Source organism: Lepidochelys kempii, chromosome 19, assembly GCF_965140285.1.
Source record: "Lepidochelys kempii isolate rLepKem1 chromosome 19, rLepKem1.hap1, whole genome shotgun sequence".
NCBI classification, from domain to species: domain Eukaryota; kingdom Metazoa; phylum Chordata; order Testudines; family Cheloniidae; genus Lepidochelys; species Lepidochelys kempii.
Window position 1 is genome coordinate 8,599,192 of NC_136398.1, and position 129,385 is coordinate 8,728,576.

The 129,385-nt window shown below is 44.2% G+C and overlaps 1 protein-coding gene and 1 long non-coding RNA gene across 3 annotated transcripts; one reads left to right on the plus strand and one right to left on the minus strand.

Annotated features, from left to right (window-relative positions):
• Positions 1 to 5,845: 5,845 nt before the first annotated feature.
• Positions 5,846 to 15,350, minus strand: LOC144929558 (uncharacterized). The gene is made up of 2 exons (XR_013634837.1): positions 15,104 to 15,350; positions 5,846 to 6,073 (listed from the first exon to the last, which is right to left on the minus strand). It is a non-coding gene; the product is annotated as an uncharacterized LOC144929558 (long non-coding RNA).
• CLIC4 (chloride intracellular channel 4) lies at positions 15,177 to 69,344 on the plus strand. Of its 2 annotated transcripts, none has more exons than XM_073317405.2 (6): positions 15,177 to 15,355; positions 42,231 to 42,340; positions 50,888 to 51,013; positions 55,980 to 56,086; positions 63,837 to 64,018; positions 65,358 to 69,344. In XM_073317405.2, exons 1-6 carry the CDS (start codon positions 15,284 to 15,286, stop codon positions 65,520 to 65,522), a joined length of 762 nt encoding a protein of 253 aa, XP_073173506.1. In that variant the 5' UTR covers positions 15,177 to 15,283; the 3' UTR covers positions 65,523 to 69,344. The 2 variants fall into 2 exon arrangements, with proteins under 2 accessions (XP_073173506.1, XP_073173507.1); XM_073317406.2 differs by lacking the exon at positions 15,177 to 15,355 and adding an exon at positions 19,872 to 19,980.
• Positions 69,345 to 129,385: the final 60,041 nt, after the last annotated feature.

Consider the following 129,385-nt stretch of genomic DNA (forward strand, 5'->3'; position numbering starts at 1 on the left):
GACACCAGGCCCCCAAACAGAACTGGCAGAGGCTGAATTCAGTCTTATAAGGGCTGACTCTCTTCTTTGCCTAAACTGCAAGAAAACCAGACACACGTGGACAAATTCTCAGTTTGCCGTTGGCCATGAATACAACTGCTGAGCCAGTCTCTCCCCTGGGTCCAACCCCTTTGCATTGCCTGGAGGGTGGCTCTACTTTCCCAGCTGAGAATCCTCTTGGTGTAGGGGTAGCAATCAGAGCTGGCGTCTAAGAATTGTTCCTCCCTAGGGGGCTTGATCATATGTTGGGGGAGGTAGAGGTAGGAGATGATTCAATGCTGTGAATTCTCAGCTCATGTATGGTCCCTGATTATTATGTTATAGTGGTGCCCAGGAATCAACCAAGAATGGGCCCCATTGTGATAGGCATCATACAGACACAGATAAGAAGCATGGACTGTTTACTCAGGGACCACAGTCAACTATCATAAGTTAGAGCAGCCTTGGGGTTGTGTACATTAGAGTTGGAACACCTGAAGCCTGAGAATCAGTGAACTGGAGCCAGCAGGAAGCCAGTTACATCTCCCCTCCCCATGCAGCTGGAGAGAATCTGGCCCATTGTGGAAAATGAATTTGCAGGTGCAATTGCAAACATGGCCTCCAGTGTCAGTCAAGTTTAAAATAACGCTATGCAGCCAATGGGGTGTACTATGGCAGGCCTGCTTGCTGGCTAACTGTTTTTATGCTGCTCATCCAGCCAGTGTATATGCATCTGACAAGGGCAGCATGTTTACATGGTAGGTTGTCATAAGTCATATGAGGTTTGCAGTTCTCCCCAGCAGAAAGAGGCTGTCCCAAAGTCTTTTACACCACTTAAATCCTAGAATGGGTCTACCCTGGAAATCTGCCTCAGAACACCCACCCTGCGGGTCATGGAAGGGTTCTCGGTGCCAGTCCCAAATAGGCAAGTGTATGGCTGGAGGGAGGGTTCAGGGTAAGACTATGGGTCTGCATTTACATGGAGCAAGAGGCCCGGAAACTCTACTCAGTATTCCGACCTATAGATACTAGTAACGTCCAGGAAAGGGTCTTGCTGCACCTCATCTGGTGAATTACATCCACCCACAATCCCTATGGACTCCCAGCACAAAGTCGTAAGTAATCATGTGTGCTTGTGAATTTCACCCACAATCACAATAGCATCCGGGTAATGGAGACGGGGGGGTGAGAGGGGCAGAGGTTATAGCTGAAGCCATGAAAGGGTTAACTGCATAATTCTAGGGCTGATGAACTGAAGGTGGCCCAGCTTTCATAATATTTAACCAAGTGCATGATGTTCAAGGAGCCTTAACTCTCTATGGTCCCAGGACCAATCCTGTCTTAAATGAGCTCAGTATAGCTGAGCACACAAGCATCTAATCTGGCCTTTGCACCTGGGAGCTGCAGCTCAGGTAGGTTCTGTTCTTTGCCTGATGCTAATATGCACTTGGTCACAGAATGTGCATATTCATTATTAATAAGCAAGCAATAGGTCATTTGAATTTAAATAGTATTGCAGGTGCATACCCTCTAGTTGCTCATTTACATAATCCAAATAATCTTTTAAGGTTAAAATCTGAACCATAACAACCTCCTGCATATCTACTTATGTAGACTTATTACAGGAAAGAAGAAAGTGTTTTATCATCATCTGAGCCATACTGAGCCACTGAAGTTTGTAAATAGCTGTACAGACTAATTTGCTTGAACACCTACCTGCTGTTTATAGCATTTAAACGAGGTACAAATTGTCTAGAAATGTAGTGATTCACGGTTAGATTCGAAGTCACAACTTGCCGGGGGGGGGAGGGAAACAACCCAAAGTATTAAAACCTTCCTCCAAACTTCTTTTCTAGATTCCCTTTCCCAGAGCGATAGCCAGAACCTGCCACTAGGTAGCTTACTACCAGCCTCACGACTGCCTTCTATGTATGCACTACAGCTATATTATTCATTTTAACGTGGCAAAGTCAAGCACTCAGAAGTTAGGAAATGGCAGAAGTAAGGGGGTCTGTGGAACCTTAAATCAGCCCCCTGGTATGCGTGCATTAAGATGATCCATGCTTTCCTCTCTCATGCTCTAGGAATAACTCACTGCCACAGCATCCCTTCCATGGTGACTCAGATGGCAGGAAATAAAATCCACACTCTTAATTTAATCATTCTTTAGTCCAACGTACAACTAAACCGTTAGTCCTGAGCTGGTTGGCTCTGAGAGGGGTGTTTGTTGAATGCCTTGTGCTAAACATATTTAACCTCCTATGTGGACTTTACTGGAAGAACTGGCAGGAAAGGACCATGGTGACAGTTGCCTCGTTTGTGGTGAACAGTATCACCTTGGAGACTTGTGAGTAACTAATGGAGGAAGTGGGGAGTTTCTGGAGCTGTTTGCAGAGACAGCCCTGGAAAGTCATTTTGTGACAAATTATCACATTCTAGGTTTAAAAAAAACAACTGTTTTACTTCTTCCTAACTTTAAATCTGCCATCCCCACTTCCCTTACCTCCGCTGGCAACGCTGAATCCCTGGCTGCCTCCCTGCTCTCACTGGAGATTTTGTACAGATGGGGCTTGGTGCTTGCATCCATACAGGCAGGGGGTCGGCACTAGAAGCAAAGCATGACTCTCCGACTCTATTTCTCCAATAAGGGAAGGATCTATACCTCCTGTTGAAACTTGGACTGGGAACTTCTGAATCTATTTAAGCTGTGGACAGATTCACTGGCTGGGGAGGGAAAACAAAGTCCCACTCACATGCCTTGTGTTCAGGGCTCACTTTGTCAACAAGTAAGGCCCCAAAGCAAGATCAAATAAACTCTAACTAGGGGTACCTAACCACCCAAAGGCTTTCCAAGCTTTCTGCACCTGGAAAAGTATGTAGTCTTACCTCCCCTTTCAGTAGCCCTTCTGGCTACTATGGAGAGACCCTGTGAAAACACCCCTGATCCTGGGGCTACGTTATAATGCTACAGCGGCCCAGCTGCAATGATTCAGCATAGCCACTAACTACAGTGAGTTCCCTACAGGTTCACTACTGGTTCCCTAGGGTTCACTACAGAAGGGTTCCCCTATTGCTGTAATTAATCCTGAGAGGTGGCAGCGAGGTGAACGGGAGAATTTTTCCGTTGAACTAGCACTGCCTACGGTGCGGGTTAGGTCGGCTTAACTATGTTCGTCGGGGTGTGGATTTTTCACACCCCGAGCAATGTAGCTGGGTTAACCTAACTTTTCAGTGTAGAACAGCTCTGAGTCTCTCCTGGCTGCTTCTCCTGCCTCAAAGTCGGGAAGTCTTGTACCTGGTTTCCTGTAGGGCCCATTCTTGTGCCCTACAGCTCCTAGTTTCTAGGGCCCATGGGTCATACCAGGCACACTGCAATGCGCGCATATGCTCCAAGGCCTAGTGCCCAGTTACAGACCCATCTGATACTTTTCATTTTACCTGCTGAATTGCAGCAGAAGGCAGGTCAGAGGTGGTGATCACGGGATGAAAGAAGCAGCAGAGAGATGGGGAGAAGCTTTGACTATAGTTATGTCACGGGCAGGAATAGCAAGAACTGTAAAGGCTACTGCACATTCTCCAGCCTGGAAGCAGGACTAGCAGCAACTAATCTGCTTGTCTCCTTCACAACAACGAGATTCCTCTCGTTCTATGGCCAGCAGTATCAGTTGCTTTCCCTTATTACCCTGTCCAGTATATGGCAGGTCCTTGCACGTGCATCCTAAGGTCAATAGCACTGATAGCTGGAGAACTGGGGAGGGCCTCACTACTGCGTCATTGATTCTGAGTCATCCTCAGCCTCACTGCTGACTCGTACACAGTGGTGGGGAGAACTGTTTCCTGACATGAGCATGGAGTGGCTAGAGCTGGGATTGTTGAGTGGGATCTTCACGAGGGGCTAAAGGGAGATAGATGCACAGCTCCCATTGAATGGCATTGGGCTCCTAACTCCCATAGGCACTTTTGAACACCCCCATTGTGAGCAGATGAACAGATATTTAATGAGGTATGAAGGGAGTCAAGTGGTGACTCAGCACCAGGGGTGGATACGTTAGACATTCACAGTGTGGGCAGAATAGATGGGTTAGAGATCACAGAGGACTCCCCTCATCCTTATGTGCCTTGGATACGACATCCGTGGGAAAACGGGCACAGGGGAATGGTCATGTTTCCTGCCAGTGAGGGAGTGGCCAGTGCATATGCGTGCTGCGTAGATCCTCCCCATGACCAAAACCCCCATGTAGGAGCCAGATGTGGGGCCAGAGCCAGGAGGTCAAACATGGCAAGGTCCACCATCTGCTACTTGCCCTCCTCACAACCAACAGCACTCTGAGACCCTCTGATGGAAGTTGCTACATTGCTCCTATTTGTACTGTAGTAGCATCTAGAAGCCCCCTTCAGGGATCAGATCCCATTGTGCTAGGCACTGTATGTATATAATAATAATAATTAATAAAACAATCCCAGTTCCAAAGAGCTTACAGTCTAAGCTTACAGGCTTAGAAATGCCAAGTATAATTAATTGTCTCTCTTCTTTTATCAGAGCTGCCAGTTATAAATCACCAGCATCCAGATGTGGATAGGAGCTCATCCTCCTGGAAACAGCAGCTGTAGTCAGAGTCCTTACCAAAGCAGCGGTGTTCTGTAAGTCTGCCTAGCTAATAAAATCCATCAGGGTGTGAGACACAGTCTGCCTTGCCTCCCAGACATGACAATACCTCAGCACCTCTGGGGATGTCTGGGTGATTTATAGCCTAAAAAGGCAGATCTTCGCTATACCAGTGGTAATCTGTCTATCCTCATGTGATAAAACAGCAAAATAAGAGTGTTACTACCCAGCCATCCACTAGGCCTCGGGGGTCCAATACATTCAGAAAGACAATTTTGGTTCTGTATTTGCTTTAGGTGTCTGTCTAGGGATTTAGACTGCACTCGTCTGACGTACCCTGGCTTAGTGTCACAGTAATGGTCATAAAACGCTGCTTGGGGAGACCCAGGGGGAGAACTGACTGGCCTGATCTTGTCCTACTTACTAGTTGATTAAGACAGTAAAACACTTGTTCCAGTGGTTAGCAGCTCATGAGTTCATTTCTGCCTATCCAATAGGAATCAAAGGCATATATTTGATGCACTGATGGTTTTGCGGTTCATAGAATCATAGAACATAGGGTTGGAAGGGACCTCAGGAGGTCATCTAGTCCAACTTCCTGCTCAAAGCAGGACCAATCCCCAACTAAATCAAGGGTGAAGGTGCTGGACTTGGGTTCAGCTCTAGGTGAAGTTCCCAGCTCTGCACAGACTTTTCCTGTGTTCTTGGATCAGTCACTTGAGCCCTGAGTGAGGAAAGCATGTGCTACCATCCCTCTGAAGATGTAGGTGCTGTTCTGAGTAGGAATCATTTCCTGAATCAGGGCCATAGCCTCTTTGGCCCAGATCCTCCAAGGTATTTAGGTGTCTAGCTCCCATTGATTTAAATAGGAGTTAGGTGCCTAAATACATGTGAGGCTCTGGGCCTTTGTGCCTCAGTTCCCAATCTGTAGAATAGAGATCATAATCCTTCTGTTCTGTGTCTTCTCCATTTAGCCTGTGAGCTCTTCAGGGAAGGGACTGTCTCTTCTGATGTGTACACAGCACCTGGCATGATGGGGCCCCAAACTCAGCTGGGCACTCCAGGTGCTAGCATTATACAGTTAATAATAACACACCACAATGCAGTTTTGATTATTTTAACCCAAAATTTGGAAGGCAACAGAGTACTACCCATAATGCGCTAAATTCACACTCGACCTAAGTAATGGAATTCCATTAGGAACAAATTCAGCGCAACAGGTTGATCTTTAAATGGGTTTATTTACAATCTAGGCACACTTGGAGGAGGAGGAAAAGGAAATGAAACTCGAGGAAAGATGATCTCGTGCAGGGCACTGGAAGATTTATGATCCCCCCTCACATTTAAAGGGCCAGATTCTGAACTCATTTATAACATGTGGCATTGAGATCGTAATGTCATGCTTTCCTGGTCACCTTGATAGGTCACTTAACCTCTCTCAGCCGTCATCTGTAAAAGAGAGATGAATTAATGCAAACCAAATGCATATGTTTCTATGTCACTACTGTACAAAGTTCATCTTTCTTTCCCATGCTTCACTGATCCCGAGCTACTGTAAAGCACCCTAGGCAGTTTTCTCTAAGCTGCAGCAGGGGAATAGACTGGTGCAGAGCAGCCCAGAATTGGGGAAATGCAGCGGGCACCTTTATGAGCTGGGAGCTGTTTGGCTGCAGCTTAAGGTCTGCACCGTTGGTCCAAATTCATGTCGTCAGTTACCAGCTGCAAAGCCATTGACTTCGGTGGGGTTTCACCTTGGTAAATGCGAGCAGGAGCAGGGCACAGCCCTATTTCTGTGCCATGCTTTTTCTGCTATGCTTGTGGTAAAGAACACTGGCGATAAAGCTGCTGATGGCAACCGCATTGATTGGCACTTGTAATGTTAGACATGGCGGTCCTGTAATAAATCTGGGCAGCTTAGCAAGAGTCTGCTGTGGAGCTGTACAGTTTTGTATCAAGCAAGCGGGATTTAATGTGGTTCCCCCACCACCACCACAGTCTTAGCTAACATCCTGGAGAGAAAATGTATTGATTCACTGCCATTACTCTAATTGGATTGATCCTCTCCAGATGCTGTTAGCGTGCTGATGAAAGAGGGCAAGTGGGACTGCGTTTCCACATTCTGGTCACATACAATAGAGAGCATGGTACAAGATGTGTTGATGTTAGTGTATGTATTTGTATTCTGCACAGGATCATCCTCCAGGGCCTTTTACAGAACTCGGAGGCTATTAAAAGGCAACATCAAACAGCATTTCTTCAATTTAGATTTCAAGCCAGAAACTGGTCTATGGGAGCTGCTCAGCCGGGAGTTGCTTATGCCTTACATAAAGTGTTCATTAGGGAAGCCATTGGTCTAACAGCATCTTTCAGATATTTCCTGTGGCTCCAAAGGGTGAAGAGGGTAGAAAAATAAGAGGAACGCTCTTGTTCGTGGTATTTGATTTGTTGTATTTCAGTGTACGGTAACTGAGAGACATCTCAGTCAAGTTCAAATCTTTCATTGGGTTTAAACAAGTCCAGTTTCAATATTTCTTTTTCTCTTTTGGAAGAGCAATGTGATTCTGTTTTAACAACATTTTGTCACCAGATCCCATGTTTGTATTTTAGTATTAAACTTACTGGATTTAATAAAACAAAAAACAGCCGATGAGATCGATGCATATCTACCTGTTGCTGGCTTTCAAATGACACCATTTGCATAAAAATAGATGGAGAAATGGCAGAGCCTTTCTCTGGAAATTCATGAACTAATTTACTCAGACATACACTGAAATGCTATTTTAGATATAAGGAATAAAAAAACATACAATTGACTTTGGATTATTCTTACAGCCCTTTCTGTTGGTAGCTCCTCTCTCTAGAGGCAGCAGAGGGATGTGTCTTGTAAGATTTTAAAGAGTCCACACCAAAGCATTGCATCTCTGCCTCCTTCAGGCTTTGGGCTGGGGTTTAAAATCAAAACCCAAATCTGGGTATGGTCCCTTCTCGGTAGAAAGGGAGAAACTGAAACCTTTGATCTGAATTCTCTCCCCAGTGGGATATTCAAATGGCAGACTTTGTAAGCGTTGGCCAATCTCTGATCTTCAAGGAAGTAAGAAGGGCAGCGGCTGCAAGGGGTGCAGAAATGCACCCCCCTCCCAGTTGTTGTTGCCCATTTTTCTACTAACACAAAAGTATCGCCAGCATTAAGAGCTGCAAGGCCCCAAGCTGCCAGAAGGGGAGAATCAGGCAATGAATCAACTGCCCCATCACTGGCCAGGAGGTGATACCGGGGAGGATCTGACAGCTAGTTGCCCACGGAACCTTCCACTCCTGTTGCCTCTAAATGAGTGGGGATCCTTCCCAGGTGGATATTTGCACTGCTTAAAGGCAGCCTGCCCCTCCTCCCCCTTATACATCCTCCAAATGACTGAAGCTTCTAAATCAATTGCAGGGCATAGACTGGCTTTTGCAGCATTTCATCTGCACAGAGATGGAAGCAAGGTGAAAACTGGAGCCCCGTCTTCATTCCTGCAGGCTTGAGCTGTACTGTGCTTTTATGTAGGGCCCTACCACAGGAGAGGGAACCTGCAAACAATACATGCTTTGTTTGTGTCTCTGAACCCTGGGCACAAACAGAGGCTGAGCCCAAACATTTAACTACCAAATGCATTAATTACTATCCCTGGGGAGGCAACACATGCCAGTAACCAGAGAAAACCATGTTGCTACTTGGAAAGGAACATGGATTGTTAAATGATTCTTAAAATGCAATTGCCACCACTAGAAGTTGCCGATTTCAATTTCCTAGAACTATTTGTCCTTGAAGCTCTGCTTGAAGAGTGTTAACCTAAGCTGAACAGCTGCCCAGGGGCACAAAAATTATGAACTGAAGTCAGCTTCAGCATGAATTAATATTATGGGCTAGATCCTCGCTAGCGCCATTGGCAAAATCACTAGCTCCATTGACTTCAGCCGTGCTATGCTGATGGACATCAGCCCAGGATCTGGGCCTGTATTTTCAGCAGTATCAGGTGCCAACTTTGGGACCAATCCTGCAAGGTGCAGAGTGCCCTCAGCTCCTTTAACTTCAGCACTTCACAGGATCAGGCCCCTTCAGAACGTGAAGTTAATGCTAAAGTCTGACATTCGGTCACTCCCGATGAAAATGAGCCATCTAGGAACAGCTGGTCGTGAGCTGTAGCAAATGCAAACCAATTTGTCCCAAAGAAAAGTTTGATTTTTCCCTGTACCACCCGTAAATCTGACAGGCTAACATCCGCTGATGAGATTTCGTAAACAAATACTGCTTGACAAGGGGGTAATAAAATAATAATGAGCAATATCATTGTAGTGAAATACTGGATGATAGATAGGAGGTGATGGATCTAGCTGAACTGCATTCAGTTTAGCAAACCTGCGTGGGTGGGAATTACTGGGGCTACATTCCTGAAGGGGGGTATTTTAAATTATAAGGAGGAAACCACTGGAACAGCATGTAGGGGCACAAGGATTTAACCTCAGCTTTCCCTTCCTTTTGGACAGATTCTCACAGGAAGGACCCTTGAAGTACCAAGGTCCAGACAGGATGTGTTAAGCTCAGACCGAGAGCCCCAAGTCTGAATTTCCCTGTGTGTAGCAGTTGAGTAAGAATGTTTAATAGTTTTTAATCATGAGAGGCTGTGTGGTTCAGTGCTTAGTGCAGGGGATTGTGAGTCAGGGTCCTGGCTCCTATTCCCATCTCTACCTTTCTGGATGGCCTTGGGCAAGTTTCTCTGTCTCTCTCGCACTCTCTTTGCTTCAGTATGCTCTGGTTTAAAGTGGATCTAAGAATCCTTGCTTAGTTTCCAGGAGCGCTGTGCTATTGTAGGAACATAAAGTGCCACACCAGACCAGATCAGTGGTCCAGCATTTCCTCTCCATGCAGAAGATGCAAAAACCTTTGCAAATAAGCAGTTACGGAACAATGTAGCTATAGAGTCTCTTTGTAATGTTTGCCAGTTAGTGGTTGGCTTATACCCTGAAGCATAAGGTTTGTATCCCTGCCAAACTTTTGTTTGATTGTGTTTTCTTATTAATCCTTCCTTGGATAGTCTCATTATCCACAAAGGCAGGGATTTTCAAATGAGTCTAAACACACACATCCTATTTAATTTCAGTGAGATTGAGTTCCTAATTCCTTTAAATGCCTCTGAGAAGTATATCCATAAATATGGATCCTTTTTGAATCTTTGGGATCAGGGGCATCATGGGGCAATAAGTTCAAAGGCTAATTGTGCATGGGGAGGGGAAAAGCATTTCTTTTTATAAGTTATAAATGTACTGCCTTTCATTTTCAAAAGCATTTTAAGATTTAGGGATGAAAAGAGGCTGCACAAATACCAAGATGCTAGAAATGCAAAATCATAATATATTGCGTAACGGTTCTGTAGAATGGAAGCCATGAATGCAATACAGTACAATTAACAGAAAGGGCATAGCCTAGTGTTCTGAGGATAGAAGAGAGAGAGGCGGGAATCCCTGTGTTCTAATTCCCTAGTTCTGATACCAGTTCCCTCTTTAGCTTTGGATACACCACTTTTCTGACTCATTTCCAACCACTGCAAAATGTGGACAATGCTTATTTCTACATAAAGGTGTCATGAGGATTGGTTATTTATTTTGTAAAGCATTTAGAAGGTAAGTACTAACCATTAATTATTATTATGGAAACCTTCCAAAATAACACATCTACCAATCACAGAAATAGGAAAACATCTGAAAGCTTTCACGATTCAAAACCACTGTGAACCTCATTAAAGAAAGAAGCTTCCTTTTAATGGAAAAGATGAGGGGTCAAGGAGTCCATTGAAATAGAAGAAAAGGTCACCCACAAGTGAAAGAGCTTAAAGAATGTTAGAAAGTAGGCGAGGCTAATACAGCTGGATAGAAATAAACTGATCCTTAACCACCCTTCAAGCCACCACCATATGCTGCCTTTTAATAGAGAAGAAACTCAGTGGTGATTAATGGTAACAGTAATGGACTTGGCACACTTTGGAGCTCATTTATATCCCATCTGGGGTAAACAGAATTTTTGGGGGGGAGGGATAGCTCAGTGGTTTGAGCATTGGCCTGCTAAATCCAGGGTTGTGAGTTCAATCCTTGAGGGGACCATTTAGGGATCTGGGGCAAAAATTGGGGATTGGTCCTGCTTTGAGCAGGGGGTTGGACTAGATGACCTCCTGAGGTCCCTTCCAACCCTGATATTCTATATTGCTGATAAAAATGCAACATAGCACAAAGGGTACTGCAGCCCAGAACTTGTGACTTAACATCTGCACCTCTTAGCTTCCAGAATGTGGACATCAGCGTAGAGTTGTGCAGGACAGCTGTTTCTGTACATTAGAAATATTGCCCTCTTGTGCTGTGCTCCTTGAGGGAGAAGTGGGCATCACCTTGTTTACCAGTAAGCTAAGTTTTACAGTAGTTTGACATTTACAGAAATCTGCAATTTTAACATCTTACGTTGCAAGATGGTGAATTTATATACCTGAAGGCTTCTTCAGTCCAAATGCTGGAAGCTGAAACTAGACAAATTCAGAGTGGAAATAAGGTGTAGTATTTTAACAGTGAAGGTGATTAAGCATTGGAACAATTTACCAAGGGTTGTGGTGGATTCTCCATCATGGCAATTTTAAAATCAAGACTGGATGCTTCTCTGAAAGAGTGGTAGCCATGTTAGTCTGTATCAGCAAAAAGAACGAGGAGGACTTGTGGCACCTTAGAGACTAACAAATTTATTTGAGCATAAGCTTTCATGGGCTAAAGCCCAGTTCATCAGTGAAGTAGGAGTGGGCTTTAGCCCACGAAAGCTTATGCTCAAATAAATGTTAGGCTCTAAGGTGACACAAGTACTCCTCGTTCTTTTCTCTAACAGATACGCTGTAGTTCAAACAGGAATTATTTTGGGGAAGTTCTGCGGCCTCTGTTGTGCAGAGGGTTGGACATTGGTCTCCTCTGGCTTTGGAATCTATGAAGCTATTTAGTCAGAGAATAGGTACAGCAGGGGCAGTAGGAGATTTCCGTGCACTCCCTGTCGCAGTGTGTCCTAGTCCCGATTCAGAGGAACCACCTCTGGAATGAGTGTTTGTCAGTCCTTGGCCTCTGAGCTGAAGCCACCAATAGAGGTGGTGGTTTTGTGGTGTGGGTGAGTTTGCTGGGAACTGGTCTGACCAATTCAGTTCATCAGGGGCCACCAAGCTGTCAGCAGATGGTAATGACTTTCAGCCACTACCAACCTGGGATTGATATGAAATGCAAGGAAAGGCTCCAAATCCTGTTAACAAGTCCCTGACTCCCCCGTCCTCCACTGGTTAGTGGCATGAATCACTCCCTCAGCCCTGTTGTTGAAGTGTTAGTTCATAAAGATACAGCGTTGCAAATTGGCAATGCTGGTGTCTCAGTTCCAATCTTCTCTAGGGGAGTAAACTTCGTCCCTCCTCAATATCTGCCTCCAGGGTCTTTTGAAGTATAGGGAGATGAGAATTGATTGCAGTTAACACAAACGGAGATTCTCCACTGAAGCCCCTAGACATAGCTAGACCCTGTGGTTCCCTCTAGCTGCCAGACTGACAATACACAGCATCTGCTGCCTAGGTTTCTGTATAGGGCCTCTCTACATCCTCGCCTGGACTAAGCTGCCACAGAAGAGCCAGTTGATAACCCTACACTGATACACCAGTTTCTAATGTAGAATGTCTCATTCCAAGAACTACAGGGATTCCTTGGAATCGTTGCAAACTAATAAATAAATAGCCCTCCTACTGACTCTAATGGGAGTTAAGCCCTCCTACAGACTCTAAATAGTTAAGAAGAGCTGCAGAGGACCCATAGAAATCAGTCTGAAAAGACCCTCTCAGGTCAGCTGCCGAACCCTGCTACCAGTGCATCAAATTACTTGTAGAAAAGGGCAGTTAGATTGCCTATAATGGCATGCAGCCCTTCAGTGACTGCCACTAACAAAAATCCACAACTGTTGAAAATGGGCCACTAGATGGGAAGGGCTCTAAGTTACTACAGAAAATTCTTTCCGAGGTATATGCTCAGGTCTAACTGATTGCCATATCTGGAGTCAGGAAGCAATTTTCCCCCAAGTCAGACTGGCAGAGACACTGAGGGTTTTTCACCTTCCTCTGCAGCCTGGGACATGATTTAAACTAGTGTAAATGGTGAATTCTCTGTAACTTGAAGTGTTTAAACCATGATTTGAGGACTTCAGCAACTTAGCTAGAGGTTAAAGGGGTCTGTTTCAGGAGTGGGTGAGGTTCTGGGGCCTGCTGTGTGCAGGTCAGAGTAGATGATCATGATGGTCCCTTCTGCCTTAAAGTCTGAGTCTATGAAAACACCACTTGCCTCTTTCCCCCTCTCGGTGAAAATTTGGTCAAGTACATTTAAAAAGGAAAAACATTTTTTTAAGATGACACATTTTGCTCAACTCAAAAATGCCTGCTGGGGGGGTGGGGAGGCTATTAAATTAACACCGCACACTCTGTTCATAATATTCTTCCTCTGATCAGTGTCTTGCTGCATGAACCTCCTTGAGTACAAACTGGAAAGTTGTATGACAGCATGTACAGGTCACATAACGGAGGGCCACATAGCCCTGCTGCACCCCGTCCCAGGGATGTCCCAGTGGGGCAGCATCACTGAGTGGAGGTAATTTGGTACAGCTGTGCTTACTTAGATTCTGACTCTTTAAAAGGGTTTGGGCCACAGAAAGTGCGGGCATGGGATGAAGATATGACAAAGCTGCTCTGTTCATAATTGGTCGGGAGACTACACACTGTTCAGTTGCATGGAGAGAGTGTGATCAGAGGCTGTGCTATTCTGGTTGTACACAAACCTTGCAAATAAACTGGAAAAGGCAGAAGGTGTGGTTTTATTTTGTTGCTTAACCTACATCTGCTGTGAACTTTCTCCCGGGCGACTCAGGTCCTGGCCCCACTATGGGAGAGAAATCAAGACAAAAAATCTCCTCCACATTTCTTTCCTGACTAGGTAATGTGTATTTCTCTCTCCTGCTCCAGATGTTTCTTTTGTGGTGAAAGAGGCCTGCCTCCTCGCTGACAGGCATGTAGACAGATGTTCCCTGGGCTGGGCAGTCATCAAATACTTACAGCCAGTTACAGAAGAGGGGAGTTTCCTTGGCTTCATCAGACAGATAAATTGTGGATGGCTGGGCTGCTGCCTAGCTCTGGTGAGCTGGGTTTCACCTCACAGGCCATAACAGCAGCTCTACAGTCTGGGGCAGGAGGAGGAGGGTGCTGGTTTCCTGCCCCCTCTTTGCCAAGCACAGCCCCATGAGGTGGCTGCTCCCAGACATTAGGTCATTGGGCAGCGCACCAGCAGCAGCGGGCTCCGCAGTGCCCCCCTCCCCAGAACAATCTTAGGCAAAAATAACAATCCAGAATTAGACCAGGGTGCGGTGGGAGCATTTCTCATGGAATGGGCGTGTGTGGGTGTGTGAGAATGTGCAGCCTGGGTGGGCATCACCCCCAGCAGCCTCTTTCCACCCCCCTCTCCCCTTCCTACCCCCCCCAAGGGCAGCCTCCCTCTCCCCTCGGTGACCTCCCTTTCCCTCCAGGGCGACCTCCCTTCTCCCTCACCTCCCCCCCCTCCCCACGGCAGCCCCACCATCCCCCCTCTCCCCACAGCAGCCTCCCTCCCCAGGGTGACCTCCCTCTCCCCTCCCTTTCCCCCCAGGGCGACCTCCCTTCTCCCTCACCTCCCCCCCCCTCCCCACGGCAGCCTCCCTCCCCAGGGTGACCTCCCTCTCCCCTCCCTTTCTCCCCAGGGCGACCTCCCTTCTCCCTCACCTTCCCCCTCTCTCCCCACGGCAGCTCCCCCCACCTTCCCTCCCTCTCCCCATGGCAGCCCCACCATCCCCCCTCTCCCCACGGCAACCTCCCTCCCCAGGGTGACCTCCCTCTCCCCTCCCTTTCCCCCCAGGGCGACCTCCCTTCTCCCTCACCTCCCCCCCCCTCCCCACGGCAGCCTCCCTCCCCAGGGTGACCTCCCTCTCCCCTCCCTTTCCCCCCAGGGCGACCTCCCTTCTCCCTCACCTCCCCCCCTCCCCACGGCAGCCCCACCATCCCCCCTCTCCCCACGGCAGCCTCCCTCTCCCCTCCCTTTCCCCCCAGGGCGACCTCTCCCCCCTTTCGCCCCAGGGCAGCTTCCCTCTCCCCCAGCAGCGTCTTCCTCCCCACAGCCAGCCCGGCTCTCGCTGAAGGGATCCCCCCGTCTCCCTCCCCCCCCGTGCCAGGCGGAGCTCGGAGGAGCGGCCCCCCCAGCGCAGCTGCACCACAAGCCCCACCCCTCGGAGCTGCAGCCCGAGGCCCACTCAAGCCCGGGAGCCATAGGCCACGCCCCCTCCCCCTGGGACCCCTGAAGTCCGCCCGGCGGGGCACCCGTTTGTCTCAGCCCCGCCCGCCGACCACGCCCCCTCCCATAGAGACTCACTGCTCCGGCCCCGCCCCCTGAGGCCCCGCCCCCTCTGGCGTCCCGGCCGCCGCTGGCTGAGGCCGTCGCGCGGGGCGGTCAGTCAGTCGCTCAGTCGCTCGCAGGGCGGCGGCGTCTCTTGGTCCGGGCGCGGGGGGAGAGGAGCGAGCCGGCGCTGCCGGCCGGCCGGGCGGAGGGAGCATGGCGCTGTCGGTGCCGGTGAACGGGCTGAAGGAAGGTGACAAGGAGCCGCTCATCGAACTCTTCGTCAAGGTACGGGCGGCTGGGGGGGCCCCCCCTCCCCCTCCCCCTCCGGGACCCCCCCTCAGTTTCCTTCGGCCCCGGGGAGACCGGCCAGCCCCCCGGGACCCCCCCCGGGAGCTCCCCCCTAGGACCCCCCCAGCTTCCTCCAGCCCTAGGGAGACCGGCCAGCCCCCAGGGACCCCCCTTCAGCCGCCCCCCGGGATCCCCCCTCAGTCCCCTCCTGGGACCCCCCCCAGCTTCCTCCAGCCCCTGGGACCCCCCATCAGCCCCCCCGTGCCCCCGCTCAGCTTCCTCCAGCCCCAGGGAGACCAGCCGCCCCCCGGGAGCCCCCTCCTAGGACACTCCCAGCTTCCTCCAGCCCTAGGGAGACCGGCCAGCCACCAGGGACCCCCCTTCAGCCCTCCCAGCCGCCCCCCGGGATCCCCCCTCAGTCCCCTCCTGGGACCCCCCCCAGCTTCCTCCAGCCTCTGGGACCCCCCATCAGCCCCCCCGTGCCCCCGCTCAGCTTCCTCCAGCCCCAGGGAGACCAGCCGCCCCCCGGGAGCCCCCTCCTAGGACACTCCCAGCTTCCTCCAGCCCTAGGGAGACCGGCCAGCCCCCAGGGACCCCCCTTCAGCCCCCCCAGCCGCCCCCCGGGATCCCTCCTCAGTCCCCTCCTGGGACCCCCCCCAGCTTCCTCCAGCCCCTGGGAGCCCCCCCGAGACCCCCTCAGCTTCCTCCAGCCCCAGGGAGACCAGCCGCCCCCCGGGATCCCTCCTTAGTCCCCTCCTGGGACCCCCCCAGCCCACTCTGGCGCCCCCCCTTCCCTGAGCGCCAAGTCTGAATTCCCCCTCCCCCACCCCGGACTCGGTGATTCACCCCCAACCCCCCCCCGTCTGATAGCCCTCCCCTCCGGTACTCCCCCCCCCGCCTTGAGGGAGCCGCCGTGGCCAGCCCCGGTGAGTCCCGCTCCGCTCACCCATCCCTGGGCGGCTCCCTCTGGGCAGCGCTCGGCTCCGAGCGGGGAATTCCCCCGCGTCCCGCCTTTGGGCGAGGCCTCCCCCTCCCCGTGGGTTTTCCCGTTGCCGCCTTTCTCCTCTCCCCCCCAACATCCTCCTCCTTCGCCCAGGGTCTCCCTCGCCATGCCGGCCGGGCTGGGGCTGGATGCACACGGGCTCGCTGTATAAAGGGATCAGAGTTTAGAGGGGGAAAGGTTTTGTTTGTTTTTTTGGATGAAACTCCCCGGATCTCTGGAGTGGGAGAGAGAAAACGGCCCCAAGAGAGGAGAGAGCTTCACTCTTTAGAGGTCCCTTATTAATGCGCCCCCCCTTTGTTGCAAATGTAACTTTATTTTATGGTTTTCATGGAACCCCTCCCTCCCCCTGGAGTCAATAATCAAATTAGTTCTATCTCAGCCCCTTACTGAAGCGGCACAGAGAAGGGATGTCTTCAGCTGGGATTTGAAAAAAGAGATGGAGAGCCGACGCTAGGGCATCTGAAGGCATGCTCTGGTGAAATCATTGTGTTATGCAGACAGTGAATAATCTGTTACTCACCCGTTCTCGGTGTGAAAAGTGGCACGTGAATTTTTTGTTTTTACTTAATTTCCTCAAAGCCTTTTCTTAAATCTGCAAGATACTTTTGTCCTCAGTGGCTGCAGGTAATGCCCTCCTTCCTGCATGCAGGGCTGGAGACAACTGGAGACAGGGCACTCTCTGCAGTCTTCAATTTAAAAAAGAGGGTGTGTCCCAATTTGTGAAATTTTCCTGGGAAGTGGAAGCTACAAACATAAAGGTCTTGAAGCTGTGACCTACAGTAAATATGTACATATAGTTAGCAAATGATAATACAAACCACAGACATATTTGAAGATACTAAGAATATGTACATACTTTACAGAAAAATTGTCCAAACAGGGAAGAGCTAGCAGTTGTTGTTGTTATAATTTCTTCACAGCAGACAATGTGCTCAACATTGAAATGGCAAGGAATAGCTTCTATTTCTCCATATATCAGTGCCTCACAAGTGCACCACAGTTCACCTCCCTACACTTTGTTGGAATAAGTTGGAATATCCGGGAACATTAATAAGCTTTTGCTCCTGTGCAACAATTTAACTATTTTGACTGAAACATAATAGGCCTTTAAATACACAACTAATTTTTCTTCCAGACAAGGAGAGAAGTGTGTGGTGTTGCACTGTATTTGCATTTATCATAAAATAATGCAAATGCCATATGGTTCTCAAATGTTTTGTATTTGTATGATGTAAAATCTTGGTTCCTCTGGGGCTCTTTGGTGATGCAACAGCATCATCCTTTCTGCTTCAAAGGGGGGAAGACGATTCGGGGGGAAGTGGGGAATAAGTAGCAATTTTTTTTGTTTACCCATAGGTTAAATTCATCAAGGGAAAAATGCCTCGGGGGACTCGCTTTTTAAAAACCGTTTTTAACCCTTCAGATGAGGTTTCTGTCCACTGCCAAGAGAGGATAATGCAAGATTCTTAGTCTCTTTTTTGGAAACTGCTTATATCAGCCACAGGGATAGAGTTGAGGAGTTAAAGCTTCCACCAAGACCTTCTTGAGTTTGCGCTGAAGTTAAGTGGCCCACTTTAAAAAGAAAAAAAGAAAAGCTAAGATCTTTCTATTATTTAAAAGTTTGTATCAAGTCTGTACCAGAGGATATACCAGTAACCACCTAGAGAAGACACTGCAGCAGAGCATTCCTGTTTCGTTTGCCTTTTTTGTTCAAAATATTTTAAATCATAGAAGCACAGTTCACATGGTGACAATAAAACAGTAAAATATAGATAATTTCAATTTGAAATGTTAGTCACAACTGTCTGTAATGTTTATTTAATATTATAATAGCACCCAGAGGTCTCAATGAGGATATGAGCCCTATTGTGCCAGGTAAACCTATGAAATTATTGAAAATATCACCCTAAGTCACTGACTATGGTGGGCTTATGCTTCTAAGTCACTGAGGTGCTTTTGAAAATTCAACCCGATAGCGTCTGTCCTGAAGAACTTCAGTCAAAAACAAATGGAATATGAAGTGTTGGAAGAGGGATAAAGCCAAATATATACATATCTGTGTATGTATTTCTTGAGATTTATATTGTTGCATCCATCTGCTACTCTGGGTGACTTTGACAAATAACAATACAACAGAAATAGCAGCAAATTTCCATAAAAATCCCCAGTGAAACTTTATCTCTATCATGACCCAATAGATGGGCCTTTCCCTACCAAATGTGTGTCAACTATAAACAGTTGCCTTCAACAGGTCCCGACCACATCAGACCTGTCTTTGCATTTTTTCTGATAAATTGGCCCATTACATATTTATATAATTATCTATATCTACCCTACTCTCCATTATTAATTGTCTGGTTTCTTATAGACTTCAGGGCAGAGACGGGTCTTGAGGTGGGGTTTGAAGGAGAAGAGGGAAGTGACCTTGCGGATCTGGTTAAGGAGGGCACCCCATGCATAAGGGGTTATGAAAGAAGGCACAGAAATGTTTGCATGTAGGACATGTTGGTTGTTCTATAATCAGGTACCAAGAAGGATGCTGGACCCCTTAAGGGAACTTACTGTTCCTCTTCCATTATACTGTTTCATTCCATAGTGTTATATGTATATGGAATACATGTGTGCTGTTTTACAGAGTTTTTTGGCATGAATTTGGAATGACCGCATCAAGGGCTATACATGAGTATTGCCTACCACTAGGAATCTCTCCTTCTCAATTTTATGAAATTACCATCTCACAACTCCCAGCAGGGGGTATGATATCTGCCTTTAAAGTCAAGTCCTCAGACATGAAGAAGAGCTCTGTGTCGCTCCAGATCTTGTGTATGTCACCAACAGAAGTTGGTCAAATAAAAGAAATTACTTCATCCATCTTGTCACTTTAAAGTCAAGATCAGCTTTTTTTAAAACAAACAAAAAAGCTAGTAACTGGTCCAGGGCATTATCTTGCCCTTCCTGATGTTTTTTAGGTCAGGGAAATCTTAGAGGAAGATCCTGCATTTGTAGGGAGAGAAGGAAAAGTTTTTTCTGGCAACTTGATTAAAAGGCCATTTCCACTTCCTATGCTCTGTAACCTATCCCGCATTGTGCTTAAATCACTCTGGGAACAATAGTCTGTCACTCAGTTATTGTTGAGTGGGGAGCCAGCTGGTAGGAAATAGCAGGACTATTAAGGTGGTCATTTCCATACAAGCTAACATCAAATAAAATAGAACGTTTAAAATAAGACACCTATTAGTTTTTAGTTTAACCTCAATGGCAAGCCAATTTGGTGTTGTAGTCAGGCATATGTTCCATAACCAGGGAGCATGGTGTATATGTTCCAGTTAATCAGAAGATGTAGCCCCATGTGTGTGGAATAGGTTAAAAAACATTAGGACATTGTCTGCAGTCAGTTAATAAATGTAAAACCAAAAGATAGCATTGAATAGGGAACCTAGGTAATCAGTTTCCAAAGTGAATACTACAATCTTTTGCTCAACCTGTGCACAGTGAAGCTTTTAAAATTGAGGTAATGTAATGGAAAGACTCTGACCAAGCAAGAAGTCTGGCTCATGAAGTCTTTGCCAAATGACCTGCATACACAGGATTGCAGGAGCTGGACTGAAATAAAATACAGGTATGGATTAAAGTTTCAGAAATCTATGAAGCATTAGTCAGCCTGGCTATATTCCCAAAATTTAGGTCTTAAAACCATCTTACTGGGTTGTGATCAGTGACAGAACTGTCTAGAGGAAAATGTGTGCACATGGTTCGCTTTCAATCATGTACAACTGTAAAAAGCTGTTAGAACAATCAAAACAATTTGAGGGTTCCTCTCAAGGCAGTATTTATACTGGGGGCTGTAATTCATATTTGTATTTTCTGTGCTGAGGCATATTTGAAAAGTAAGCACTAGATGTAGAGATAGGAAAACAGTTTCTGTTGTACAAAGCTATTGATGTGATGTGCGAAGAGTAATGTATGGTGTTGCTTGTGGAATTTATGCTGGTGGTCTCTGGTAATGAATAATTTTAGTATTTGTATAATTTGTCTTTCATTAACCCCGCTGATGGGCTGCCTGCAGCCCATTTTAACTTATAAATGCAAATGTTTGCTAAGTCTTTCTTTACGAGCTGATTTGGAGGAACTAGTGATGTATCTCATTCCTCATGTGCTTTCAGGGTAGCTTCCTAGCTTGTTCACGTGTATTATTGATAAGAGAGGCCTGCTTCCATTGTCTAACAGGAATGTTTTTAAAAGACCCAAGTGGCATCTTACAGTAATGAAGACTGAAATGTAACGAGCATGGGGTATCACGCATAGCAACTCAGGCAATGTGATTTGATTAGAGCTCTTATAAAGCAGCCTGTGGTAATTGCAGTTCAGTTTGTCTTGTCTGGATTTTACTTTTTTTCTCTCTTTCTTTCTTTTTTTTTTTAAGTGTTGGGTTAATGTTTCTTTAGTCAAATAAAAGCACTCATCTGTGAAACCTGATGACAGAGTACACAAAACTGTAGGGTTTGTTTAAGATGGCATGCAAAAGAGCTGTGGATGAAGGTTGCCCAACAGCAGGGTGAAAACAGAGCACATCAGTATTCCCGGACAGTTTAGGAAAGGAGGGGAATGCCATATTACACTGAAACTACAGGGAGCATTTGAGAAGGTAAATTATAGGTAGCCAGATTGGGGCTAACATCCTTACTCCTGAAAAAAAGTGCTATGGGATCTTTAATAACTATGAGTGCCAAAGACTTTGCGTTTATCATATGTGTAAGAGCGCCTCTAGCAGCAAATGCCCCATGTTGAAGCATTGGTTCAGTGCTGAGTGAGAGGGAGGAATACACTGAATTGCCAATGTTCAGTGTTTTCTTTTGTCTTCTAGTCACATTTTGACAAGGCCCATCCCTAGTTCATTTAATATCTTACATCTCATGGGTGGTATGATAGCTGTATATTGATTGTAACAGGTCACCCTTCAAACTGCGTCATTGCCATACTTGTTTGCTTTGACAGCAAAACCATGCAATCAAAACAAGACCCAGTCAGTAAATAAGCAATGTCCTAAGAAGATGATCTTGTCGGGGTGGTTCGTCACAAGGTAATCTCATTAGACACAGTCATTTCTCTAGGTACAGTATTCTCAGCAAAGGATAATCTTGTAATAACCTCTGCACCTGAAAATTTTCTCACCCTACATCTGAAATACATTTGGTGTAAAGATAAACATTGTGTTATGGGTAACAAACATCTTGTTGTTCCTCTTCACCTGGTGATCCTTTTCTTTGTCTGCTTTTATTTGTGGGGCAGGTGGGGAGTGGTTTCCCAGTGTTTGAGAGCAAATATTGGCAAAGCATAAGTGATTCTTTATACACTGAGGATTAAATGTCTTGCATGTCCTCAAAGGCAATTGATTATAATGAATCATACATTAGAAACTGGCATTGGACTTCTTCCCCTTCTTTGGTCAGGCAAATCATATTTCTTTAAAAACTGTCGTTTGCTTTGGAGGAGGTATTAGTGCTCATAACCATAAACCCCATTGTTTTCTCATCTGCATCTGTTTTCTAATCTCTTTTTTTTTAACAACAAAAAAAGCAGAGCTGTGATACTTGGTACAATATTCAGCTTTTTTCAAAAAGTTTCAAGTTTCAACATTAAGTTCTGTCTAATGTTTAACCAGCAGAAAACAGGATTAAAAACTTGGAACAATTAACCATTAATAATGGTTACACATGTGAATTAGCTTCTCTTCGACTGGAGGTCACTTGCAACATTTTGCTGAATTTCTGTTGTACTTGTTTTAACCAATAATTCTATTTCTGGTAGGTATTCCCCTTTAATGCTATAATTAATGTTTAGGCAGTTCCATGTATGAACATCTTAGCTTTTTCAAGTTTAAAATCTGCATTTAGTTTCTCAAGGGAGCCTCTGTTTCACTTTGCAACTGGAAGATGTCTGACAGTACACTGATTTCCCCCCAGTGCTGAGAGCATTGGCTGTGTGTGGATTTGAACCCATTGTCTTCTGGCCCAAAATCAAGTGCTACAAATAGGACCATGCTGATATCTACAGTATATCTTGTGAGGAAAACAGACTTTTGCTTTGACATCCTCTGAAGACGCTGTAACAGTTTACACCATAAACACTTTATATGAACATGGCGACTGCCAAGAAAACCCTCTTCAGATGGGAAGCATCTCACCCTGTGTATTGGGAGCTTTATTAGTACTGTATAAGCAATAAAGGGGGGGGAAATGAAAAGCTTTTGTGTACACAAACCTTGTGACTATTTTGACACTCAGTAGAACAAAGAGTTTCAGCACATCCACCTAATAGAGATCAGTAAACAGAAAAGCACATCAAAGGCTATGGCAGACTGAATCCATTGATGTTTGAGATGCATTTTTTTAACGTCATTGTCCCTAATCATAAGTATATTAGGGAATGCACAGAATCATGGGAATATAGTACTTATGAATGCGACATCAGAGGTTGAATGTAAGTATTTGAGAAGGTGACGCTAGCTGACTGCTGGAAAGTAGCACACTTGTGAGGAATGTTTGTGTAAACTCATGAGTTACCCTTAGAAGTGAGTGGGAGAGTCCATAGTTTCAGATAATCTTTCATTGACAGTACCCTGAAGACAGTACTGTATTAGCATCCTAAGAAGTTAGGCTGCAAGGGTAATGATTACCTGAAGTGACTCAAGGTCGCTGTCGAGTACAGCAGAGGTTCTCAACCTTTTTCTTTCTGAGGCCCCCCCCCCACCCCCAACATGCTATAAACTCCACAGCCCACCTGTGCTGCAACAACTATTTTTCTGCATATAAAAGCCAGGACTAGCATTAGGGGATAGCAAGCAGGGCGATTGCCTGGGGCCCCATGCCACAGGGGGCCCAGTGAAACTAAGTTGCTCAGGCTTCAGCTTCAGCCCCGGTGGCAGGATTCTGGGCCCCAGGCTTCAGCAGTGGGGCTTTGGTTTTCTGCCCTGTAATGCCCATGTATGTAATGCCAGCCCTGCTTGGTGGACCCCCAGAAACTTGCGGTCCCCCCAGGGGCCCTGGACCGCTGGTTGAGAACCGGAGCAGTGCAGGATAGCGAGCATAAACTAACTTGTGGAGGAGGCAGTCGGACTACCTGATGGAAGAAACAGTTCTCCTTATAAGAATAGTTGGAATGAAAATGATTCCTTTTTTTCCTTTGCATACTTATCCCCAGGGTGGACAGAGAAGAAAATTCCCCATTCTCTACAGCTAGCTTTTCACATCTCCACTGCAGGCCTTTCTTGTGTTTTGTCCCCAGTGTCTCAGACCTTGTTCAGAGACTGGAAGTAGCTTATGTCAGACAGCTATATGAATCGAATACACTAGCCATGCATAGGCTGAGTTGGAATGAACTAGCAAAGAGAGTTCTACTACAACAAAAAGGGAGATGCAGAACCTAATTTCTTTACCTAGACCCATGAGCTGAGTGCTTCTCATTCTCCAGAGAAGGCGCGAGCTCTGAGTTGCATTTCATTATAACATCTGCGTTTGTTAGTGCAGCTGCTAGTTAAATAGTAAGTTCTGTGCTTCTGAGACAGAATGACTTTTGTACTTCATGAGGTTGCATATTTGTTTAAAAAGTTTAACCCTTTCAAAAGGGGCAATTGGGGACTTGAATTTGTGTTAACATTTCTTGTTTGGTTGGCTTGTGAGAATTTACTCATGGGTTCATAGACACATTTTTACAACCCGGACGACAATTATGACACCTAGCTTGACATGCAAAACACAAGCCATAGAATTTCACCTAATGATTCCTGCATCAAGCCCATAAATCCTGATTGAGCTAAACACATCTTTTAGAAGGATATTTAATCTTAAAATGAAGTCTGAGTGGAACTTGTATACCTGTCAGTAACTGGTATGTTTTTTTGGGTAGAGGTTCTCTATATCAACCAGTCCCCTGTAATTGAGGTTGGCTGCATTCAACTTTTTCTGGAGGTTGTTGGCCTTTTGTCCTGGATTATCCAAAGAGGGTCACTTGAGCAATGTAGGGGCGGTGTTCTGGGCCAAAACATGGCTTTCATGGTACTCTCACTCTGTTGGACTAGGGAGTGAAGGACTGAGCTTGGACCAAGGATATAGGTGAAACTAAACTGAGTTAGTAATTTTGCTTTGGATGCCCTACTGCAGCAAGATCTCTGTCGGGGGACAGTTTGCACAGAAAACTGAAGTAAATCTATATTTGTAACAAAACCCAACTTATTTGTAAAGCACTTTGATGATGGGAAAACATATAAAGTGATCTTTATTAATAGGTTTTATTTTCAAAGTTTTTCTTGGAGCTACTCAGAAACTGTGAATAAACTTAATTTGTAAAATTGCTCCCATTTGATCTATTCCACCCTTGAAACACTTAGTACTCAAAAAGGCAGTCCACTTATATTGTGCTGATCACAGTGGTATCGGAGTGCCTGAACATATTCTTGATCTTCAGGAAACTTCCTGATTAACTTTCATACTTCTGTGACTTCAGGCAGAAATTTAGTCTTTGGTTCTGTTAAACTCCTTTATCGGTCTCTTGCTAAAGAGGAGAGTAGCTATAAAACTTAGGTTGAATATCTTCCATTTCAAGTAAAAATTTGCTGTTGTGGCACAGTCTGATTTCAGTGTGTAGAATGCTGCATTTGCTTATATTAAAGTTTAAAACATTAAACCAAACTCCACATTAATTACAAGGCTCTTTGTGTTGCAGTGTTCTAAAGAGACCAAACTTAATCTTTGTATTGTTGGCTAGACAAAGGGCCAAGGGGCCTTCTTTATGCAAGGAAAGGAAATGGTTTTCAGTTCTGTAGTTTAAATGTCCATATTAGGTATAAACTAAATATAGGAGTGTAACCCAGGAGTGAAGTCACATCTGTATAATTTCATGAGAAGACCTAATGAGATCAGTCAGTGCTACTGGATCGGCTTCAGATTCCTTCCCCTCCCCCTTTTATATTTTTGGCTCTGTTAAAATATTACCAGATTGGCAAGGGCCTGTTGGTCTGCATGTTGAGCTTCCTTTATTTAAAGGAAATAGTTTCTACAAAGAATCAGTGTGGCTATAGAGAAGTTCAACAAATGCAAGTATTTTTAAAAAAAAAAAAACTTTCAGAGCTAGGCTATATTTCTCTCTAGCAGAACAGGCCATACAGATAATTGTTTTAATGATGGGTTTGAGGTGTATTCGCTTCCAGTAGATGAGAAATAGGTTTGCCATAATCTATTCTAAGGCGAGTAGAGTGCATGCAGATGCTGAAGATATGATTGCAGATTTCCATCTCGAAAAGATGGCTCCAAATGAATCTACTAGTGTGCCGGCTGTTTAAAAAAGAGCTTTGTCAACTAAGATGCTGCTGTTTTCCCCCTACAGATATGGAAAACTCCAGAGCATGTGCAGTGTCAGTGCTTCATTTTGATTGGCTTTAACAGCTTGAATTATTTTTTTCACATGCACATTCCTGATATGAAGCATAAGGCAACTGTGAGACTTTGGAATCCTATTGTTTAGTCATATTCTTCTGGCTTTATCAGAATATCAGACCCCCCTCAACTTTCTACTTTTGCCTAGTGTTATGACATTAAGTGTCACCTGAGCACTCCCCATTGCCTATAACTCTCCTGATCCATGAGGATTATAATTATGAAAACAGTTTAACATGACAACTTGAATGACTTGAACTTATATTTTGTTTGAACAAAAATTGCTCTTCCAAGAGTTTTTGCCTTCTGTGCTTTGTTTTTACCATTCCACTCCACTAATTTACCCAACTTTTTCCCCTTAATTTATAGATTAGTTTACAAAATACTCAGAAGGTTTTTTGCATTACTCTGCACACCTACCAAGTTATAAACCTTTAACTGTCAACTTTATTCATGTTTCTGAAGTCCAGTGGCTGGGGATATGATTCTTTCTACTACAGTTTTATGAGCCATTGCTGTATTTTGTGAGGAGGCCAGGCCAAAGCTAGGGAGTAGGTCTCTTGTGCTGTAGCCAGAGCACATGCTGTACCCTACCAAACTTAAGGGAGGGGGGGAAAAGCTCTCACAATAGCTGTTCCAAGCTCTTGTGCTAAGTATGCAAGTTTGAATTCCAAGCACTTTGTTGAACAAACTCACCAGAGTGCAGTTAACTTTGTACTTAGATTTCCACTAAAATATTGTAACATTTTATGTCAACCTATTACACAAAGTGGATTTTAGTCAGTTTTATCACATATTACTTTATTCTTTTGTAACAAAAGCCTGGCTCATTTTCTCAGAGAATTTGCACTCAACAAGTAGAGATTGCCGAGGAGAGACACCAGTAGAATATCTGATGTGCCAGTTTTTCATGCCATTACTTAATAGGTGTTGTGGCAAGGCAAGAAAACTTCATGCATGTGGAATATTCCACACAATCCAAGCTTTTATTCATGTGATTACATTCCTTTGTCCACTGAAGGACTGACCTGTATGTAATGTAGATTTTGACCTGACCACTTAGCTGATTCCCATAAGGATGAGTTCCTGATGAATAACAAAATAAGAACAACTTATATATTTTAATATCCTGCCATGAAAACCCCAGATTTTTTTAACAGAATTGCACTTTGAGAATTGGGTAATGGCAAACACAATTCTTCTGGAACCATAAAAAAAGTCTCACCTTTCCTTTCTTGCAGAGCTCTAAGGAACTAAAGACAGTAAGTAATCGCATCATCAGTTCTGGTTCATACTGGTTACTAGTAATATCTCTTTGTATTGTGGTGGTTTATTTGAAAGGTGTAATGTTGGGTTTAAGGTGGAGATTCCTATCCCTACATTGGTGATAGTTAAGTACAGAGAGGGAGGGGTAGTTCACTCCATTCTTTCCTTTGCTTTTGAGGTTACACAGAAGAATACCAACTGATGTGGCCAGGGATTACTTAAAAAGATCACCAACTAATTTCATATAGGACCACCAGTGTGTCATCAGGCAGCAATAATCTTTTGTCACTTCTTACCTAGGCCAGGTTTCAGCTAATAACTTGCAAGAGAAATGTTCCAGATCCTGTTGTCAATCTTTTGAGCCTTTCAGTCCCTCTCACTTCCCTTCCAGTTTCACTGAATCAATACAAAATTCTGCTACAGTCTGGTTAATGTACTTTTATTAGCCCTACTATAACTTCTGGTTATCAGATTTGTCCATTTTTTGTTTTCATTTTGATAGGTCTGCCTAAAAAGGCTCTGGATATTTGAGACTTGCCCAAAGTTACTTTTGATGATCTTTGCTATACAGATAAGAATTCTCACTTTTGAGATTGAAGAATACCTTATATCAATTTAGCTTAAGGCAATAAGGAATTAATTTATATGGAATTAACTTAAGTCACTCTTAAATTGACTTAAGTGCCCAAACAAGGGGGTTGCTCTGACTTAACTAAATTGATACAAGTTTTGTGTGTAGAGGAGGCTATAGTCTAGCTGCTGTAGATTCATTCATTCATTCCTTGGTGTGTTTCCTCTGAAGTTGCAGAAGGAGAAAGCTATAGAAGTGACTGTAAATATGCTAGTTCTCCTATTTGGAAACTCTTGAACTAAATGTTTGTTTCCCTTCACTCTTGTAAGGGTTTTTTGGGTAAAATTGGCTTGAGAATAATACATACCTGTAGTTACTAATTTTGTCCTTTCTTATATAAATTAGATTGCAATTTTGGAAATATTTCATTTTCTGAATACTAAACCAGTTTGTGTTCCTCAGTAACTGGTAATGTAGGATGCGTTTAGTGTATAATTATACTGCTCTGGTTCTTTTAATAGAAAATAGGACTTTTGAGGAAATGGCATAACGTAGTGGCACTGCCCTTCCTGCATTGGCAATAGTCTGTAATATGCTCTGGGTATGTCTGCCCAGGAAAAGGAATATGGTGGGCAGAGGTAAATTTGAAGAATTAGATATTTAAAGCTCTCACATAGTAAGTTATTTTACACAACTTCCAGAGTTTAATATTAGGCATTTCAGTAGGATATGTTTCCAAACATCTATACACCCAGACTTTTTTTTTAATGTTTATTGGTTCTTTTTCAAATAGCTCTGATGCGGCAAATGAAGACAAGAAACCCAGATTGCTTCATCGGACCTGCAGTGTGAATCTGAGAGCTCAATTTTTGCCCAAACTTGTTAGTTATAACTGTACTCTGTGCTTAGAACTTTGTGGATTGAGCTGAGAATACATATAAAGCTTTCTGTACTAAATACCGGAAACAGACCTGAGTGTGCTTAGACACAGTCTCACTAAATATTTATATAAGCCCAATTCTCCTGTGGTTTTTCTTGATTTCTGCTTAATATTTAGTTAATCAAACTGCTGTATTTTTATGCTTTTATAGAAGTTTTCAGATATTCCGCATCTTGAAACTGCGATTTGCCTTTGTTTGGTCTGATTTTGCTGAGAGTCTCCCATTGGTTAATTTGCCCTCAAGAGATAAACAACTTTGGTCCTAAGCAGTTGCTGAATGTGTCTTATCTATGGACAAAAGATATCAGAGGAATGAGTTTTGGATCTCATAAACATGACAGACGTGTACTGCAGGAAACTTCCCAAACTGGAACAAAGAAATGTAAACAGCATAAACTAGTTAGTGAATGTTTTGATTTTACCAAATCTTAGCTCTAATACCCTGCCACACAGAGGTTATGAAGAACGCTGGCTTAGAGGGAAATGTTCTGAAATGTGTTCTGTTCTATCCCCATATGATTGGTTCTTGTAGATGTACTACTTTCTTCTTCATGTTAAGATCCACGTAGCTCTTACAGGTTTCAGAGTAGCAGCTGTGTTAGTCTGTATCTGCAAAAAGAAAAGGAGCACTTGTGGCACCTTAGAGACTAACCAATTTATTTGAGCATAAGCTTTCGTGAGCTATAGCTCACTTACAGTGAATAATACTTCAGCCTGCTTGCAGCTTGGGAGTAGAACTGTCAGTCACAGTCACCAGCTGAGTGACGTGTTCTCTCCCCACCCTACCCCTTATCTGCCTCCACAGCAGTGGGCCAGTTCTTTTTTGAGGGAAAATTCCAAATTCGAGTTAAAATTTCTGACTTTTTGTGCTGTATGTGTCTAATTCCCAGCTGTCTCTCTGGACTAGGTTTGCTTTTTGGGCAGACTTTCCCCTCAGCTCTGCTTCCCCTTCAGAGCTGTTTCCATGGCAGGCTTCAAGGAAAGAGTCAGGCTGAGCAAAGCTAGAGGCAAAAGGAACTGTCTGTCTCCTGTTTCACCCCTTTATCGACTGCCTCATTGGGGAGCTTGGCTGGGTGTGGGGGGAAGATTGTAGTAATTGGGTCTCCTTGGCCCTGCTCCCTGAGGCAGGAAAGGAGGTAGGCAGGATGTTGCCAATGACTATTTCCCTAACTAGAGCACAGTACCTCCCTGAAAAATTAATTACAAAGGCCTTAAAAGTGGGGAGGGCTGTTCTGAAATGGAATGTGGGTGGGAAGTTAATATCACACTGTAGAAGCCACCATTACAAAGGTGCAGTGGTGGGATCCTCAAAAGGTTGTTGTTGCACAGATACTGAAATACAACGGGCTCACTCCAAAGTGATTCCTTTAGAGAGATTTGCTCATTAGCAATTGATTTAACTCCAAAGAATCACACTTCCATTTGTTAATGGTTTGCCTGCAGTTGGCTTCTCTAGCTCTGTGTTACACCCATACATATAAGGAACAGAACATCTGCAGTGGAGAGAGGTGAGTGGAAAACGGGCTAACAGTGCTTTTGGTAAAGTGGATCTAAAATAGACAGCTTCAATTTTAGAATTTGAATGACTCAACTGCTCCATTTCAGTGCATCTTGGAGACACACAACTTAGATGTTCTGAGTTCTTGTATTATAGCAGGACCTGCATCTACCACTGTTGTTAAGGGCTTGCCAGTGTTCTGATTACCAGTTCAGTAACTAATATAAGTTCACAGTAACTCTGCAGTAAAACATATTTGCTCTAGGCTGAAACTTGGCAAGAAGATCTTTATGGCATTCCGAGAAGTCTCTGCCTTGTGAAACGAAGTCTTGCTGGCTGTTAGCTCTGTGTGTGGACTAGGCCTCTTTGTTGTCCTGACCTTCAGTTTTTCTCTTGCATATTATGGCAAGGAATTCCTTCAGGCTCTCAGCAATATCAACTTCGTTGGTCACTAGCTTCCCACTTTTCAGAGTGGCAGCCGTGTTAGTCTGTACTGTATCAGCAAAAAGAAAAAGGAGTACTTGTGGCACCTTAGAGACTAACAAATTTATTTGGGCATAACCCCCATCTTTTCATGGTGTGTGTGTGTGTATCTCTATCTATCTGCCTACTGTATTTTCCACTCCATGCAAAGTGTAGAGTCCAAAGAAAATCCTGGAAATATGCAAGTTAATTGTGAGCAAGTGGGAGCATTGCATGTTGGATTCAGAATACATTTTGCTTTCCTGAACTGCCACTGTAATTGGACACTTGGGTTTTTTGGATGACACTGCATTAATATTTTAGACAGAGCACTTTCATCTTGAAGTGATCCTAAATGCCTTGCAAACTATTCACAGTGCATATAATGTCACTGAGATTCAGCCATTTCTCAGCAGAGAACAACAAATAACTGGCACACAGCATGCTGCACAACAGTAGGGACATGGGACATTTTGGTCAGTGCTATAGCAAACGCTTAATCTTGTATAGTTCTTGCATGGACACTAGTTTTTATGTTTTATCTGAAAGACTCACATGGTTAACTATATGGAACTCTATTTATACAGCTTGGTAAGATAAAGGTCCAAGTTGGATTTGAACCAGTAGTACTGGACAGTTTTAGGTATTTGTGTATGGACCTCTAAACCAATCTTTCATACCCTTTCATCTCTCTGTGGGATTTTTCAAAAAGCTGCATACATTTTTCCCCTCTGATCACTTCATGAATTACCTCACTAATCCGTCTAAAACTGCTTCTCCATCTATAATCCTATGTGGATCCAGTGTTTTATTTAACTTTTTTGTGGGTAAACTTACTGCTCATGAAGTTCAAGCTAACTCTGCTAGCATGCCCAGTACCTGGTGCATCATGCTGGTTTCCTCATAACTTCTCTAGTATATTTCTATCCTGACTGGCAACATCTCTGCTGTCCCAGTATTGCAGAGCCCAGGTTTTCTTCCTGCTCTGTTTAGTCATTTGTGTGACATCAGTCTCCAGAGGTGAAACTTATTGAGTCCTCAAATCCATTTAAATTTTTTATTCAAGGGGCAGGGAGTTCTCTCACTAATGTATCCAGCAGCCTCAGTATTTACCTTCTTTCACAATAGACTACTCAGATTTTTTTACTATTTTGCACCCCCAATCCCACCCCACTTCTTCCAAACCTCATTTTCTCTGCTCTCTGGCATATCAAATCTGGGAAAGTTTCCCTGGCTAGTTACTGATGAATTAGGAAATAATCCTGTGCAAGGTCTTCCAACATTCTGCCCTTTGCCTCAATTTTATTTACAGAGCCAGAGGCTGGGATATATTAAATATCCCACTGCATGCACTTTGACCTTATTATTTCTGCCTCATAGCGTGTCCCTGTTACTGATTTGCTATTTGAAACAATTCTACCTTGAGTCCAGAATTATACCCCAAATTTAATGATACTCTGGTTCCATAAGTTCCTCATTATGTTACATGGCCTTCAAACTCCTCCTACATATTTCCACACTGCTCTTTTATATTCCAGTTCCTGTCCTGCTGAGCTGAAGAACCACATGCTATCCAGTTCTATTAAAAAAAAAAAAAGGGGGGGGGGGAGGGGTAGGAATGGATATGAAGGGGAAAAATAAATCTAAGATATTTCACAGCTGAACATAAGCATAGCCATAGTGGATCAGGTCAGTGGTCCATCTAGCCCAGTATCCTGTCTCTCTCAGTGGGTTGTGCCAAGTGCCTCAGAGGGAATGAACAGAACAGGGCAATTTCAAGTGACCCATCCCGTCATCCAGTCCTAGCTTCTGAGCCAGCTGTCAGTGGAGTGGTAGATTTTTTTTTTTTTTTCCCCAGCCAGCTTACCCTCTCATTTGGACCAAACTCTTTGACAGGGGAGCAGTCAGTAATTTAAAAAATGAAGCTGTGGGCTGTGATAGTCCTGGTTCTCATTGCCCTCTTAACAATACCTGCTGATATATTTGCCCAATTGTTATAGTGTTTCTCCTGTTAGCTTTATTTTGGGGGGGGGGGGGGGCAGGGGAGCTAAAACTCTCCCTTCTACTTCCATTCTTTGGCTCTCTTGCTCCTCCTTTCTTCTATAAAATGATGCCAAAAAAAATTGCAGAGGTGGTTATAAAGACTTCAGCTATGATGTTTGAATACCCGTCCCTTTCTGCTAAGATTTTACATACTATAGATTATTTTAATGTACTCGTCAGTTACGTTATAAAGCGATTGAGCCTGTTTTGCCATTTTTTTCTAAACAGTGTTAAATTAGCACAGAAGCAACTTGAAGGAAATATAAAAATTTCTCTTCACAAACTGCGCATCATCTACCATAATGAATCTGCTGTAGCTTGAAAAGTTTCTAGCTTAGCATCCAGGCTGTTGTCAGTGTCATCTCTTAAACTGGGCATGACTACATTGTAGTTCAGGGGCAAGGTTACACTTCGGGTGTCAGCAGCGTACCTTTCTTGACAAGATAAGTTTTTCGGAGCTAGTGATCCCTTAATCTTTAATGAGTAAAATATTCACTTGCAGGTGAAAAATGTCATGTTATCTGCACAACATGAGAGTTAAAAGATAACCCTTGCCTCTAATCTCTCTCACTGTACAAATGAAATGCCAAGGTGTGGTGACTCAGATTAATGGATGAGTGGAAAGAGTGCTGCAAGTATGAAGTTCTCCTAAACCTTTGTTAAAATTATTTGTGCAAAGTTAGGTCTGATTTGAAAGAAACACATTTGTCCACTATCGATACAAACCCTACAATTGATGACACTGGCATGATTTAGTGATATCCATTAGAAGTAGCCCTACATCATGGTTTTTCATTTATTACTTGCGTGATGATTCTGAGAGAGTCTTTACTAAAATTAGTTTTATGTTTGCCAGTTAAGTGACAAAGCATTAAATAAAAGATCAGATCTGTGCTAAATGATTCCAAGCAGATTATTATTCCTCCATTGCCTCTATATAAATCCATGGTATGCTCACATCTTGAATACTGTGTGCAGATGTGGTCGCCCCATCACAAAAAAGATATACTGGAATTGGAAATGGTTCAGAAAAGGTCAACAAAAATGATTAGGGGATAGAACGGCATCCGTATGATGAGAGATTAATAAGACTGGGACTTTTCAGCTTGGAAAAAGAGACAACTAAGGGGGTATGTTAGAGATCTATAAGATCATGACATGTGGAGAAAGTAAATAAGGAAGTGTTATTTACTTCTCAACACAAGAACTAAGGGTCACCAAATGAAATTAATAGACCAAATGAAATTAATAAAATTAAAGTGGGTTTAAAACAAACAAAAGGAAGTATTTTTTTCACACAATGCACAGTCAACTTGTGGAACTCCTTGCCAGAGGATGTTGTGTAGGCCAAGACTATACCAGGGTTCAAAAAAGAACTACATAAATTCATGGAGGATAGGTCCATCAATGGCTATTAGCCAAGTTGGGCAGGGATGATGTCCCTACCCTCTCTTTGCCAGAAGCTGGGAATGGGCAATGGGATGGATCACTTGATTACCTGTTCTGATGCACCTGGCATTGGCCACTGTTGGAAGACAGGATACTGGGCTAGATGGACCTTTGGTCTGACCAAGCATGGCCATTCTTATGTAATTCAGCACAGAAATAAATCAACACTTAATATTTTCCTCCCTAATGTGAAGTGAATTGGTGGTACTTGGCTCACTGAAGCTGCCATAGAATGTTGCAGCGTGATCTCAGTTATGCATAATTTCATGGTGTCTTCGGCAAGCTAGTAAGTGTCATTGCATTTTATGGAGGTGGGGAGCAGTGGGCTTGATTTCAGATGTTAACTTAATGTGCTGAAATCCCTCTTTTCCTTACTTTTTCCCTCCCCACAAAATATAGTCTGGAGCAAAACTAGGGCATCTAGGCTTAACTCTATTAGTTAATTTTAGCATTGCAATTCCCTGTTTGAATAGGGAGGGAATATAGTCAAATGGTTAAAGCCACAGGGCTGAGAGCTGAATTCTGGTCTCTTCCTGGTTTTGCCACTGATCTGCTTTGTGACTAGAGTCATTTAACCTTGCCATGCCTCAATTTACCCATCTATAAAAAGATCTAGCTCACAGATTTGAGACTTCACTCTTGTTATTTGAAGTCCATAGGTGAGGTGCTACAGAATTCCAAAGTACTGTTACATTGTTTCCCAGGGTTATTGTTGTATTTCAGCACAACATCCTGTTGCAGTGAAGACAATCAGTACTTATTTAACAACTAAAATTATTTACCCAGGGATTCTCAACCTCTTTCTTTCTGAGACACTGTCACCCCCCACCCCCAACATGCTATAAAAACGCCGTGGCCCAGCAGTACCACAACTGTTTTTCTGCATATAAAAGCCAGGGTCAGCGTTAGGGGGTAGCACGCAGGACAATTGCCTGGGGCCCCACACCAGAGGGGGCCCTGCAATACTAAGTAGCTTAGGCTTCTGCTTCAGCCGTGGGTGGTAGGGCTTGGGGCTCTGGGCTGCAGTCCTGTGTGGTGGAGCTTTGGCTTTCTGCCCTGGGCCCTAGCGAGTCTAACACCAGTCATTCTTGGTGGACCCCCTGAAACATGCTCACAGCCTCCCGGGGGGCCCCGGACCCCTTGTTGAGAACCACTGATTTACACACCATGTTTTGCAGTGCACTACAGAACATTTGCTTTGAGCACAAGTATCAATGTGCAGTTATGATGTAATGGTTTGAGGACTTTGCCGACTGTTAGAACTCTCCTACCAATGTTGTTCAGAGTGAAGCTAGTTTGACTGCCAGAATTGTTTACATGCTTTGTTTTTAATTATGGAAAGAAAAACTAACTAAAATTCAGATCTGTCTCAAAGTTTTGTCTTCAAAATACCACTTGAGTAGCTCCTCTTTTTTCTCATTGTAACAAATTGCACATGCCGTACCCCCAAAATATGTCAAACATCAGGCCTATGTAAAAATGGCCCTCTCATGCAAACAGTCACATAGCAAAATTCCTTAGCTCAACGGGACTGAAGCCAAAAGTTCCTTGGCATTCTCACTACATTCTTTCATTTTCCAGAATGTGCTCAGAATTTTTACTCCAAAATGTCCCAAGATTTTTAGTGTGTAGACAAAAACATGCATTCAATTTATAGCCCCTCCGCTGCAGATTTTTAAAAAAAATGGATCTAGATTTTATTTAAATCACAGGACGTTGTTTAATGGACTGTAATATTTCTCATCTGATTCGAATCATACAGAAAACCGAGACAGGCTAAGTGAAAGCAGATGCTATTGGAGTTACTTATTTATTTGAAAACTGCACTTGAGGTGGGAGAGGAAAGTGACTAATAGAAGTTAATACTGTATTTCTAATCTATTTCACCTTTTTTGGGTGGGAGCAGCCTCATAAGTTATATATTGTGCACTGCGATATCGTAGTAGCCATTAAATGTAATACTACCTAGAATGTTGCATCTGCTTTCTAAGAGCATGCTTATGAGTAAATATTTGAAATAATGATTGGAATAGTTTCAAATGTCTAAGATTTGTTTTGGTGCAGTTCAGTGGTTTTTAACTAAGATCCTTTTAACTAAGTTTTGGACCTGCGAGCTAGATATAAAAGCAGTCCTGCTTTGGGCTCCAAACTGACTAATCTTAGTTCTGTCCCCATGGTGATCTTATTAAACAAAACTATTTGCTGCACTTGAGATTTGTCTATTCCGGTTGCAGCTCTTGTAATCTTTCACTATCAGTGCATGAAATTCTACAGTGGAATTAAAACTGAAGTGATGGAAGACATGGCCTTCCATCCAGCACCAAGCTTCTTTGAAACAGTTCCAGTTTCACAGCTGATAAATTTTTAGAGATTGTGAGATATGAAATGCTTTACATCTGCAAGTCATTAACATTAAAATTCTTTTCTGCACCCTGTGAGTACATCATTTTGGAGCTGAATGTTACTACTCCTTTCTATCAGGCTGACAGGCAGCAGAGGCTGCCAAGGCTAATGGTTTCTTGGCACCTTTTCTTGAGCCGTAATTTCTCGCGCAGATTGACATTTTCATAGCCAATCCTTTGATTTTTTTTTTTTTTATTTCAAAATCTCTTTGCTGTAAATGTTTTTTGCTGTTTTAAATTATCAGTTTTCAAACCTGGCCATTCTAGTTTGGTACACTTAGCAAACTCTGGCTTTTTCATCTCATTTCGAAGCACTTTACAAATCTTCTCAGCACACCTATGAGATAAACCTTACATTTTTGGCACAGAGGTGGAGTGACCTTGTCCAAAGTCACAAGTTGTATGGCACACAAATGAGCTTATGAGCCCTTACTCAGTCCCCTCTTGTAGTCATTAGACTAGCATATCATAGAATATCAGGGTTGGAAGGGACTTCAGGAGGTCATCTAGTCCAACCCCCTGCTCAAAGCAGGACCAATCCCCCAATTTTTGCCCCACATCCCTAAATGGTCCCCTCAAGGATTGAACTCACAACCCTGGGTTTAGTAGGCCAATGCTCAGATCCCTTCCTTATGTGAAGTGAGACTTAATTTTTTACGATGACCAAGTTAACTTGTGAAATAAAGTCCTGTACAGATGCTTGCCTGTTATGCATCAGAACTGTGTTTCTGCATCCTCAGAATGCCAGTTTGGAGTGATGGGATTTAACTAGCAATCCTGTATCTTGGACAGCCTTGAAGAAACTGCCAGTAGATGGTGGATTCAGTTACCTACACTGGGACTAGCATTCAGGCTAGGAATATGCTTCATCTGGTGGGAGGGATCTTCCATGCATTTAAGGCATGTAGGAAAGTCCAAGCGATTGCCTCATCTACTAGAGCCCAAGGTAAAGCTGTGTAATTGAAGGTTTTTCCCAGTCCACATATAGAGAAGGCCTTTGGCCAAACATGCTATGTGAAACAGGTTCTTTACTAGTTGAGGGAAGATTGAGACCCTCTGCAAAAAGTGAAGAGGAAGGACTATTACCAGCTTTTCAATGAATTGAGAATAGTTCTAGACCCTTGGAATCTTGAACATACTGGGCAAAATAAATCTTGAAAGGGAGACTGCTGTAAGTAAAAACTAGCCCAAATGCTGTGGTGCTCGGTAAAGTGTAACATGTTCGATCCTGGAACTCCTTTGCGTTATTGACATGGTAAGACTTGGGTAGACCAGGAATACTTTTTTGCACCAGTATAACTACAGCTATGTGTAAAGTCTACCATGGCATGCATCCACAGTAGAGGTTTGCCCCGTTGGAACTGCATTCATGAAGCTATATCTGTGCAAAAGCTCTCAGTAGCAATAATGCATAAGACATGAATTTAACTGCCAAGGTAATAGCATGTGTTAGAGATCCCTCTATCCATAAAGAAGCACTCTCATCTGAAACTGGCTACGTAGTGAGTGCTGATCCTGGTGGCACAATCCATTCTCACCAGTATGTTATGATATAGGAACATCTATATATAACTTTATTACTGAAGGTCATTTGATAGAGTGTTGGACAATTTTTACATGTACACAGTAGAATAGCTCTGTGGATTTGTCTAGTATTTTGGCATAGTTTGGTTATATGGGCCTTCTGCTTAGTTTATTCTTCTCCTACCAAAGGGGCGTGGGAAATCAAACAGTTAAACTAGTGCAATGGGACCTACAGGAACGAATACTTTTAAATGAAAATGTTAGTGGTGAGAAGCTAGTTTGTAGTATTCTCTGACCAAAGTATACTGTTCATTCCCTTAGGAGTTGCTCCTTGCTGATTACTGTCGTGGGACGGGGTGAGCTGTTTACAGAGACTTTTCATGTTTCAGTATCATAGCCGTTACATTCCCCCTGGCATACAGTAAAATTTAGTATCTCCAGTGTACTGAATACTTTACTTTGAGCTATACTAAGGAGGCACAATCTGCAATTCTTTAGCCTGGGTTTTGTCTTTCTCTTCCTTGAAATCTTACATGATGATGGTAGAAAGGTGACTAAAACAGTCTTCTGTCCCTTCTGTAGCAAATAATTCAAAAGAATGGGGCAGCCTGACAAAAGGGATATTTGTGGTAACAAGACTAGTGTTTGAGGAGAAATGCTGAGAAAAGGGGTTGTTGAAGTTTAGTATCATTACGAAGCTCTGATGATGGAGTCCTAGTACAAGCTTTGCAGTTAAGGCAATAGCTATGTCTCCATTATAAACCAGATTTGTGACTCCTTTCTGGCTTTGTGTGTGTTTAAAATAAAATCAGTTAACTCCACCTGAAATTTCTAGTGGCTGCCTTCCAGAAGCTCCTGTGGTACTTCTGATTTTAAAACTGTCTCATAAGTATTTTACTAGTTGCAGAATGTTTTGACTCTTTTGCAACATCCTGTCTGAAAAGTGACTTGGTCTGCAGATTCCAAACTCTGTTTGTTCAAGTGTCCTTATTTGGGGGCTTGTGCCTCTGAGGAGTTTTGGAATGTTTGAATGATTACTGGTACTTCTGCAGTTGTTTACTGACTTGTGAACTCTCTGAACTTCATGCAGTCTGCAGGCTGAGAGTGATGCGGGCATTGAGTTTTACAGGATCAGAACCACTGAGTCCAAGAACCACTCTGTTTCTGTAGAGCAGAAGTGCTGCAGCTTGTCGGGACCTGGTGGGTCTTTTGGGTACCAGTTCCTACAGCATATTTGCATCTTTAGTGTTCATAAGAGTTCCCAGAGTGAGGATGCTTTTCTAAGCTTATAAACCTCATTGAAGTGGATCTATATGAAGAAACTCTGCCCAGGACAATTACTGAATATTACAGTAGCAGAGCTTTTTGCAAAACTTCCATCTGCTTCTCAACTCAGGTGACTAATCTGATGAAATGGAGGAAAGTCCCTGGGGAGGAGTTTCTACTGTAGCCTGTTCCCAGATGGCAGATACACTATGATCAATACCGAGTGTTAAAAATCATGAGTTAGGCCCCTCAAAATCATGAGATTAGTTTATCGTGAGGTTTTAAAAAAACATTTTGTTTTCAGTTGCTTTCTAGTCTCTGAGCCTTTAGACATTTTCACATTTTCAAGCTTGTCTACAGAACCATGAGGGCTAGAAACTTACATTTCAAAATAAAAACTGAGATTCTTGTATAGTAATTAGTCCAGGAGCTGGGACTTCAAGCAAAACTCCAAATCTAGCTGGACTTGTGATAGTCATGAATTGGCAACAGTTCAATGATCTTTTATTTTTATTAGATGACTTCTATGGAGGTAGGTAGGATAAAACTTTTTCAAACTTAAAAACTGAATCCTTCTAATGGTCAACTTTAGGTGTACTTCTATTTCTTACCTTAAAAATAAAGGAATTTAATGACCATAAAGCCCTAAGATTGATGAAACCTTAAGATTGCTTCTAGACTTCTTTAACACTTAGGCCTTTTTTTTTTCTTGAACTACTGGTCAAGTGTTCTAAGTACCTGACTTTTCAATGTTTAATAGATTTACCATGATGTCACTTATAACTGCAGATAGTGAATCTTGCTTTTCATCAAAAGATCCACAATATAATTGAGATTCAAAGTCACTAGTTGCAATTGGCTGACTGCAGTACTTCTCACTCGATGAGGGGTAGCAGAAATGCGGTAGAACATTATTATAGCAATTTTCCCCAAAAGAAGGGAAATAAATGGAAAGATCCACAAAGAATGATCTGTTGGAATGTTGCCATCAAAAGGTGTGTTCATGTGAAGAAGTTTAGTTGCCACTTAATGTTAAAAAGCTCATGATTCATCTAATAAATAAAAATAGCTCATCTTTCAAGTACATCAAAAACTGTTTAAAAATATCCATAAACAGTCATTGAAGGAAATGAGAAGCAAATGGGTTACTCAGCTTTGCAAGTATGCAAAACCTCAGTATAATTCACATCTCTGCTAAAATGCCAGTCCTGCCTTTGTTGCAAAGAATCATCGTACAAAGGTCACAACAAATGTCTAATAAAAAGCAACTTGGCAACAAACAAAACAGATTCAGGCATCCAAGTTGATGCTCCCAAGGGAGGCATGCACTTCACACCTCTCCTTAATTATCCCTCACTGCTGATTTCCTTTGAGTCATTGGGAGCAAAACAAACCAGTGCCTGGGCAAGAGCTAATAGTTTAAGAGTTATTAGCTGTAGCTTTTCCCATGGTTGGCACCTTATTTAGAATGGAGATGTGTGTGGCCAGTGTGTCTGTCATGCTCCTTTTAATGCTCACCACGGTCTTACAGTGTAAATGTATTTATATTATTATTACCTGAATGTATTTATAAGTCACATCACCAGCACATGGGAGAATAGGGGTTTGCATGGTGCTGCCAGATGGGAGGGAGAGTAGAAAGTCTTCTATACTCTTGAGATTAAAATGCATATATTGCAATTCTCCTCCCTGCCCTGTTTGTTCCTCACTGTGACTTCTTGGGATGAGGGGATTCAATGTCAATGGCTCATACAGTTCTCCCCCCCTACCCCCCGCCCCCTTTGGGGAAGTCAGTTGCGGTTCCAGTTGTTCTGATGGTTTTGTGAGATAAACATCTGTCCTTTGGGAATGGGACACAGACTTCCCCCACCCCCAACTTGGTTTTATGCAGGTGGCTGAACAGCCGTCCGGTGATAACGTTCAGTCACTACCAGTCTGTGTTGGATTCAAACCAAAACCTTATATTTGAGACGGCCTTCCACATGGAAACGGACTCCTAAAGCAACTCCCTTATCTTCAATGTATATTTCTTCCATGGCTCCCGTGAGAAATTAACTCACCAAGGTTAGTTGTTTAGAGGGGAAGTTGGGAAGCCCAATATATCCTTTTGATGGTATGGCTTATCCCTCTATTCCCATCCTTCATATGTTGCTCAGCTTGGATGGTAAGCTCTTTGGAACAGGAATGTTGCCTTACCCGTGTGGACAGCGTCTAACACTCTGTGGGATATTCTTAAACGCAAGGAATACTTTGGCGCGTACATTCAACCCCCAGTGTAGCCCGCCTGGAAGTTCTACCACTAACCACTTCAGTGCAATAGGGTTGATAGAGCCCCCGCCACAGAGGGTTAAAGGATAAAAGGAAAGACACGGGGTGTCTAAGAGAGAGCTTTTTAATAAAGCTTTTAAATCTGTTTTTCATGCACTATACTAAGGATGGCAAACGCAACAATCCTGGAAATATTCATTTAAAGCATGCTGAGGAATCCCCTCCGTTGGGTATTGTATGGTAATATCTGAGGATATCCCTCCGGGTACTTGAGCAGGACTTTTGCACAGTCAAAGGACTGCTCCCAGAGAATCCTTCGCGGTCTTTGCTCTGAGCCAGTGTTTGTCAGGATGAGACTCTGGGAGCTGCTAATGGTGCGTAATACAGATGCTCCCCAACTTACGCAATCATTCCCTTCTAGAAAGCCTTGCGTAATGCAAATTTTGCGTAAGTCGGAAACATTAAGTAAAAATTTCCGCAACTCAAAAATCCTATTTCTGGCTTACGGAGCTTTTTCCATAAGTGTGAATTAGTGTAAGTCAGGTCTTGCGTAACCTGGGGAGCGTCTGTACCGGCATGGTGCAGACAGGATGAGTAAAACTTAGGCATAGACCTTACTACTGAGTCTCTGCTTTTATTTCAGGAGCTTCCAGTAATGGGAGGGGTGTGTGTGTGTGAGAGACACTGAATGAATGGATTGTGCAGCTACTGCTACCCTTTGATATTAATGACCTGTTTCTCTTTCACAGGCTGGCAGTGATGGTGAAAGCATAGGAAACTGTCCCTTTTCACAGAGACTTTTCATGATTTTGTGGCTCAAGGGAGTAGTGTTTAGTGTCACAACGGTTGACTTGAAGAGGTAAGAAACATTGTTTCTCTGCCAAATGTACAGTAGCTTCATTTCTCAATCTGATGTGTGTTGTGTAGGTCTAAGGCTTCCAAATTTTACTTAGTACATCTTATTTCAAACATGACTGACTTCTTGCACCAATTACTGTGCCATGGGTATATTCTCTAAAGCACTTATGGTCGAATACTAATTTGGCGGTGTCTGTCACTGCATGATGGTTGCAAGATCTTGCCTGATTTGAGTTCTCACATCTGTTTACATTATTGAAAGCCAGCTTTAATGTCCAATGATGGCTTCTGCAAAGCTAACGCATGGGAAGACATGTTAATGGATGCTGCCTTAACTGATAACTGAACAAGTAACATAGGACACTGACTTAAACAAGAACTATAGATAACTGGCTCATAATCCATACACAGTTTGAGAAGCTGATTCAGCCTCTTTCAGTTTTGAACAAATTCCTATATTTACTTACCTTTTTGAGATGTGGAGATTGGTCTCAAGGCCTCAGTTACTCTTATCTTTCCTGTTTTTTATTTTTAATGTGCTATGCTTGCTTGATCATTTATCTGGAAAACTTTTGCCATGCACAGAGGCTTAGATGATCAGTGCTTCATTAACAGAACAACCATATTCCTGTGTGAGACACTGAATTGTATCTATATGACTAAATTGTCACACATGACACAAAAAATGTAGCACTTGTCAAATTTTCAGCAAAGTTTCCTTTTTTTTTTTTTTTTTTTTTTTTTTTTTGCAGCTTCGAGTCGAGTTAATATCTTTAATGCCCTGAACCTCAAAGGCATTGTCCTTTTTAATATGAGTGGCTCAACACAATTCTGGTTAGAGTGAGACAAACGGGACAGTAACCTAGAATCAAATATTGTATCCGTGAGCTAGGAGAGAAATATACACTTGCTTCCCAAAGGCCATCTGTAGTGTATGCCATAAATAGGATACAAAATAAAGTATATTCTGTCACACAGATCACTTTATATATTCCTGGCTCTTATTAACAAGGGGTGAATGGAGTGTATCTTAGTGGGAATTATATGACCCAATGTGGTTATAGCTTCCTTAGCTTCCAGCATACCTGAAAATTTGTATTGCATGACAGTGAAAGTTGGAAAGCCTTTCTGTACCACACCACACAGAAAATCACTCAGTATAATTAAAAAATATTTTGTCACAAGGCACACACCCTTAATATTTCCTAGAACAGATGCGTTTTTTCCAATCCAGTTTCTTTAAAGAACACACTGATAAGTTGGTCTCTTACAATTAGCCATTGAAAGTGAATATTGTATTGCAGGATAATAAATATGCAGGACATTCAGTAATGACAGATTATGAAAATCTATAATTCAGAAAAGAACCCAGCATGGAATGGCCCTTGCATTTGGATTGTGTCTGGTTTTTAATGATGTACTCTTACTGCATAACTTAGTAGTTTACATATGGTCTTGTACAAATAAGAATTGCTTCATAATTCATTGCAAAGGAATTTTGCCAAATGAAGAATCGTTGGATGGATCCTAAAGATCATCTGACCTACAGGCAAACTACCCATGAGTTTTTTGGGTAATTGCAGATTGTGGGACGCAACTCTTAGAATCCTCCTTTTCAGATCTCTAAGATAAGCCCTGCTATCATCACATAATAAAAACAAAGATGGCATTTTCACAAACTTACATTGGTAGAAGGAACACTTTCCCAATAAGAGAATGAGTAGAAATCCAATGTAATATAGTCTGCTCTTATATAGCACTTTACAAATATCAGGTCTGTATCAACCTATGCCCATTTGTAAATGGAGAAACGGTAGTGCAGAAATGAAATGATTAGCTCAATGGACATGCAGAACCGTATGGTGACAGAGCCGGAAACAAAACCAGGTATCCTGATTTCCCAGGCCTTGACTCTGCCCACTGTGTTACCTAATGTTAAGTTCAGTAGAGTGTTGTTTTAGTGTGTGGTACGAAGTAAGTTTTTTAATAAAACTAATCTGGGTTGAAAACAAATGTTTATCAATTTAGCTAACTTTGAAGTGGCAGAAGAAAGGAAAGCCTATGGCATTCTAGACTTTACTCCCAATAGGAAAAATTAAGTTTGTAAGTAATATTAAAGAACATAATGTATTGTGTTTGCCTAAGAGTAAAACCAAAGAAGTATGTGGATATTGCAGTCAGAGCTTTTTTAAAAAGTCTAGCAAAAGGAGGCCAGCATGAGACATCCTGAACTCTATTTCTAATAACAAACTAGTTGATTTAGCTTTTGTTGATATTGCTAGCATTGGAACAGAAACCTTTTAGCACCACAGATTGAGGTTAACTCCATACTGGTAATCCAGTGTAGGTATTCACTGTTCCTTCATACAGCCATGAAACAGGACACATTTAAAAGAAAAGTCTTTGTCATGCCTGCATTTGTAGCAATGTTATAAAGTTCTTTGGGCTGGATAAGATTTCCTTGTAAACATTGGTGTTGCTTCCAACTCACATAAACTACATGTACTGAACCTTCCATTTAACTGTGTGGCTTGTAGACCCTCCAAAACAGGCTTCTACAGGGTTTTAGCTCTGGGCTCTCATTGCTGTTATTGATTGCGTACTTTAAAAACCCAGTGCAACTTCTGGAAAAAAAAAAATTAGAGGACCATGTTAATAGACCCATTATGTATTTATAAGCATCAGAAGTATCTGGGTCACTTCTTCTCATGTCAGACACGTAATTAGAAATGCAAAAGATTTCTGTTCAGATTGCATTGTTTCTGTATACCCTTCGCATCTGGGCATTAATGGAAAGAAATTTCAGGTTTAACTTAATTTAAACCTCTTGCAGTCATCCTCTCTCCATCCTAATAAGTCTTTCCTTTTAGTTCTCTAGGTTTTGATTTAGGGGAAAAAATGCAAAGTAGATTCAAAACTGAGAAATAGAACTAGAGAAAACCAGCTGGGATATTGTTTTGTACCTGACCTTATAGTGATGGATGTGTGCTCTGTGATAGAGGGACACATCTGCAGTCACTACAAGTAATTAAAATCTTGAATAGTGGTGGGATATCAAGTTAATCTTTGTTTAAAAAAAAAAGTTCAAAATAAGGCTAACATTTTGCTGTTAACTTGTTAATCAATGTGCCTGGATTACCAGTGCCTAGCAGTAGTGCTGCTTGGCACATAAGAGTAGTTGAACGTTTTGATTAAATTGGAGCCTTATTTACATGTAGGTTTTCTACCATTTACCAAGAGAAGAACGGGTGCTGGCATTTGTCCCCATATTCATAATAGTGCCATTAGGAATGGCTTCCAGGAATACAGTATTCAATGAGTATCATATGCTCTTTTATACTTCCCCCCCCCCCCAAGTTTAACATGCTGTACATATTCTTAAGCTTCACTTTCCAAACTTTGCTACTCCTGTTTTGTCCCGTTATGGACAGCCACAAACTTGTGAAAGTTAGGTGCTGAGAACTTTTCACTCATTAATTTATCTCACTAACTTAGAAATTGTGGGTATACTTGCAAACTATCCTCTTGCTTGACAGTACAATACAATTCGTATACAATAGCAGGCCTAGTTTGCATTAACTAACTTTTGACACTATAAGGTCAGTGTTTGGCCTTAAATGAAAGATCTAAGGGAGCTCTAATTCAATTCTGTAGTTGTCTTAGCAGGTCATGGTTTGGTACAAAAGTTCACAAATAAGTAACTTTGGGATACACCAGAAGAACTGAGTCTTATTTGATTTACTTTTTATGATGTGTATTTTCCTTTCCTAAATTGTGTTAAATATAGTAATGTGCAAACAAAAGAATATTTTGCAGTTCTCAGTTCAACTATTAGTTACTAGGGGCACGAGAAAATATGCACACAGACTGAATTAAATGAGACATACCAGCATTTCAGTAAGACCAAATGTTTCTTGCTTCTATGCAGTCAAAGACAGAGGCTCTATTCTTTCCCTTTTCAGTAACAACTTTTTATGTGCAGAAATTTAACTTGTTCTGATGACTGGAGCAGTGTAAAAACTGTTAAGCTTGTAATAAAATTCAAGGCAAGTGTGTGTTCAATTTAATTTAGAAATCCTGTTTGGAAGCATTAGTTTACAACTTTTGAGATTCTATTTTTAGACTATTCTTCAAATTTATAAAATTGACACCCAATCCATAACTAACCTCCACCCCTAAACATTCAAGGACTGCCCATACATAAAATCACATCTTCAATAGCCTGTGTAAGGTGGAGGAAAGTTTTCTATTTACCAATGTATTTATCCAGTGATTCTTGGAGATTTTGCTTCAGCATGTATCAGATAAACACCACTCAATCATGCTAACCCACTGCCCCGGCTTTTACTACGCTATTCAACTTTAAGGGCTTGTGTACACACAGAGTTGTTCCTGATCAACTCCGTGTGTGGACAGTTATTCTGAAGCAAGAGGTCTGGAATAAAAGAGGCTACACTTGGACATGATTAGGAGCAGCTTTTGTGCTTTAAATTTACACCCTACCATAGTCCATGTTAACCATTGAGTTCAGACAAGATTACTTTCCTAAAATATGGTAAATATCCAGACTAGATTTCAGTTGTTGTCACCAGATAATTAAATGGACAAATTGCTGTTAATAAGGGCCTGTCTACGCTGTGCCTTAGTCTGCACCAGCTGGGGTTTAAATTCTAATTGGCCCATGCTAGTGCGTGCTAACAGTTTGCTTATGTGCATTAATGTAGTCCTGTTCCAAAAACATGGGCCAGTTAGTGTGCAACACACTGGTGCTCGTTAGATGTTGCATCCTAGCTGGTGCAGAGTAAGGCACCATGTAGACAAGCCCTAACATAGATCTGAGCTGTAAACTTTGTATAGCCCACACCTGCAAATCAAAGTAGATATCTATATGGTGACTTTTTAGAAGCTCAGTGACAGAGACAAGAATTGTTTAAAGATTTCTGTTGCAGCCCCTAGGGCCTAGGCACAATATATACTAAAACTTTCATTCTAATTTTCATATAAGGGCTAATACTAGGCCACTTTGCTATCCAGTCAAGTCATTTATAACCAAATTCTGTTTTCTGTAATTTCTGGGATACAGCTTTTAAAGCACACCATTGGCCTCTTACCCTGAACTTCAAAGGAGTGAAGACAGGCCATGTGGCCTGAGAAGATTCTGATAAGCTCTTTTAAGGACATGCCACTGCATTCATAGGGTAACTCTACCTTGCAGCTGGGAAGGTGCTTCCCAGCTCAGGTAGGCAGACATGCTATCTCTCCTCAAGCGAGTGCAGTAAAAGCAGTGTAGCCAGGTATAGCATAGGCAGCAGCACCAGCTACTTGCCGGAATACAAACTTGCCTAGAACACCAGATACGTACTTGTTCAGCTGGCTTGAGCCACTGCCCAGCTACGCTGCTCTCTTAAGCATGCTAGTTCGAGCAGAGCTGGTGCATGTCTGTCTGCCCAAGCAGGGAAACATGCTGTCAGCTGCAGTGTAGATGTACCCATAGATAATCAAATAGCATTTGAGATTGTGGCTTTGAGGTTATGGCTTGTAGTTCTAAGATAAGTATGATCTAATGGTTAGCATAGCAAACTGTGGGTCATAACTCCTGCATTCTGTTCCTGGCTGTGTACTTACTGGACCTTAAACTCTGTGCCTGTTACCTCATTTTCAAAATGGAGGGAGGCAAACATCACAGCATTTGAGGTTTTGTTTGTAAATTGCTTTGAGATCCTTGGGTGAAATGTGCTGTTGACCCAATATTCTATACTGCACAGGTGTCTATACAGTATTCCACATGCTTTGTTTTCATATGTCCATTTTATTTAAGGACACAGTGCAGCTAATAAATTACTTTAATGTCATTTGAAATCATGTAGAAACCTTCCCTTTTGATATTTCATTAGTGTGAAGTCTTGTCTGTTTCTCAAATTAAACCTTCTCCTTGATAGCATTATTGCAAGTGGTTTTGGCTGCATTTATTTATCTAGTCAATGTGCAAAATTGGAAGGGAGCCAGGATGGCTTCCTGCAGTTGTTGCGGGTGTACAGAGCTGTATTTTAATACAAAGTTAAGGTATGAATTGACTCGCAGAGCCCTCTGGCATAAAACAGTGGGTGGAAAGGACAAATGAAGTGAGCTGTAGCTCACGAAAGCTCATGCTCAAATAAATTGGTTAGTCTCTAAGGTGCCACAAGTACTCCTTCACTCTGCAATGAGTGAGAACTACTTCGGAAAATTAAAATTGCCACATTTGCCTCAATATCTGACTTCTACCATCTTCACTAAAATGCCACCAGAGTAAAAGTGGGTGTTTAATCTTAACACTGAGGTGTCTGAGTACTGACAGTACAGAGTGAAGTCTCTGGTTTAGTTTTGCATGTAATTTCAGCTGCATGTAATTCATAGGTATGCTTATAGCATAAGTACAAATGATCCTGTGTACATCTGCCAAAGCCTTAGAGCCTTTTTATGGCTATTGCTACTTCCTTTGTTAAAGGGTTTGTGTTGTAGCCAGGGAATGAAATCTAGCATATCTTGTTTAAATTCTGTAGGAATTTACACTGTCTGATTGCTGCAGTACTAACTGGCATATCTATAGTTACTTGATTAACTAAATTTAAAGATGTTATCCACACACCCCTGTGCTTTTCCACACGAGTTGGAAACAATCTTCCTTAAACTTACTGCTGTTAGCATAGTTTCGCTGATTAGTGTGGACAAGGGTTTTGGTTTGAGAATCATGTTATCAATTACACCCTAAAATAATCTAGAGCATGAAAATAACCTCAAATTCCTATTTATGCTTGCCAGAGAAAACTGTTCTTGACCATAAAGAATCACTGGCTTCAGTCCAGGATTTAACTTCCGCTATAAGACTGATGAAAAGTTGACACATAGTATTGTAATTCCTGTTTGAGTTAAGACTGTCACACTAACATGGAAGTATTGCATTCCATGGGGGTTTCTTATAGGAGAGAATTTAAAGGGAACTATTTTTAGATGAGACTGGATTCAGAGCCTGCATCCTTTATTCCTATCCCGTGCCTGAACTTCTCAACTTCTGCACTCGAACATTAAATGTCCCTCTGCTTCCCTATGTCTGATGCTACAAATGAAATTGCAGATGTGCAAACACACTTTGTGTTGAAAGGAATAAATTACGCGAGTCAGAATGAATGTGAGTGGACGGATGCACGTGTAGCTGGCACACAGCTTTTTAGATGTGTGCCTGCAGTGTCGCATGCTGTCACCTCTACACCACTACCAACTAAGGGAAAAGGAGCAGCTGTCAAGTGCCCATAAAATAAACTAGCTAGGCTTGATAAATACAGCGTGAGAGACATTGTGGGTAGACATCCCGGAAAGCAAGAGGTGTCACCAAATCTCTTTATAAAAAGACTTGATGCCTCCTTGCTCATCTCTGTAGAATCTAAGTACCTATGACTGTGCCAGTCAGTGATATCCTCCTCTTCCCACCACAAGTCCATGGTTCTTGCCAGGAAAATCTTACTTTCCTCAATATTTACTTAGAGAAAAAAAATAGCCTCCTATTCTTAGATTGTTACTAGGGCACACTTTTCTCCTTACTGCTTGTTGTTGTTTTTTTGTTGGCAAAGAATGGCATGCGTGGTGTTTTAATTTATTTCTGGTTTAATTTATATCCATTAGGAAAAATTTGGATGTGGAGAGGTAGAGGTATTAGGGATGCAGACAGGTTCTATGCAGGTTGCTCTATGTACCAACATACATTGGGGGTAAAACAGACCTGACAGTGAGGAAAGAAGTTACAATCCTGAACATCTCAAAATAACTATATACAGTAGAACCTCTGAGTTAAACACCAGAGTTACCAACTGACCAGTAAACCACACACCTCATTTGGAACCGGAAGTATGCAATCAGGCAGCAGCAGAGACCCCAAACAAAACAAAACAAAACTACAAATACAGGACAGTACTGTATTAAACATAAACTGCTAAAAATATAAAGGGAAAGTTTTTAAAAATTTTTTTGATAAGGGTAAGGAAACTCTTTCTGTGCTTGTTTCAGTTAAATTAGAATGGTTAAAAGCAGCATTTTTCTTCCGCGTAGTAAAGTTTCAAAGCTGTATTAAACCAATGTTCTGTTGTAAACTTTTGAAAACACAACCAAAACATTTTGTTTAGAGTTACGAACATTTCAGAATTACAAACAACCTCCATTCCTGAGGTTCTACTGTATTCTACTATTCCTATAAAGGAGATCTGAAAACAGCTAATTAAGAATTAAAGCAAACTTTGAAGTACCACAAATACATTGAGATTAAAAACTTTACTAGTGTAGTTGTCATGAAATTGCAAGGCATTGAACTCCCTTTCATATGCTGTTGCTTACTGAAAACACAGTTTCACCACTGATGCTCGTGTTAACTCTTGGAGGGGCAGAGCTGGCATGCAGAGATTGGCCTCAGGCAGTACCTCTATAATCAGAGGTAGCATTGATAGCTGGGATCATGGTTGTACTGTGCTCACTTGTTCCTTTTAAAATTGTTTTGTATCATATTTGCATTGCACCATAGGAAACCAGCAGACCTACAGAACTTGGCTCCAGGGACTCATCCACCCTTTATTACCTACAATAGTGAGGTGAAAACAGATGTGAACAAGATTGAAGAGTTCCTTGAAGATGTCTTGTGTCCACCCAAGTAAGTATTGTGTGGAAAATGTATTTGGAAACAGGTTATTTGGTAACAGTAGCATGGGTGTCTGGCCTCAGGTTTGTTGGTGTTGCTTTGTTTAAATTCCTGTTTATGGAGAAGCTTCCTGCAATAAATAGTGCAAGTATTATTGCTAACCAAGTTTAAGATGCTTTCCATATCAACAAACTAAAATCTGAATCTTCATAATGTGGATTGAGGCCTTAAATATTTCATCCAGAAGCCACATATTTTATAAATACCCATTTGTTTAGGAAGAAATCAACGTGGAAATAGACTAGAGGTTATCTGTAATCAGCGGTTACCATTTTGTACATGCATGTTGGAGCCTGAATATTTTTCTTTTTTGGTGGTTTAGGGTGGGGCTGTGAGCTAGAAGGGAGGCAGGATACGTAGGCCTTGCTAATAAGATTGTATTCGTGTAACTGAAAATGGGGCCCCACTTCGCAGAACTATATATCTGTGCATTAACATTAAATCATTAGGGAAACCTATTTTCTGGTGATCTCCTTATGGTCTTTTGCAAGATTTTGTATTTGCAGACATTCTTCTAGAAGTAAAAGACATGGCATTCAGCCGTTTACTTGAAATGAACTTTTCATTTTAACCTAAGGATGGTAAATGTCAGTGACTTGCATGTTTTCCATTAGAAAGCTTTTCCTCATTCCTTCCTAGCTTATTGAATAAGAAAAAGGATAATCATTGTGTATACCTTGCAGAATCAATCATATCTATGTGCAAGTTGGCAGTAGCTTTCTGTGGCTTGGGCCCATCTTGCCACGCATGATGATAGGCTCCCCGCTTCTAAATGTGTACGTGAGGCTAAGGTTGAGCCTTAAGCCTGTCAAAATTGTGATGGAAAAATGTGAATACATGTTTTATTCATTAGATTATGTAGTGCGAGAGCAGGAACCTGTATCAAGTACCCCTTACACGCCAACTGGCAGGCTGTGGTGTTGATCAGACATGGGTCGTCTCTGGCTAGCTGAGCTCTCTCTCCTCTGAGCCTTCAGGAAGAGGAAGGATTTCTGGAACATCACACTTTTCTTTTTCTCTTGTTTGGAATCTTGCGGTCAATGACCACGTATCTTCTGGGACAGATGGTTTTTAAGTCACATGTTTTTAAAAATGTCTCTTTTCCCTTGGGCTGGCAGGACTAATGGAGCAAAGCAGACTGTATGGCTGTGTATAGTTATTGTACTGTATATCAAACCCAATTTTCCATTCCCTGAGCACTGGATTGCAGTGATAAGGGGGGCAGCTTTCCACTGTAATCCCCCTCTATTATGTTAAAAGCGCCATGTGCTTGATTGTATATGCTTGCTCCAGAAAGCAGAAGTGTGTAATTATAGTCTTTACCCCAGGGTGGTTTAAGAGAATCTGGAGCAGGACTTGTCCAGTTCTCTACAAGTAGAAAATTCATTGGGACAGATAATGTACTTGACTGTCCATAAAACAAGTCTTCTCTCTTTTCCAAACACACACTTTGCTTTAAGAGTGTTTTGAATTAAATTAACATCTGCGAGCATTTTCATATCTTTTTGGGGCAACAGGCACTATGTAGATGTAAGAGTAAATGAACTGAGATATTTTTATCCCACATAGGAAAGGGTCAGAAAGTTAAGGTTACAAAAAGTCTGTTTCTTCGAGCTGAGAACTATGAACATCAAACATACCAGTCCATCTTAAGCTGTTCTTGGAATAGAAAAGAGCCATTGTGTTTATTCAGTCATCTGAAAAAAGGAAGGTCAAAAGGGACTGATCAATTACCAGTGAGATTGTTTTACTGTACACTAATAAAACCATCTCTTGTTGATCAGAAAGCAACTTTATTTTTTAATGACAGGTTTCAGAGTAACAGCCGTGTTAGTCTGTATTCGCAAAAAGAAAAGGAGTACTTGTGGCACCTTAGAGACTAACCAATTTATTTGAGCATGAGCTTTCGTGAGCTACAGCTCATGCTCAAATAAATTGGTTAGTCTCTAAGGTGCCACAAGTACTCCTTTTATTTTTTAATCTAATTTTTTTCTGATTGGATTTTATGTTGTAAACCACTCTTGAGTTTTGACTACCTTTTTGTGCAACATACTGTAAGTGCTGTCCTTACCTAATGTGTGAACCCTATGTATAATCTGCAGGGGTTTGCACCAATTTTAGAGGAGTCTAGGGACAGTGAGTGGTCTCCAGTTAAAGGTGGGCTTGAGTAAAAGCCTGGATCTCAACCGTCAACTCTGAAAGTGTTCAAAGTCTAGGATAAACTTCTGGGAATGGCCTCTGTGTATAATGGGTTAAATCAAAAACTCTGATCCAAACTCTGAGGTAGTTGACATCATTGAGCTCGCCCTTAGGCTCTCATTGCAATGAGAGCTGTGACTTCAGCACATGTAGACGTTATTTAAGATTGCTTTGAACTAGCTAGCTTAAACAACAATAGCAACAACACCATGGCAGCCTGAGCTCTGCAACCCCACCAAGGACGTGGGTATGTACTGAAGTGGCTTACTTGTGCTGCTATCCATGCTGCCGTGACTTCATCGCTATTGGTTTTTGAACTAGTTAGATCAAAACTAGTTTGTGTATGTCTGCATTCGCTGCATCCACACCTCTTACTGCAATGTCGACATACCCTTGGGCTTTGTCTACACTAGCACTTTTGTCAGCAAAACTTGTTGGTCAGGGGTGTGAAAAAACAGCCTCCCTCCCCCAACCGACATAAGTTTCACCGACAAAAGTGGCTACACAAGAGAGGCTACACAAGAGACCTTTCAGCAGCACAGCTGCAGTGGTACAGCTGTCCTGCTGTAAGGTCCATAGTGTAAACATAGCCTAAGTCTCAATGGCTAGTCCACGAGAGGGAGGGATCTGGGAATTAAAAATTGCTATTAAAATCCCTTATTTTGATATTCAGTGAGTAGTCGGGGAATCCTCTGGGGGAAAGGAACAACTGAGGAGTGGGTAGTGGTGCATTTGGACACCACTACTCATTTTTGGCCCTGTGGGAGGGTTCCAAAAGTCACTTCAAACCTAGTTCTCATTTAAACTAGTTGATTAACATTAGACAGTGACAAATTCTCTTCAAAACACTTCCCACACATCAGTATTACTGTTTACTTTGCACAGAGATATTTGATAGGCATATTTTTTAATTGCTTAACATGGTTTTTATAAACCATTTTCAAATTAGTTTTGATGCTCCTGATCAAATTACATTACAACAGAACTTAGTAAAGTTATTTTTTTTAATACAAGACTGTAGTCATTTGCTCTGTCTCGTGGCTATTGGTTTTGGGAGATGAAAGTTGAAAAAACTGCATATATGCAATTTTTAAAACCAACTGAATCTCAGTTGAGTAACCAGTATCATTTGGGAAGAGAAACATGGAAAACAAACATTTTTAGTGCGATAAATTTATGTCTAGTCTCAAAAAAGGCAGCAGACAAGTAATACATAATATGAACACATTTGGTTCTTATTTTAGGGAAAAAATAAAGGGGGGCACTAATACCGAAAATCTTTAAATATAACTTCAGCAGAAATCTAGAAAGCTAGTCAACATGTACATGCTTCAAGTCTCACACTGACTGAATATTCCAATTTTCATGTTTAGGAAAAGTATCGGTGCAGTCTTGACTTAAATAAGTATAAGTTTGCCTGTCATTAACTAGGCAAGAATGAGCACTATTCTTTGTTCAATGTAACTGACATAGCAATATTCAGGGCCAGCCTAAGGGGTGGGCAATCAGGGTGGCTGCCACATTGTTCCAACACTCAACCCTTTTCCCCCTGCTCAGGGCTCTCTAAACATCCTTGGGCAGGCCCTGACAATATTGCTTGTATCGATCAAGAGATTCCAGTTACACAGTGACAGGGAACCTTTTAAAAATATCCCTACTTCACAGAACAGAGCAATAGGACAGAGATCTCAGTATTCAGGAGAGCAGTGTGTTTCCCTTTGCACAGGGTTGTACATTAACATTTTTGTTTGTAAAGCTTAGCTGGGCATTTTATAGTCTCCTGATCTTTACAAATATGTAAATAACATAAAATGTTAAAGGTCTGCTGGTGAACATGTAACTAAAACCCACAGCCAGCTCAGAAATGCTAGCTTTGTGACCCTCGGTGTAACTGGATACCCATTTTACGTGCTGTATGTAGGTTTTTTTCATATTCTCCAGTGGAATTGGCAGGTCCTCTGGTAATCCTTATCGCAGAAATAAGCACTAAAGTTCTTCAGAATTCCAGGTCCTGACTCATGTTATAGATAGTTTAGTCACATTGAGATAAGTCTAAAGAACATTTTAAAGGGGAAGGCACTTGGGTTAAACATAATTTGTTTTTTTAAAATTCCTTGCATGTTGTTGATACCAATTTAAGTTAATAAAATTGAGTTTACCTTTCACTGTTTATGCTGTTCAGTATTTGCAGATCACTGAGTTTTACAGTGAAAGTAGAACAGCCAGTTTCACATTTGGCAGTCAGTTTTATTTTCTGATTCTGATGGCACTGTTTCATTGCAACATTGCAACTGTTTAAATCAACACAGTTTATTGATATTTGTTTTAAAAAAACACTACCAACATTTCCATTTGGATCTTGTAAACCTAAATTTTGGGCCTGAAAATGACTAAATTGTGGGGTTTTTTTTAAAAGGTGCACATAATCTAGAACAATGGCTTTCAATCTTTTTTTTCATTTGTGGACCCCTATGAAATTTCAAATGGAGGTAAAGACTTCTTTGGAAGTCTGAGACATAGTCTGCATACTGACGGGTCTGCTGATCACCAGTCGAAAACCACTGATAGTGTGTTAATAACCTAAGTAGAGTGTATACATTTCTTTGCCTGTTTAATGCTAATAAATACATGGCTGACTGGTCATATTGTTTCTGCTGAATATTACAGAAGAACTGCTGTTGGAATATTTTCCCACAAACAATTGCATCTTTCTGCTTAGGTACTTAAAGCTTTCACCAAAGCACCCAGAATCAAACACCGCTGGAATGGACATCTTTGCCAAATTTTCTGCATTTATCAAGAATTCCAGACCAGAGGCCAATGAAGGTAGGAGACCTCAGTCCTGTAATCTCTGGTGCCTGGGTATTTCATTGGGTTGTGGGGACGGCAATTGAAGCTGTCTTTTTTTAAGTGCTTATAGTTTTGTACTATTTTCTCCTCTCTGTTTACATCTTTGTTCGTCCTTTCTCCAAGGTAGAACAGGGTATGGTAGAGGTTTTGTGTCCAGGCAGCACTGCTGATGTTCACAAATAATTTTCCTGAACTAGACATCCCTTAAATCTGATTTTTGTTTTATGAAAGTCCAGGGCTACCCAGATCACCTCTTTGATGGGTGTGTTTAAACTATGTAAAGACACTATTTCAGGGCAAACGAAGGTATTGTGGACAGTTCTGAGGGCCCCACATGCAATGTGGGACAGCACTACTTTCACTTAACCTCACTTCCTTTTTTCTCCTGGGAGAAGCCAATGTCTGTTACTAATTCTGATCTAATTTGATGGTCCTATTAATTGAGGGATTTATTTGCAATTCATTTGTTTACTATTGGTACCATTAGTGGACCTGCCCCTTAATTGCTGGTGCATTTTAGAGGTGTAAAACACACAAACAAAGCTATTTTAGTTTGTAATGGCTGACTGTAAATCTGAAATCCTATTAATCAAAATCTCCTTGTTTGAGCAGGTGGCTTTTAGTTTTTTGGGTTAATGATCTCAGAACCAATGACTCAGTGTCTACCTTGAGAGAACCAGACCAGTTAATATTCATTTTGGGAATTTAACCATGACATGCAACTTCTTTGAAATGTGCAGTAGTGCTCAGCTTGCCCCTATGCAGCCTCCCTGTGACATGCTGTAAACTGACTCCGTAGATAGTGCATTTCAATATCTGACTTTTTAGTCAGATGTACACTAAACTTAAGGATGTCTTGATCAGCTGGTCACGCTTTTAAACTGACAGTGTTCCTTTATAGTTAATCACATTTACTTTGAAATATTCTGTGTATTTAGAGATGTATTCTACCCTGGAAGCTTACTTTGGGTTCCCCACTGGCAACTATTGGCCTAATATTCAGAGATGCTAAGTATCCCCAATTCCTGTTGATTTCATTTGAGGCTGTTGGTGCTCAGCCCTTCTGAAAATCAAACCCCAGATGGGTAGAGGCAGACTTTGGCTCTTAAACTGTGCACAAAAATTCATTAGAAACCGACCTGGACAGCATTAGTAATTCTTAGTAATTTATTGAAAAGCAGACATGTGAAATGCATTGATTTGCTGTCCATGATAAAGTGCTGTCCATGATAAAGTTAAGGACTTGTGTGTAAAAGCTGAGTTTTAATTAACCTTTAACTCTGAGAATGAGTGTACTTTCCCATAAACTAGTGCTGAAAATGTTCAATGCCTTCCTGCAGTCGCCTGAAGGCCTCACTCCGTCCCATCTCTGGAACCCACCTTTGCTCCCTTCCCCCACTGCTATAAGTTTCCAGTTTGAGAGCCGTGCCACTGGAAACTGGATAGCATTTTAAGAGTTAAAATGATCATAGACTCATTAACGTTCCCTGCAGCTTTTCTCATGAAATTAAAGTATCAGTTTAATATTAAACATCTGTAAATTCACATTTCTCTTCCTTTCTGTCTTGTATCTTGCTGCTGCTTGTTTCAACCTTTGGTTTCTCTGAGCAGCTCTTCCCTAGAGCTAACTCTGGTCTAGATCCTTTGTCTAGCAAATACAAGCTGCTGTCATCCCAGTTGGTATCCTGCTGTTCAAAGGTCAGTTGCATCCTTTACATCATCCAGGTAGCTTCTGCCAGCTGGAGGCTTGTAAATCTAACTTGCACACTCTGCCACTGTGGCAGAGTTTTCATGGGTTATATTTTTAGGTGAAGACAGCAAACATACCAGAAGCCACAAAAAGTAAATAAAATGAAAATGCCAGTTACAAAAGAGCAAGAAATTAGGCTGGTTAGGTAAACAGTCTCACTCACACTTGCTACCAGTCCATACGCTAGCACATTAATGAGCAGATGTCTGATAGCCCCTTTCAGTTATTGATACTCTAGTGCACTTACTGTGCTGTATCTGGACTATTAGTGTGATCTGTAATCAATTGCATACACTTGTTTTTGAAATATTTTTTACTCTTATAAAATAGACGTTAATTTTTAGGGTACGTTTTCAAACTTGTTGGATAATGGCATAATACTAGCTCATGACTTCTGTTACGACACACACGCTGGCTCCTGTTTATTGGGGTTGACATCCAAAGAGGGGGGGGTGTGGTGGTTTTTTTTTTTTTTTTTTTTACAAGAGACACCAAATCTTGGTTAAAATGAAACTGCTAAGGAACTGACTTGATAACAAGGATGGTTACTCATTCCAGAAGACTCTGACCAGATTTGAAAGTGTGTATTATAGAGTAATTTATTTACTATTAGACTAGAAGCTATCTGGTCCACTGACTGCTTTTACTTTGAGTGTTTACTGCTGCTGCTCAAGCATAATTTTAAGTAAAACTATGTCTAATACTTGCATTGTTGCTGCCAGGAATAACTGTCTACCCTCACTAACCTCATAATGACATAACCAAGCCGGACTAAAGGCACAATGGGTTGTTCAGTTTGCAACATGTAGACCTTAGATTAAATTACTTATTGGTAAATAAGAACTCCCAGTTGCCAAGCAACCTTCTGCCCTAGGGACCTATTATAGCAGCTGTGTTCAAGAAAACAATATTCAGAACAATTCTGTTCAGTAGTGTCTCCCTGGTGGATTTTGTTGTTGAAGGTCTATGGACTCTTAGCTGTTACTTTAAAATATCATTTAATTCAAGATACAGGATTCAACAAAATGATTTCAGCATTTCTTAAGAGAATCCTAGTTAGGCAATGCTGTGTTCAAGCAGCATTCAATTGAAATACACCCATGATTTCTTAAAACTCTAGTAAAATTTGGGTTTTGGGTTTTATTACTTTAAACTGTCCTTATAGCATATGTAACCAGAGCATCCCTGTGTTAACGTGAGCGTTATGTACAGTTGACACTGACCAGTCTGTGTGCTGTTTGCACTGCACTCTGTGAAACTAAGGCATAAATGTCTAGAAGTAAATAAGGTTTCTAAAATCTGTTCCAACAGCCTAAGGAGCTACTTTGAACAAGCAAGGAGATGGTTTTAAATTATTTTTACTTTGAAACCGTGAAGGGGCAGGTCACAGGGCTAGCTGCGCTTCCGTCTCCTTGGACGCTCTCTGTGCACCCCCTCGGGTGTCAGTACAAATGCTTTTACCTATCCTGGGTAGAATTCCACAATTATCCCACTCCTAGACAGGGCTCTGGGCTCCCGCACCCTGTGTATTGAGAGTGCTTACTCAGCAGGTGGGACTGAATTCTGGCATCTACGGTTTTTCCTGATCAAACAGCCTTCTGAAAACCAAAGTGGTGTTTGTTTTTAACAGCAGGAACAAAGCATTTAGAGAAAAGAGGAGTTTAAAAGTCTTAAACGTGTCTCTATATTATTGTCTCCTGATGGTAAGCTAGGTAGCCCTACGTTCTTCAGACATCCCAGCATGTGTCTGCATGTCAATCTGATTGTCCCATCTCCCCCCTTCTCCTGAGAGGGAGACTTTTTCAAACTCTCATCCTTTTAATCATCTGGTTCCCAGGCTTTTCCTGTATTAGCATTGTCTCTTCACCCTCAAGGGCTTGTGGAGAAGTAGCTTATCTTGAGCCATTGTTTCCTTCCTACTTGTTTTCCTACAACTCTCCATTAAACTAAACCAATATATTCATATAGTAAACATTCAAATAACTAGGTCAACATATAGTAGTAATAAACTAGAACAGAGCAATTCCATTTCTTCTATAAAAAGCTTATCATTATAAATACTGTCTGTGGGGGAGAGGAGGCTGGTTGTAAACTTGCACAGACTTGAAACTTGCCTATAAAATGTATAGAAGTTTTAGCCGGGTAAAAGGGGGAGATCTTGTTAAATATCTTTTTATACTGATCACCTGAACATGCAGTACCAAATTTCACATACAACTTAGTGTTCTTTAAAGATTTTCAGCTGCTTTGGACTAATGGTGGAAGTGAGCTGCAAACTTCCTGAATGCTGGGAAAGTTCAGATATGATGTTCAGATCGCAGGTTTTGATTTACACGCACTACTTTGGCTTACATCATTTTTAAAAAGGCGTAAAGCTTTAACCTTGCCATGTGAAAAGTAAATAGTAATATTTGGGAACTGCTACTGCTTTCTGATAACGCCCCAGATTTTGAGATTGACAAGCCATGAGCCATGCAGGATTGGACCCTTGAATCATCAAAGGAGTCTTCTTTTATTCCTAAATGGTTGTTGCATGAGAATGTAAGTAAAACACACAATCCTACTATTTTTCTGCAGTGTTTACATTTAGAAAAGAGAGAAAATTCCTCCAATATAACCAGTGTTGTAGAACTAGGTTTGCATTGGTTTTATGGGCTATACTGCCCTCTGCTGTTGTCTTTGATTAATTTGCTTTTTCAAGAGTTCAGACTTACCTGCATGCAGAGTTGCAACAAATTTAACATGTGCTTTCAAAACTGAGAGTACCCTGGCTTAACCAGGAGATCTTCAGCGACCTGAAACTCAAAAAAGGAGTCATACAAAAAGTGGAAACAAGGTCAAATTATGAAGGATGACTACAAAAAAACCACAGGGGTGTGGGGACAAAATTAGAAAGACCAAGGCAAAAAAGAGATTAAACTAGCTAGGGTCAGAAAGGGTAACAAGAAAACATTTTACAAATACATTAAAAGCAAGAGGAAGACCAATCACATGATGGGCCCATTTCTCAATGAAGAGGGAAAGACAATAACAGAAAATGCAGCAACATGTGAAATGTTAAATGCCTTTTTGGTGTCAGTTTTCACCAAAAAAACAAACAAACCGTAAGTGATTGGGCAATTAATATAGTGAACATCAGTGTAAATGGGGTATGATCTGAGGCTAAAATGGGAAAAGAATAAGTTAAGAACTATTAGACAAGGTAGATATCTTCGGGTTGGCGGGACCTTATGAAATGCACCCTAGAATACTTAAGGAACTGGCTGAAGAGATGTCTGAGCCATTTGCAGTTATCTTTGAGAACTTGTGAAGTCTAGGAAAAGGGCAAATATAGCACCTGTCTATAAAAAGAGGAATAAAGATAACCCAGGGAATTATAGACCAGTCAACTTAACTTCAGTATCTGGAAAGATAATGGAGCAAATAATCAAGCAGTCAGTTTGTAAGCACCTAGAAGATAATAGGGTGATAAATAAGTCAACATGGATTTGTCAGGAACAAATTATGTCAAACCAACTTAATATCCTTCTTTGACAAGGTAACAAGCCTTGTGGCTAGGGGGAAAGTAGTAGAAGTGATATATCTTGACTTTAGTAAGGCTTTTGATACCGTTTCATATGACTGTCTCATAAACAAACTAGGGAAATATAGCCTAGATGCACCTGCTATAAGGTGAGTGTACAACTGGTTGGAGAAGCATAGTTAGAGAGTAGTTATCCATGGTTCACAGTCAAGCTGGAAGGGCATATTGAGTGGGTCCTGCAGGCATCTGTCCTGGGTCTGGTTCTGTTCAATATCTTCATAAATGGTTTGGATAATGGCATAGAGAGTACATGTGTAAAGTTTGCAGACAATACCAAGCTTGGCGGGGTTGCAAGTACTTCAGAGGACAGGATTAGAATTCAGAATGATCTTGACAAACTGAAGAAATGGTCTGAGGTAAATAGGATGAAATTCAATAAGGACAAATACAAAGTACTACACTTAGGAAGGAACAATCAGTTGCACAAACACAATGGGAAATGACTGTCTGGGACCGAGTACTGCAGGAAAGAATCTAGGGGTGAGAGTGGATCACAAACCAAATGTCACCAATGTAATACTGTTGCAAAGAAAGCCAACATCATTCTGGGCTGTATAAGTAGGAGTGTTGTAAGCAAGACCTGAGAAATAATTCTACTCTTCTTAGTGCTGATAGGACCTCAACTGGAATATTGTCCAATTCTGCAAACAAATTGGAGGAAGTCAAGAGGAGAGCACCAAAAAATGATTAAAGGTCTAGAAAACATGACCTATGAAGAAAGTGAAAAAATTGGATTTCTTTAGTCTGGAGAAGAGAAGACTGGGTGATGGTGGGGGACATGAAAATCTTCAAATACATAAAAGGTGGTTATAAAGAGGAGGCTGATAAATGTTCTCCTTAACTTCTGTGAGGACAGGACAAGAAGTAATGGCCTTAAATTGCAGCCGGGGAGATTTAGGTTGGACATTAGGAAAAACTTCCTAATGCTAAGTAAGCATAGTTAAGCACAGAAACAAGTAACTTGAAGAAGTTGTGGAATCTCCCTCAGTGGAGGTTTTAAAGAACAGATTAGTCAAATATCTGCCACTGATGGTCTAGGTTATACTTAGTCCTGCCTGAGTTCAGGGTACTGGACTAGATGACCTATTGAGGTTCCTTCCAGTCCTATGTGTGTATGATTCTGATTTAGTTAAATCAGAGTAAATCTTGTGTGACTTATTTTGGTTAGGTATCAGAGTAGCAGCCGTGTTAGTCTGTATTCGCAAAAAGAAAAGGAGTACTTGTGGCACCTTAGAGACTAATCAGTTTATTTGAGCATAAGCTTTCATGCATCCGATGAAGTGAGCTGTAGCTCACGAAAGCTTATGCTCAAATAAATTGGTTAGTCTCTAAGGTGCCACAAGTACTCCTTTTCTTTTTTTGGTTAGGAAGAGATTTAAGATAAAATGACATAAGCCATTCTTAAATGAAAAAGAAGTGTCCACTCAGGGTTTTGCAGTGATTTAACTAAACTGGTGCAAGCTTGTATTTAGGCCAGACCTTAAATAGCAATAAACCCTTACAGGTTATATTTTAATGATTTTAAGTTATGTCAAACTGACAAAAACAAGGAAGAGCGAAGAGTTTGTCTACATGAAACTGGCACTGAAATAACTAAATCAGCTGTTAATTTATACCTTTAGTCACTTGAGTGTACGTCTGTGTGGATGCACTTGTTCTGGAATAGAGAGCCCTATCCTGACATACCTATCCAGGACATACATATCCTGAAGGTGTGAATTACAGCTGATTTAGTTATTTTGTGTCAGTTTCCATGTAGACAAGACCTAAGATTGAACTTCCGCTTAAACTTCAGTTTGTCCTGTTTTGGTCGGTAGCACAGATTTCAATTCGGTGTCTAATGCTACCAGCTACCACTAACGCTGATTTAAGACGGACTTTGCCATGATAGCTGTGGCAAAGGAGACTGAATGTCTATTTCAGTGGTTTGGCACTGCCGTGGGTATCACAGCAGTGCACATTCATGTAAGCAGCCTGAGTGGTGTGTAGGGCTACATAAGTGCCAAGTAACTATTATAAAGTGCATCTGCTGTACTGCAGTAGGTACAAGGAGATGAGTAAAAAGGTGAAATCTGGAGATTGGAATTTTGTAGATACACACTTCTTTCCACTTAATATACAAGTCCTGAATTCATACTTTTCTTAAAACATGAATTGTAAAATACAGATTGGGTCTATAAACTAATCCCTGCTTCGTGCATTACTGAGGTGCTTTAAGCTTAGCCAATTCTCTTACGTTACATCAGGAAGAGGATGCAAGAACCAGACGTGCTTCCTATATAGATATCAATAGCGAATAGATTGATAACTCTTTGAAAACTGCTTTATGGCTTGCTTTCTTTCCTTCCTTCCTCTTTATTGTTCTCACATAAAACTGTATTCCTTTCCTGCAGCTTTGGAACGTAGCCTCTTGAAAACTCTGCAGAAACTGGATGAGTACCTGAACACTCCTCTCCCTGATGAGATAGATGAGAACAGCATGGAGGATATCACAGTTTCTACCCGCAAGTTTCTGGATGGCAATGAGATGACATTAGCAGACTGCAACCTGCTACCTAAACTACACATTGTCAAGGTAAATGATTTTATTGGGAGGGACTACAGTCATTTCAGTTACATTTCTTATAGTGTATATAATAGAAAAAATGTACAAGATCCTGGATCCCATCCCATTGCAAGGAACTTGGTAAATAAGACTGAATACATAAGTCTTCGTTAAGTGTAATCACAATATTAACACACTGCATAATAATTTAATGAGATTCTTGAAATGTGTGTGAAGCTTCTGTGCCTACCTTAGTTACTGTGACACCTAATAGATAACTAAGATAAAAAGATTTGTGGCCCAAGTCAAGCCAGGTTTTAATGTGCTGTAGAAACAAGGAAGTCATGAGACTTTAAGAAGAAAGAAGAACCATATGACTACAGTTTTTCCATGTTTCATTAAGCACATGTTTTTTCTGTCTGTACAGAAAATGGCCTTAGTAATACAAGTAAATTGCACAATGCCAAATATAGGACCAGAGGACAAGTTAGACACACCTGAAAGAGATGGGAGAGCATAACTCTGCAAAAATGAAGATTTTTCTTTATTACCAAAAAGAAAAGGAGTACTTGTGGCACCTTAGAGATGAGCTATTACCAGCAGGAGGGGGGGACGGGGACCTTTTGTAGTGATGATCTCGTTGGAATCTGTGTTTGAAGTTTTTTTGTTGAAGAATAGCCACTTTTAGGTCAGAAATTAAGTGACCAGAGAGATTGAAGTGTTCTCCGACTGGTTTATGAATATTAAAATTCTTGACATCTGATTTGTGTCCATTTATTCTCTTCTTTATTACCATGGTCTGACTTCTGTTCCCCTTCCCTTGCACTGTTCTAGGCAGTCTCACGCTGCAGATGGAGCCCCAGGTTAAATTTATATGCCTGGCTGTAGCAATAGTTAATCTGTAGTACTAGTTTGCTCGTTGTCCTCGGAAAAACTGGGCCATCTTGATTATCACTACAGAAGGTTTTTTTCTCCTGCTGATAATAGCTCATCTTAATTAATTAGCCTCTTACAGTTTGTATGGCAACTTCCACCATCTCTGTGTGTGTGTGTGAGAGAGAGAGAGAGAGAGTAATATATCCTTACTATACGTTCCATTCTATGCATCTGATGAAGTGGGCTGTAGTCCACAAAAGCTTATGCTCTAATAAATTTGTTAGTCTCTAAGGTGCCACAAGTCCTCCTGAAGCATATAGTGTACCACCAGGTCTACATACATACCAGAAGGGCAAGATGTACTGATTTTGACCTTTAATGGAAGTTACATTGTAGGGTTTATACTCTGTGAGGATAGTATGACAAAGAATGGAAGAATTGATGTAACTTAAAGGACATGAAGTAGTCATTGTATATATTTTTTTTGTTTTAGGTGGTTGCCAAAAAATATCGCAATTTTGATATTCCCAAGGAAATGACAGGGATTTGGAGATACCTGACCAATGCCTATAGCAGGGATGAATTCACCAATACTTGTCCCGGAGACAAAGAGATTGAAATAGCTTACAGCGATGTAGCCAAGAGACTCACTAATTAATCAGCACTTGCAAAAGAGATGACTTCTCACATATTCCATAACAGAATGCTTCTCCTAACAGACTGCTCTTTTGCATATAAAATAACAATTTATTTTGCATGAATTTGCAGTTATTCAATGTTACGTTGGATAGAGCAGGTACAGTAATTACCTAAAGTTCGCAAAACAGGAGTAATGAGGCTTGTTTTTCTTTACCTTCTATAGCAGCAAATACGAAGATTATCATTAATACAATTTGTGTTTAATGTTGCATTGGGGTACTCTAGACACCCCAGGATAAAGGGTTATTTTTCTCCACTCCTTTTCTTTTATCTATTAACTATAGCTAAACTTGCAAACATTTGGTCCATTTCTGTGTAGACACTCTCTTGAAATTCACTAATTGGTCCACAATATTCTCTTGGTATATGGTACAAGAAATATTTATGTATTTTGGAATTTACTACTACTTAAAGGTCTGCATGTAGGATAAAATAGTTATCTACAACATATTGATCTGTACCTGCTTGTCTATCCCAGCCGTATACCAAAGGATCTTATTTCCAAAAAAGCCTTTTGCAGAATACTTGGCAATTTTTTTTAACAAGAAAACAAAATACTGTTGGATTACAAACAAAAGGCCCCAGAAATATGGCCACCACAGACCCAGATATGAATGCCCCAAACTGCAGGAGTTGGGATCTTGGTCTGAATTTTGTTTAGGGGCCTGTCAGAGAAAATGTTTAGGTATGGGCCTTCTGGAGCCTGATGAGCACTAGTTTAAAAAACAAACGGTGCTGTCTGAACGGAGTTTTGGGTCTCACCAGATACAGTTAGCAGAAGGTCATTTTGATGGCACATCATGAAGAAACCAAAAGAGCTAGACATCCACCATTGGTTCATTTTAAGAACTGCAAGTGGCTGCTTTTTTGGTAGTAAAGAGCCTTTGTTCTATGTAGGTCGTCTTAGTAACATTTATTTAGGAAAACTGCTGTCGTAAACAATGTACATGTAAAGTTTAGGGTTCTAGTTGAAAATAGCTACTGTATATGATAGCTAGGAGTGCAATGATTAGCAATGCAAGACTGAACACACAGCAACTAGAGTAGAAATCTTGAGAATTTCTTTAAAGATATTTTTTCTGAAGCATGTTTAAGTGACCTTTAAAAGCGAATATTTGCCTTAACATACAGTATGCATTTTTCTAAAAGAAAAGCCCTCTTGTTTTCTCTTTAAAAATAATGCTCTGTGAAGTGCCAGCCTTCCTACGTATTAATTTATCCCCTGACTGTCACTTGTCTACATACCTGGACGACAGTTTTGCATAACCGTAATCATTGCACTACTATCCGTTTAGGTTTGCTGCAGCAACACTGAGGAATAGCACTGCAATTTTTTAAAAAGCAATTTTCAAATATTTCTACACCAGGGAATAGTTTTCTTGTTTAAAACAAAAAGGCAACGTTTTGATGCATGAAATAAATTACTAGGTTATTTTAGAGGCCATCAAACCCCCTACTCCAAAGAGCATTAACATATTTTTTGTAATGATACTTTTTTATATTTAACTGATTTTAGAAGTCTGGAAAGTGCTATTCCTTGTAGGTTGTTTTTCCAATATTAAACCTACTGCAATAACATGAAAATGCTCACAGAAACACACTTTTATACACTAACATTTTGGTAAGCACTAGTTTTATGAAAAACAGCATGACTTTCTAAGCATCCTGCTTTTGCTATTTCATATATCCATAAAGTTAGCTTGAAATAAGTGATAGAATACTCCATATTTGTATACGTGGCTTATGGTGCCTTTGTCTTGCCTTCTTAGGTCTAGAATTCCATTACTGTAACAACTCTCAATTGTTACCTGTCTTTTCAAAGACAGCGATCGATATGCTTAAAATCAAGCCCTATTATGATTTATTGCAGGGGCGTTCAGGAACTGAAAGGAAAATCTACAGAGCAGCCTGGTTAGAAAATGATTTGTAGCCTTCTTATATTCACTGTATCCTAAAGGCCCATTCACACCACGAATAAAGTTTGTCTAGCAGTAAAAATCTTCTTTAGGGGTTTAATACTTGCCAATGCTACGTCCAGAGAGGGGAATTATTTCATTTTTTGTCAGATTAAAACCTAGTTTGGTTTTGTTGTTAATACATGGAGGATAACAATGGGAGTTTATTGGTTTGGTGCTTTTTTGCCTTTGTATAGCTTAAGATGCTCAACTAAAAATGGAATATAGGAATCGGTTTAGTCAATTGAAATTAATCTATTAAATTTAGATCAGGATGGCCCTTTGGAGTTGTTTAATTAGTGATCAGGCCCAATTTTTTTGTAAACCGATTAGGCACTCAGTATGCACACAGCTTGTGTGTGCTGGGTAACTGGATTTACATGATCATAATTAACCATTTGTATATACAGTGACTCAGTTGTGGTAATTGGCCACAAAAAAAGCATGCCTGTACACGTTTACCTTGTTAAAATATCAGGCCTGTAATCTAGTATAAACCATAGATGCTTTGTAATTTCCCTTGAAAAATCTAATTATCATCCTCGAAACACGGATGTTGAATATAATGTGCTACAACGAAGTAATTTTAATGGCTGACATGGTTAAAAGCTTGGGAACCAAGTTAAAGCTTCTGCTGTCTCTGGCACCCATTGATGCATTGCTTGTCTTAACACAATGAGCTATTGAGTGTCAGAGATTGGACGGCAATGAAAAACGAGCTTTTTCCCATATAGTCACAGTTCAAATGAGCCTCTGGTTGGTTAGTAACTGAAAGGGGATATGCCATGTGGTGGCCGCTTGCTGACCTCTGTGAAATGAGTGGCTGTCTTTCTGATTTCCCATTGCATTGCATCACTATAGCTGTCCCATTTGTTGGCACCCTCCGTATAGAGCTTAGTGGAGACTGAACATCTTTTACCTCTACAGGTAGTCACTCCAGGTCAGAACCGCAGGGCGTTGGCAGGGTGGTGTGTGGCGGGATTAGCCATCTGTGCTATCTGTATTTTTCAGTCTGACCCCAATCACCAGCACTTACAGTAACCCTTATTAATGGGAAACTCCCTGTCCTCATTCCCTCCCACTTTGACTGGAGAACAAGGTATACACATGAATTTGGTTTTTAAACAAAGTTTTCCTTTCTGGAAAAGACTTCCTGCATGTGCAAAACTGTTTGAGCGGGATGCATGTGAACCCTTGAAATGATTTCATGCACTGCAAACATTTCCTATGTGTCTGTTTTTCTCTGGCATTCGAAGTCCCACATGGACTACTGCAGCTGTGTAGTTGCATAATTATATTTTTCCCATAAAATTGGTAATTTTCTGGAACGGGTCTGTTTAAACTGATTGAAAAGAATTCTGTGCAGTTCTGAGATAAGATAAAGATGCAATCAACTTTCTATGCTAAAGAAGCAAATTAGCTTTTCATATCAAAGGAATAGACATGTTGAAAAAAACAATGTGTTGAGCCAAACCCACGGATATCTATCTCCATGTAGGACACAGTGGCTAAGAACAGCAAAATGTACACTCTGCCATTCAGATAATGATTTGAACGTGTTAAATGAGCATCTTCAGAACAAAACTTTATCTATCCAAAGTAAGCCCACTTAGCTTGTGACACTAATTCTTGCTTTTTGTATGTGGGTGGGACGAAGTGGGGAGAGATGCAAACTCCGAGAACTGGACATCTGGAATTGGGGCATGGTATGCAGAAATACTTGACAAGTCCATACAATTTATTGTAGTATGCTTATGGATCATCTTTTACAGATATACCAGTATATTGCGGGCAGCTAAAAATAAAATTATATTTTCACTACCAAACAGATCTGGATGGTTTTGTGTGCGCACATATTCCCACAATTCAAGAGGGTGCGTTGTGATGCACTACTGTAGACACAATTTTTGTCTGACCGTTAAAGCCAGTGATAGGGCATACCATTCCCAGTTTTGCCATTGGTCTTGTGACCTCTAGGGCAAGTTGTATTTAACCTCGGTCTATCTTTCTGTAACTAGGTATAATATTTACCCACTCTGCCGGAGTGTTGACTAGAACAAGTTTTAAAATGCCAGTTTTTTCCACAAATAACTTTTAAAAGTGATCATTTGTCAATATTTCCTATGGAAAATATTTTTTGATAGAAAACTTTTTTAAAATGTGGGGGTTTGTTTTTTTTAAAAGACTTTGGTTTTCAAAAATTGAAGAACAAAACATTTTACCAAAAAAGAAACTTTCACTGTGTAGTTTTCTTTTTTAAAAAAGTCAAATTTTTAAAAAAAAGTCAAACATGAAAATGGTTTGGTTTTTCAACCAAATAAACCATTTTTCATCATGTTCCAACAAAATATTTCAACCTCAACTGTGGAGGCTTAACTGATACTTTGTTACAGAAGAGAGTTAGGGTCCCAAGCTGGGATGCTTTGGTTCTGAGTTTCAACCACACACCTCTCAGGACTTCTGCTTGGCAATGTTTCAGCCTGAAAACTTCCCTCTTTGCTCTGTAACCTGTCAATACCTAGTCAATAAGTCTGGTCGTAAGTCGTCAATTTCCATAGGAAGGTTCTAAGAAAATCCAGGGCATTGCTAAGCCAGCCATTCATCATCTAGCTCACCATGGGGGTGTGAAGTATATCTCGCATCTGATTTACAAGGAGATTTGTGTTCTGGAGAACGTGCTCCAGGATGCAGTCACCTACACTCAACATGCCAAATGAAAGACCGTTCTAGCCTTGTATGATGTAGTTTGCATTCTCTAATACCAAGGTTGCCCTCTGAAAGAATTTGGAGGCTAAATCCATGCTAAGACTACATGATCTACACTCATCTACTTCACCTTGGCTAGGTCAACTGATGGCATTAAAATGTGGTAATCCAAACAAGAGAGTTTACTACCTGTGGTGTTTTGAGTCGTCCAGCAAAGGATGCAGTCCCCCCCAACAGAATGTGTAACTAACTCCAGATCCTTTGGGGTTTGTGGGAGATCAGAGAGCCTGTTTTTGCCATAACAAGATCCACAGTAATCTTGTACATTACCAGATTCCAGCACTTCCTTGAAACCTAAGTGGGACATATGCTGCCTTGCAAATCTGGAGAGCAGAATGAAGGGAAACAAGCAATCTGTGGGGTAGAACAGAAGACTTCTGCCCATGCACCACACAATACTTAAAAGATAGGTGATGAGCTTGTTTGCTTAGTGCTATTTGCTGCACTCAGTCTGTTTAACTGTTCTTTATTTAACAATCTCCTCTGTTTCTCTTTTACGATGCTTTAAAAATGGGTGCCTAGATTGTTACTGTGTAAAATCCTGGCTGAGTGTCCCAGCCCGAAGAAGCTGGCTGGTTGGCCTCAGATGCTGTGGAGACCACTCCGCAAACAGTGCCATGAAGATGGTCAGCGTGGGCAGGGAAAGCTTAAAACCTTGAAGGGAGCTAGGGGTAGTTACAAAGACACATCATGAATGTGTCACGTATGACCCCTGACCACAGCATTCACCCTATGTTGGTTTCAGTGAGGGTCCTGATCCCAACTTCCTTGAACTTCGGACAAGTTTGGGTCCGAACTTTGCAGCTGAGGCTAGTCTCTAAGGATGCGGCCCTGCTCCCAGTGAAGTCAATTGGAGTTTTGCCAATGACTTGATTGCAAGTGTCGCTGCATTTGCTAGTGGGAAGGGCCAGGACCGAAGTATGCTTGAATTGTCGTCCTCTCCTTTCTCTTTTCTACTTCAGCCAGTTCTGACCAAGCCTAATGACCCATGCTGAGCCGGCCACTAGCCTTTGGTATTTGGCCAAGGAGAGATTTGGTACTGTTGGAATACTGGTTCACCTTGAAGCTACACGCAATGGCTGGGCTTGCATTGGTGCTCGCTTCTTGTGTGGAAATATTCTTTTGGGGGCTAATCAATTTATTTATGTGAAGTTTTTGCTGAACAGTGTTAGTTTATTTCTATGAACTGTTAAAATGGTTTCATTTTTACCTAGGGCTACTACATTTTTATATATATATATATATATATATTTTTTTTTTTTTTTTAAAAAAAATCCAGAGTTGTCTTGGTTCATTCCTTTGGCAATTAGTACATTTAATAGGGCTCCAGGTTTTTATTGCAGAGAGGTTAAAATATACTAATAGCTGAAAGCTGCTATAATAATTGGGCGATGGAAATTCCAGAAACAATTTCCTAATTACTTCCTCCTTCACTGAACTCCCTTATAAGCAGCAGTAAAATACAGTAGCGAGCCGGGCCAGGACACCCTGCCAATGCCTGCTAGCTGCACCCTGGTGGAGGACTAAGGAACCCACTTTTTGAGCTAGTTTGCCTCATTTGCTCAGAGGGTGGCTAAGAATTGGTCAGGAAGAGAGTTTTGCGTTCACTTTTTGAGATCTATTTCAATATTCAGGCCAGTCATAAAATTGATGGACGTATGTAGGTAGGTCCAAAGGCTCTAGGACAGTAATGCGCAATCAGTGCTGCAAGAGGCTATCTTCTCCAGCTCCTGAAAGGCGTCATGTATCCTCCTGAGCACTGAGGCTGCCCTTAAAGGTATGTAAAAATCCATGCCTAGCAAAGGGGATGGTTTAGATATCTGAAGTGTCAGGCTTGAAATGCTCTCTGGAACCAGAGGATGGGAGCTCGGCCTGGCTAACACAGCCCCGCTTTCCAAGTGAAATAAAACTAGTTCCCTGCAGGTTAGATGGTGGGGAAAACTTTCAACTGAGATCTTGAAGTGCAGAGTAGTCCAGACTGCCCTAGGAATGCCAGAGGGCCTGGGGCCACTTTTCAGAAGAGCATAGGGCTTTAGTTTGGTAACCTGACCAGAAACTCCCTCCTCATACTTCCCGCTTTGTTTTGTAATTTGCTATGCCCTGACTATTCACTTGCATTTCGGTAGGTGTGTATATGTGTCTATATAGAAAGAGCATTGAAGTGATTTGGGATGCTTTAGGGTGAATGTGCAGGGTAGAATTACCTATGCTGTCAATCTGGTATGGTAGCCAAGTTTACCAAAAACAAACACTGACTTTTGAGGGCCCAGTTTAAGGTACCTTAAAGGGGCCTGATTTTTGGAGGTAATGTGTTTGCCACTTTCTGAAATTAAGAGGCCTCACATCCTAGCCTGTCCCCACAATGTACAAACAAATAATGTGGGATATGCAGCTAAATGGAACTTTCTCGCTGTAGCTTTACAGCAGTTGGTCTGGCTACGTTTTTGACGAGCTCTGTCGACTGATGTTGGATGCATTCCTGGATCAGATTAAAGAGCTCATGATTCTTTGAATCCGGAGAAGAGCTTCTGTGTTCTTCCCACTGGACAGAGAGATGAAAAAAGTTTTAAAGACAAAGATCAAACATGAGAACTTCAAAAACAACTGAATGAATAAAGTGGATTCCGGGGGACATTTCAACTCTTTTGATCGCTAAGAGAGAGGACTTGGTAGGACCAGGGAGAAGGATTTTTGTCAGTGTTTTTAAAATGAGGATTCCACATACGGAAGCTCTGGTTAAAGTAATATTGTTCAGTAAGTGAGCTTGAAGGTTAAACTGGTTGACATGTCCCTTTCCTTCCAGGCAACCAGAGTGCTCAAGAGGGTTGATCCATCTAGGGCAGAGTGGAAAGAAAGACTAATGGTGGTGTGTCCCTGACTGTGAATCCATGGGGCAAAGTTGAATTGTGAATGAATGGGAAACTTTGTCACGTGGAGTTTATTCGACTGTGGTGACATTATCAAGGGAGCTGTGAGAAGCTTCTTCAAGACTCTGCCAAACACACCAAGAGTGTTCTGTAGGGAATAACAAATGCTTCAGTAGAGCAATGGGTTACGTGAGACAGGATCCCTTCTGCGTCGGATGTCAAGGGAGCAGGCTTGGTCCTTTGTTTGAGCATCTCAGAACCTTAACCTTTGAACTGCTCCAGGAGATGGGTAAGGCAATGTTAGCCCAATTTTACAGAGGGGAAAGTGAGCCATGGGGATTGACTGACTTGCTCAGGGTCAGACAACAGTGGCCATGATGGAAACTGAGTCCAGGGGTAGAGACAGCTCTAGTTCAAAGCTCCACCAAGAGTCAAGAGATGAGACTAACTAGGAGCTGGATCTCAACCATCACTAATTTTGCCCTTAATGTATGAGCCGAGGAGTCTTGACTCCTCCTCCTCCTCTACGGAAACTGTGTGATCACGCTCCAGCCTGCATAGCTGTGTCGCTTTATCTCCACACCTTCAATGTACCTCTCCCATGGAGCAAGTCCAGTTTGTCTCCTTGCCTGCCTCACTCTCTGCACGGCCCTTGTAGTCCCTGCTGCATGATGCTTTGTGCATTATGTGGAGTGGAACACAGCTGCAGTTGACTTATGGATTTGATCCCCGGAAGTCCAATCCATTGCCTTTGCAATGTGGCTCGGCTGCGTCCAGGCCCTGTTGCTCCCCTAGGCGTTAGAACCCCGCAACATGTTCCTCCTTCAGAGCCTCCACTGAATTTTGCCTGTTGTCCTGCATGTAAGGAGCTCACAGTGGATTTTCCATCTTTCAGCTGCTCTGTGATGCCGCCAGGCAAAAGCACCTGAACAGTATCGAGCTGGAAGCTATAGGATCCAGTGGACTTGAGCAGAGGGTTTGGAACCAGGAGCTCTAACCACAGGGCTGCTGTTAACCGCTGTGCTCTGCGGCCTTTGGCAAATTGTCAGCATCTCTGTGCCCCCGTTCCCTGGCTGTAAAATGGGGATAGTTGTCTACATCCCAGGGATGCCAGTAGGAAGTAGCTTAATAGAGAGAGGGCTAATCCAAAGGGCCAGGGCCAACCTCCCCCTGCACCCACCCTTCTGCAAGTTGGATCTGAATGTAAAAGCTGGTCAATAACAATCCAGTCTTAACCCTTGTGCTTTGGAGCATGAAATCCACAACTGAATTTTGCAGCTCACGCTCCTCTTTCGTTAGGTGCCTCAAAAACACAAAGAGCAGGCTCCATGCTACGTGGCACAGCCTGGGCCTGAACAAGCAGCGCGAACCAGCTCCCCGGTGACCCTTTCCAAGGTCCTAGGGGCACAGTACAGGAAAACGCTGCGAGCCACTGTGACTCCTGGTTTTATTGGGGGGGAATGGATATAGACAAGCATGTCGGCTCCTCCTTTGTTTTAATTTCCAGGCACAATGTTTCTTATAGTGATTGAGGTTTTTCTTCGAGTCCTCTGTGTTTATTAAGGCAGTGCTTGGCTTTTTCTCTGCTGTCCCGCTGCAGCCGTGCTGTTAAGGATCACACGCATAACAGCATAACCAAGTGATCTGTGATTCTTTATTTTTTTTTGGGTGCCTTGTGTGAGACTTCTCCACTGCTGAGCTCCCTCCCTCTGCAGTCAGGCCCTTTAAGGAGTGGCAAGTGGGGAGGACCCAGAATCAAGAGTCACTTCTGAAAACCTTGACCCCAGCATGTGAACAAATTTACCCAGGCTGGCTGCACTCCTGTGTTGGTGTCCTATCCCGTTACGCACTCATGGGTAGCTGTTAATGATGGTGCCATGCTGATTGATGGAGTTAATGTTGCCAACCCCGAGCATTCAAAAATCATGAATCACAGCCTTGAAAAAACCTGACATTTTTTTAAAAAATAACAAGGGCTCTTTATATTCATTTTCTAGTGTTTGGAGCCATTAAGGGCTCATGTTTTCCAGCTTTACTCTGTCGCCACTAGGGCGAGAAACTTTAAAAAAAAAAAAAGTGGAGATTTTTCATGTATTCACATGACTCCAGGAGGCAGAGCTTTAAGGAGAACAGCAAATATTGTGAGATTTGTGATGAAATCTCAAGAGCTGGCAACACTGAAAACACAAAGTAGCTGACGTTGTAATGGGAATGGAGTGGAGTTTGCTGAAGCTCTCTGGTTTTGTATGTTCCGATCCAAAGGGCCTAGTCATATGACACCCACTGTAATTCTGTTAGGGTAGGTCTTTACTGCAGAGCTCACTCCCAGCAGCCAGACTGCCTTTGCCTGGCTGTGAGTAGCCGTGCTGGAAAGCCATCCCTGACTGTGTCCTCATGAGAGCTGCACTTGCCCCTTGAGTCACTAGGACTTCTTAGGGCACACCCTATGCTGCTTTGGGCTGCAGAGAACTGAGCCACTCGGATTCTTTTCCAGTGAATTGTAGGAGAACTTCTGTCCTGGGCAGCCAGAGGGAATTGTGGGAAGGCACTGGTAGACTGTCAGCACTGGTGTGGCTTAGCCTCTGTCCTTGCAAAGTATATGGGTAACCAGCTCATGTGTAAGGTGGCCAGTCTGGCCCGGCTTGCCTAGCTTGAAAGTGCCACCAAACTTGAGCGAGAGGGTTTTGTGTGTGGACAGCCTGGGGGTTAGCACTAGCATCTGGGGCAGAGCCTGAAGTAACTCTGCCGTGAAGACAGAGAGTGAATGGGGGCGTAATGCCGCTCAGACTCCTCCACCCAGAGCTCTCATCCTGTGGTAAAGCCATTATTTAATCTTAACTGAAGAAGAGGAACGGGGCGGGGGTAAGCGCCCTCCCTCTTAGTGCAGCTGCGGGAGATGGATAGGGTGCGGTTGGTAACACATGCTGCCCCTGTGCGACTGAGAAGCAGGTGTTTGGTTGGCTGGGTCTCTAAATGGTTAAGCTTGTTTCTCTGCTGGGAGAGGCGCCTGCTGGCACTTCACGCTGTTGCGGGGGGGCAGTTCGGAGCATCAGAATGTCGCCGACATATTAGAGTTCTTTGAAGTCTTAACCTGACATGCAACTCGCCTGGTGCAGCTTTCATCCCTCTCCAGTGCTTCCCCAGCCAAGGCTGTTAATGGGAAACTCAGAGCCATAAATTTTTACTGTTAACATCTCCTGTGGTAAGGATTTCATAATGAGCTGAAGTCGCAGTGGAAGATGAGTGAAAGGCCTTTAAGCCAGCCCAAGTCCTGACCGGTTAGAGCCCACCAGGGCTGGGAAGAGCTGAACTTTAGAGCTACGCTGGGGGTCCCTCTCTGTATCGCTCTGCATCACTCGGGGCCTCGCCTTGCTCTGTGGACTTCAACGGAGCAGTGTGGTTCATTCTCCTCTGCTGTGAACTGGGGTGATGCACACCCCATGGCTAAAGACTGAGACAGGAGCGGGGAGCTCTCATGGCACCTGCTAAGGACCAGACGGGGAGTTACAGGGGAGCGCTGTTAACCCAAACCAGGGAGAGGCAGGGGAAGCTTTTAGCAGAGGAGGGAGAGCTGGGCCCCTCTTATTTTAAATTCCTATACATGTCTTCTACTGTTCAGCCTCTCCACAGGTTAATGGAGCAGGATACAAGGCCACCTGTTGGGTATCCATTTTGCATATGAGGAAACTGAGGCACGGCGGTGCTGTGACTTGCTCAAGGTCACGCAGTCAGCCTCAGTGCTGGGAATAGGACCCAGGAGTCCTGACTCTTAAGGTGCCTTGGGTCACACTGCCAGACTAGAACAAGTAACAAAAAGGAAGGCCTACTCATCCCTTCATTTCAAGGTGGAGAGCAGAGGAAACCAGGTGGGGTGGGGAAAAAACCCACCCCAAGCCAATGCTGGAAGATGGAGCAGCAGGGATAACGCCTGGGAATATTTCCTCTAGTGGAGGGACACATTGTCAGTCAAGTAGGAATTGAGGTTATGCTTCCATTTTTATTACATCATTGCTGTGAGCCTAATCCCTACCCAGCCTAGAACACACAGGTCTCCACAGCATCCGGGTCATCCCAATAATTTTGTATTGCACAAGGGGAGTCTATGCTGGATTGGCTGCCAGGGAATTTCCTGAATGACGCTCTTCATGGGAGCCCGATTTTCTCGCATCTTCTGCTCAGTAGAAGTCTCGCAACTTCATGCCAAGCCACAGGCTGGGAGGAGACCGCGTGCCCCAAGAATGAGGATCAGGGTGGGAAACTGTTCTGCTTAGAAATGCCAAGGTAGCACTCCCGATTGGTAATAGTCTCTGACCTCTTCAATGAGGGTCCCAAGTGTTCCTCCAAGAGCTTTTCCATGTGGTTTATCCAGAACATCTTGTCCAGTTCTGGGAGAACACTTCATCTTAGTCTCTGGGACCCAAAAACTCAGTTCAACTCCAGATCATCATGCAAGCTAACTTTTTAGGATGGAACAAATCTAGGCCCACCCTGGCCAGGCCCAGACTCGGGTGAAACCACAATTCCAAGTCCTAGCATACCCTATGCAGGTTTCATACGTTTTCCCTAGCTACTAACATCTATCCTTCTTGAACGTAATTGGTTTGGACGTCCTACAGCTCATGTAGCGACCCATCGCTTTGCAGATGGTGTAAGGACCAACTACTTTCGTCCTCATCCAATCTACATTTCGAGCTTCTCAATTCAGCGCGTTTCCATTTATCTCAACCAGCCCGACAACACCGGCTCCAGCACACAGCTTATCGCACCCTTGTTTACAGTGTAACCTGGCCCTCAAATCAAGCTATCTGTGACTTTATTCATGGCCGGAATGATCTATGCCTACCCCAAGCTGGTGGTTATTTATGCAATAGCATTTATAGATTGAGCCTGGATTGTGCTAGGCGCTGTCCATACATCTCTCTAGGTACTTGTGACCTCATGACTGCAGTATCAGAGTAGCTCACAATCAGTGAGGGATTTCACCCTCACAGAAGTCCAACGGGGTATGGAATCTTATTCCTGTTTTGTACATAGAGAACTGTGACTTGGGGAGTATTAGTGACCTTGCCCAAGGTCACATAGGAAGTCCGTTACCTAGCCTGGAACTGAACTCCAGTTTCTTGAGTCCCTGTCCAGTGCCCCTTTGATTTGACCATCCTTCCTACTTTCCCTGCTTCGCAGAGCTTGCAATCTAAACAGACAGGACAGCGATGGAGCTGAAACAGAGACACAGAGAGGGGATGTGCCCGGCTCATGCTGTCACGTCCAGTCAGAGCCGGGAACAGAACCCAGGTCTCATAACGGCCCAGTCCAGAGTCCTCCTTCCCTGGCATCCCACAGCCTTGCAAGTGGTATTTGCTGCTTCCCTCCACTCCCGCTTGTCCTTTTAGGCAGCAAAAACAATCCCTGTGAAGCAGACTTGTTGAATAATCCTCCTTGGCGCAACTCAGTCATTCCTCAGCCGCTACTGCCCGTGTGCCCACAGCTATTTATATTTGTACTAGCTCTCCTCAAGCTCCCACAAGTGTGTATACACAAGGAGGGGAATCACGTCCCTAGCTCGTAGTGTCGATGTAACCTTAGAGCGTCCATGAGGGTTGCATGGGCTTACCAAGCACACTTCGTACCTACGGTACAGGTATAAATAGTTTATTACAATAATAAAACCTAGCTCTTCTCCTCCTCCCAGATCTCAAAGCACTTTACAAAGGAGGTCAGTACCAAGTAAAAGACTGAGGTGCTTTATTAGATGGTTAATCAATTGTTAGAGAGACCAACAAGTCAGTAAGTTGCTCCTAACCCTCTACAACGCTTTTGACAGATGTTGTCCTGATCATCTATTACACACATTCCTCATAGAACACCAGGGTTGGAAGGGACCTCAGGAGGTCATCTAGTCCAACCCCCTGCTCAAAGCAGGACCAACCCCCAATTTTTGCCCCAGATCCCAAATGGCCCCCTCAAGGATTGAACTCACAACCCTGGGTTTAGCAGGCCAATACTCAAACCCCTGAGCTATCCCTCATGCCTGTGACGTGCTTGGAGCATTTATTAAACAGGCTCCTTTAAGGATAAATATTTGAATCGGACTTGGCCAAAACCCAGAGGATCTGGCATTGGAGGTCCTTTCCTGCCTGAGGTACTTCTCTGGCTTTCCATAGCGTCTGAGCACACGCAAGCGCTTATCTGTAACGTAGTTCATCCGCACTTACCCCCGTGAGGCAGGAAAGTCCCGCTATACCCACAGGAAGTCTGCAGAGGAGCAGGGTTACCTTAACCACTGAGCTTCCCCGTACGCTGGGCTGGTGGCTTCATGGAACTCCATGGGCCTGAGTCTGCTGCTACCCCCATCAGTGACAAAAAGCTTCATTTGATTTCAATGGGAACAGGCTCTGCCCCTCTGTGAATCAAATTTCCATGCATTTATCTTACAAACTTCTTTTCGTATCACTTTTGACGGGCTGGGTGACTGGGAGATGTCCAGAACATGTTGGCCTCTAGAGGTCACCCTAAGCTAGTAGAATATCTCCAAAGGCTGTAGCTGGGACGGGGAAGCTTCCTTACAGAGCCGTGTGGGGTGATGCTGCTCCACAGATGGAATCGGAAACATTTTTTATAGTCCCATGTCATTCCATTACTGCGAGAGATGCTCTTACTCTAGGGATTTGACGGCTTCCCCCCTCGCCCACCCCAAATGCCGAAAGCTGCTTTTTTTTATTCGTCTGGAGAGAAGAATATTAATAAGGTGTCACAAAAATGTTTCACTTCCGGTGTTAATATACCTCCTGCTGCCCCCGTTAAAAAGTGTCTGGGGGTGGGGGCGGGGTTGGAAGGAAAGGCCATTGCTGTGTATCTGATCCATTAAATTCAGGGCCAGATCAGCCAGTGCCACTGGACCCTAAAATGTCTTTCACTTTCCCCATGTTCCTGATGCACTTGCAGTGGGGAGTCAGCAGCAGCATGGGGCTCAAAGGGCTTGCAAGGGGGCTCTGCATTTTATATGGGAGCATTACAAAGGCCTGCATCCTGGGGCTAGTGCTTTCCTGCTGATTGTGCCCAGCTCTGTGTCCCGTGTTCTTAGCTGCTTTCTAAACACACGTTCCTCTCCACAGAACCTGCTATACCGGAGCTGCGGAGCATGTGCAGAAAGACTTAAGTATTGGGGAGGGGAGAAATGCTTCTGGTGACAGGTTGACCCCCCTGTGGGCAGGAAGGATGGGCTAGGAGAATGGGCCCTGGCCTGGTACTTTGGAGTTCCATACCCAGCTCAGCCACAGACTACTTGCATGACCTGGGGCAAGTCTCAAGCTCCTGAGCCCCATTTGTGAAGAAGGGATGGTACTTCCCTGCCTTACAGGGATGTTTGTGAGGATTACATCCATTAGTGAGGATGAGATGCTTGGATACCATGGTGATGAGGACCAAATAAGCCCTGAAAGTTACAATATTTCTTTTCAGGCTGGATGTTTGTCTCCAGAACAGTCTAGATACATACTTCACAAACCTTCCACTGTAAACTCTTTAGGGAAGAAACCATTTTTTGTGTGGTAGGTGTGTGTGAACAGCACCTACCACAATGGAGTATCTGCGTCCCTTCCAGCAATGCGATGGCAACAATACTCAGAGCCATAGAGCTCAAAGAGCTTAACAAGGGAGGGCTGTATAAAAACCTGAATAGAATACTGTTTTCAATGCGTCCTCTGCTGGTCATAAAACATCACTGTCAGAGGGGGAAACTCGCCCAAGGTCACCCATAATACACACCAGTCTTGCCCACTGAGTTCACGGTGTTCCTTATAATAAGGGATGAACTCCTGATTAGCTTTGGTCTAGGGCCACCCCCTTAGCACAAACTCTCTCCCTTTTCTGAGTACTGGATCTTTACCAGTCCATGATTTTACCTGTGATGCTGTCACGGGAGGTGTATCAAGATAGTCCATTGGTAACACACTCTCTTCGCTTTTGACTTTTTCACGTCTCCGGTAAAGACGAATGGCTTCACACATCTGTATTTCCCAACTGCTTACCAGGTTTGTACACAATGCTGTATTCGTAGCCTCTAATCACTGCTCATCTCTGGATTCTGGGGGATGCCTTTTGTGGCACAGCCTTCATCTCACTAAACGATGCGATCAGAGGTTTGTGATTGGAGCAAATTGTAAACCTACGCCCAGATAGTTTGTGAGACTCCTGCACCCCAAAGACAGCAGCTAATCCTTCTTGATCTAACTGTGAATAATTATATTCAGCAGAAGACAGAGTCTGGGATGCAAATCCAGTTGGTTTCTCTGACCCAGCCTCCTTCCAGTGAACCAAAACAGCTACAATTCTATAAGAAGTTGCATCTGAAGTCAAGATCAGCTCTTTGTCAGCTTGTTAATGGACCCGGACTTCTGAGGGCTTTGGCAATAGTTTAGAATCTGGAAACACTTGTTCCTGAGCTGATTTCCAATATCATTTATTTCCTTTTAAGTTACATACACAGAGGCATTAGAAGTGTTGATCAGCTTGGCAAAAACTTACTGTAGTAATTCAGCAAGTCTAAGGGCTTGGCTACACGTGCGAGTTAGAGCGCATTAAAGCAGCCCCGGGCACCCTAGCTCGCTCCCTGTACACGCTGGCAAGGCACGTAGAGCGCTCCTGGTGCTCCACCTCGGCAGGAGGATTAACACTTGTTGCGTCTTGGCTGAAACGCCCCGGCGTCAATGTGAACAAGGTATTGCATTACTGCGCTCTGATCAGCCTCCAGAAGTGTCTCATAATCCCCTTATGTGGCCACTCTCTTCTCATTGTTTTGGAATCGCTGCAGAAATGCGGATATGCCCTTTGAAAGCTCTGTTTCTGACAGCCGGCTGCTTATCTGCTTCGAGACAAAGCAACCATTAGTGTGGAAGGCTGTGTGTGTGTGTGAGGGAGAGAGAGAGGTGGGGGGGGGAAAGAAAAGGGGTCTGCTGCTGTCTGAACTTACAAGACAGCATGCTGACATGCTCTCAGCCCCCCCAGAACCCACTCTCTCCCCCCCACATATACACCACACACTCCCTGTCACACTCCACCTCCTGCCCCCATTTGAAAAAAACGTTGCAGTCACTTGCATGCTGGGACAGCTGCCCACAATGCACCACTCCCAGTGCCGCTGCAAGTGCCGCAAATGTGGCCACACCAGTGTGCTTGTAGCTGTCAGGGTGGACAGATCGCAGCGCTTTCCCGACTGCGCTCTCCGAAGGCTGTCTTAACTCAAAGCGCTCTACATCTGCAAGTGTAGCCATGCCCTAAATAAGCCTTCAGCTCTGTACATGTGTTCTTTTCCAGGCACAAACCTGCTTCCTTTAGCCTGTTTAGTCCTTCTGCTAAATTTTGTCACTGTGGTACATCTGTGGTACTGGTGACTAGTATCATCCATGTGTGTAATGCCCTGAATCAATCCTTCCATGGTTCTTTGGAAAATAGCAGCAGCTGGGGACACACCAAAAGGTAACTGATGACACTGAAGCAGTCCTGTGTGAGTATTCACAGTGATATACTGTTTGAAACCTTCTTCCAGGATGATCTGTTGGCAGACGTGAACAAATGCCCTCCTGCTAAAACTGCAAATTCTTCAGTTTTTGGAAGTGGGTATTCTAAATTGGGAGACCCTATTTACAGTCAACTTATAGTCGCCACATATGCTTACAGAGCCAGCTGGCATCAACACTGACGCTGTCCGGTGTAGCTGATTCCGACAACTTTACAGGTTCAGTAATACCAGTTGCCTGTAGTCTTTTTAACTCACTTTCAACTTTCTGTTTCATGGCAAATGGTAGAGAACTGGCTTTGAAATAACAAGGCATGACATTTGGGTTTCTGTAGATTTTTAGCAGGAGCATCTTTTAAAGTGCCCAGTTCATATTTAAATACTTCCTTAGATGTATTTAACAGTTTCCAGAACTAGATCATCTTCTGATTTCAAGTGATGCACTTTTCCTTTCCAATCCAGTGAAAGGTCAGCCACCCACCCTCTACCGAGCAAGTTAGGGCCTGCAACCACTAGCAATGGTCGATACCTCAGTGAGGTCTGGTGGCAAGCCTTCACACTGGTGTCTCCCTGGATTTTTACTGCTTCTCTGGTGGCTGTTTTTAATTTTATCCTGCATTTCTGCAATGGAGGTGGTTCATTATCTATCCATAAGGTCTCATACTCTTCTTGGCTCATAATAATCATGCTACATCCTGTGACAAGCTGAAATCTTACTCCCCTCCTCCCCCCATTTACATTCAATCCAACATTAATGAGACCTCCTTTGGGAATATTTGTTTCTAGTCTACTATAGGTAGCATAAGCTGCTTGACTTTCCTCCTCCAGGTCACGAAAGGTACCATGGCTGCTTTTTATTGTAGTTTTGTGAGTCTGCTTTTTTAGTTTTGTTCTGACATATTCTTTGAATGTGCCAAGTCCATTTGCAAAGGTGACATTGTTCATTTTGAAACCTGCAGACCACTTGGGTGAATTTGCCTCCACAAGGATAGCACTCTCTGCTAGCTGATTGGATCTGCTTCCTGGGTTGCCTTGCAATTTTGTGCACAGTACTTTGTGTCTCCTGTGTGCTATTTCCATCTCCCTAGGCTCCTGTGGCTTGTGTTTGTGAAGTTTGTATATTTTTATTTGCAGATTCCATAGTCTGGGCCAATTTCAGAGCTGTTTCAAATATTAACTGTGGTTCAGACAGTAAAATCTCCTTTGCATTTTGTCATCATTAATGCCACAAAGTAATCTGTCTCTTGGCATTTGTCAGAGTCACACCATAATTACAATCTTGAGAGAGTTTCCTCAGTTGTGCCACAAATTCTCCTACTGTCTTCCTGGATTTCCCCGACCGAGAGTTAAACTTAAATCAATCTCCTGTTTTACTGGGTTGAAATGGTTTTTTAAACAGATTTACTAGCTTGTCAAAAGTTTTATCTCCAGCCTTTTGAGGGGTTAACAGGTTTCTCATTAAATGGTAAGTCTTGGCCCCTACCTTCATCTGTAATTTCGTTTATTTAACCTCACCTAATCATGAAAAATATAAGGTATTTCAGTCTTCTTCCCAAGTTTGGTGTTGCAGATTAAATCGTGAAATAGTCCCAAATGATGCAGCCGCTTCCCTGGTGTTTGTAAGGGCACGTAGGGCCCTACTTACAGATGACTTCCCAGACCTATTTCTTTCTTTCCCTTGCTCATTCTTGTGAGTTCAGCTCCACCTCTTCACCGCAGGCTGTTGCAGAAACCAGACGTACTCCGACTTCTTTGAGTATGAACAGGCAATGCGTGTATATCTCGACAATAGCTCCACAGAGCCACGCTGTCCACACCTGCCAACCACGCACAACACTAGAGAGGTCAAACGCTTCCCTCAGCAGGCTGATTTTATTACACACCGTGTGACAGTGGCCAGAACACCTCAGCCACTCACAAGAGCCAAAGAAAGAGTGAGGGTTGGATTTAAGAGATCCTGGGGTTGGTGTCTTACCCGCAAAAGACAATTCTCTTTGTTGTAACCCCCGGACTCAGTGTTTGCCAATAGGGAAGAATTGCCCATGGGGTTGACCAAGAAGTTCCCAGGTTTTTGTGTGGGGGCTCAAGCCAATATTAGCTAAGTCTTTAAGGAAAGTGAAGCCGCGAAGCACTTTGTGAGGGAACAGACTTGGCTGTTGGCTTTTGCCAACTGACATGTTGATCCTTTGCTTCCTGCTGCCTGTTCTCTTACCAGAAGAATAGCCCCCTCCTTTCCTGCAGTTCCTGCCACCTGCCCCGTTCACTAGCTGACTCCTGCATTCTTTGTTCCGTATCCTATAAAGATTGATTGCTCCGGTTGGAATTGTGTGTGACTGGGCAAGGCGAGACATTCCTGTATTTATTGACATGGCTGCTTTTGACTTGGGAGGCCAGCAGTTCTCAGCGCGTATGCTGCCTTCGCTCGCGAATGTGTGGGCAACTTAACCTTGTTAGTAGACAGCTCCGTGTGGCAATTCGATCCCTCCACACTGTGGATATGCTTTTGGAGGAGAACCCCCTGGCCACTTATGGTTATCAAAAACCCCATGGCCTTGTCGTAAAGACTCTAGGCGTTCGCCAGATTCCAATCGGGTAACAGCGTTCTGCCAGGGGTTTTAATAGTCTACATGATTCTCCTTCACTTCCTGTCCTTGAACGGCTGTCCATTGTGAACCAGCTGCCGTGCTCCAGTAGAGGTGGCTGCATTTCAGTGATGGGCCAAGCAATTACTGCATAACTGATCTGCAGGTGTCTTCGCTTGTCTAGTTCAAAGCGTGCGTGCATGTGAATGGATTAAAAATGTCAGAAGAGACCTGCTGTGGGGAAATCGCTTTTCTGAGTGTTGTTCCTTTGTGCTGCTCTAGCCCCGGGCCATGCTGCTCCGCTCTCCTGCTCTGTTCCAGTGACAACAAGAGTCCAATAGTGTACCGGGGAGTGAGTCTTGGGGAGCTTTGCCCACTGAAGCAGGAGAAGACAGAACCTCTAGAGTCATTTATTTTTATTTTTCAGGAGTTGGATAAGTGAAATAAGAAAGTAAGAGGACTTTATATACAAGGTGTGTTGATATTATTCATATGTGTGTGTGTTGAGTATACACACGGAAAGAGAGCGTCACCCCCAGGGTGAAATCCTGGCCGCACTGAAGTCAATGGCAAAGCTAACATTGATTTTGGTGGAGCAGAATTTCATCCATTTGGCGTGTATTTTACTTTTTTTTACACACACACACACACACAGAGTGACTATAAAGTACATAATACTATATATTGTTGAATTATATACACGTGTGTGTGTGTGTATATGCTACATACTGATAAATTCATAGATACATATATGTATTGTCTATATACCTCTATATAGTATGTTTCACCCATTGACCTACTTTACATGTGCGTCTGTATGTACACAAATACACATGTATATACACATATGTAGGTGTGTACTGGAGGCAGTAGACCCAAGAGTTCTGTGGAAGATGGCAGGTGTAACATGGAATGATTTAAAGTCAAATGAAGATGTCGGGTGAGCAGGATGTAAGTCAGGGTATGGGATTGGCTACAATCAAAAAGATGACGATGGTGGGAATGCAGCAGAAGACAACAGGTAACCATCAAGTGATCCATCCCCTGTCACTCATTCCCAGCTTCTGACCACCGACTTGACGGCAGGATACCTTGTGCAGGGACGTGACCATGCTGGGATTAATGGAGTAACAAGCCTTGCACAGGAATGAATGGCCACGCTGTACTGCCCGCCATGTCTGCAAAGATGCTTTGGGATAAGAAGTGTGTGTGTATACACAAACACATATGCAATGTGGCCTAAAATAGAACAGATTCAAATATATATAGACACACACACACACTCATTGTGTGTATGTATATAAAATACATAAACATTCATATAGAGAATGTTTTTATTGTAATCTATTTTTGGCCACACCAGATTGTAATACTGGCCCAGTGAGATGACTTCTAGCTATGAAAGGTGCTGTACAAATAAAGCTGCACTTAGGATTGTATTTTCAGAGTATTTTCTTACCATAGATTTTTTTTTTTAAAGCTCCTTTTGTTCATTTTGGACCAAGTTTGTCATATTTCTTAGAGTCTCCAGTGACTCCTTTTTACTACAGACTTTCTGGAGTCCTCCTTGTTAGACTGAGAATTGCATGATTCATTGTGTGCTGGAGATTTAATACTGCACATAAAATGCTCCTGTTTCAAATTTGTTTTCTTTCCCCGCCCCCAACCCGCTTTCTTTCTTGGCCTCTCACTTACATCCTGGAATTTTTTCACAAGATATAAAATAAATTTATTCACAAATATATCCAGTAGGATATGACCTGCCTGGGTTTTTCAGCCGCTGTTTTAAGGCTCACAAGGTTTGACTCTCTTTAACTTTCTCTGTGTGGCAGTTTGATGTGGGCGCACGTTTGAGAAGTGGAGTGAGAAGCGATTCAATATTATCAAAACAAAACGTTTCTTCATCGTCCTGATTTTTCCAATGGAATTCTAGTCGGGGGTGGTGGGAGGGAGGGAGTTCTCTGGCCTGTGTCATGCAGCAGGTCACACTAGATCACAAGGATCCCTACTGGCCCTTGGAATCTCTGGATCTTTTTGGAATTTCTGTTTCAAGAGAAATGTTGACCTTTCGTTCCACTTTGGAATGAAAACGAATTTCAGAATGTCGGCATTCCCTGTGGGATGGTCATTCCCTTTTTGGACACGTTCTCCTACTAATCTTGACCCTAGTACAGCCAGTGACCTAGGGCCATTTCCCAGAGCTCTGTCCCCACAACGGCAGCCAGATTTTGGAAGGAGTTTAGCTCCTATTTAGGCACTTGAAGGGCCAGATTTCCAAAAGCTCTCAGCACTCAAAGCTGCCATTGGCCACCTTCTCAGGAGAGCTCTGGCCCAGATCCATACAGAGACTTAAGCGCCTAAATCCCAGAGGTTCCTGGCTGTGGATGGCAAGCAGAGGTAGGCACCTCTCTGGAGTCTGGATTTAGGCACCAAACTCTGTAAGGAGGCGGGGATTAGGGCACAACCTTCTCACTGGCATTTACATTAGCTAGCTTAGGCAGCTGCCTGCCTAGCGTGCTGGTTTTTGTGGATCCCGTACCTAGACGCCGATCTCTCTCTATGCCTTGCATAAGTGCCCAGGCTTCCGAACTGCGGCTTTGTGGATTCTGTTGTGGTTCCAGTGATTTTTTTTCTAGGTGCCCAAAAGTTAGGTGGTGTGACGCTCCGTGGCACGAAGCCTGTGACCCTTTGTGGATCTGGGCCTCTGCTCCCAACGTGCACACCCAGCTCCGTTTGCTCTGAGCACGTGGCGACCTTCTCGGGTGCTTAAATGGGAGCTGAGCAGCTTTGGAAGTTTGCCCCTAGAGTCACCCCATCCCCTGGAGCCAGCCAGCTCGACTCATGGTTTTGGGTCATTGTGGATATATTACCCTTTCTTTGCCTGGCATTACTTCTTACCAGGCCATGTGGGTAAACTTATAACATTCTTGGCCTGTGTGAGTCTAATGTCCTTACACGACATGCTGGTCATGTTTTCCAAGGCCACAGGCAGGTGCCATTCCCATGGAAGCCAGTGGAGGGAGCTGAATTTGCCTACACCAAGGCTGCATCTGGCCTCTTCTCTTCAGCCTGGTCGACGTCACGATCCGCATGCACGAATCTTCCAGTTAATGCGGCTATGCTGTGATTCCTGCTTCTCTGGCCAAGCATACAGCTTCTCCGTGCCTGGAATTCCTGGCAGGCATCACCTCCCTGCTGGGCTTCGGGAACTACATGACACTTTGATGGGTTTCACTTGACTTATTTGTACAGCGATAGGGACGGATTGGATCCCCTGATCCAATCCCTCCTGCGCTTTGTATCTTCCTCCCTCTGGGGAGATTCACAATTTGGTTTTAACTTTGAAGGCTCAAAAGTTTCAGACCTCTCCCCTGTCCCTAAGGAAATTCAGATGGTTTCTGTGCTCCACTGATGCTGCTGGCTCAGGTGACCACAAATCTAAATGGCTCTGGTTTTGTTCTGTTGTGGAATTCCTGTCTGCACATTCGCCCCCAATTTTCCTCACAGTCCTTATTTCAGTCAGCGATTGCTTCAGTTCATGTGTCTTCTTTTGTGCTTCCTGACAGACATCCCCAATGACACAGGCAACCAATCAGAGATGAAATCTGGTTGCATAGCTATGAGGAAGGATCTCTGTACTCCTCCCCCGGCAAAGCCACTTAGAAGAAAGTTCCTACGACCCAAGAACCCCTTAGTGCCAACTGGCACGGGGGTTACAAAGTGTCCTGATTCTGGTACCTCTGTTCTGTTCACCAAAGAACGTCATATGAGCTCTTAAATGAAAGCTGGGGTCATACTGGTCATTAATGTCATTGTGCAATGTATGTACAGATCTGATGTGAGGAGTTATGTATATACACTGACAACGTGTTCTTAGTCAGTATCAAGGTATGAATCACCAGCAGAGGTGAAACAGGTTTTCTGTCAGACGAAACCTTATTCACTTGTTTCTCTGCCAGGATGTAAATTAAGCATTATAGGAGAACACAGCCGGATACCCATTTACATACCAAGTCAAGGAAGAGAAGTGAAGTCAGCAGGGAAGCAGGACACAGGAAAAATAAGCCATATCCTGTCTCCGAGTACAGGCAAAGATGACACCCCCCTCATCCTGCACCTAGGAACTAAATGGGTAGTGCATTTACATTCATGAAAATGGGTTTTCAACCAACGTTGGTTGAAAAGTTGCAGAAGACGGTGGGTGAGAAACTTCTTTAGACAGGAGGTCAATCAGTTAAGTTTAGTCTCTAGAAAGTGTTATGATTTTGTTTTATAAGCGACCTTTTGTTTCCAGCATCCTTACTTGCTCTCACTTGAATCTTGCATCTTTGATGATAAACTTATGCTTGGCTTTACTATAAATATACCTCAGTGCTGTGATGTTAAGCAAAGTGGCGGTCCAGAGTTAACCTCACAAGCTGGCGTGTACTGTTTCTTTGGGGTCAATGGACCTGGTATTTCTGAGAATGTTAGTTGGATAAGGGGCTGGATACAACAGGGGAACACTTCAAAGGGACTCAGGGACTGGGGTGTACTTACTTTACCTTGTAGGTTAACAGTAAGGACTGCGATAGCTCAGAGGGGAATGCTTGAGTGGCTAACAGGCTGGTGGTGTCAGGGGGCACAGGCAAAACTCCCTCACACTGGAGGTGGGGGGGGGTCACAAGGTGAGTGGCAGCCCTGGGTACCCAAGAACCATCACAGTTCCAAATCTGGAATTCTTTTGACAGTGGCAATGAGGTAAAAACCATACACAGACTTCTAGGAAAGCTTGGTGGGTCAAAATGACATAGCATCTCCCAGGCACACGTTAGTGGTTTTGAGGGCTACATTGGACTTACAGAATTAGCAGCCTTTGTAAGAACATAACAACATGTTCTAATGAATGCAATATGTCCCTAGGAAATTAACTCCTTCACTCTACTAGTATCCTGTGATCAGAAGAGGATCAGTAATGAGGAAGGAAATGTTTTAAGCAGAGATGGGCTTGAGATACAAAATCGACATCCACATTTCAAACACACCAACCTTTGGATCTAGGAGTGTTCGTCTGCATCTTTTTGAGTTGTGAAATATGGACCTGGTTCTGTGACTGGATTCCAGACTTTGGGATGGGGTGGGCGTCGGACCAGCTGCTTAGGGCCAGATAGCAAACCCATAGGTAAGTAGTTACTTACCTGAATGGACTCACTGATTTAAATGGGATTACTCATGTGAGTAAGTGCTTGCCAGTATGAGTAAGGGGTTCATAATCTGGCCCTTAGTTTGTGGGGAGTTTGGATATTCTGTTCTAAAGTAGATAGTTCTCCATTCATGTGAATCCAGGATGCTGTAATAGGGGTGCATAAGGGACATGAGAAGGGGTATGTGTCTCTGTTAAAACTTGGCCCTCCCAATAGTAATCCCGGTATAGCTAACGGCTTGAGGAATGAACATTCAGTGATACCTCTGCTGAGGGTAGAGAAGCAGGGCTGAATTCAAGACCACCTCCAGTATCCCCAATTTCTTTCTGCCTGATGCAAATAAAGAGATCAGCAGATACTATATTGCGCGCATCAGTGCCAAACTGAAATGAAGAATCATGGAGTCTGCCAAGGATGTACTAATAAAGAAAGGTTTCAGAGTAGCAGCCGTGTTGGTTAGTCGCTAAGGTGCCACAAGTACTCCTTTTCTTTTTGCTAACAAAGAAAGGATCCCAATGGTATTTTGAGAAGGAAAATTAAAAAAAAAACCCTATTGAATGCCAAAGAAGAAGTGGAAAGTTCAGATAATCTCTCTGAATTCAAGCACAAATGAAGGGACAGGTGAACAGAGCATTTTCCCCAAAGTGCTTGTAAGAGACACTTACTCTGGGTGCTTTCATTTTGCATAGCTCCAAAATTTGGATCCAGAGGCCCTGGTACGTATAAGGCATGAGTGGGTAGGTGAGTAGGTTAACAACCCCTTTGAGGCTATGAAATAACAGATACATGGGATTTGTTTATTTCTAGGGCCGAATCCTGGGGTCCTCAGGGTTTGCACTGACTCAGATGCAAGCAGATTGACGACAGTATTTTAGGTATAAACCCTTCCTGTACTGCTCCAACCAACTCCATCAAGCATTGAGCTCCAAAGGTTGATGAGGTCCAGATCTCGTAGACTTTGATTGTAAAGGCCACAGTCTGACTTGCCCGGCACCACATCACATGTATGTGAGCAGCAATCGGAAACACTATGCTGGTTTAAGAACGGAGATTAGCTGACTCGGTTTCACAAACCCACCAGACAAGCTGCCTAAATTTCAATCTGAGTTTGCCCCTGCGAGGGATTCTCTTTCTCGGGCCTGGCCGTTGCAGTCTCTAATCAACACTGTTATTGAAAGCAGATGCCAGGCAGTCGTGTCTGTAGCTACTAATGAGCACAAAGCAAAATCATATGGATTTTTCTGCCTAGTATTTCTCAGATTACCGGCCACGCACCCTGTGTTGGGGAAATGGCTGAGATGCAAGTTCACCTTTCAGCATCTGGTCAAAGTCACTGGAAAAATTCATTAAGGCCACCCAAAAAAGTATTCTCTGGAAATGCAAGGCCCAAACTGTAAGATGCTGCGTGTTATGATGCTGGCTCTGGTTATGGATATGTATATTAATAGATAAGGTGCCAATAGATGGCCCTGAATCAGGAGTATGTAGCATAGTTTCCCCGGTTTTGTAGGACCAACACTAGTTGCTGTTGTGTGCATTGTAACCAGCTTCCTTGGTGCAGCTCTTTGGATCCGCTCTCGAAACTGAGCACTCGCAGTGCCTACGGAAGTGAGAGGGATTGGAAGGCATTCTCCCCCTGGCAGGTGCAGTCCAGACGTGCTGAGAAGGCAGTGATGCCACCTTCCTCTGGCTCCGGTTTGTGGAGCAAACTTTTTCGGGTGGCTGGAATGACTGGGCCTGCAAAAATGCATCTGCAGCACCTGCATGCTTGTGCCAGGCCGGTAACTGGACACATTCAACCTGAGGTGAAAAAACCCGAACAAACCCCACACGTTCCATGCACAAACGGGATCAGTGCACATGCGAACGGCACTTGGGTGAACGTTTAGCCAATCTGCGTGCATGTAAATGACCGCTTTGGGAGCGAAAATGTGTAGACTTACACATGCAATGGGGGTCTGTGTGCATGCGTGGGGTGTGTGTTTTGCAGGTGCAATCTTTGGATGCATTGCCAATCTGCCTCAGTAAATCTAATTCATGGTAAATATTATTTATGTGCAAAGTTTCTGTTGGTTTGGATCTTGTTGATTAGCGGTGGGGGAGAGTGGGCTAATTACATAGTGCATTTTGTTTTACTTGAGACCCGTCATAAATATAAAGGGAAGGGTAAACCCCTTTGAAATCCCTCCTGGCCAGGGGAAAGCTCCTCTCACCTGTAAAGGGTTAAGAAGCTAAAGGTAACCTCGCTGGCACCTGACCAAAATGACCAATGAGGAGACAAGATACTTTCAAAAGCTGGGAGGAGGGAGAGAAACAAAGGGTCTCAGTCTGTCTATATGCTGTTTCTACTGGGGATAGACCAGGAATGGAGTCTTAGAACTTTTTGTAAGTAATCTAGTTAGGTACGTGTTAGATTATGATTTCTTTAAATGGCTGAAAAAAGAATTGTGCTGAATAGAATAACTATTTCTGTCTGTGCAATTTTTTTGTAACTTAAGGTTTTGCCTAGAGGGGTTCTCTATGTTTTGAATCTAATTACCCTGTAAGGTATCTACCATCCTGATTTTACAGAGGTGATTTCTTTGCTTCTATTTACTTCTATTTCTATTAAAAGTCTTCTTGTAAGAAAACTGAATGCTTTTTCATTGTTCTCAGATCCAAGGGTTTGGGTCTGTGGTCACCTATACAAATTGGTGAGGCTTTTTATCCAACATTTCCCAGGAAAGGGGGGTGCAAGTGTTGGGAGGATTGTTCATTGTTCTTAAGATCCAAGGGTCTGGGTCTGTAGTCACCTAGGCAAATTGGTGAGGTTTTTTACCAAACCTTGTCCAGGAAGTGGGGTGCAAGGTTTTGGGAAGTATTTTGGGGGGAAAGACGTTTCTAAACAGCTCTTCCCCAGTAACCAGTATTTGTTTGGTGGTGGTAGCGGCCAATCCAAGGACAAAGGGTGGAACACTTTGTACCTTGGGGAAGTTTTGACCTAAGCTGGTAAAGATAAGCTTAGGAGGTTTTTCATGCAAGTCCCCACATCTGTACCCTAGAGTTCAGAGTGGGGAAGGAACCTTGACAAGACTGCTGTGCAAATGCAACAGCATAACAATACTTTACCCTCCTATAGAACCTCAAGGTCTCAGACTCTTCTACAAACAAGTGAATTAAGCCTCATAAGCTCCCTGTAAGAAAGGGAAGTGTTGTTATCCCCACTTTACAGAGGGGGAAATTGTTACTTTATTCATAAATCTAGTCAGTGGAAGACCTGGGAATAGAACCTGGGTCTCTTAACTCCCAGTGACTGGCTCTGACTATTATCTCTGGCTCTGCAGGTGCTACAAATAGTGATGAGTGGACTTGCAAATTATTATTTGTATTGCCCTAGTGCCTAAGTGACTCAATCAGGGACCAGCACCCCCTAGTGCTAGGGGCTGGAACATGTAACAAAAAGTTCCTGCCCCAAAGAGCTTACATGGGCAGATGGCTACAGACACCGGGTTGGGGGGGAGTGCATGGGAACAATGAGACCATCTGGTTAGCATGGTCCGCATTTTTGTAGGTCTCACTGCAAAGGGCTTGGTGTGGATATGGAACCAGAAGTTCTGCTACTTCTCTGTGTTATCCTAACTTCTCCGGTGTGGAAAACTGGGCTTGAAGTCTTAAGGATCTGGCTGTCTTGTGACTCGTAAGATGCCATGAACTGTTCAGAAGTAAAACAGCCATGAAGGCAGAGTCTGAAATTCCCGAGTTCTAATCCTACCTCTACACTGCAATAAAAGACCCACACCAATGACTTCTGGAGCCCAGGTCAACTGACTGAGGCTTACGGGGCTTGTGCTATGGGGCTAAAAATAGCCGTGTAGATATTTGGGCTCAGCTGGTGAAACCCAGGGAGGGTCTCAGAGGAACGTCAACCCAGCTATTTTTAGCCCTGCAGTGCAAGCCCAAGCCAATTGACCCAGACTCTGAGACTCCCTGCCATGGTTTTTTATATTACAGTGGAGACTACCCACTGACTCCCTCTGTGGCCTCAAGCAAATCACGTGGCCTCAGTTTCCCCACCCCTAAAATAGGGATAATAAGATGAGCTTCACAGGCCTGTTGTGAGGATGAGTCCACGCAGTGCTTTGATTATGCAAAGTCCTGTGTAAGTGCTAAGTCTCATTACGTACCATCGAAAGCTGCTGGTGTTCTGGTCACAAATGGAAAAAAGCTGGGTCTCTGGATAGCTGTGAGACCCTTTACTCTTTCCAGCTAGTTTCCTCGTGGCCAGGTCTGTGTGATTCACTGAAGTCGGTAGTGCTCAGACTGGCGAATAAACACCGACGAGGAACAGGCCGGCACTGGCCACACGCCTCACTCGTGAGCTAATAGGACTCCTCCAGCTCTGACATCCACTGTGCTCTGCCATTTGCTGGCAATGGTATTTTAATGGCTCTACTGTGGCTTGCATGGGAGAGTCATCTGAACATGTGTTTATTTCCTATGGCCGCTCCTGTAAACAAACAGGTTTTTTTTTTTCCTTCCTCTGTGAAATGCTTAAGTGAATAAACCGGGTCTCCCACAGACTGCCGTGCAGTGTGAACTAGGCAGACCGGTCAGGCTTTAGACCCTTGTCTGTGCAGCTGGCCGTCTCGGGGAATACACAAGCCCCATCGAGTCTGGCCAGCCATTGAGTCAGGCTGGCTGGTAGAAGTTCTGCTCCTACCAGGATCTGGGGATCAGGAAGTGATGAAGCCTGAGCTGGAGAGGCCGTTATATGAAAAACCCAGCTTGTTCCAAAGAGAAATGCCAGGGGAACAGAAGTAAAATCAGGAATCCCTTAATAAGCTCTCCACCCCAGGGTGATCTGGGCCCAAAGAGACGGCAGCCTTGAAAACGGCTCCTTCGCACTTCTGCGTTCCGACATTGCTGTAGCCGTGTTCTCGCTTGCCTTTTTCCAGCTGTAGCCAACATGCAGAAATTCAGGAGTTGGGTGGGTAATTTACGAAGGATAAAGGCAACAGGCCAAATTCTGACCTCAGATGCACGCCTACGGCCCTTCTTGGCTTCATGGGACCCTCCCATTTCACATCCAAAGGCAAAATCCAGCCCCGTAGCTTCACCCTTGTTTAGGGAATGTGGTGGGTTTGTCAAGATTAGGATTTCTCAAGTCAGGAGACTGTGGCAAATATAATGAAAACTTAGTGACTCAGTGCCTCATTGTACTTCAAGTGGTGGTTGTTTTTTCAAATAGCGTCTTTCAAAGCTCAGGCCCCGCTGGTGCTAGGAGCTGTACATATACACGATAAGAGACAGCTTCTGCCCCAAACAGATTACAATCTAAATGAGAAATTAGGAGAGCGGGAGGGTATTCTCAGCCTAGTTACAGAGGAGAAATAGAGGCTCAAAGAGGTGAAATGACATACCATGAATAAGTGGCAGAGCTTGGAATAGAACTCAGATCTCCTGAGTCCCAGCTCAGTGCCTTAACAAAAAGGCCACCCTGGGGCAGAACTTGTCACTGCTCGTGTTCTTTCCTTTCTGCATTGTCTGTCATTCTGTAACTCTCACATGGTCTTTCACCCATTTGCACAATTAGTCATCGTTCCTCGGAGCGCTCTCCTTTGATTTAGACTTTCCTCCTGGCGCCAAGATCCTGTCAGCTCTCCCAAGCTAAGCAGTAGTGAGCCAGGACTGTATTTGGAGGGGAGATGTCCCAGGAGCGCTTACAATGCTGCCGCTGGTTCGGGACACATCAGTACTGAAAGAATGAGCCAATGTGTGGCTCGGGATCGGGTGCTGCTTGCTTCTGGATGGGTTGGAGAAGCAAGATCTCTGCCCTGCAAAATGAAAGATCATGTCATCTTCTGTTGGCATCAGGGGGCTGGGCAGGGCAGGGGTTGTGAGTTGTCCTTCTGTCATGCCAGCTGGGTGGACTTTCCACTGCTGGGGTCCCCTGTGCTTGAGGTTCCCATGAGAAAGGATGGTGCCCTGGTTCAGGTGATAGCCTGGAGATCTGGACTCAATTCTCTACGACCTTGAGCAAATCACTTTAGTCTCTCTGTGCCTTAGTTCCCATCTATAAAATGGGGATAATACCTACCACACAGGTGCTGTGAGAATAAACACTGTGCGGTGCTCAGAGACCATGATAACGGGGATCACATAAGCACCTTAGATAGTGACAGCCAGCAGAACCCTGGGCTGAAGATGCTGCTATGTGCTAGTTTTGATCTTCACAGGTGGAGTTCTGTTTGATCAGAGGAATCACTCGGAGGAGCTCCATATTTCATTTCGTGTGATCTGAGGAGGACTCGGAGATCTGCCTGTGGTTCAGTACAAGCCTCTGGGTTTTTTATTTTTTGCTGTTCGTTTTTTTTTTTGTTTTTTTTTTTTAGCAGATGTACAGCTAGTAAATCCACCTCTAACTGTTGCCTTCAGGGTCTCCTGTAATGTGCTGTGAGAGGTAGTGGAACGCTTGTTAAATTTTTACGAACCATTTAACACGCTGTGTTAGAACCAAGGGCCTACATTTTCAAAGGTGGCGAGTGATTTTTGAGGGTCTGACATTTGGAGAACCCAGCCTCAGACATCTTATTGGATCTTGATGTTCAGAGGGCAAGTCAGGCTCCTTTAAAAGTGTCTTAAGCCAAGTGCCCAAAAAATTGAGACACTCAAACCCACTGGCCAGTTTTGACCCTGGAGGCCAAGGCCTTTTGAGAGCTAGAGGTATGCTGCATGGTGTCCCCTACTTAAGGATTGATGGGGTCTGGGTCAACACCCGAGCTCACTGTCATGTGGGCTTGAGCAGATGGCATCAGGAGCTCAGCGGCGGGGTCTGAACTTGCATTGACCGTGTGTGGTGAAACAAAACCAGTCATCTCCAGGGATACATTTTGGGGCCTGCTTGTTTTCTTTGCCTCACACCTTGTCGTCATTGATATCCACGCAAAATGCCACCAAGGCAGGAGTGCTTAAACTGAGGAGGCGCCCCTGATAGCAACTGCCGTGATACCATGGCGAGAGAATTAGGGCATCTCTTGGGGGAATTAGGCCTCAAGCCAGTTTAGAGCTTTGAGTCTGTGGGAAAGGAACACAACACAAAGTGGGTAATAATTTATGGGCATAATTAAAAGGATAATTATAATGAATTTAGCAGAGGTGAGGGAAAGGCATACAGTTCCAGAGTTGTTTACACACAGGCAGGGGACAGCTTTACCTAGTCCGGTGTAGTTAAAGCAGTACAAACCACCACCCTCCCAGTTATTCCAATATAACTCTTTTCACACTAGTGGTGGTTTTGATATAACCATATCAGTAAAATTAATCCCCCCCCCCCACCGGGCTGACACAGTTTTGCCGGTTCAAAATCTGCCTGTAAACCTAGCCTAAGAGTTGGAATCCACGCGACCATTGTGTGTCTTTGTCCCCCTCTAATGGCGGGTTCATGTAAGTGTCTGCTACAGCTGCTCTCTTGGGGGCATAATCCTTTAACTGAAGCATGATTTTAGTGCAAGACGTCCTAGGTTCAATCCACACCGATGACCCTTGGGGAGGGGCGGTCACAGAACATTCGGACTGGAGAACGTTCACGCAGTGCTGACCTGGGAGGTGCTGCAAAGGGACCCAGCCGGGTGGTTTTTAGATCCAGGTATTAATTTTTCTATTTCCTTCCTTTTTTCTCTTTCCCTCTTGTGCTTTCTTGGCTTTAGTCTTGTCTAGACTCTGCTGAATTTTGAACCCTTCTTTCCTCCTCGTTCAGTGAAACTCACGTTTATTCCTGGGGTAGGATGAACCCGAGTGAAACCCTGGTACCTTTCCCCTGCTGGGTGTGCCGGCATGAGCTCCTGCTTGCTATAAACACAGCTCGGCGAGCATTCTGATCGCCTTCAACATCTCCGATAAAGCTCGATTCAATAGCAATTCTGTTTTGGCTTCCTCGCCACCAAAGCCATGAAAACTGGCTCCCCAGCCAGCTGGCTGACTCAGCAAGATCTCATCCGGCCTTCTGCAAAAACTCATGGGAGGGGAGGAGGAGGAGGAGAAGAGCTCAGTAAAAGAAAAAAAATTTTCCTTCAGGAGCCCGTTAATCCTGCGAAGATTATTAGTTCCCCTTCTGAGCCAGCATACACCAGACCATCCATTCACCAAGGAGTTGTTCCTCTGTTAAGCGATCCTCGTGGCCTAGGTGTGGGGTTTTTAATTTATTTTTGAAACCAACACAACCTCATTAAGCTTTGCCCCCACCCCGAAACACATGTGACCTGAACTCCTGTCCGCTGCTCGATTTGCGCCCCTTTTTCTGGGAGGCCTGTATGCTCTGGATCTCTTGGAAGATTATTTTGGCCTGTTCAGGACATGTATATCTTTCATCAACTCCCCCAGCTAACAAATGTGGCTGTCCAGGCCCTGTCAGTGTTTCTGTCAATATTTTTAAGTAAGGCACAGATTGCGTTCTGTTCTTGGAGGAAAAAAGCTGTCTGCTTCCCAAATAGCTCCGCTTGGAAGCTTTCTAACTAATAGGCTTGGAGTCTCCAAAGCACATTTCTCAACGATATATTTTGGGCACCTTCAGCATCTTTATACCCTGGTAAATAGGAAGCAAGAGAATGGAATTTCCTCCTTTTGCTTGGTTAAAACCCAGTGTTTAGTTTCAGTTAAAGGGGAAGCGTCAGCGTGAGTGGGTCCCAGAATTGAAAGTTTGTGAAATCTCAGACCAAAGGAATCGTGCTGATTTTTCTTTTTAAGCAGCTGTTTCTTTCCCCTGTGGAGTCTGCAATCCAAACACTGACGCAATGAGAACCTGAAAGCAAAACAGACTCTAAACAAAAGGGAAATGGACTCTTCTACTGCTCGTTGCCCAGGTGGAAGGGAATGCAAAATGTGAACAAACGGCATACGTCGATGGTAAGCTCCTTGGGGCCAAGACCACTTTCTGGTCTGTTTGTATAGCACCTAGCACAATGGGGGTCTTGCTCCAAAAGTGGAGCCCCTATGTGCTATTGCAATACATGTAAATATTAATTTGGGACAGTGATTGAGCTGTTCACAAATTCTTTTGGTTTTAATACCCTGAGCAGCCTTTGCAAAATGGTCATGAAAAATTAACAGCTCAGCCCTTGTTTCTGTAACCCTTACTCACTGGAGGAGTATTTCCTCATGCAAGAAATCCAATTGAAGTCAATGGGAATACTCAGACGAGTAAGGGTTGAAGGATTAGGTTCCGGCGCACAATCTCCAGGCTATGATGGTGAAAAGTATAGATCTTGATTGTCCTCCATTTACATACTGGTGTAAGTAACCCCACTGAGTTCTGTCGATTCACTCCTGATTCAGACTGGTGTGAGGGAGAGGAGAATTAGACAGGTCCATGGTATTTTACTGATCTGTTTTTTTAAAAAAAAGAAAAATTACTCAGCCCACATGAATGACCAAGAAGAATTTTGCAAGCTGAATTGAAGGGTTATTAGTAACTTTAGGTAAGGAAATGTATGGGCCTGAATCTCTACGGCCTTTGTACCACGTATAGCCATCTACACCCATCCAAACTGACCGTGAAAATGTTGTTTGCGGTGGTGTTGTAGTCGTATTGGTCTCACAATATGAGACAAGGTAATAGCTTGTATTAGACCAACTTCTGTTGGTGAGAGAGGCAAGCGTTCGAGCACCAGAGAGCTCTGAGTAGCTCAAAAGTGCATCTCTTTCACCAACAGAAGTTGGGCCAATACAAGCTACTACCTCACCCACCTTGCCCTTCTCAGTTAAAATGATGATGACTTGTATTATGGAAGGGATGCAGGATGGATACACAGCCAAAGATGGTCCCTGCCCTGAAGAGTTCTAGACAGATGATGGTGGGTGGGAGAAAGGGAGGTTTTTTTATGCCCATTTTACAGATGGAAACAGGCCCAGAGCGTGAGCTGACTTGCCCAAGGTCATGCAGGCAGTCGGTGACAGAGCAGGGCACTGAACCTAGTGCCCAAGGCCTAGTGTAGCCAACTTTCTAATTTGCTTAACACTGAACATCTTGCGCCGCTCCCTGCCCCACCCCTTCCCCCAAGGCTCCGCCTCTTCCCCTGAGGCTCCACTCCCGCTCACTTCTCTCCCCCCTCCCTCTGTCGCTCGCTGACCACCCCCCGTCACTTAGTCCCCCATCTCCTGGGACTCACCTGCTCCCTGCACAGCAGGGGTTGGTCCCCACAGAGAGGAGCCAGGGCTGAGGCACAGTGGGGGTTGGTCTCCGGAGCGAGGGGGTGGGGAAGGTTTGGTCCCTGGAGCGAGAGGCCAGGGCAATTGGGGCACAAGCTGGGGGGACAGAGAGGATCCCCCAGCCTTGAGTGGTGGCACCTTTCTCTTGGAGCCGGGTCTGGAAGCCAGCCACTGCTCTCTGTCAGGTCCTCCATGTGGCTTCCGCTGCTGCTCTTCCCACCTCCCCGCCAGTGGCAACAACTGGTTACTGCGGCCAACTGGACTTGGCAGGTTCCCTTTTCGACGACACCTGGTAACCCTAAAGGCCTCCTTCCCCTATCAAGTCAGCATGGCAACATTTTATACTCCCTTTGAATAGCTGCAAACAATGGTTCGTGGCAGCTGGGTCTTTGCTCCCTCCTGCCAGTGGATGCCAGGAATGGCTCTGGTGGATCACAGGAGTGAAACCGTGTAGGTGAGAGGAGAACCAGCCCCACGGCTGGGCAGTCCACAGCCTCCCCTTTAAGTTGAGGGCTTGGCTGATTTTTAGTTGGTCTGTTGTTTGTTTTACTTTCCAGACAAGCATCAGGGGCTGAGTGGGAATAGTTCGCTGACGTGTGGTAAATGTCTGCAGCAGCCAGGAACGCTGGCGTTCGTATTCTGCTCCAGTGGAAACTGAACTGGACTCTTCGCTCCCAACCTTGCCTCATGCTTGCAGGAGCGTTAGCCCGGGGCAGCGCGCTGATCCACCGCAATTCTTCACCTGGGGATTTGGCCCAGTTTCCTTCCAGATGCATATTTTTCATCTCCGAAGCTGAACCTATTAATACTTTTGTTGGCGAGTGCGCAAAAAGAAACAACCCCAAAACCCAACCCTCTCTTGTAAAAACAGCTGATTCAGATTCTTAATATCTTGATGTGGCAGAAAGAAATTAGCTTGTGCATGTGGGCTGAGAAACTCTGCCTATGCAGGAGAAGGGCCAGGGGTAGGTTTTTTTAACCATCGAAGTCTCCGTGCTTGCTTTATTTGAATGGCTTTGTGCTGGTGAAACCTGCCAGATTAACAGCACAGGAAGCTGGGCTCTTCTCCTTGCCCAAAGAACAGGTCTTGCCCTGCCAACGTGCATCAGCGTGGAGGGACCACCTCTCAGGGTGAGATGGTAGTTTGGTCTCCATGGCCCATTTGGTGCTTTGATCCTGCCAAGAAAGGAGGCCAACCAATGCCAACTGCCAGGGTGGTTTTGGAAGAGTCCCGTTATATTTTAAGCAGTGGAAGAAGAGGAAATAAGGAGGAAATAATAGGATTGGAGCCAAGCTGCGATCTCCCACGACGATGAGGACTTTAGAGTGGATGAAGGCTATTCCTTGTTAGTTCAGCCTTTCCCCTCGGTCTTGTGAGTCTGAGTGCGTGTCAGGAAGTTCCCTGCGAATGGGGGACGGTGGAGGGATAAGAGGGGAAGTAAGGGGGGGGTACTGAGACTTGAGGGGTGGGGGATGCTGACTTCATGCTTGGAAGAAGGATCTCAGGGGTTCCTACCTGTTTTTGGACCTGTTCCAGCCCTTCTGGGTCCCATTCTCGGTTCAGCCCACCTCCAGGCATGGGCAATTTACGTGGAGGCAGAGCCCCCCCGACCCCAGTATTTCCATTCCTGCCCTCCGGTTCCTCCGCCCCGATCCAGCAGCCAATGTCATGCAGGACAAAGGACATTGTTCAACACCCATGTGACTCTCGACAGCCACGTTCAGAAGTGGTAACGTTCCCTAGAACAGACCAGGCTACAGTGAAATCCAACTGAAACCACTGTGCATTTGTACCGAGGCTTTGCGAATGACAGGATGAGTCTTGCCCTGGATCTGCACTACATCTTTGGCTCCTTGGCTGTTCTCTGAAACATGGCCCAGGTTAAAGGGAAATGAACCTGGACAAACCTTTGGCCAAAGGGGCTCTTCACGTGAATTATACTCTGTTCTGGTGGTAAATGTTAGATATGGGCAGAAAGCCCATGAACTAATAAGTTCATGGAGGATAGGTCCATCAATGGCTATTAGCCAGGATGGGCAGGGATGGTGTCCCTAGCCTCTGCTTACCAGAAGCTGGGAATGGGCGACAGGGGATGGGTCACTGGATGATAACCTGTTCTGTTCATTCCCTCTGGGGCACCTGGCACTGGCCACTGTCAGAAGACAGGATACTGGGCAAGATGGACCTTTGGTCTGGCCCAGTATGGCCATTCTTATGTTGTAAACCAAGCACACACCTATTGTTCGTCACTAGCATGGATGGATATGGAAGAGGTGCCCATTTTCTCTCCATCTCTACATTCACTGCTCACCAAGAAAGTTTTCCAGCTTGGGAAGAGTGGTTTACACATCAAAGTCAGAGCTATGGCAGGTGTTGGGAGAAAGTCGTCCCTATGTCATGGCTGTTCGGTGGCCAGCGTGATCTGAGTCTGGACCTTGACTACTTGCCAGTAGGTGTAGCTATGTGCACATCATACAGACCACCACCCCAGCTGGCACTCATTGGCCCCGTTTGCTGTCAGCTCAGCAGAGACGATGAGGACTGTATGGGTCAGACGGAGATGAACTCCCCTCTCGGCCTGGAGGGGATCTCTCCCAGGCAAGGCAATGTTTGAGGGAGTGGGGTTGCTACTGGCAGCCCTGTGTTATCTGTGCTCGCTGGAGAAGACTCTGCTCTGCCAGGGTTGCCAGGTGGGAATTTTTCCAAGCCATAAATTAGCTTGAAATCCCAAGGTTTTAAAACCTTAATTAAGCCTCACAATAGCTAGATAGAATTATATCCATTTTACAGAAGGGTGAACTAAGGCACAGAAAGGTGAATGCCTAGACCCACAAAGGTATTTAGGAACGTAACGCCCATTGAGGTGTTTTGAGGATCCCTTGAGGATCTCTGCTTCAAGTCACTTGGGAAGCGCTTATGAATAGAAAACCCCGAGACAGACAGGCTGGCCAAAGGTCACCCAGTGAATCAGTGGCACAGTCAGTAATAAACGTGATTCCCAATTCCCAGTCCCCAGGCTTTAAGTACCAGACCACAGTTTCTCTCTCATTATAGGCCGCTGAAGTCAGTGGGGGTCTTTCCATGGACTTCAGTGGGCTTTGGCTCAGATCTGGTAGTGGCAATCCTGTGTGTGTATCTGGTCCAGGAAACCAATCAGACAGTGTCTCAACATCATCTAATCAGAGACAGAACTGGAGGGAGCAAGGGAGAGACAAAACAGGTCCCCTTTAAAATCTGATCTGCCCTACTGCAAATGGTAAAAGAGAGGGAAGTTTGAGTAGGAAAGGGTTAAAGTTTATTCAGTCCACCTGTATATTTTCACAACCCTCCAGATAGCAATCGAGAAGGCAAGAAAGTGTACATGTAAAGGGGGTAAATTGACCCAAACTGTGCCACAAGTCAAGCTTTTAAAGCAAAGTTTATTTGTAAAATTGCAGCACATCGGAGAATCTCCCATTAATGGGTAAGTCTCTTTAAAGTCCTCTTTTTTTCCACCGTTTAAAAGGACTGAGCTTTAAAAGGAAGAGGGAAAAGAAGTAATTAAGAGGGTTTTTTCCAGCTTACTAAGTATTTTTCCCTTGTAGGCAAATGCTACAGCTTAGCATTGCGCTCTGCACTGGTTTATAGGGGAATCTTTATTGACTTTCTTTTCCAGCTTCAGGTTGTTTCGAAGCCCATCCGAAAGCCTTTGACATGGGTGGGCAGTTTAAAAGTGACTTGCAAAGAGAAAGGGTGGACTGGTAATTACAACAGCCGGTCAGGAGCCGGGAATAGAACCCAGGCCTTCTGAATGCCTTGCTCTGCCATTAGCAATCAGCCAGGATTAGATCTCCAGCCCAGATCCCACTGATTGCCTCGCCATGCCACCCATGTACTGTGGGCAAGTCTGCATCTGTTGAACCATCTGTAAAACGGGGGTAATGCTTCGCTACGTTAGTGGGAGACACAGGCTTTAATGTACCAGTGTTTTTCTGGCGCTTTGAGATCCTCAGAAGAAAAACTCCATATGATCTCTGTGCAAACCATTTGTAACTTAAGCAGGATGCCCGAGGCTGGGATTGTCAAAGGCCTGTGAGGCGGATAGGAGCCCAAATCCCACGGGGTTGGGAGATGGACACTTAACTCCATGCGGGTTTGTTCGTAATGTAGGGCCTGTAATGCCTCCAAGGGCCAGGTGCCCCAGAATGGGCCTAACATCTGTCTGTGGCTATGTAGACGCTACAGCTTAGGTCGAGATAACGTATGTCACTCAAGGGTGTGAATAAGCCACCCTCTCCCTGAACAATGTAAGTTACACCCACCTAAGCGCTGGTGTGGACAGTGCTAAGTCGACGGGAGAGAGTAGCTACTGCTGTTCGCAGGGGCTGGAGAACTCAAGGAGAGTGCTGCTGGAAGCTCTGTTATGGTAGCTGTAGCCTAACTAAGGTATTTCTGCCATCTTGGTATGGAGCCCTGCTGGATTGCGGAGTTTCCACTGACTCACTGAGGCAGATCTTTAAATCAAAAATACCCTACAAGTTTTTCAAAGATGCTGTGTATTATTTCATACCTAGGCATGGAAGCATTAGATTTTGATTGGTAAATGTCGGTTGAGATCACCATAAACACACAAACCCACAAAAAAATTTCCATTGATGATAGAAATTTACAGATAAGCAAAGTAAGAAAAATGCTGTTTGAGAACTTCTTCATGTATGATTTAAGGATATTTGCTTTGTATATTTGGCCAGGGTGGGGGTGGGGGGTTGACAGTTTTTGTTTTAGCGATTAGAAAGCTTTAACTCTTTGAATTTCAGGATCTACTGTCCTTAAAAAATTGTCTGACCCTGCGCCATAACTTCCCACAGTTGTGAAAACTTAAATAGACCCAAATAGAAAAAAATGCGTAAAACACCCAAATGTGAACATTTAAATACAAAGTTTTTTTTTTAAATAAACGTCAATATGATCCATCAACATGGAAAAAAATCAAATTCTGCCACACATATTTATACCCCAAGGATACGGGGTGTTTGGGTTATCCTGGTATTATGATAGTGCTGGGATAAAAGAGAATGTGTAGGTGGAACTGGCTTAATACCTTTCGATATATATTCTTCAACTATCTAGCCGCATTGAAAGTTGAATTTGTTTTGCCCTTTTATTTTAGAAGAGGAAGAATGGGTGTGCCGCTAGGGTATGGATAAGAACTCAGGAAATGTGGTTTCAGTTCTTCAGTGTGCTACAGGCTTCTTGTGTGACCGTGAGCAATTTATTTAAACTTTCTCTGCCTCAGTTCTCCCATGTGTGGGGGATAGTTATAACAATACCTCATGGGGGGTGGCTGGGGCTGTGAGGGTAAAACCATAAAAAACATGTAGGATGCTCAGATACTGCTGTGATAGGTGACCAGACAGGAAGTGTGAAAAATCAGGACAGGGATGGTGGGTAATATATATAAGACACAACCCCAACTATCGGGACTGTCCCTATAAAATCAGGACATCTGGTCGCCCTATGCTGTGATGAGGCTGTAGAAGGAACTACATAGATGTCCACTTTCAGCAGGTGGCTTGGTGGGCAGGAGCATTCATGCAACTGTACGCACGTTCTGCATGGTGTGTACCAATGGCGGGTCAGGTTCTCCTTGGGTGGCAGTTTGCCCTAGGCCCTTCATTTGAGAAGGCCCCAAAACCAAGTGGCTGTGTGACCTGTGCCACTCAGGTTTGGCCTGTTGGCCCTCTCAGCCCCGTGGCCCTTCCATTGTGAAGGGGGTTCAATTGTGCGCGTCATGTGAAAAGTATCTGGCGGGGGTCCCCTGCATGAGACCAGAACATTTTAAGCGACCGTTAGCCAATATTTGCAGAAAGTGAATTTTAAACTCATCGGCAGAGACGTTGGTGCCTGTTTCTGCAAACTACATTCATCCAGTCACAGAACAGAAATAACATCATGTGACCTCTGTTGGTGAAATTTGCCCCAGGGCAGAGGGCCACCAGACGACTATTAACTGCTTGTGCCCCATTCATGCCCTGGCACTGAAGTGGCAAATTCGCTCTCTATTTCGCTCTGTGGCTACGTCCTCTCTGACAAACCCAACGTGACTTTACCACTTGCGGAAACAGAGCCGCAACCAACCACTAGTTTTTCTGCTGGGTAACGTAGGTGAGGTCAACGATGGGTGGGACGGTTTAATACTGGCCTCGTTATCTTGCAGTAAACACCACAAGCTCCATGTCTCTGCTAAGGATTTTACACTGAGATAAGTATCCTGCCTTTGTTATCTCGCTGTTAATAAAATTAAAAAAAAAAATTAAAAAAAAACCCAACAAAACCCCCCTCTTTGTTTCAGTGCAAGTAAAGCCTGTCTGACCTTGGGCAAGTCTCTTCGTGTCCCAGTGCTTCAGTGTTACCATCTGGGATGAGAACATGCTCACCCACCTCCTGGGAGAGTTGTTGATCTTAATTAATTTTAATGGCTCCAAAGCGCCTTGGGGTCCTCATACGCAAAGCGCCGGAGGAGGAAACTATTTAAAAGTACAGTATTTAAGTGCTTGCTTAATTACATCTTTGGGTGCTATGGTGAGCCCATTTCTGCAGATACAGAAAACTGTTTTCTTAGTACAAAAGTAATATTGAATACGAGTTAATTATAAGAAAAAATATAATTGATAATGTTTTTATTTCTCATGCTAGGCAGTGGGTAATTATTGTATAGGCACCTGTTGCTCATAGATACCTAGCATAGGAAAGGGTAAATAATAAGTCAAAATCTTGCATCAAATTAGACACAGTGGAGTAGATTCTTTCCTGCTGTGACTTCACAGAGGCTGATGGGTGAATTGGATCCACCTTGCTAGAAATATTTATCCCCAAATAGTCAGGATCTTCTGAAGTCCTTATTCGGTTTTTACTCAATGTTTAACCCTACTAGTACTTAGCCCCTCTCGTTGCTTATTTGTATCGCCGCAGCACATATAGCCCCAAACAGGGATTGTGCTGGGCACTGTATGGGCACAAAAGACGGTGGCTGCTCCAAAGATCTTAAACAGTCCAAGCCTAGAGAGCGCTTTGCAAATCGGGTATCATAATCCCTATTGAAAATAGAGGCGCACAGAGGTTAAGTGAACCTGCCCAAGAGCAGGCCTGGATTAAAGAATTTGGGGCCCCTGTGCACTGTGGAAATTGGGGGACTGGGAGCTGCTCTTGGTGCCTTCTGTCTTGGACTCCCTGCTTTCTCCTGTCTGGTCCCCTTCAAGTCATCTGCACTTAGACCCGTCTACAAGTTCTGAATTTAAATTGAGTCTCTCAGCCCTTAAACTGCAGGGCTGGCCATCTCCCGGCCAGGTTCTCAGAGCAGCCTGGCATGTGGGTAGTGCCCCTCTGCTCACCCAGACCTTTCTGTCTCCTTTTCCTTCCCTTTTCTCCCCCCTTTTCTTTATTGGTGGCAGCTGTGAGTGCATGCCTCCAGGATCCGCGTAGGGGTTTGGTCAGTCCCTGTCTGTGAGCAGGGAAGACTCTCCTCTCCCTTCTGCCTGTGCTCGGTATAGGGTTTGTAAAGACTGTTCCAGGGATCATCAGCTTCCGTAAACTCAACAGCAAAGAGCCCCCACCCCATACACACGCCCTGCCCCACACAGACCCCTGAATGCCCCTCTGGCCCTACTCCACGCACAGACCCCTGAATGCCCCTCTCGCCCTGCTCCACGCACAGACCTCTGAATGCACTCCTCCCATCCCATCCCATCCATACCCCACCCTACACACAGATTCCCAAATGCCCCTCCCACCCCACATATACCCCAACAACCCTCCACCAGCCCCCACTTATCCTGACAGCCCCCCACATCCCAGCACCCCGACACTCACCACAGCCCTCAGCAATTCAGCGCCACCAGCCACAGACTCAACATTCCCCCTTTGCCCTACCACTCACCCCCGCCCTCCCCCGTTCCTCCCCCAGGCTCACAACTCACACCCCCCCCAACATCATCACTTGTCCGCAACCCCTCACCCCACCAAGGGCTCCTTCCCAGCCCCTCACCCACCACCCCTGGGACCATCCTGGCCACTTACCAGTGCCCCCCCCGCTGCCCCAATCCCAGCTGCTCAGCTCTGCTTGCTCTGCATGCCCGAGGCCCCATGCCGCTCGGGGGTGGTGCGGCTGAATGGCGGTCAAGATGGAGGACGGTTGGGTCAGATTGGAGCGAGTAGCCATGGAAAAGGTCAGGAGATGGAGGCCCGTGCAAGTCCCCAAGGGTGCATGCTGGTGAATCCCAGCCTGCCCCACTTGTCACTGCTGGCCAATGGCTGAGGACCAACAGAACCCAACTGTCCTGACTCCCAGGCTGGTGCCTTGTCCATCGGATCAGGCTGTCTTCCAGGGCAGTCAACGCCACAGTGCCTGAGGAAGGACTAAATGAAAACAGAGTTGACCATAATGATTTTGCCTCAGGGGGTCTGGTGGGCATTTTTCTGCTGGTTTCCATGGGGTTTGGATCAGATGGTAGGTGCTTCACCAAATGCACAGTCAGGTATTTGCATGAAAATACCTCTGGAAGGGTTGGAGCAGGAACAGGAATGAATGCCACTTGTTTGGGTTCGTTCAAATATTTAGGCACCGGCTAAACCCCCTGAAATGCACATTAGATAACTCTGTGCCATTTGACCTCTGTTTGATTTGGCTGAGGAGAGAAAAGTGTGGTTAGCTGTCAGGCCGGTGGGTTAGGACAGGTACTGTTCTCTGCATGCAGACTAGCCCGGTACCCGCTAGCAAAGGAATGTGTGCTGGAAATGCTAGCTCAAGCCCCCATCCGTGGCATGGAGTCACGGGGTTGCAGGCACCCGTTGTGATGTTTTATGCAGCGTGATGCAACCCAGACACGGTGCGGCCTTTTGTTATGATTGGGCTGCCCTCCACCCCGGCCCCATTATGTGACACTAATGTGGCACAAAGAACACCCGTTTGGTGATAGGGAAGGGGGAATGTGGCTTTTCTTGCCCTCTACGTACTGTCCAAAGTCACATGAAATCCATGGATCTCACATGCAGTCGTGCTCCAGGATGTCTCAGAGGGGGGGTGGTACAGGCTGTGAAAGCAAGCAATTCCCTTTTGTTTGTGGTGAGGCTGGTACTGAGCGGAGAGATTCCAACAGCATGTAGAGTGCAGGGGGAGGTACTTTCCCCTGGGCCTTCTTGGTGATGGATTCTTCACCCAAGGGTGGCATAGTTCTGCAGTTACCATTCTGGCTGGGGAAATATTGCTCTGGGGTCCACCTACCAGATAGCTCCCAATGCCCCTGTTCACACCATTGTAAACAGGGGCTGAATGAATGGTTCCCTGACAGCTAGCTGGGAGGGGGAGAGACTTTGGGTGTGTATGTAAATACAGTTTGCTCCTGCTCTGCTTACATATTCAGCAGACAGAGCGGGGTCAAAGTGATCAACTTTGGCTAATGTTGGGTTACGAATCACCTTAGTACTGAATGTAGGGGTAGTGAAATACGGTTACCAATGTTGTAATTATTGTAGATATACAGGAAAGCAGGACTGTGCATAACCTGTCCCAAATAAGGGGGTCGCTCTCAGTTGAAAGAACCTCATTTAGCCAGGGGCTTGAATGCCAGAGCCTTGTGAAATTAAGAGGGGTGGGGCTAGATGTCCCAGTTAGGAGGCTGCAAATGCTCATTAAGGGTCCTTCCTAGACTGGTTTAATCTGTTCCTCCCCACGGTTCAAAGAATAGAGATAAATATGCTTCATTAGGCACCACTTTGTTATTTTAATTGCTCAATCAGAGCTGCAACCACTTGTGGTAGGACTGTGTTTCTGCCCTGCCTGCTAAGAGCTAAAAATCACTGAGAACTGAAATCACTTGAGATGGGGCTGTGTTACTGCCCTGCCTGCAAAGAGCTGAAAATTACTAAGAGACTGATGTGCAGAGGTCACAGCAGAGAGGCAGGTGGTAGCAGAAGGTGACTGATTGATAGTTGGCCGGTGAGCAAGTGGCTGGTGAGGTGGAGTGGTGCAGCATGCAGCCAAGCTGGGCGACTGGCAGAGAGGTGTGACAAGCAGCCAGCAGGACGGCGGGCGGAGAGGGCCAGAGCACAGCCCCACAGAGGGGGGGCAAGCAAGTGCTCGAGCAGCGGAGCGAGTAAGGAGCCTCTTTACTCTCCCCTCTACCCAGGGTGGGCAATGAACTCTGCAGATGCACCTCTGAACTCTGGGTCTGCACTGACCAAGGACAGCAACTGTGAGTGGGGTGCAGAGAAGGGTCAGGCACATGAAAGGGACTTTTGGGTGGCTGGACTTAAGAACCTGAGGGGAAAAGGCCACTGCCCAGCTTACTTGGGGGTGGGTCTTTTGCTCATGGTTTATGTTTATGAACCCTGTTTGCGGTGTTTTCTCAAATTAACCCCCAGTTACTTCCCTCCTTTTATTGAAATGTTTCTTTTCTACACTCAGACTCTGTGCTTGCGAGTGGGGACGTATCGCCTCTCGAGGCGCCCAGGGGTGGTGTGTAAATTTCCCAGGTTGCTGGGTGGGGGCTTGAGCCGGTTCTGTGTTTTATCGATGGAGAGGAGCCCCTAGATATTGTACCCCTGCCCTGGTTGCTGCTGGCTGCACCTGGCAGAAGGGTTACACAATAAGCTATTGGTTGGAACACGGTGAGTTAGCGGTGGATAATAGCCAGGGCTTCATGGACTCCATGGCACAATGGGACCAAATTCTGTAGCACCTGCTTTTAAATCCTGCAGCAATGCCTACATTCTGATGCAAGTTTGATTCATTCTGTCTCCATGGAAAAAAACTTTGTTCCAATTGTCCTGCTCCTCCCCTACCCCCAACTACGGCTTATAACTGACACTAATCACGGGCATGCTCTTAGATTATGTCTACACTGCCCATCTGTAGCACTTCAGTGTACCCACTCACTACAGCAGCAGGAGGGGTTTTCTCATCACTGGTTAATCCACTTCCCTGAGAGGCAGTAGCTAGGTCAATGGAAGAATTCTTCTGTCAACCTAACCACGTCTACACCAGGGATTAGGTTGCCTTAAATATGTTGCTCAGGGGCGTGGATTTGTCACACCCCTAAACTGGATCGACTTAACCTTTTAGTATAGATGTGGTCTCAGTCAGTTGTTTTCATTATGTTCTCCAGATGGCTCTGATCCATGGGCCTTGGTTGTCATCTGCTCAGACTTGGCTCAGAACCTCCTTCACCCATGTGTACAAGGGGAAGGAGGAAACCGTAGCCAGCTGCAGTTACTTCTCCTCCTTGGTTTCCTAGGCTCTGGCTGTACAGCTGAGTGAAATTGTTCAACCAAAACTGTTTTTCAGCGAAAAATGCAAATTGGGCGACACTGAAGCATGATGCAAATTTGTCAGTTTTGTCAAATTGCTTCAAATTGGGGAGAAAAGAGAGAACCTTTCAAATGTCAAATGACTTTTTGTTTAAAAATTTCCTTTAATTTTGTTTCTAATTTAAAAAAAATTAAAATGGCTCAAAATCTAAATGAAACATTTTGTTTGATCCAATATGGTTTTTTTGTTTGACTTTTCGATTTGCTGAATTTTTTTTTTAAAAAGTTGCTTTTGGTTCAATCCAAACTGAATTTTCTCCCCCGATTCTTCCGCATTGCCAGCAAACTGAAAATCCACAGTTCGCCCACCCAGCTCTCCTTGGGTGCAGATCAGCCTACACTTCAAGCTGCATACTGGATACCACCCCTGGCTTCCCAAGCCCCTGCCTTGCTCTGTAGGAGAATGCAGGGAACAGGAGTGGTAATTCAATGAATTCCCTTCATGTGGAACGCTGGACAGCAAAATACAGCTGTAGGTAGGTCCCAGCAAGCCAGGGAAACGACAACAAGATATCAAGCACCTGACTGCAGCGCATGGTCCATTGCATGGCAAAAATGCTGAATTCCATGACATCCTAGAAAAATGCAACATTCTGCAGCCACAGATTCATGGAGTCCATTGGCCCCCATTTGTGATGAAGGGGGCAAATGGGGAACTTTTGTCAGGACAACGAAGGGATTCTGCGAGCTATGTATCTCTATCAAGCTGCAGACTCCATATGGAGCGTGGGGTCTAGTTGTCTTCTCTGTGGTCTCTTTGCCTCCATGTTGGACTGAAATTTCAAGGGATAGTGGTGCAGCGCTGACAAGGGAGGGCCCTCTACTGAAATACAACCATCCTAGACAATGCACTAGTTCCCAACCGGGAGAACTGGCTTGTCAGGAGAAAAAGCACCTCGCAACGAGGTCACCTGTTCGGACTGAGCAGGAGGTCACCTGACAGAGGCTCTGGGAGGTTATAAAAGGCCCACAGCTGATCTTTTCAGCCATGTTGACCAGCATGAGATGAGAGCAGCTGCTGCAGGATGGCTGAGGAGAACCCTGCCTACCTCAACTCGAATGATCCCCCAAAGACACCCAAGGGAAGGGTGAGCTAGAGTGAGGGGAACCACGTGGAGGGTTTATTGTTTTCATATGGGTCTGTGCATTTCTCGTGTGATTAAGTGAAGAGCAATAATGTGCAAAGGGTCCCTCTGTTTTATGCTACTTCTACCACGTGCCCGCTGAGAGAGCTGACCTGTAACCCAGACGGCCCACACCTTTAGTGGGGCTCTGAGAATGTGTGTTTAAGCTCCAGGGAGAGTCTGAGGGGCCAGCACTGAGCCCAGGAGCTAGGCAGGTGGGTCACCTGGTTGCAGCTCTCAGCAGGGGGTCCGCATCCCCAGAGTGCACCTAGGGGTCCAAAGACTGGGACAGCACCTCAGCTCTGTTCGAACTCAGGAGGTTTAAATCACATGGGGGACTCAGTGTCTGGATTCCTGCCCAGTAGTCTGGTGAGCCACTAGCAGTGGGAGCCTGACCAGATCTGGGACCGCAAGTCACACCCCTTAGACCTACAGTTTCAGGCTATGGGCAAATTCTGGCAGACATTACTGCGTCAGTTCACATTTTAAAGGTTATCTTCACAACCATATGGGCTAGAAACATACTTTAGGGGCAATAAATGAAACCTGAGATTTAAAACCATAATTCTGCGGCCAGGAGTAGATTCTGCTCCATAGGAACTGAGCATTATTATTTAGCCAGTATGGCTAAGGTGCTGTTTTATAGCAACACCATAATAAAACAATCTCTTCAGACCAAGGCAAAGACCATTTGTGTGCCGTAGACCGTGATCTATATTAAACTTCCTTCGTAACTAGAACCTGGAAGTGGACTAAAGGGAGGTCAGCACACTGGAAATGACAAGTTATCTCTGAAGCTGGGTGCATTGCTGAACTTGGCACCTTTTGATGCACTCAGTGAAACATTCACCTTTTAAAAAAATTCTACCCACATTTTCCACATTTTTTCCCCTCAGAGCCCCAATTTGGATCATCTACCGTATTTCCAAAGCCACAAGAAAATATCATATTTTAAATAAAACCTCAGGGTAAATAAAGGCAACGGTGCTGTGTTTATATTTAACACACTCTGCTTCTATTGACTTTACTACATGGGCTTTTTTTTCCCTTAAACCCAGTGTAGTTTTCTGCAGATATAAGATAGAAAGGTGGAGAACATTTTTTAAATGTTCTGAAAACATTCCATCATCCATTGGAATCAAAGACCCATTGAAAACTACAGAACCCCTTACAGGCAAGGTTTTAATGAAAACCAAATTTTTCATTCCCTGTGTTTTTCTTTGCAAGGATTTCCAAGGGAATACAACTGAACTGGGGGGCTGATTTAAGGAACTTGCCTAAAGTTTCCCCTTCCCCAAGTTTCCCATTTACTTTAAAAAATATATATTTTTAGGATAATGTGCCCCTCATATTTTTATACTTGTCAGAGTTCTTCCCCCCACCCCCAAATCAAAGTGGAGTTGTTTTTCACTGGAAAATAAATTAAATCTATTAAATGGGTGGGGAAGGGGGAGAGATTGCAATATCCGCAGTTATTCCCAGTGTTGGTTGGTTGGTTCTTTTTCTTGGATGCCGTATAGCCCTTTGTAGCTGTATGCCCATTCACAAAGAGGTATTGTCTCCTGCCTTGGGCTGATGAGTCTGGAAGAAAGGCTTCTCCTAGGACTTGGGCCAGAATACAGGAATTGATAACTCATCACTTTACAACAACTGCTATCACTTACATCCAGCAGAAAGATCTTTGATCTTAGACTCCTGGAGGCCCCTAAGGATTGACTGTTTGAGCTGGGCTAGAGTGGGAGTTGGTCACCTGGAGTCTTTCCTACTGGGGCTCTTGTGACTGGTGAGAGAAGCCGGTTATGGCACTGGGTTGGAACTCAGAAGCCCCCCAGCCCTGCCTTAGACTTCCCATCCCATGTGACCTTGAGCAGGTTACTTAGGCCCAGAGCCTCGAAGGTGTTTAGGTGCCTAATTCCCATTGATTCTGGTAGTTAGGTGCCTAAATATCTTGTGAGGATCTGGGTCTTAACCTCCCCATGCCTCAGTTCTCCATCTGTAAAATGGACATAATGAGACTTCCCTCTTTGGGAAGTGTGGAATGATGCCTTACATGATTACTTGTCTCTCTTGAATTGCACTGTAAGATCTTTGGGTCAGGGACTGTCTCTTGCGATGTGTATGTACAGCGCCTGGCACAAAGGGGCCCAAATCTCAGCTGGAGCCTCCGTGCACTGCTGTCCTATTATTACTCTACCAGTAAATATTATTTATTCTGCTAAAGAGATGGACTCGAGCAGCTACAGCATTTGCATCCTGGCTTTGAAGCCCAGCAAAGTTTGGGGCCGTTCAGGCTCCAGGGCTTGTTTGGGGCCTATCAGTGACCAGCACCATCAGCTAGTGACGTTTCTGAGGCACACTGGGATCCATTTCGATGAAAGGTAAGAGCACAGAGCAAGCCTAGATACCAAGGGGACAGACACAGGCTAAAGAGGACATAATACTAGCAGGTGGCAGGACCAAGTGTGTAGGTCCTAGCCTGATCTTTCCATGCCATCTTCCCAAGGTCAGGGGGAGAGTTGGGGGAATTTTTGGTTTTTACTTTTTCAAGGAAACATGCATTTTTCCGAGCCTGAAACTATTATTCTAATGTGGGTTGAATTCAACTAATGGATTCCACTGGAAAAATAAATTTCAAAAGAGTTTGTTTCGATTTCAAATTCGGCCAATTTAACCCCATCCCTCCTCACACACAAACACAAAAAGGGTGAAAATCACCCAACACGGCTGAATCTAAATGGAAAACTCAAAAAAACGAATTTTATTTGGAGTTGACTCAAAGTGCTTTGGTGGATTTGAAATGATTTTTGCTGGTTTGTTTTGAGTTTTTTGATTGGATGAAAAAAATTGATTTTTTTTTTCCCGGTTCAAGCCTCCAAACCACCAAATCTGTTGTTTTCTCAGCTCTACTCCTATGTCCCCATGAAGGCAGAGTCCTGGCCTTTAGATCTGTCTCTCCCGTTGTGGGACAGCATTTTTTGCTTGGCACAGGCAATTAAACAGGACATGATACGTAATCAAGTGAGGAGGCTCACCCAGCTCCTTCTGGAAGGGAAACTTTAGGCGTGGAGCCAGGGCACATTCAACAACAACAGAAGGTGACATCTTGAAAACTAAAGAAAGGAAATAATTTTTCACATTGGGGGGGATGAAACTGTGGAACTCACTGACACAGGAAGTTGTTGAGGCCCAGAATTTAGCAATATTCAAAAAGGGACTGGCTATTGATATGGATAACCCTAGATAGTCTTGTTCTCATCATTAATTATAATGAAAATTCCAGAAAGGATACCAAACATCATGTGTCAGGCCTTAAACTGATATCTACTAGGGATCAGGATGAGACTTAATATGTGGGGCACCTTACCTCACGTCTACTTACTGTGGTACACTTGCACCTTCCTCTGAAGCACCTGGTACTGGCCACTGTCAGAGACAGGATAACTGGGCTAGATTGGCCCTCTGGTCTGATTCCCTATGGCAGTTCGTGTTAAGCCCCATGTATGACCAGGCTCTGGCAGTCTAAGGACGAGGGTCTGAACCCTTCACCCCCCCCAGTGATTCCAGCAGCATGCTATTTTGTGCCGCACCCTCGCTGGGTTCTGTTCTGGGTTTCACACATCCACAGCACCTTTTATCCAAGGAGCTTAAAGCACTTTTTACAAATGCTGCTGAATTAAATCTCACCTAGGCTAGGATGAAGTAGTTTTGCAATCCCTGTTTTACAAATGGGGAAACTGAGGCACAGACTGATTGAAGCAACTTGCTCAAGGCCACACAGGGAGTTAATGGCGGCGCCAGAAACAGAACCCAGGAATGATGGCTCTGCTGCCACGTGCTAACCACTAGACCACACAGCTGTAGACCAAAGCAGGCAGTGAACATTAAAAATACAGAACAGTGAGGAAGGAAAAGACCAAGGACCCCTTAGGCATTAATCTCAGGCACATTTAGTCCTCTTGTTAACATTGCCCACTGGAACAATTAATTCTTTCAGTCTGGCTTAAACACCCGACTTTACTTTACAGACCATTTCATTTATGACCAAGAAATGAAATTACTGTGTCGGTTTCACTGCCTGCATCCAACCCTGGGTGTTCCAAATTCATAAGAAACCCAACGGCTGCAAAGATCAACAACAATACCTGCCAAGCTGGTGAAGTGCGAGCGGCAGGCTGCAGCCCCTGCAATGCGGCTTGCTGGATTTTGCACAGCACCGCTTCCTGAGGGAGTTGAGGATTAAGCCACCGACGCTTTGCACTGCGGGTGCAAGTGGCATGGGTGACTCTGCTTTGCGCGGTTTCTTCCGTCAAAATGATCGCTATTTTAAAAAGACTTTTAGGGACCACGAGGCCTTGCAGTTTGCCCATGTCTTGGCCCAGGCTCTGTCCTCAGTTACACTGGTGTAAAGCAGGGGGAATGATGTTGGCTTTCCTGCAGCTAGACACCTATTGCTAGACCCCAGTGTAACTGAGGTCAGAATCTAGCCCTTTGTCTCTGGTCCTTTGTTTTGGGTGTAATGATAATTAGGGAGCATTGTGTGGTGGAAGGTTTCGAAGTGCTTTGCAGACACCTGTAAGGCAGGCCTCACAACACAGGCGTGGGCTGCTGCGCTAGAGTGATCCTCGCTTTACGGCTGGGGAAACAAGCACAGAGGCATTCATCGACTTGCCAAAGCTCGTGCAGCAAGTCAGTGGCAGAACTGGAAATGGACGCTGGGGGCCTTGTCTCCCCAGCTCTGTTCTTACTAGAGGGGAAGCGTAGCCTTGTGGTGCACGCACTGATGTGGCACACGGGCCATCTGGCTCCAGGTCCGGGCTTGGCTAATACTCTGTGCCCAATGCCCTGCCTAGCCAAGGGGAATCAGAGAGCTTTGTCTGTCTTGTCTAGTTACATTGTCAGCTCTTTGGGGATGGCGTGCGTTCATGGTGTTTGTGCAGGGCCTGGTGCAGTGGGACCTTGATTTCTGTTAGGGCCTCTAGTGAGCACCCTGTGATATAAACAGTTACTGCTGCTTAACGCTACCTCATCAAGGTAAGCTTTTGTGAGAGGCTAGAAGCTGACAGGGGCTACGGGCTTAGCTGGTACATGGGTAGGGTGATTACTTGACTAGGTAGAAGAGGGCGTGCGTCCTAACTCAGGGGGCAGAGACTGGAGAGAAAGGAGAGTTAGATTGTGCTTGGATAGTAAAGGGAGGGCTGTGACTTGACCAGCAGGGGTGGTGCCCAGCTTACCCAGGGGGAGTGCCAAGGTGTGCAGTCATATGGTCATACAGCTCTGAACTGGTTGGCCGCATCCCCTTCCTGAGCTGCTCCAGCAGCCGGGCCGTTAATTCTTTCCAGAGAACTTTGGACACTATCTCTCGGTCTGTCTCAGATAGATTCATAATATTTTTCAAACAAGCTACAGTGACCCCCACCCAAGAGACCAACAGATTTTCAGAAGGGTCTTTTCAAAGGGGAACAACATTTAACTGGAGCCTATCAAAGTGCTTACCTGAAGGCAGGCGGCTTCCTGCCATGGGCTGAGCAGGAGAGGTCCGGCTTTGCTTTCCTTGTGTGTCCTTCACTTTGAGTTTGTTTAAAGGAGTCACTAAAATGCTCAGGTTCAAGTGAGGATATGAGTCTGTTACAGCCCCAAGTAACTTTAGCTCAACTGGTAGTACATGCTTTTAGCCCTGAAGGTCCCTGAGTCAATCCCTGGGGTGTTGGCCAAGTGGGTGGTTGTGGTTACATTTGTGTGTAGGTCCGTGTCCACCTGGTGCAAGGACGTGTGAGTATCAAACCTGCACCCATGTCTGCGTGTGCCCATGTGCAGCTAGGCAGGGACAAGAACTCCTGTGTGGGTGTGGTGTTTTCTCTCCCTGGCTTGCCTGTTTTCCTAATTAAAACCATCTATCTCTCCCATCGTCTCACGTGAGTCAAAGGTACAGTTAATGAGAATAATTGTTTTCCATCTTCCCCTGACCTGCCCCTTTGATGTTTCACTTGCTTTCATTCTCCATCATTTGATACAGACAAGTATATACTCTAGCACACTGGGCCACGGTGCCAAAGATGTGTCACTTCCCTCAATTTTATGTCGGTAGATCAAGCCAAGAACAAAGATTCATGGATCAGCAGGACAGTTTAATTTATGCTGTCTTTTGTGTTTTCTGATCTGGCAACCCAGCCAAATCTCCGTAGGTTTCTCTGGCATGAGAACACCTTAGCTGGATTTGCCCTGCTACTGTCAGGGAATTCACAGTTACACAGTCGACTTTGTTTTCAAAATTATTAAATGACAGCCTGGTTCAGAAAGGCCCAAAATGTCGCAGGGGGGAATTTGGAGATGTGGTTTCTAGTCCTCGGGCAGCTGCTTTGTAAATAGCTGCCACACATGTGAGACTTATTCCTGTGCTCTGTCACAACAGCCAGCTTCAGTGTGAGAGTTTGGGCTGCTATCAAAGGATGCATTTCCCAATGATTTGACTGACTGCATTACGGCATGAGACTCGTGTTTTGGTGAGAGGCTACGTAGCACGTTCCTCAAGGTATCACAAAGCGAGGCAGGCCTTAGGAGGGGTCAAGGTGGGACTCAGGTGATCTGGGTTCAAGTCAGGTTTTGCCACTGAATCATGTGTGACCTTGTCCTAGGCACTCTTGAAAACTTTATGCTCAAGTGACTTAGGGAACCTAAGGCCCACTTTCAAAAGTGACTTACGGTCTTTTCTCTGTGCCTCCATTCCCCATCTGTAAAATGGGGATAATGCTGCTTTTCTCCTACTCAGCGCCTGTCCTCGTCGATACCCATCCAGTAGGTCTCACAAGAGCCTTTAAAGCTGTTTCACTAAGAGAATGATTGTTGGTCAGGAATCTGGACACCGGCGTTGTCTTCTAGTCACTGGGAAAAGTTCACTGAGCTTGAAAGCGTCCATTGGGATGGCTAATGGAGGGGTTGGGGGGACATAGGTTATAGAGCTCTCCTGAAAGGGGCTCCTTCTCACGGGGCCCTGGGATGTTAGCACTGGGTGTATGTCCCACGGAGGTCTATAAACCTTGTCCAGGCTCTTCAAGGCTTCTGCTTTTGCAGGGTGGTCGCTGTCTTAATAGCACATCGTAATTTTTTCATGCTCGTTACAATGGTTTTGGTTAAACATGCCATAGGAGTCTATTCAGCTAGGGCTTGAGCCTGAGCCATGCTGAGCTTTTGCAGCTGCTCAACAAATCCCAGACTCAGGCCACTCGCTGGGGCTGGACAGACAAGTCCAGTGTGAACTGAATTTCTATGCGAGAACCCTGCCTGACGGGATGGTTTCTCTTCGAGGGGAGAGGTATCCACGCTCAGGTTTTCCAGGCTGTGTGATTTATACCTAGGGTGAAAGTGGCAAGTGTGAAAAATGGGGACGGGGATGGGGGTAATAGGAGCCTATATAAGACAAAGCCCCAAATATTGGGCCTGTCCTTATAAAATTGGGACATCTGGTCACCGTATTTATATCATCCAATTCCATACCCCAAGGGTTCCCTTTGAGTTTTGGGGTTCACCCCTGCCCCAAAACATTGCTGAAACACAACTGCATTTCACTTCATTTCCACCAGAAACCGGCTACCACCACAGGTTTATGTGACACCGGGCCCCAGGACACATTTCAAAAGTTTGCCAGCTTCTTGAAATGCAGCCACCTCTAAGGCAGAACCCACCAGCTAACAGCGCTCAACAACTATACCCAACTGTTTGGGACAGGAAGTGAAGAATTACAGTCGCCATGTGAAACAGTAGAAGGACAGCAGAATGTAATTACGAGCTCCAGGTCACCCATACAATGGCCATGGGACCACTTGGCTCATGCAGGGGCTACCAATGAAGTGAGCTGGAGCTCACGAAAGCTCATGCTCAAATAAATTGGTTCGTCTCTAAGGTGCCACAAGTCCTCCTTTTCTTTTAGCAGGGGCTACCGTAATACTAGTAATAAATACTCCCCTAAGAAGGGTTCTTTTATCTTTATTAGCTACAAGCTGCCAGGTTCTTGCTTTCATGTCTCCAGCAGCAGATGCCACGTCCAGCAGCAGAGTCCGCCCCTCACTCCAGTGCGGTGCTGACTCGGATACAACTGCGCTGCCTCGCAAGTTGGCAACCGGGCTCCTTACAGTAGCTGTTCTTTCTCCCCGCCGACTCAGCCTGACCCTGAGGAGCGGGTGAGCGCTGATGAGAACGCAGCCCTAGCTGTCTAGTTCAAAGTGTCTGGCATTCCTTTCGGAGCGGCAAATGCCAGGCTGCGTCTGGCACAGGCTGCCTCTTGTTTGGAAAGCCTGTGAGAACCTAAACCTCTCTCTATCCCTATCTGTGAATCAGATCGAAAAACCAATCTCCCCCCAAGGCGTGAGGTCCAGCTGAGTAAGTGGATGGGAATGCCGTGGAAGAGAACGCGTTCCCAGATGCTTAATGAATTTTCCATGTTTGCCACCAGTTAGCTCCTAAATAGGCAGTATTCAAAACAGTCTTTTGCAACAGGACACCCCCGCGGCGGAATTAGCAGCCTCTAATGCACGTGCAAATCGGGTTGACTAGCAGCCTAACCCCCCCACAGACAGTGAAAGTGTTGGGGACTGTCTCTCTCACTGTGGCTCCCGGGGAACCTGAAGCAGGGTCTAGTTGGGTGTATCTTGGGCTGTGTCTACACTGCAGTAAAAGACCCGCAGCAGGGCCGCAGCTGGTCCGGGTCAGCTGACTCCTGCTCACAGGGCTTGGGCTGTGGGGCTATAAAACTGCAGTGCAGACATTCGGGCTTGGGGTGGAGCCCGGGCTCCGAGACACTGCGAGGGTGGAGGATTTCAGGGCCCAGACTCTAGTCTACACTGTTGGTTTTAGCCCCGCAAGCCCAATCAGCAGGGCTCTGAGACTCGGTGCCATGGGTTTTTTATTGCAGTGTAGACGTACCGTCTGTTACACTTGCTCAGGGTGGGCAGGGCTGTGAGTCACCTTGTTATCCTCCAGCTAGAGGCAGATTTGCTTGTGCAGTTTGGTAGCCCCCTGGGCTCTGCCAGCCCTTACTTTGACTCGCAGGTTAACAGCAGGTGCCCCTGAGTCCCTCTGAAATTGTCCCCCTGTAGAATCTGGATCTTGTCACTGGGCACGCTCAGAAATTACTACCTGATTACCACCTGTGCGCAAGGGAACAGCATCCATCCAGCTTGACTGGTACAACTCAGGATCAGGTTCTTTAGAACATCCGAGTTGTGAGATATATTTATAGTGAAAACAATCCCAAGTTTATTATCAAAGGCTAAGAATTAAGAGACAGTGAATACAGGTACTGGAAACAGAAATGGTTACATATAAAACAAAAACATAAAACGCAAATCTGGGGCTACATTTATCAATAGTTACCTCTCCTATATAATAAAGTAGATTTTCCTCCTCTCCCACCCTGAAGGAGTCAGTCTTTTGCCGAGATAGCTCGTTTTCAGTCCATCAGGAACCAAGCTTTCATAAACACACCCTGCTCTTCAAAGGCTTTCCTCAGTGAATGGAGAATGCAGATTTTAAAACAATATTTTCAGTATTTAAAACAATATTTCCACCTACACACAGATGGCCTTAAATATTATGTGTCCAGTTGGACATAAGCTTTTATCAGTCACCGCACATGACAACAGTTAGGGCTAAATACCATGAAAGCAGTGTGTTGGGTGTAGCGAGTTTGTCAGGCCTGTTGGGAGCTGCTTACACAGGGGGACCAAGAGAGAGAAAGGAGCGAGCTGGAAAGGAAGGAAGGAATGGAGAGAGCGAGTGACAGAGCTAGTGCTCATGCTGCTTTGTGTAGGAAATGTTATTTCCCTAGCAAGCAGGAATTTTCCTCACCGTCAAAAGCATGAAAATCCATCCCAGGCCCGTGAGGTTCAGCCCTGAGGGTACGTTGACACTGCAGTTCTATACACTTTGCGCACTGGTTTCATTCTGCTATGGCAGGTAAAATCAAATAAAACAAGGAGCAGCTACATACTGACCCCCCCTCCCCAAAACATGGAGACACACATTGACCCCACAAAGCAGTGACCCTAAAATGCCATTGCACGGCCTCCACCAAGCACTGAGCTTTGCGCTGACCTCCCACAAGGCCCCGAGACATGCGTTCACCCCACAAGTCAAAATTCGGTGGCTTAAGCTACATGCAACAAGCTGGCAGAAGGCCTGCTGCTGCCTGAAGGAAATTGTCCTTCCGCATTAAGCTAGCAGCCTCTACTGCTGGAACCCCAGAAAACAGGAGAGCAGCAAGCACTTCCTTCCGTTAGGGGGAGCACTCAGTCTGTGCACCAGCAGATCAGTGAGTAGGAGCTTGAGCTAGAGAGGTCCTGAGTACAATAGCCCTTAGCGAAGAGATGCCGGAAATAAAGGGACTCAGAGCAGAATAGAGAGACCAGATAGCAAGTCTTAAAAAACAGGACAGAGGGTGGGGGGTAATAGGTGCCTATATAAGAAAAAGTCCCCCAAATCGGGACTGTCCCTATAAATTCGGGACATCTGGTCACCCTCGAGCAGAAAGAAACAGTCTGTATAGTAAAATGAGGACTTCTGATTGCTCACAGTGATAAAATACGGGCAGGATCTGATGAGAAACAGTCCAATGAAAAAGAGTCCCATTCAATTACATTATGTAACGGCAGACAGCTAAAAAGTGACAAGTTTTTGAAGTGCGTATATACCAATGCTAGAAGTCTAAGTAATAAGATAGGTGAACTCGAGTGCCTCGTATTAAATGAGGATATTGATATAATAGGCATCACAGAAACTTGATGGAATGAGGATAATCAATGGGACGCAGTAATATCAGGATACAAAATAAAGGGAGGACAGACCAGGTCGTACTGGTGGGGGAGTGGCACTATATGTGAAAGAAAGTATAGAATCAAATGAAGTAAAAAATCTTAAATGAGTCAAACTGTACCATAGAAACTTGATGGACAGTAATTCCATGCTCGAATAATAAGAATATAGCAGTAGGGCTATATTACCAACCACCTGACCAGGATGGTGAGAGTGACTGTGAAATGCTCAGGGAGATTAGAAAGGCTATACAAATAAAATACTCAAAAATAATGGGGGATTTCAACTATGCCCACATTGACTGGGTGCATGCCACCTGAGGACGGGATGCAGAGATAAAGTTTCTTGACACCTTAAATGACTGCATCTTGGAGCAGCTAGCTAGTCCTGGAACGCACAAGAGGAGAGGCAATTCTTGATTTAGTCCTAAGTGGAGCACAGGATCTGGTCCAAGAGGTGACTACAGCTGGACCGCTTGGTAATAGTGACCATAATATAATTAAATTTAACATCCCTGTGGTGGGGAAAACACCACAGCAGCCCAACTCAGTAGCATTTAGTTTCAGAAAGGGGGACTACACAGAAATGAGGAGGTTAGTTAAAAAGAAATTAAAAGGTACAGTGCCCAAATGAAATCCCTGCAAGTTGCATGGAAACTTTTTGAAGACACCATAATAAAGGCTCAACTTAAATGTATACCCCAAATTAAAAATCATAGTAAGAGAACCAAAAAAAGTGCCACTGTGGCTAAACAACAAAGTAAAAGAAGCAGTGAGAGGCAAAAAGGCATCCTTTAAAAAGTGGAAGTTAAATCCTAGTGAGGAAAATAGAAAGGAGCATAAACGCTGGCAAATGAAGTATAAAGGTTTAATTAGGAAGACCAAAAAAGAATGTGAAGGAAAGCTAGCCAAAAACTCAAAAAGTAATAGCACATTTTTTGAAAGTAAAGCAGAAGCAGGAAGCCCGCTAAGCAACCAGTGGGGCCATTGGATGATTGAGATGCTAAAGGAGCACTCAAGGATGATAAGGCCATTATGGAGAAACTAAACGAATTCTTTGCATCAGTTTTCATGACTGAGGATATGAGGGAGAATCCCAAACCTGAGCCATTCTTTTTAGGTGACAAGTCCGAGGAACTGTCCCAGTTGAGGTGATTTTGGAAAAAAACTGATAAACTAAACAGGACCAGATGGTATTCACTCAAGAATTCTGAAGGAACTCAGATGTGAAATTGCAGAACTATTAACTGTGGTTTGTAACCTATCATTTAAATCAACTTCTGGACCAGGTGACTGGAGGATAGATAATGTGACACCAATTTTTAAAAAGGGCTCCAGAGGTGAGCCTGGCAATTACAGGCTGGTAAGCCTGACTTTAGTACCGGGCAAACTGTTTGAAACTATAGTAAAGAACAAAATTGTCAGGCACATAGATGAACATAATTTGTTGGGGAAGAGAAGAGTCAACATGGTTTTTGTAAAGAGAAATCAAGTCTCACCAATCTACTAGAATTCTTTGAAGGGGGTCAACAAGCATGTGGACAGTGGGGATCCAGTGGATATAGTGTACTTAGGTTTTCAGAAAGCCTTTGACAAGGTCCCTCACGAAAGGCTCTTAAGCAAAGTAAGCTGTCATGGGATAAGCAGGAAGGTCCTCTCATGGATTGGTAACTGGTTAAAAGATAGGAAACAAAGGGTAGGAATAAATGATCAATTTTCAGAATGGAGAGAGGTAAATAGTGATAGCCCCCAGGTGTCTGTACTGGGACCAGTCCTATTCAACATATTCATAAATGATCTGGAAAAGGGGGTAAACAGTTGAAAAATAGATCCTGTCAAACTAACTTCATGTTGATAAATTGGAGAGGATTCAGAGAAGAGCCACGCGAATGATTAAAGGATTAGAAAACCTGCCTCATAGTGAGTGATAGACTCAAATAGTTGAATCTATTTAGGTTAACAAAGAGAAGGTTAAGGGTGACTAGATTACAGTGTATAGTGGGTTAAACAAATATTTAATAATGGGCTGTTCAGGCTAGCAGAGAAAGGTATAACAGGAGCCAGTGGCTGGAAGGTGACGCTAGACAAAGTCAGACTGGAAATAAGACGTAAACTTTTAACAATGGACCATTGGACTAATTTACCCAGGGTTGTGGGAGATTCTTCATCACTGACCATTTTAAAATCAAGATTGGCTGTTTTTCTAGAAGACGGGCTCTAGGAATAATTTGGGGAATGTTCTATGGCCTGTGTTCTACAGAAACTCGGCCTAGATGATCACAACGGTCCCTTCTGACCTTGGAATCTATGAAATGCTGCCCCTGTGAGACGTGCATGTCTGAGGGTCAGTGGGGCAGTCTTCCAGCTGACTCAACAATGCCCCATTACAGCAACATGATGCTAGGGGGTGCTGCCTGGCGAAAGGTGTGGTCTATTGGCTGACATGTAAAATTGCTGGCCTGGGACTTTAACTGTTTGATGGCACTTTTCACAATAACCTAGTAGCTCCTGGGAAAATTTAATTTCAAGTGAGTTACGTGCTGCCTTGTGCCGCCTTTTCCCCATCTCTTGCTCATGCTTGCACCTGGGCAGAGTTCCTCAGGGCAGTGTGCACTGGGCCTCCTTCTTGGATCATTTTCCAGGGTTCTCTGCTGTCTCCCCACTGGATCCCTTATTTGCAACCCCCGTCCCCCTTTATCATCCCCCTGTAATCTCTGAAATTCTGGGGTCTGTGGTCCCTGCCACAGCTGAGGGGCTGGCCTTCTGTTGTTCTGGTAGGCTCCACCCACCATCCCAGGACTTAATAGGCTGCTCTAGTTTCAATTGGGTAGAGTGTTCTTCCTCCAGTCCAACCCTCTGCTGTTGTGTGATGCTTTTACCCTCCGGGATGGGGAAAGTGATAGGGTAGCTTTATACAGTTAGCATACAGAGTTTGTACGAAAGCACTTTGAGATGGCGGGTGGGGTATCGTTAAAGCCCGGGGCTGGGAACTCAGGAAACCTGCATTCAGTTCCTTCATCTGCTGCAGACTATTGAATGGGAATAATTATACTTCCTTTTCTCCCACGCCTCGTCTATTCAGAGTGCAAATTCTTCCACGCAAGGTCTGTCTCTTAGGGCTTGTCTCCTCGTCTGTCCCAGCGATTTATCTAAATCGATAGAAAAAATAATGTAGCCTTTTTTGCACACTAGCACCTAGAGGGATAACTAGACCCACACTAGGGGATTGCATTGACCAAAGTACACCTTCTTTCCCCCTACTGGTTTAGCTAAATTGGTACAAACCTGTGTAGCCCCATCCGAGCTCTGTATCTGAATACTGCCGATCGCAATAGGGTCCTGATCTCCGGTGGGGGCCTCCATAAATAATAATAAGCAGTGACAGGATCTAATAAGATCAAACTGGACTGATTTCAAGGAAGTCCTGTGGCCTGTGTTAAGCAGGAGGTCAGAGTAGATGATGACAGTGATCCCTTTAATTAATCTATTAATGTGTCTGGCTGACATGTGCTGTATACATCTCCAGTCTACTCTGTTATCTACTTGATTAGTTACCTCCCTCATTTCCGCATACTGATTGAGACAGTTTGGCACAGAGGCTTCCAAAAATGATCACCTGATACAGGTTTAACCAGCATGCCTTAGAATTGCTGTTTCACATTAGGACCCTGACAAACCCTGCATGACTGCAAGGATCACCCCCAGCACCTGCATGAAGCCCATTCAAGGGGGGGGGCAGGGGGCAGGTTAGAGACAACATCAGCTTTGCAAAAGCCTTGCAGACTGCTTGGGAGCTGTCTCTCTCGCTTGGCCATTGGTTGGTGATTCTGTGCCAGCATGACGAAGGGCCCCTCGCTCTTTTTGTCGCTATGGCTTTCAACGGGGCTGCGTGTCGCTCGGATCAGTTTGGAATGGAAAGTTCCTGTAAAGAAGAGTTTCATCTCTGGGTGCTTCCTCTTCCAGTAGCTGTGGGGAAAATAGGCAGTTCCGCCTCTGGCTTCACTTGAAACGCGTTTCCGTTGGCCGAGGCTGTGAAGCTGAGTTCTCACCCATATCAGCTTTTCTTGTGGTTGCGTCGGGGTTTTTTCCCCCCCGCCCATGCAACCACGGGCTAAAGTCATGCAACCGGGTGCAAAGGCACATCTGAAGAATCACTCAGCATCAGAACTCTCTCACATGCTGCGTGCCTAATTCTGTGCAAGCGGCTTAGCGCTCCAGGCAGGGACTGGCTTTCTGAGCTGCATTTGTGCAGCACGCAGCTGGCATCTCGGCATGGGGGGGACGCAAAATAATAAATAAAAAGCGTGGCAGGCCTCCCAAGCCCAGGAAGCTAGGCCGACGTTTTCACTGCAATCTGTGGCGTTGCTTTTCAGCTGTAATTGTGACACAGTGTTTGTGGACGCTGAGGGACTTTGTTCTTGTTTAATAGGCTTGGGAGTAGTGGGTCCAGCAGTCTGCTAGGCACCGGCATCCCTGACATCTATTCGTTTTTTTCTGCAACTGACATGCTACCGTGTGTAGCCTTGGCCAGTTCATTTAGGGTTTGCTACACATTTTGCTGGAGTCTTTCCATTCATTTCTTTAGGCTTTAGATTGGGCCCTGTGCCTCAGTTTACCCATCGGTCAGGCAGTGATCATGCGGCTTGACTTCACAGCCGATGTGTGAGGTGCCGTTAATAAAGGGGCTGAGTTCTGTTCTCAGAATTGCTGGTGTCACTCTGGAGTCATGCCATGGATTTCAGTGGAATAGCTCCGGCTTTACACCACCTTATTTTAGATTGGGAGCTTGGCCCAATTTTTTGTCTGCTGTTCAAGAGCAGAATTTCCTGAGCCGGTGGGTTATGAAAACACACCGTTCTTAAATGTCTAGCACCTCAGAATTCTGCAAAGGGGGAGGTCAAAAATCAGGCCTGTAATGAGAAGCCAGTTTCCACCTGAGGTATGGACCTGTCTCAGCAACTCCGTCTTTACATAGCCTGGGACATTTCAGCTCTTTTGCGGTGCACACAAGTTTGTGTGGAGCTGAGCTATGGGCTAAAGTCACTTAAAAACCAGATTGATCTGGTCTCTCTGGCAATGCGTAGGGTCTGCTGTTTGGCATGGGGGAGATACCCCCCTAGCCCATGCGTTCTCTTGGGAGGATGGTGATAGAGAAAAAGGGGGGGTTTTCAGCACTATGCCCCGCCAGGCACGTTTCCTTGGGCGTGATTCTCTTTTCTCACCGGCATGAAGCGGGGCTGACGCCATTGGAATCAGTGTTACGTGAGTATAAAACCCATTAGGCGCAGGCCCTCTTGCGCCAGTCAGTCCACTGCATACATTCTCTGTGCGTACTCCATCCAAAGGGACGTTTAAAATAAAGGGTGTGTGTGTGGGGGGGGGCAATCTGGAGTAGAGCTTGATCACATTGGGTGCTGAGCACCCTCTGCTTTCCAATGCAAATTCAGTACAAGTAGATGCTCTGTGCCTCAGTTTCCCCATCTGTAAAATGGAGCCAATTATC

Excerpts from the sequence above, each read along its gene's own strand:
- CLIC4 (XM_073317405.2), top strand. The coding sequence starts at position 15,284 with ATGGCGCTGTCGGTGCCGGTGAACGGGCTGAAGGAAGGTGACAAGGAG. Across the intron at positions 15,356-42,230 it reads TCATCGAACTCTTCGTCAAG|GCTGGCAGTGATGGTGAAAG; the intron begins GTACGGGCGGCT and ends TCTCTTTCACAG. Across the intron at positions 42,341-50,887 it reads ACAACGGTTGACTTGAAGAG|GAAACCAGCAGACCTACAGA; the intron begins GTAAGAAACATT and ends ATTGCACCATAG.